At 36.2% G+C, this 142,581-nt stretch overlaps 6 protein-coding genes across 13 annotated transcripts in view; 4 read left to right on the top strand and 2 right to left on the bottom strand.

Moving 5' to 3' along the window:
• The first annotated feature begins 20,942 nt into the window (after window positions 1–20,942).
• On the top strand, window positions 20,943–34,092 carry LOC147411144 (trihelix transcription factor ENAP2-like). 2 transcript variants are annotated; one of them, XM_086445060.1, is made up of 2 exons: window positions 20,943–22,041; window positions 33,763–34,092. In XM_086445060.1, the coding sequence occupies exons 1-2, from the start codon at window positions 21,255–21,257 to the stop codon at window positions 33,774–33,776; spliced, it is 801 nt and encodes a 266-aa protein (XP_086301186.1). In that variant the 5' UTR covers window positions 20,943–21,254; the 3' UTR covers window positions 33,777–34,092. The 2 variants fall into 2 exon arrangements, with proteins under 2 accessions (XP_086301186.1, XP_086301178.1); XM_086445052.1 differs by having other exon boundaries at window positions 20,944–22,053.
• A 3,243-nt stretch (window positions 34,093–37,335) lies between these two features.
• Window positions 37,336–40,982, bottom strand: LOC147411143 (arginine N-methyltransferase, putative (DUF688)). 3 transcript variants are annotated; one of them, XR_015179101.1, is made up of 5 exons: window positions 40,803–40,982; window positions 38,803–39,847; window positions 37,871–38,734; window positions 37,689–37,782; window positions 37,336–37,611 (listed from the first exon to the last, which is right to left on the bottom strand). XR_015179101.1 is itself a non-coding variant. In XM_086445040.1 (4 exons), exons 2-3 carry the CDS (start codon window positions 39,838–39,840, stop codon window positions 37,877–37,879), a joined length of 1,896 nt encoding a protein of 631 aa, XP_086301166.1. In that variant the 5' UTR covers window positions 39,841–39,855; window positions 40,803–40,982; the 3' UTR covers window positions 37,336–37,782; window positions 37,871–37,876. The 3 variants fall into 3 exon arrangements, 2 of the variants coding, with proteins under 2 accessions (XP_086301166.1, XP_086301153.1); XM_086445040.1 differs by having other exon boundaries at window positions 37,336–37,782; window positions 38,803–39,855; XM_086445027.1 differs by having other exon boundaries at window positions 37,336–37,782.
• Window positions 40,983–52,938: 11,956 nt separating this feature from the next.
• Window positions 52,939–92,387, top strand: LOC147411142 (putative serine/threonine-protein kinase SIS8). Of its 5 annotated transcripts, XM_086444995.1 has the most exons (20): window positions 52,939–53,120; window positions 54,205–54,525; window positions 62,428–62,715; window positions 64,309–64,376; window positions 65,177–65,573; window positions 70,519–70,722; window positions 71,530–71,721; window positions 72,176–72,435; window positions 73,383–73,508; window positions 73,727–73,816; window positions 74,528–74,620; window positions 81,494–81,580; window positions 84,746–84,866; window positions 86,367–86,664; window positions 90,007–90,130; window positions 90,240–90,259; window positions 90,536–90,692; window positions 91,651–91,939; window positions 92,029–92,101; window positions 92,198–92,387. In XM_086444995.1, exons 5-20 carry the CDS (start codon window positions 65,325–65,327, stop codon window positions 92,281–92,283), a joined length of 2,469 nt encoding a protein of 822 aa, XP_086301121.1. In that variant the 5' UTR covers window positions 52,939–53,120; window positions 54,205–54,525; window positions 62,428–62,715; window positions 64,309–64,376; window positions 65,177–65,324; the 3' UTR covers window positions 92,284–92,387. The 5 variants fall into 5 exon arrangements, with proteins under 5 accessions (XP_086301121.1, XP_086301129.1, XP_086301113.1 ...); XM_086445003.1 differs by lacking the exon at window positions 54,205–54,525 and having other exon boundaries at window positions 62,428–62,581; XM_086444987.1 differs by lacking the exon at window positions 54,205–54,525.
• A 1,636-nt stretch (window positions 92,388–94,023) lies between these two features.
• Window positions 94,024–101,280, top strand: LOC147411141 (multiprotein-bridging factor 1a). Its single transcript, XM_086444974.1, has 4 exons — window positions 94,024–94,243; window positions 97,321–97,404; window positions 100,757–100,839; window positions 100,933–101,280. The coding sequence occupies exons 1-4, from the start codon at window positions 94,102–94,104 to the stop codon at window positions 101,050–101,052; spliced, it is 429 nt and encodes a 142-aa protein (XP_086301100.1). The 5' UTR covers window positions 94,024–94,101; the 3' UTR covers window positions 101,053–101,280.
• Window positions 101,281–119,985: 18,705 nt separating this feature from the next.
• Window positions 119,986–121,657, top strand: LOC147411140 (CBL-interacting protein kinase 5-like). Its single transcript, XM_086444961.1, has one exon. It carries the CDS (start codon window positions 120,305–120,307, stop codon window positions 121,655–121,657), a length of 1,353 nt encoding a protein of 450 aa, XP_086301087.1. The 5' UTR covers window positions 119,986–120,304.
• A 16,322-nt stretch (window positions 121,658–137,979) lies between these two features.
• The window catches only part of MEE22 (maternal effect embryo arrest 22), a 14,258-nt gene continuing 9,656 nt past the window's right edge, over window positions 137,980–142,581 (bottom strand). Inside the window, exons 9-10 of the mRNA XM_086444940.1 lie at window positions 138,415–140,317; window positions 137,980–138,290 (exon numbers count right to left, since the gene is read on the bottom strand). Of these exons, the coding sequence (XP_086301066.1) occupies window positions 140,011–140,317 (307 nt within the window). The 3' untranslated portion in view covers window positions 137,980–138,290; window positions 138,415–140,010. The remainder of the gene's footprint in view (window positions 138,291–138,414; window positions 140,318–142,581) is intronic.

Genomic DNA, 142,581 nt, shown 5'->3' with positions numbered 1-142,581 from the left:
ACTCTTTCGCCCTTCTTGACTTGTGATCACACCAACATCTCCAGCGGTATTTACAGCCATAACACTTGCAGGCGTTCACATTGTTGATCTAGGGTAGCAACCCAACGCTTTGCGCCAAACCCAAGGCTGGAGTTTAACCAGTGTTTTTATATATACTATGAACTGCTTTATATCCACTTTTACGTGTTCGACCTATATAACCTTGGAGTAACCATTTGACATTTCTTGGATTTAAACAACCTGATGGCCTTCTTCGACATCTCGATATCGGGCTAGGACGCAAATGATCCAAGGAAACATCGACCACCGTCCAAATTCCCTCAGCATGTTTTTACAATACCTTACAAAGAAACTCTCTCGAGTCAGAACAATAGGTGAAGGGACTTGAAATTCTGTTGTCATCACTTGGAGGGCTCCATTGTAGTTTTCTGCTACGCCTATTGATACGACTTCAAGAGTTGTTGCTTTTGAAACAATGTTAGAAAACACGGTGGACCACTGATTCACATCCATAAGGATCTCAACAAGGTTAATGTGATTCATGATAACAACGACAGTTTCTCGAGAAGCTTCTGATTTCAATCCAAATAGTTTGGTCCAATTCCCCTCGGGAATGTTTGTATGTACTCATCTTCACTTAGAATCTCATAAGCATCGTTAAGGTCACGCATCCCTAAGGGTTTTCCTAGTTAGGTCATTCTTATAAACTCTTCCATTGCTGCAACTGTAAGTTCGATGATCAATGGTTTATCTACCTCAGTAGGCCCGGAGAGTGATCTTAGGAGGGGCTTGCTTGCGGTCCCTTCTTCGATGCCTTCGCGTCTTGTCTAGTGAGTCGTGATGATGAGTCAGGTTGAAAAATTGATGATGAGTCGGGCTGCCCGGATCCGTGTTTTGTAGGAACGCCTTGACTCATTTTTTATGATGTTTGATTGATTTCTTTTTATTACAAAATGTTGAAAGAATAATGTAAAGAAAATAGGTTTTGTACTTACTTGGCCTCAGGTGTATCTAATGCTTTGAAAACTTGAAGTTTGAATAAGTCCTAGAATCTTCATCATCGGCCAAAATAGTAGTTTTTTTCTTTTTTTAAAATTTTATGAAATATCTTTATCAAATGAGTACGATAAATTCAAAGTTTGTAAAACCTTTGGTTGCGACGATCTTGGTTTTTTTGCCAATCACAGAGGATATAAACGTCAATTACTCTTTTGATTCCTTTAGAGTCATTCCCAGTGCCATGGTATTGGAAGACTATTTTGGGTCTCGGGATTTTGGAAAGATTTTGCCGTTCACAGTTTATACTCTTGCGGGCCAGGAGTTGTGTTTTTTTTTTTTTTTTTATAACCTTTATTGCCCCTGATGCCAATTACGATTTTCATCAGACCCGGTTTCCACATTTTTACGCATCGACGTCCTTTTTGGGATTTTCATCGTGCTGGTGGCTTTGATCTTGCCATAGTCTGATTCTTTTACTCATAGCGCCCTTTCAGGTTTTCACTATGCCCTTTCAGACCATGCTTGTATTTTTCTAGATTTTTCATTACAATTCTGCTCGGAGTCTCTGTGTCTTTGTGGCTTGGTGACTTAAGTTGAGCTGCAAGATCGACGACTCTACTCTTGTAGGGGTACTTTTTTTTTTTTCGAATATCCGATCTGGATTCCCCTCTCGAGTCTTCCAACGACTGATAAGACTTTGAGGTCCGGACCAAGTTGCAAGATCATTGGTGTTGCCACTGTCGTTATGTTGCCCTAGAACATTTCCTGATCAAAAAGGACTTTAAGTAGGACGAAACGTTGGCTTAGGCTTATGGTAGTGGAAGGTTACAAAAAGGTTAAGGTCTGGATCTAAAGTGGAATAAACATGGGGTTCGTCTATTTTTGTTTCGGAAAAGTGATCTATGTCTCCTCCCAGCGTCTCTCGAACTTGTTTAGGCTGGAGATTTGGGTCGAGCCAAGATCAAGTGTTCGAGTTTTTGACTTTCTTGATTTTTTTTGTATTTTTAGCCGTTCACAGTTTATCCTCATGCGGGCCAGGAGTACTTTTGATGCTTTTGATTTTTCTATTTCTTTCTCTGATCTTTTTTTTTTTTTTTTTTTGTAGTTGTTGACTTACCCCAGTCTTAGGTTAAGAAATGAACGTGATGGCTCAAAAGGGTTGACTAGGGTGTGATGGTTTGTTTGGGATAACAAAAATGGCCTTTCGTCATCTCAGGGTCAGGTCTTAGGCGTAATATTTCTTAACAGTGTCAGCATTGATCGGTTGCGGGAAGACTTGTCCGTCCATTTCTGTGAGAATCAGAGCTCCTCCTGTCATTACCTTCTGTACGATGAATGGTCCCTCATAGTTTGGTCTGAACTTTCCTCTGGCGTCTTCTTGAATTGGTAGAATCTTCTTTAAGACCAGGTCTCCTGGCGAGAAATCCTAGGCTTAACTTTCTTGTTATAGGCACGAGCTATTCGTCGTTGATAGATCTGTCCATGACAAATGGCTGCAAGGCGTTTCTCTTCAATCAGATTCAGCTGATCAAACCGAGCTTGAATCCATTCAGTCTCATCTAACTCTGCTTCTTTTAAGATTCGGAGGGAAGGAATCTCAACCTCTACGGGTAAGACTGCTTCCATTCCGTAGACCAATGAATACGGAGTTGCCCCAGTCGAAGTTCTGAACGAAGTACGGTAGGCGTGTAGTGCAAAGGGCAACATGTCGTGCCAATCTTTGTATGTAACTGCCATCTTCTCGATTATTTTCTTGATGTTCTTGTTGGCTGCCTCGACTGCTCCATTCATCTTAGGTCTGTAGGGTACAGAGTTGTGATGAGTGATCTGGAAGTCTTCGCACATTTTGATCATATCTTTGTTCTTGAAGTTCTTAGCATTGTCAGTTACCAATCCGCTTGGAAGTCCATACCGACAAATGATGTTGTTCTTGACAAACTTCATGACGTTGCTCTTGGTAACATTGGCGTATGATGCAGCTTCTACCCATTTTGTGAAGTAATCGATAGCAACAAGGATGAAACGATGCCCATTTGCAGCTTTTGGCGAGATCTGCCCAATGACGTCCATGCCCCAGAGTGAGAAGGGCCAAGGAGTAGTCATATTATGTAGTTCTGAAGGTGGGGCATTGATCTTGTTGGCATATATTTGGCATAGATGGCATTTGCGGACATGCTGATAGCAGTCACTTTCCATTGTCGACCAATAGTATCCCATCCTCATGATCTTCTTAGCAAGCATATGACCATTCATGTGAGGTCCGCAGACTCCTCCATGTACAGTCTCAATTAGTCGTTTCGCTTCTGTTTCTGCCACACACCTAAGTAAGATCTCATGGTGCGACTTCTTGTACAGAATACCGTTGCTCAAGAAAAATTGTCCTGCTAGCCTCTGAATGGTCCTTCTATCATTTGGCGTTGCGTCTGAGGGAAGTGTTCGATCTTCAAGATATGCCTTGATGTCAGAATACCATGGCTTTTCTTCAGATTCTTCTACTTCAACGGGTAAGCAATAGGCTGGCTCATCTTGAATTCCAATCTCAATAGGGTCGATGATTAGGTCTTCCGAGATGTTGATCATAGAGGCAAGTGTAGCTAGTGCATCTGCAAACTGATTCTTAGCTCTCGGCATGTACGTGAATGAAATCCTATCGAAGCGTGAGCTTAGTTCTTCCAGATACTCGTGGTAAGGGACCAGTCTTTGCTCTCGGGTCTTCCATTCTCCAGTCGTCTGATAGACTACTAAGCTTGAATCTCCGAAAACATCGATTTCATCTACCTCGAGATCCAGTGCTGCCTTCAACCCTGCTATGCATGCTTCGTATTCAGCCTCATTGTTGGAACATTGAAATTTAGTCTGATTGCGATTGGCACGTGGGATCCATCTGGCTTGATCAGAACTGCCCCTATTCCGTTTCCTTTCTGATTGGCCGCTCCGTCGAAGTACATTTTCCAACCTGGTTCATCATTATCGTCTTCAACCTCAGTGATCAGTATGGCTTCATCAGGAAAGTTCGTTTTTAATGGCTCGTAATCAGGCAACGGGTGCTCGGCTAGGTGGTCGGCGATTGCTTGCCCTTGATGGCTTTTTGAGTGACATAGGTGATGTCAAACTCAGATAACAATAGTTGCCATTTTGCAGTGCGACCTGTTAATGCTGGTTTCTCGAAAAGGTACTTCAGGGGGTCCATCTAGCAATAAGCATAGTTGAGTAACTCAGCAATAGTGGCGTAGTCGTTGAGATGCCCAGACTAATGCGCAGCAAGTCTTCTCAAGTGTTGAATATTTTGCTTCATACTCGGTAAATTTCTTGCTGAGATAGTAAATGGCTTGTTCTTTCCGTCCTGATTCATCGTGTTGCCCTAGCACACACCCCATTGACGTTTCTTGTACCGAGATGTACATCAGCAAAGGTCGCCCTAGAGTAGGAGGGACTAGGACTGGTGGATTGAGCAGATATTGCTTAATCTTGTCGAACGCTTCCTGACAGTCCTTGTTCCATTTCTTCGGTGTGTCTTTCCTGAGTAGTTTGAAGACTGGCTCACAGATAGGCGTAAGCTGTGCAATGAAACGACTAATATACTGTATTCTTCCCAAGAATGCCCGAACATCTCTCTCTGAAACGGGTGCTTTCATCTCGAGGATATACTTGGTTTTTGCCGGATCTATCTCGATGCCTCTTCTGCTGACGATGAAACCCAGTAGTTTGCCCGATGTTGCCCCAAATACACACTTTGCTGGATTGAGCCTCAAACTGTACTTTCTGAGCCTGTCGAACAACTTCTTGAGATTCACCAGATGATCTTCTTCAATGCCGGATTTAGCAATCATGTCGTCTACGTAGACCTCCATTTCCTTGTGGATCATATCGTGGAATAGTGCGGTCATTGCCCGTTGGTAAGTCGCCCCTGCGTTTTTCAGCCCGAATGGCATGACTTTGTAGTGGAAAGTACCCCATGGCGTGATAAATGCAGTCTTTTCCTGGTCTTCTTCCGCCATTTTTATCTGGTTATAGCCTGAAAAGCCGTCCATGAACGAGAACATGCCATGCCCAGCCGTACTATCGACTAGAGTGTCGATGTGTGGAAGTGGGAAATCATCCTTAGGACTGGCCTTGTTTAGGTCCCGATAGTCAACACACATGCGTACCTTCCCATCTTTCTTGGGTACTGGGACGACATTAGCCAACCACTCAGGGTACGTAGAGACTGCAAGAAATCCGGCTTCGAACTGTTTCATGACTTCGTCCTTGACCTTGAGAGTCCATTCTGGCTTTAATCTTCTCAACTTCTGCTTAATCGGCTTACTTCCGGAGGCAATTGGTAGCTTGTGCACGACAAGATCTGTGTCCAATCCCGGCATATCCCTGTACGACCATGCAAAGACATCTTGATAATCTTGTAAGAGTTTGATCATTTCTTCCTTTTGTCGTGACGTTAATAAGGTTCCGATCTTGACAATTCGTGGGTCCTCTTCGGTACCAAGATTGATTGAATCTGTATCCTCAATGTTTGGCTGAACACCTTTCTCGTGACGTTCTACCAAGTCTTTGATTTCTTTAGGCGGGTACTCCATTTCGTCCTCAGACTCTTCTTCGATCCCCATGAGGTCAAAGTCGAGTTCAAGATCGAAATCATACTCATCCCTTTCAAATTTTGTTTTATCTGGGTACTCATTTGATTGAGACATATCCCTTGAAAACTCTTTTTTTGATTTTTGGAAAATATCTATTTTTTTGCAACTTTGAAAGTTTTTTGATTTTTTTGACTTTTGATAAATTTTTTATTTTTTTGCTTTTTGAGGAATATTTGTTTTTTTGTTGCTTTTCGAATACCTGAAATAAGAAGAACAATCATGCGAATTCGTTAATAAAGATAGGGAGCCCTCAAAATAGTCTTTACCCGAGGACGAGGGCTCGTTATGATCCTCGGGCAAACTAGATTCGTTTAACGACGTTTTTTTTTTGAGGCCTCAACAGCCTCAAGGGTCAATGGGAATTCCTCCCAATTGTTCAGAACTTCCCCTTCTCTGAGGGGGCGGATGAGATGTGAAAGTGATGTGTTGGGTGATTTGGTCGGTGGTTCGGAGATAACCATGATCTCCGATTGATTTTTGTCAGATTGGGGCATGGTCCCTCCCAAGCTTGGTGGGATGACGACTGATGCCCAGTCAATGCCCGTTGAAAAGGGTGAGTCTTCCTTTTGGTCGGTAGTGATTTCCACGTTGGTGGATTTTAAAACGGTCTCGGATAGACTTTCGTTGGAATCCCCATTGAATAGACATCAATGCCTTCTACGAAGGATGGTTGGGACTCAACAACTGAGTCTTCTTGAAAGTGCAGTGGTGCGATTTTTACCGTTTTTGCCCTTTTTGCCAATGGTGGTTCCGATAGGTTGTCGGGTCTGATATGAGACTTTGAGAAGCTAACGCTAATGTGAGGGACTCGGCCGAGGTTCCAGACATTCGATTCCCGATTTTGCTTTCTTGCTAGTCGAAGTTCTTTCTTCTTTTCTTTCATTTCTGCTATATCCTTCTTTGTGGGCCTAAACCCCAGACCAAAATAATGAGTATCCTTTCTTGCTTCGACCGGTGTAGCTCTTCCTCTTCCTCCTGGTCCCAACCCCTGCTTGGGTCGATAACCTGCCCTCTTCATGATCCGACCAATCATAAGGTTTGCTCTTGATAGCTTTGCTCTTACCTTCTCCTTCCCCTTCTCGATGTGATTGACAGCCGCGAATTGGTACGAATGGTAGAGTGCCTTGTCCTTCGTCATCTCTATATCAATAAATGGCACGTCCGGAGCTCTGCCGGCCGGGATCAAGTTTTCTGCCAAAACGGATATCATTCTCTGTCCCATGATGAATTTGACTCTCTGGTGTAGAGAAGAAGGTACTGCCCCTGCTATGTGGATCCATGGCCTGCCCAGTAATAAATTGAAGGTTGTCGGTATTTCCATGACTTCAAATGTTACTTCGAAGGTGCACGGGCCTATTGTGATGGGTAAATCCACCTCTCCCAAGGAGTCTCTTCTTGAGCTGTCAAAGCCTCGGACGACCTTGTTGTTGGGCTTCACATGAGACCAATCAGCGTTGAGCTTCCGGAAGGTTTCAAGTGGACAAACATTAAGCGCTGAGCCATTATCAATCAGCACCCTGGCAACCATCATGCCCTTGCATATGACCATGATGTTTAGTGGCTCGACGTGCCCCGTTCCTTCAGGTACAAATTCATCTTCAGTGAAAATAATGGGATTGGGGGCCATTATCTGGCCAATCGTTTGTTCTAGTTGCGTAGGTGAGGTAGTTGCAGGTACATGCGATTTTTCCAAAACTCTCAGTAATGCCTCTTGGTATTCTTCTGACTTTTGCATTAGACCTAGGATACTGATTTGAGCTGGCTATTTGTTCAATTTGTTCACTATATTATGCTCTCTCTTGAGGACGAGCTTAATAAAGTCTGTGGCTTCTTCGTCTGTCACTTTCATTTTTTCTTCCGTCTTCTCCTCCTTATATAGCTTACCCTTTCCCTTTGCTTCTCTTTTCTCTTCGTCGGTCACCCCTTTGCCTTCTTCCTTGATTTTCACCCCATTTTTTGATATTTTTTTTATATCGCCCTGCCCTTGTCATATGCCCAATGTCGGCCACCATTGCTTTCTTCATGGCTTCAACCCCGGAGGTTGTGGTGATGGTTGTCTCGTAACTCCAAGGAACTGCCTGGATAGAGTTATAAGGGAATGGTTTGAGTGAGTGTATGGTCATGGGAGGTGGATCGGGTTTTACATTGAGGATGAGAGGTGGTGACGATGGTTTTGATGGAGTGTATGGGATGATGAGCGGTGGTCGTGAAGATGAGGTGTATGGTATATGGAGAGGGGGTCGAGTTGATCCTTGGGAATATGGTGGTGTGTAGGGTATAACAAGGGGAGGTCGGGTTGAATTTTGATGATGGGGTGATCCGTAAGGTGTAACTAAAGGTGGTCGGGTAGCGGTATTTTGATGATGGGGTGATGGTAAAGGTGAGGTAGCGGTATTTTGATGAGGGGGATGGATGGTGAGGTTGGCCATTCTGAGAGGTAGCTGTGAATTCTGCGATGAATCTGTATAACGGTTGACTGTGTTAACCGTTGACGTCCTTGATTCCTTCGTGAAGCGTACCCTGACTTTTGCACCGATAGGCGCTATCAAATCCGAGGGATTGAAGTCGAGTTCTCCGCAGATGACATTTACCCTATGCCCACTCCCCTCTCCATTGTGAGTAGGTAGGGGGTTTTGATTGATATTCTGTTGTTGGGGTGGGTTGGCAGGTCCATCCAGTATGAGTGCTTTTTTATCTATCAAATTTTGCACCTGGTGCTTGAGTTGCCAGCACTGATCAGTAGAGTGCCCCGGTGCACCCATGTGAAATTCACAAAACAAGCTGGGGTTATACCCTGGTCCTTTCGCAGCCTCTGGATTTGGTGGCCGTTTCGTGAGGTACTCTCCCCTAAGCAAGAGCGGAAGTAATTCTGTCAACGTCATAGGCAATCTGGTGAATACTCTGTTTACCCTGTTGGGTCGTGCTTGTTGATTTTGCCCATACTGTGGTACTGGTTGTACTTGCGGAGGAACTGTCTGAAAGATTCTGCGGTGCTGGAACCCAAGCAGTTCGAGGTACTGGCGCCCAAGGGACTTGTGGTGCCTGCGGCCTCTGAACTGGTGCCTGAATGAAAAGAGGTTGGCTGGGTTGTACATTGTTGATTTGAGTTTCCTCTTTCTTTTTGACAAAAGGCACGAACTTCTTCTGTGCCGATGTCCCTGCTGCTGCACTTAGGGATGTGAAGTCAAATATTAAACCAGTTCGGATCCCATCCTCGACCCGGTCTGCCACTTGAACAAGATTGGAGAAGGTGCCCGTGGTATGTCCAACCAGATGCGTATAAAAGGCATGCCCTAGTGTTGAGATGAACGTGGTGTTCATCTCTTGTTCAGTCATTGCAGGCCTCACTTGTGAGGCAGACTCCCGCCATCTTTGGGCATACTCTTTTACTGTTTCCCTCTGTTTTCTCACCATTTTAGCCATGTCGTTTCGATCCAATCCCACATCCGTATTGAACCGATAATTATGCCAGAACATTTCAGCCAAGTCTTGCCAACTTTTGATAAGCGTATGGTCTAATCCGGAAAACCATTTAAGTGCTGGCCCTGTCAAGCTTCTTTGAAACAATTGCACCAGTAGCCTGTCATCTTCGCCGTATTGGCACATGGATCCGCAGTATAGTTTTAGATGTGACAGAGGACACCCCACCCCACTGTACTTCTCAAACTCCGGACATTTGAACTTGACCGGCAACTGTGCATTAGGATAAAAGCAAAGGTCCCTGAATCTTGTTCCTCCTAAAGTATTTGTACCCTTCATCCGTCTCATTTCTTCTTGGAGAGACTCTATCTGCTGGGCCATTTTGTTATCAGTGGCATTTTTGGCCTCAGGCACCCTGAAGTCACACTCATCATCTGGGATTACCACCGGAGGTGGTTGATTCTGTGGGATGTAAAGTGGAGGGCCCTGATACATTGGCACCGTAGGAGGTGTGGTGGTCTGTTGATCTGGTCGTGTCTGTTCAAGGGGTTCCGGATTTGATCCAGATGCTTGGTGCTGAGCGGCTTGTGCTTGTAGGAAGTTAGTATTACTAAAAACAGCCATCAACATTTGTTCTTGTCTTTTCGTTGTTTCTATGAGCTTCGCTATCATTGCATTAGCTTCGGCAAGTTCACTTGTCGCAGGTTGTGGGTCCTCTGAGTTGCTCATAGTTGATGTAGATCGAAGGAAATACGGAGGCTTCTCAGGGTGTTTGTACTTCTTTCGTTTGGCCACCTTTGGGTACAGAAGACCAAGCATTACTATCTTGTTTACAAAAAGAAAAATGCCTGACATTTTATTAGGTCGGGTAAAAGTTATTTATTTTAAAGCGAACGAGTTTTAAAGAAAGAGTTCTTTGGTTTGGAGCCGACATTAACGCGAAGTTGGCATTAACACGGGACTAGCAAAATATTTTGAAAAAAATTACATCAACACAGAGTTGGCATCGACACGGAGTCGGGAAAACATTTTGAAAAATGTAGTTTCATCAGCACGGAGCTGGCATCGACACGGAGTCGGGAAAACACTTTTGAAAAAGAAATTTCATCAGCACGGAGCTGGCATCGACACGGAGTCGGTAAAATTTAAAAACGATTTCATCAGCACGGAGCTGGCATCGACACGGAGTCGGTAAAGCATTTTGAAAAAGTGAAATTTCATCAGCACGGAGCTGGCATCGACACGGAGTCGGTGAAGCATTTTGAAAAAGAAATTTCATCAGCACGGAGCTGGCATCGACACGGAGTCGGTGAAGCATTTTGAAAAAGAAATTTCATCAGCACGGAGCTGGCATTGACACGGAGTTGGTAAAATTTAAAAACGATTTCATCAACACGGAGCAGGCATCGACACGGAGTCGGTAAAGCATTTTGAAAAAGTGAAATTTCATCAGCACGGAGCTGGCATCGACACAGAGTCGGTGAAGTATTTTGAAAAAGAAATTTCATCAGCACGGAGCTGGCATCGACACGGAGTCGGTAAAATTTAAAAACGATTTCATCAGCACGGAGCTGGCATCGACACGGAGTCGGTAAAGTATTTTGAAAAAATGAAATTTCATCAACAAGGAGCTGGCATCGACACGGAGTCGGTAAAGTATTTTGAAAAAGAAATTTCATCAGCACGGAGCTGGCATCGACACGGAGTCGGTAAAATTTAAAAACGATTTCATCAGCACGGAGCTGGCATCGACACGGAGTCGGTAAAGCATTTTGAAAAAATGAAATTTCATCAGCACGGAGCTGGCATCGACACGGAGTCGGTAAAGTATTTTAAAAAAGATTTCATCAGCACGGAGCTGGCATCGACACGGAGTCGGTAAAATTTAAAATGATTACATCAGCACGGAGCTGGCATCGACACGGAGTCGGTAAGACATTTTGAAAAAGAAGATTACATTTTGAATTTTGTACACCAACCCATTAAACAATTCATTTATGCCATGATTATCCACAAATATACTGAAAGAAATTTCATTGAACTATTGAAAATTGTTTGACAAATAGGATTTTCATTGAATTACAACTTTCAAATAATCCTGTTTTACATTCTTTTACATGGACGCTTGGATTTGTTTTGATCGTCATCAGGATTGCTGGGACAATTAGGCTTGCTTCTTTTAGTTCTAACGACTGACTCTTTGAACTCTGCTGGTCCATCTGGATACCCTAAGGTGCGTTTGTTCCACGCCTTCTCAATGAGATGCACTAACTTTTCAGTCAATGGTTCGGGAGAAAAGAATTGTTTGTGTTGAGGTAGCGAAAATTCTATAGGTACTCCGTACTGTTCTGGGATCAAAGCAGGTTGGTAAAAAGATGTCTCATCTAGTCCGATCAAACGGACATAATAGGATCCTTTGGTACCTAAAACAGGGTAGTCCGTCATCCACCAAGGGCATCTCAAACCAATATGACGTGCAAGGCGAGAATCCAACCATTTGCCCCATGCCTTGACTGAGTTGTGACGCACTAACATGTTTCTCTTGGAAAAGTGCTCTGGTCTATACTCGAGGGTTGAAGGAATGTCTACAATTTTGAGACGGTCGTAGAGCCACATATAAAGTAGGTGAGGGCTTCCTTTGAAATCCCTTCCCTCACCATTTTTTATGGCATTCAAACCTGAGAAGGTTTCAGCTAGAATAAGAGGTACGGGATTGGCTTTTCTAGAGAGCTGGGAAGGTACGGGATTGGCTTTTCTAGAGAGCTGGGAAGCTATGTCTATGAAAGACTCAGGAACAGTTTGACCCTCACTTTTGGAGGTCAGTATGTATTGGGCTAAGATTCCTAAACACAATCGATAGTCTCTAGTGGCTCTCCAAGCATCTGGCTTTACATTGATGGATGACTGCGGGAGTGGTATGGATTCAATAAGGGTATTAAATCCAATTTCCCGTTACGGACTAAGGCCTTGGCTTCTTCCTTTGAAATATTTAGGCCTGTGGCGAGTTCACCCGAATATCCTGTCTTCAATGAAGGCCTGACTAGAGGACCTGAAGTAGATATCCCCATGATGCCACAATAGTCTTCATGAGTAGGACACAAGTGCATATGCCCAATGTGGAAGATGTGAAGATAAGGATTCCAACGCTTAGCCATAGCGTGCAAAAGGTTCCAATCTATCTCAAACTCGTGGAAGTACAGAGCGCATCTCAACATGAATTTTGCAAAGTTGAATTTCTCTACGGTGTGCATCCCCGTGATGGTTGTTTTGACCAATTGGTCGATTGGGTTATTGCCTGCAGCCAGCATCCTGAGTTGACACAAGAGAATGTTCAGTACATTTCCAAGGTCAATGTAAAGTTACTTTTCTTTTGAAAATCTTTGTTCTTATGGAAAACACTTTCTTGAAAACACTTTTCTTTTTTGAAAATTTGATTTTCATTTTGATTTAAATGGCCCGGCCTATCATGATCATTGGATCGAGATGGACTGGGTCATTATTGAATTTTTGCAAGAAATGGATTCTTTATTGGGTCGGTGTACCCATTTTAATTTCTGAAAACAAAATTTTTTCTCTTGAGGACAATCATACACTTTGATCTTATTATTCACATACATCAATCATCGGGTTTCATTTCAACAACCCGGGAACACCCGCGATAAGTTCGAGTCGTGACTTACAGGGAAGGTTTCTAGACTCTAAGCTTACTACTGCAATGCATTTTTATCTGGCCACTCTTGTCCAAGCACACCTATATACCTCTCAAGCGTACTTAATCAGACGGTACGTGGTGACTTGGTTTGATATACCGTATAGGTGATAATCTAAAACTTCAATTCACTTCTCTGAAGCCAAAAGCAGCCAGTTTGATCCCCAGTTGAGAGGTGGCGCACGATGCTGAGCAAGGGCCCACTTAAGTACCTCTCGTCTAGAATAGACGTAGTCTATCCCCCTCGTACAGTAGGGTACAGCGGGGCAGGATCTTGCTTAGGCACTGGTTTTGACCAAGAAGTGCAATTGATGTACTTGGATTATCTTTTATATACCTATAGGTACGAGTCAGGAGTTGTAGCTTTCATAAATGGTTTTCGCATCCCGCGAGGGGACCGACCACGTACTAGTACTACGTTGGCAATCGGGACATGTGACCGTGCGGCTTACAATAGGACAAAGGCTCAGGTCGCTCCAACGTGGGTGTATCAATATACCTTTCAGAATCACCTGATCAAACGGTATTGATGCCCCAGTTTTATATACCTTACGGTACGTGATTGGAGTTGTGGTTTTCATGAATGACGTCGCATCTCCGAGGAGACCGGGCCACGCACTAGTGCCACGTTGGCTATTAGGGACATACAAGCGTGCAATACAGTAATGTAAACGTGCTAGTGGTGTGTGCAAATAGGATAGGGTGCGCCCAGGGCATTTTCCAGATGGGTGGGCCCGTTGGCCAGATCATAACTTTTTAGATAATTTGCCCATAAGGGTTGCACATTCATAGTTAAGCATCAACCAATCAATTTTTTTTTTTTTAATCATTTTTTTCAATTTTATGAATGAACTAATCATAAAAGGACTTCTCTTTTTTTATTATAGTCCAACCGATGATCACTTTGAATTTTCATTTTGATCAATCAAAAAGTGGCGAGCGGTACGCCCTGAGTTTGAAAAAGATGATCCGTTTGATCTTTTGAAGCTTTAAAACTTAAAATAAAAATAAGTTCCAAAAGGAAAGTTTCCAAGACTGATGTAAGGAACAAGTTGAGCAAAAAAAAAAAAAAATTTTTTTTTTTTTAATTTAATTAATTTTTTTTTAATTAATTTTTTTTTTTTAATAAAATTTTTTTGTGCTCATTTTGAGGCACATTGCCTCTGGTTTTTGGCTTGGGCCAAATTTTTTTCCCCTTTTTTATGCTTTTCTTTCCTACTCATTTTGTATCGCGACGAGACGTCAAACGGAAATGATAGCGTAAACGATAGTAAATGAGCTCAAAAACCGATTCTGACTTGTCAAAATGTTGCTGACTTTGTCACATTTGATAGAAAATTTTGTTCTACCCCAAATCGATATGCACTAATAGCTAATCGGAGATCGGACGAGAAAGTTATGATCATTTTAAGTTCGACTGTCCATTCGGCCAAAAAAGAAGAAAAACGACTTTTTTTTATTTTTTTATTTTTTTATTTTTTTTTTATTTTTTTATTTTTTTATACACATTTTGAGGCACATTGCCTCTGGTTTTTGGCTTGGGCCAAAAAAGAAAAAAAAAATTTATTTGTTTGATGATACGCATGCTTAAAATGACATAATCGGAGAAATAAAGTGAAAATCGGATTTTTTGTTTTTTTTTTTTTCAAGCGAGTAAATAAATAAAGGAAACCTACCTAAAAAATAAATACAACAAACACAACAAGTATTGTTAGCTTGCAAAAATAAAAAAAAAATAAAAATTGAAACCTTTCCTTTTTTTACCAAAATAACCGAGTTGACACGAGGGTGGAGCCTTTGATCCCCAGTGGAGTCGTCAAGCTGTAGACGCGGGATTTCGCCATTACGATGACCACATCTACAATGGTTTGGAGTCGCCACCATTCATTTTGTAAGTGGGTGTGAATGGTCACCCGATGTGCATTTTTTTAGAAAATGTGACATTTTGGCGTTTAGTGACTCACGATGGATAAAGGGGTAGTCAAACCTCGAGATATGGGTAAGCGGCTCGGTTGAAGAAAAGGGAAGGTGCTAGGCACCCTTTCCTCCCCGCCACGTGGCGGTAACCTCAAATAATTCGATAATTTTATTTTTTAAAAGAAGGTGAAAAATGTGCCACGTGGGTGCATTTGTTCCCTAAGTAGGGATTCATTTTCGGCTTGATCGTGGGTCATTTCATTAATGAAAATGACCCATATGAACCTTAGCCTTGGGGCCCAACCATCAAAAAGGGTAAAATAAAATAGAAGAAGGGGGTGTTAGAAGAGGGAAATAGTAGAAGGTTAGAGAAAGAGAGGGGGGTGTGCTTCAAACCCACCTTGTATCTTGTTTCTTCTTTTCTTCTTCTTGCTTGAGTCTTCTTGAATCCTTAGTATAATATGAAAGTATGAGGATGGGAAGAGGTGATTAGAGAGAGTAGGGATTTCTTTTGTTTTAGTGAGACTTGTAGAGGATTTGTGAGAGAGAGTTGGTAAACTTGGTGAGAATTGGTGATGGTTGTTAGTAGAGAGAGTGTAGGGGAGAAGTTTTTTAATGAGAAGTTGGGGGCCATTTTTGGGAAGAGGATGAGGGTATTTATAGATGTTTAGGAGTTATTTTAGAGATATAATGGGGTGAAGTGAAGAAAATGGGTAGAATGGTTATGAGTTTGAGAGAGAAGTGGGTGTAATTTAGAGGAGATTGGAGGGTATTTAGGGAAGGGGGGTTAAATGGGTGAGTTTTGACCCAAATGGTTTGGATCCTACCCAACCCATTTGGGTGGAGTGTTTGGTGAGGTAAGTTTAAGATAGTGGTTGAGATTAAATGGTGTTTGGTTTAAGAGAATGGAGGATTTAAAGATGTGGTTGATGATATTTTGGGAGGATGAAGGAGATGATGCCATGTGTTAAAGTGGGTGAAAATGAAGGGTTTGGATAGGTTGATGGGAGAGGTTGAGTGTTTGACTTGAGAGGATGGTGTAGGTTTAGGTTGTAGATGTAGGTTTTGTAGGGAATGATGAGGGTAGATTAGGGGAGGTATAGGTTAGGGGTGTGGGTAGATGTGTTTGATTTGAGAGAAAAGGTGATGGGTTGATGTGTGGGTAGATGGGATTTAAAGCAAATTAATGGGGTAGGTAGTTGGGTGAGGGAGGTGAGATGGGGTGATGACATGTGTCATCTTTTGATGATAAAAGAGTGATTGGTTGATGTGGGTTGTGATTTATGGGTTAGGGTTGTGGGTTGGATAATGAATTGGATATGGTTAATGATTTGTGGGCTTTGTAGTGTTGGGCTTGGGTTTTAGAAATGATTTTTACGAATACGGAGGCGGAGCGGTGATAGTAGAAGAGGGGTAGGCATCTCAAGTCTCACCTTTTTAATTTTAAAATTTTTTTAGATTTTTGCACTCATTAATTTGATCAAAAATGCCACGTGTTGGCGAATCGGGCTTTTTAGGCCCGTTGGTGAAATTTATCGAAAATTTGACGTTTTTTATTTTGGAAGCGGAGCGGTGAATGTTGGGAAGTCGTAAGGTAGGCCGAGTCCTTTTGGTGGCCTCCTAAACCATTGAGAGGTCTTAGGGGCCTCGGTTTGGTAAAAATGTCCATTTTCAATGAGTTGGGCCCTTAAGGCCCGTTGGCCCATTTATTTGGAAAATCGATATTTTTGGGCCCTTTCGAGAAGTGGCCCGTTCAAATTGAGGTGTCTACAAGATGTAAAGTTATAAAACTATGATTCATAATTTTAAAATTTGTTTGAGCAGCGAAATTTGGTTAAATTAACTCGATCATCTGAAATTTGAATGGACTCAACATAATTTAAAAATTGAGCAATATGGAAACTTGGTTGAGTCAAATTGATCTTTGGAATTTGATGCGACTCAACATACAAACTCAAAAAAGGGATGGTCTACCAAGTAGACTAGAAAATTCTCCTCATTCTCTCAAAATTTCATCAAGTTAGATTGAAACTAGGTTGAAGTATCTATATTGTGCTAATATTTCTTTCTCAATAAGGTTAGGCTCTGAGGACTCAAACATAACGACACATGGAAAAACATATGAATCCAATCACTTAAACATGAAATCTAACAGTTGATACTTATCCTCATGATAAATATCTCCAATATGTGTTATGGGGATAGGAATAAATCTTGATCATTAGATTTTGTGTTTACATGATGGGAGTCATGTTTTCCCACGAGTCATTCTTCATAAGTCACTAGAACCCAAACCTTTTTAATATAGCAAATAAATATAATTTATATTAATATTTTATTTTTTTAAGCGTATGGTTTTTACCTGCCTTTTTGGGATGGGACTAATCCATACAATCTCCCATGTCCACCCAACGTAAGTGCTCTATTGTGCGAGAAACAGCCAAAATTTGAACGCACATATAGAATGAGCAAATTCTTGTTGTTAGCTTTGGAGTTGAGCCTAACCTTAGGATTCTATTAATAATTTTAATATGGATTTAATACACTTTTATGATTGACTCACAAGTTATCAAGTCAAATTTCCAATAATAATGTTTAAGTATGTTCCTACAACACTGAGCTAATGTGAAGGTACGCAAAAAACCATAGATACTTTTCCTTATATCCATCCGTCTACATAGTGTCTTATGTAGTCATTCTAGCATTGTCCAATTTTCAAATGTTAATGTAAATCAATCATGATTGAAGACATGGACCAAATATGCTAGTAATGAATGCTTTTGTGCAAAAAAAATTGTCTAGTCATCTTAGAGTGATTGCACAGGACACTGCATTTCACATTATGCCTATAGACATGGCTTTTTCGTTAAAAACCTAGTCTCTAGTTGGATTTGGATTAACCACCATTATTTTTAAGAATAGGGAGTGCATGGGAACCCGAAAAATAGTTTTAGAAAAATCAATTTTTGTCGTAGTGACTCTCGTACAAATATGATACTAATCTACTTAAAATCTAGGTAATGAAGTCCATTTTAGAAAATAGGAAAGGTGTTAGGCACTCTATTTCCTCCACCATAGGTAGTAACCCATGCATTGATTGTTTTTCTTAGAAAATCTAGAAAGAGAAAATGATAGAAATAAAACTTAATTATACCCTTAATTCTTAAGGGATTTTATTTCGAGCCTAGATCATGGGGGTCATCTCATTAAGAGAGGGATCTCATGTGACTAGACTACAAAGACTTGCATTTTAAGGGAGGTGGACTTCCAAAATCAAAATAAAAGAAAGGTGAAAGGGAGAGATAAAAATGGAGATGGAGATAGATAGGGAAAAGAGAGGATATTTTCCTACACCTATCTTGAAGCTCTAAGTTTCTTTTTCTTTTTCTTTCTTTTGTTGGAGTCTTTGATCCAAATATTTATGTTAGATACTTTTTTATTTTTTTTAATCTTTTGAGAAGAAAATGAGAGAAAGAGGGTATAGAGATTAGTGGAGAGCTGGATGGAGTTTTAGATTTTTGAGAGGTTGAAGCTTGAAAGGGGAGGTTCAAGCCTTGGGATTTTTTTTAGAGGCAGAGGGGAGCTTTTATAGGTTTTGATGATGACTTTTGGGGTTAGAAATGTTAAAAATATAAAATTAAAGAATAATAACATCAAGTGTAGGCATTGGAGAGTTATTATTTTGGGGTTGGGAGGGGTATTTGTGGAAGATGGTGGAAATTGGTCATTCTTGAGCCAAGTGGGTTGAATCCTTCAACCCTGTGAATCTTAATTAATTATGATCATGGACATGGGTATGGATTTGGGTTAGAATAGGAGTTTGGACTTAGGATAATGATTTTAAGTTGTGTTTTAGGTCTAATGGACTTAAAGGTTGAGTTGAGTTTGATTAGATTAGGATATGTATAAGATTGGGTTAGGTTGAGAGGTGAAGTGGTGAAGGTATAAAGTTATGGTGGGAGGTGGTCCACTTTTAGCCCATAGGTCAAGTAAAGAGGCTTTTAACTATATTTTTGAAATAAAATAAGCAATTTTGAAGGTTTGGGCTCTCAAGCCCGTTGACAGATTTTTTTAAATAAAAATTCATATTTTTTTTGTCCTTTTCAAGTAGGTCCGTTCAAGTTAAGGTGTCTACAATGCTGATGTAGAGGTGCATAAAACCATAAATGCTTTACTCATATCTCAAGAAAAGCATATGTGGTTTTGTGAGACACACAAGCAAAATGTAAAATGCAGTGTTTTGTGAAGTCATTTTAGTATTTCTCATTTTTCCCCCTCTTTCTTATTATTTATATAGTAACAATGCAAGTTGAATGTTTTAGGAAGATGAAAATGAAGATTTTTTTCAATAAGGGGAATCGATGATTTTTGGCAAAAGGTTAAAGAGAAAAATCTGAGAAGGTCATAAAAAAAATAAAAAAATGTTCTACATGTTAAAGATTTGGAAGAAGATGAGCTATGAAGGAAAATCAAGGGCTTTTGGTTAGAGATTGACGATATTTATGTCATTTTTTATTAGTCTCTTGTAGAAGTAAAAATCAAGGGGTATGTCGTTAATTTTAAAAATGGGAGGGCATCTAAAATATTCAATTTTTCGTAAAAATGGTAAATTACACTTTGACCCCCCTAACATTGTGATAACTGCACTTACTTTCATATAGTTATCTAAGAAGGTAAGTTGATGTCGACCAAACAGTTAAATTCCTTTTATAAAGACCATTTTACCCTTTTTAAAATGCAAGTTTTTTTATAAACAAAAATATGTTTGTGAAAAAATGGGTTCACTGAATGTTTAGATGGGGCATTTTAATTATTATTTTAAAATTTATAATTTTAATAAAAGATAATATAAAATAAGAGGGTAAAATAGTAAAATAACATCTGAATTCCAACACTATTAGTGAAGGACTGAAAGGTGGGGGTGCACATGGTTCGGATTAGTTCAGATTTCTGTAAAATTGGAACCGAACCAAACATGATCGGTTCTACAAATTTGAAACCGAACCAATCCAATTATCCTATAGAATTGAATCAATCCAAACCAACCTTGGTTCGGATCGGTTCTCGGTTCTCATACTTTCAAAATAGAAAAACTAATATTTTTTCTTTCAAAAGAGGAACTCTTTGGATCAAATCATAAATAATGTCTATTTTTCAAATGAAAATGATTTTATGATTAAATTTTAACTGAAATCTATATAAATTGAAAATTAGAGGAAGCTCAATGAGACTAAAAAAAAATTGCAATTTTAAAATTGGTATTTTTGATGGATTAGTGAGGAAACTAATTTATAAATGGTAGAATAACGAATCCAAGTCTAAGTTTGTCTAGTATATTTCATCTAACAAACACGACATAAAGGTTTTCGTAAAAAAATAAGGAATCAAACTTTTTGATTTTTTTTTTCTATAAATGAATTAATCCATTTGAGAGTTGAGAGAAAGATTTGTGTACATTTTTTTTGAGTTTTTGTTAGAAAAAAATAGAGGAGATGAAGTTAAAGAAGAGAAAAATAGATAATAGAAGAATGAAACTAAGAAAAGATTTTAATTTTAAATAAATAAACATATATATATATATATATATATATATAATAGATACTTCGGATTAGTTCGGTTCTCGGATTGGTTCGGTTCTATTATACATCTAATCCGGAACTGAACCAAATCAATCGAATTTTTGTATATACAATCCGTACCCGAACCAAACCATGCTCAATTCAAACCAATCCAATCCAAAAGGCTTCGGATTGATTCGGTTATCAGATTTATCCAATCCAATGTGCACCCCTACTGAAAGGGGAGGAATGTGCAATTATCAAAACATTAGGTAGTCAAAATGGAATTATGCCAAACTATAGGGGTCAAAGTGTAATTTATCTTTTAAAAAATATTTTTTTCTTGAGAATGGCACAAACGAAATTATTAGATGTTTGAAAACGGTCCTTAGGAAGAGAATCTCAAAGACTTCCGGTTCACAACTGACCAAATCAGCGGTCCAATTGACACTGACAGCCAAACATGTTGCAGGTCTAATCCTGTTACTTTACATAAATACCCTCCTCAAATTTATAAAATTACAAGATATAACTTTTTATGACAAGGTTATCTCTGTCATTTGACACCAGTGAGCTGCAAACCTCACCGTTTGTTATGTCTTCGTCAGACAGAGAAAATGAGGGACTGGTTCTGCTATTTCCCTAAAATGCCCTTCACTAACGATCAAGCTTTAGTACAAAGTATCATTTCATTGGAAGGACATTTTCGACATTTCGGATTACAGGACCCCACACAGCCTCTATTTACAGAGACTAATCGGAACCCTCTATTGGTTTTCTTTCCTTCCAGTCTCTAACGGAACAAAAACTCGTTTTAATTTTAACTTTTTAGGACATGAAGGGTATCCGAGCCGAGCCGATTCGATCGGAGCCGGCGCATACGTTGGCCCACACGCTCTCCCCCGGCGACCTGGCCGTACCCGCACATGTAACTCACCCGCTTATCGACTACCGTCTCATCGCCGTTACTTTAGAAAACCCTAACAACAGCAGAAACGAACGAAGACGATAACGAAGATGGACGGAAGGGAAACCCCAACAATGACGCCGTCACAACGTCCATCACATAATCCGTTACCCATCCGTGAAGACTGCTGGAGCGAGGAAGCTAGTTTCACTCTCGTCGAGGCCTGGGGTCAGCGTCATCTAGAGCTCAATCGCGGTAACCTCCGTCAGAAACACTGGCAAGAAGTTGCAGACGCCGTTAACGCCCGTCACGGTGCCGTTAAGAAGGCACGTAGGACAGATGTTCAGTGTAAGAATCGGATCGATACTTTGAAGAAGAAATATAAAGTGGAGAAAGCTAGGGTTTTGGCTTCGGGTGGAACCCTAATCAGTAATTGGCCCTTTTATTCTCGTCTCGATGCCCTAATTGGATCATCTGTTCCATTGAAGAAGCAATCTCCACTTCTCGCCCTTCCTTTGCCCTATCGAAAAACCCCAACATTGCTTCCACAAGCATCAGCAGTGCCCGTTGCCCCTCGATCTGTGAGGGAGAAACGACCGGTCGAGGATATCTCCTTTCAGAGGAACTATTCGGTGGTTGCCGCCGCAGCTGCAGCGGATTCTGAATCCTCGAGATCGAGTACAGAGAGTCGGGAGAAGGATGGGGTTCGGGAATTGGCGAAGGCGATAATGAAAATTGGGGAGATTTATGAGAGGGTTGAAGGAGTGAAACAGAGGCAGATGGTTGAATTGGAGAAGCAGAGAATGGAAATGATGAAGAGTTTGGAGTTTCAAAGAATGCAGCTTTTTATGGATTGGCAGGTTGAGGTCGAAAAAATTAAGCGGGCGAAGAGAACTGGTTCGGCAGCTGGTGAGAATTTCTAACCTTTTTTGCTCTGTTTCATAGTTCTTTAGTTGTTTTTAAGATGAGCTTGCAAATATTTCTGATTTTGGAGGATTGTGTTTTTGCATTAATTTAGTGAATAAAAGTAGTGTAAATTATGGACATCATTTGCTTTGTTTCTTTGAAGGCTGTATTTCTTATGGAGTCCGACTAGCGTCAGTCCGTCACTAACTTAGTAAGATTTCAACTCTTACCGAGGATGGTTGAGCTCACCTTGTGGCATCCGAAAACATGATCTGATGCCACAGGGTTGTAGAGGACAAAATTCTATGAACTTCGAAAAAAAATTCAAAGAAAAAGTTATTTTTCATCAAAGGGTTGTTTTTTGAATTTTGTTTTTTTGGATCCGAATTTTTCCATGAAATCTAGAGGTCTCTGGTGTTGGATTTCCAATGTGGTAATTCATTTGAGCTCAAGGATCCTTAGTAAGAGTTAAAATCTTACTAAGTTTGTAAGGAAAGTGTTTTTCTTTCTTATTTAGTACTGTTGCAAATAAACTTTTTTGCTTGCTCACTTTTTGACCATCCTCTTGGTGCATGTGTAGAGAAGAAAGGTAGTGGGGAGGAGATGGGGTACCTATTGGACTCCCCATAATCCCAAAACACGCCTGATTTTTTCCATCTTAGATATTCTATATTTTGGATATTTTTCTTTAATATCTAGGTTCTTGCCTAAATTGTTCAGCTGTGGCATTTGTGGGTTTATTGATTACTCTAGTGGGAGCTCATAGGCTGGGTTAATTGGCAAAGTAGTGTGTAAAATACTTATTAGTGGTTAATAAAATCACTTTAAGTTGTTGATTTGGGGGGATTTGAGTACCTATTGGACTGCCCGTAACTACAATACACACCTGATGGTTTCATTGTAGAGATTCTATATTGGGTATTTTTCTTTAATATCTAGGTGGTTGTCTAAATGGTTCAGCTTTGGCATTTGTGGGTATGTTAACTACTCTAGAAAGAAAATGTATGTTGGGTATATTGGCAATGGAGACATTGTTCGTTTCTTTTTTGAGTTTTTTAAGAGCAGGTTTTCATACTATTTTCTTGTTTGACACTTACCTGTGGAACAATGTGTTGGGATTTATTATTATTTTTTTTCTGGTGAATTAAATGGAGCAGAAATTTCATTAGATGGGTTAGGTCTTTCATATAGTGGTTAGGATGCGATTAAATTTTTGTAATTAAGTAATACTTTTGGAAAACAAAATATTTCTTTCTTTTTGGGGTGTTAAAAGATGAGGTTTTGAATCTTGGATTTATAGGTCATAATTGATGTGATTTTTTGAAGAAAATCCAAACCAAAAAGGAAAACAAAAACGAATGATCTTTGATTTTGTGCAATTTTTATTATTTTCTTATGTGAGTGTCTTGTAACTTGTGTGATGTCAAAGGTTTCCTTTTTTGTTTGGTCTGAGGCCCTGGGTAAAATATTGACTATGGAAGCTCATTAAGAGGTGCTTCATCTCACCCAACTTTTGTGCCGTGTGCAAGGAGAATGGGGAATCGATGGATCATTTGCTTTTACATTGTAGCTTTGCTTGTCAAGTCTGGTTGCATTTCTTGTCATTATTTGGGGTAGAGGGCTGTACCCCTTCTTTGGTCAAGGATCTTTTTCAGATTTGGTTGTCTTGGGGTTGCACATCGTCTAAGTTGAAGTGCACGTTATGGGGTTTGGTGCCTTTTGTCATATGTTTGTGTGTTTGGAAGGAAAGGAATGGCGTGTGTTCGAAGGAAAGGAGACGGCTTTTCAGGATTTTATTGTCTCATCTTTGGTGGTGTTGTTCTTTGGTGCAAGCCCCTTAAGGAATTCAAGGGTATTTTCTTTGAAGATTTTCTTGTAAGATAGGATAGGATTTGTAATCTTGAGGAGGGGTAGGTTGTCTGCTTGAGGGTTGGTCGCCTTTGTTCAGCATTGCTTTTTTCCTTGTTGTATTCTTTCCTTGCTTTGGGTTGGTCATCTCAATACCCCCCCCCCCCCCCCTTTTCTTAATAAAATTATCTTTACTTATTTAAAAATAAATAAAAATCGATGTGATGTCTTCCTTTCTCCATGATACATGGTTCATGGCTCTGTATTTTTGGGCCACATTGTACCAAAATCTTCATGCATGACAATTTCTAACATATTGCTGCCCTATGAAAAAGAAGCTGCTCCTACTAACTGCAACTAACGTAAGAGATGGAGAACAAACCCCAAAACATCATTTTTATAGTCCTCAAAATTCACCCCCCCCCCTCTTTTTTTGAAACTTTCCTAGATTTATCCAAATTAAACTGAACTGACCCCCGCAGCACTATGGTAATCTTGGTGAAGACACATGGTCCTTACCGAGTTTACCTGTTCGACCCATAATTCCCAAATGCAGCAGGGGAGAAAATCTTATTCAAAATTATATCTACTTCAAAGACTGATCCCTGCTTCTAGTAAATCTTTTGCTGATATGCTCAGGCATGGTAGGTTGCTCATAGCTGCTTCACATCTAGAAGTTTGTGGTAGGCTAGACATTATGTATGATCCTTTGTTGACATACTCATATACCTGCCTATGGTAGACTGCTTGAAGCCATTGTATCTAACAAGTCATGTTGTTTGTTTAGACATTCTCTATGTAGTTATTCCTTGGGCAGCTGCTCCTCAAGGGAAATCTTAAGAGATGGGATCTCAATTTCATTGGGGAGGATAACCATCGTTCCACAAACTAATGAAAAGGATGTTACATTATCCCATCAAGGGGTGTTGCATTGGTTGGAGAGGAAATTCGACATGCCTAGAGCAGAGTGTGCATTGGGAGTTTCTTATGCTAGTCACGCTCAGAACCAATCATCTTCTGACTTTATTGATGTTACCTTCATTATTATTACCATCATTGTTACCTAAGGATCAAAGTCTCGGTCTTATGATACATATTAAAAAAAGATATGCATCTTAGATACATTACGGTGTGTGTGACTGTGTGATTAGTCTCACCCGAAGGGTGGCGATACCCATGATAAGCAAACAAGAAAAGCAAAAGATAAATTACACCATTTTTTTTGGAACTATATGCAATTCTTTTATAAGATAAAAGTATGACATTTGGAGTGTTGAGTTTTCTGGACATGTTCTTTTTAAAGGGGGAAGGGGTTGTAGAATCTTATTTTGGGATCATTGGTGTTATGGTTTGTCCTTGTTTAAATTTAAATTCTGGATTCTATATATAAGGTTTAGATCCTGTCTTGAGGCCATGTTGAGGTCGGGAGAGAAACCAAGTTTGTCTCAACCAAAACATTCTAAAACCATAAAAAATTCTAAAACAATTTGAAACGTTCAATGTTTTGGGGTCAATGTTCCATTTCGTACCAGTTACAAAATGTCTTGAATGAAACATTTTGAAACAGTACGAAACTTTAAACCATGCGTATCTATGCTTTCTTAATTTAAAAACCATCTTATATTTTAGGTGAAGACATGTGAGTCTTGGTCTTGGTACTTTTGTTTTAGAAAGAATCTTAGGGTCTGTTTGTTATAGATTCCAGCTTCTGCTTCATGATTCTGTGTCTAGGAGAAGTAGAAGCTCAGAGTCTGAGAAGCTACGCCCAGGAGAATCTTGTTTGTTACAGAAGCTGACGAAAAAGTAGTAGAGAGAGGTCGAATTGATTCTGTTGTTTGATCCATGAGTTAAAAAGAATAGGGTGGAATCATCATTTCACCCCCATACATTTTCGGTGTTGGCTTCTCATAGTGGCTCTCATGCAAAAGCAGCCCCAACAAGGCTTCTCAAAAACACAGTTTTGGGCTTCCTGCAAAAGCTGTTGAAGCAGAAGCCATTACCATCAAACGTGCTTTTCTGCCCTTTTTGGCTCAAAGCCCAAAAAGTCGCCAGAAAAAAAAAAAAAAAAAAAAAAACTGTAACAAACATACCCTTAATGATTGGGAGGTTGATCTTGCTTCTGAACCATTTAGCCATCGTTAGTGAGTCCATCATCTCCACAAGTTGAGGATAGTGATTTGGACTGCGAGCCTTGGAGATCAATTCTCTGTCTTATTTTTATCCATGCTTTTGTGAACAAATAGGAGTTTCATGCCCATCATTCTTCCAGATTTCCATCCTTGATAATTGGGGATATAAAATCCTGTCTAAGGTGGCTTTCTTTTGTTGATGTGTTGCCCTTGACAGAGTTCTGACCATCAATCGTCGAATGTTTAATTGTAGATTTATTATTTTTTATTAATGTTATATATGCGAGTCATAGGGTGAGTTGATTAATCATCTTTTCCTTCATTGCTCAGTTGCTAGGAAAGGCTGAAAATATTTCCTTACATCTTTTTCACGTAGCTTGGATTATTACCTTTTTTCGCTTATCAACCTTGACAGAAAATATTAGAGTATTAAGAAGGAATATTAGAGACATGTATGCACTGTAAAAATGTGCATGGGATGTACTGTATCATTATTGCGATGTATCTCATCACATTAAGATATTTATTAGCATCAATCGGGATCAATTAGATTAAGTTGATTGTATTTTCATAGTGGTGGACTTTGTGTATAAACTCTGCTAATGTAATCACATCTTAAACTTTCCTAAAAGTTCAATTTCTACATTGTATCAAAGCTTAAGATTTATTGAGAGCACGATCTTGGTACACTACTCTTTGGCGGCAACGTCACCACCATCACCAGACCAAAATCTTTCCTTTGTTTTTTCTTCTCTAGTGTTTTATTTTATTTGACACCGTACACCATTATCCATTCATCACTTTTCACATCATTGTCACTGTAATCAACCCCATCTCTTTTCTCTTATAGCTTAGTTATTTGTTTTCTTCCAATAAAAAAAAAAATCTCTACCTTCCTCCTGATCTCTACAAATCCCCTCTCCTTCCTCTTGGGTTAGATCATGACGGACCTGATCTATTGTTGGTCATTGGTTCCGGTAGACTCAAAAATGAGCAGGATGTGATAGTGATGGACTTGATATGTAGGTGTCGACCTAAGCAAAATTAGACGTTTTCTGCTATCGATCAATAGTTTACTTTATGAAATCTAGGATTGATGTTCCACGTAACTAATTGCACATTCCCTCAAAGGTCCGTGAATAGGAAATATTAGAGTATTAAGAAGGGGCATCAAAGATAAATGTATACTATAATAATGTGCATGAGGATGCGTTGTATCATTGCTATGGTGAATCTCATCATATATTTTAAGATTTGGTTTAGCAGTAATTATATAAATTAGATTAGATTGAGTTGCTTGTATTTCTGTATTGGTGGACCATTCTAAGTCTATATAAACCCAATAGGTGTAATGTAATCATATTCTGAAGTTTCAATCAAGTTCAATTTCTATGGACTAGTTTTGCAGTTGGTCCATCTTTGCATTTTCCTTTTGGGGGCCAGGTTATTTGGAACCTTAACAGGATATTTGATGGTAAGGAGGAAATTTTTTCCAAATCATTTTAAGTACTAAATCTATTATTTTATTATGGTTGAAGTCCTTTAAGAAGTGTGAAGATTTGTTATTTGGAGATGTCATATTTGGATGGGATATGATTCTACGAAGGAGGAGGAGCTTCTAGTCCTTTGTCATTCTGTTTGGGTTTAGTAATTTGTGTTGTTCTCTTAGGTAGGTCTTCTCAGCCTCTTTTTTTTTCTTTCTTTCTTGTTGTATTACTTCCTCTTGTTAATTCATTTTTCATCTTTATTGATAAAAAATAAAGAAATAATAATACATTCTATGTACACATTTTCATAAAGAGAATGTATAATTCATAAAGTTTTGGAATGAGACAAGAAATACCCTTTGTAATGAGGACTTCGTGGAGTCATACAAGGTTTATCAGAGGAGGGAGAGCATTAGAGCACTTTGGATGGATGATTTTTGGTTGCATTAGTGTCTGGTCTAGTTAGTTTGGTATTTAGTGGAGTGTTTTTTTTTGTTTGGTATTTTATCAATATTAATTTTTTGTTTATGCTTAGTGGGTTTTATTTTTGTTTTTTATTATATTATCTGATGGACCATCACTTTAATTAACTGGGCCACTTCTTTTTATTATTTAAACATGTTTTTGGGCCAATAGGGAGTGTTTTGGTCCTTTTATGCTATTTTAGTTAGATCAGGATTTGAGTTATTATAAAATGTTTCTTTGCTGTAAATTTTCTCTAATGATGGATTTATGAATAGAGGAAAGAGATTTGTTAGTTTTTCTACAAATTTGGATCATGGTGTGAGACCAAGGTACCATGTTCCACCTCTTTCTACACAGGTAGGTGTCTTCCCATATATTCTTCTTTTTTTGTTTTCATTGGCTTAAACCCATCAGATTTGCCCACAAACACTGGCCGAACCAATCCTAGTTGCAACCCTTGGATTCATCCCCCCCCCCCCCCCCCCCCCCCCCCCCCCCCCCCCCCCTTCCCCCACCCACCAAACCCTAGATCCAATCATTGGATTTTTGCATAAAACTCTAATATTTGTAGTAGTTGTCCCAAAACCCTGGTTGAACCCTCTTTTGTCCCAAAAATTAAAAAAAAAAAAAGCAATGGAACTTTGTGAAACCAAAATTCCAACCCTATCCTTTACTGAAATTGATTTCAGTAATAGGAAATTGAATCATTACCAAAATCCTTGTCTAGCCCTCCTAAACCTTTCAATACCTACCCCGACATCATCCCATAAACCTTATTTGTTTAACATTAATTTCAAATACTACTGAAATTTCTCCTTAGAGACCACAAAATGTACCTTGCTGTCCAAGATATCCAGGATTGATATATATATATATATACATTGATTACATCTTTGGACCTTGACCATCCTTGAGACACTTGATTAGGTCTAAGGAGCTTCCCTTTGTTACTAGATCAATACCCTAGGCTGGTTGGAAGCTCTAATTTCCTTTAGCATCCCTTAATTTAATATGGGGAAGTAGCACTGCAGGATTATACCGGACCTAGAACTATTCACTGACTATTTGTTAAGTGTTTCTAAATTTCATTTTTGCCATAGTTTTTATTTGGCTTGGCATAGTTCGGGGTAGGATTTTGAGGCCTGGTCCATTGATGGCCCCAATTACTGCTATTGCCACTATCATTACCTTCAAAAGGCTTAGTACCATTCTTTGCAAATGATGTTTTCATCTCTGTTTCAAATTTGGAATCTTCATTGTTATCAATCACCATCCCTTCCACACACAACACCCCCCCCCCCCCCCCCCCCCCGCGCGCGCGCGGACATCAACCCCCGCATGGGTGGCCAAAAAAATATATGGCCTTGGTGTAGCATGTGATGTGACTCATCCAACTCTACATCTTCAACTATCCTAACCAAGAACAGTTGAGCCATTGTCAGTATGTTCAGTGATCGGATGAAGGTATGCCTTCCCTTTTTATACTACATGAGATGGTTTACCCTCAAGCTCATATTATGGGGCAAATTTGACTTGCTTCTTGAGCTTTGCCATTGAGAGAGAGATTTATCATATTTGGATTTCCTGCGGACGTACACTTGCAATTCCTTGTCGATGTAGGAGTCAAGTCTTAACATTTTTTTTTTCTGTTAAAGTGTCTTTCCATTCTTCATCATCGTGTTAGTTGATCAATCTGACTTTCCATACTGTTATGTTTGTGGCAAGTTGTGCAATAGCAAGTACTTGACCACCACCCACATCTACTCTTCGACCTCAATCAAGGGAATACCTACTGGCCTTTGATCAGATCTAAAGGAGTCATTATAAATTAACCAAGAACGATTCCCAGCTATATTAAATGACATTTAGGGGTGCCATGTCAATGTATTGACACTTGTATTTGTATCTCCCTCATCGTTGCTCGTAAGATGATTTTTCCTCTTTGGATGTTAGACACCATCTATACGAAAGCTTTGTTTATGGGTGAGTATTTGAGTCGATTTGATGGCACCACATGGACCTGCTTCAGATCTTTATGGTTGAGATTACTTTATGAACATTGACCACAGGTTGAGCCTAATGTCCTTGGGTGTGTTGTTGTTGGCGCCTAAAGGACATTGGTTGATGAAATCTTCTGTGGGGCACAAATTTCCTTAGTGTTCTTCTATGGGGCAGATGAAGATGAAAACCCCATGTCAAAGTTATCTATTTGTGACTTGGGATTGAGCCTGGGCCTAGTTAGGGTCCAGGTTTTTGAAGAGGTGTTACTTGAGGCCCCTCACTTTTGTTTGGAGTCCAATTTATGTGAGGTTAGACCTCATACTCTATCTCTATGATGTCCTAACTATCAAACATGTCAAAGACCAATGCAAGGTCTAGATCCTGAGATCAGTCCTATTTGAGATCTTGACCCTTGGATCAGACAATGGTAATAGAGGCACAATCTTTTTGAATGCTCTCATCCAAGGTCCTTCTACCTTGGATAGGTCCCACACATCCTAAGTGGCAGAGTTATCTTGCAATATCCAAGCGATAGGGGGAAGTATCCATTGTCCATGTATGGGAAGCGGGATGATGTAAAGCTTGGATTCCATGGATTGGGCATCTCATCTTAATTCTAATTCATATATCAATTTGCCATGCGTCTGGCCCAGATTAAGTGTAATTTATTGCTCCCACATGTTCTATCGACAAGATTTGTAGTAGAAATTCAAAAAAGGGAATTTATCAATGTTAATGTTCGGTTTAATGTTATTAAGAATGCAAAAAAGGAAAATTTATTAAGTTTGTGACAAGAAGCACTTGTGTGACTATATCCATCCTCATAAATTATTGGGGAGTTTTATTATCATCACCACATACATATTGAGTTTTTTGGATTTGCATGGATTGGGATTCAACGTTTATATTCAAGTTTTATTTGTAGTATGAATCATACCCCTCCATTCCACTCTGTTGAAAATCAAGTTTTTGATTATTGAGAGAGTTCATATTTGCATTCACCACCTCCATCCAAGTTCTTTTTGGTCTTCCTGTCGTGCTTTTTGGGGCTTCAAATTAAATATTCATTTTAACTGGGACTGTAATCACCTTCGTTGAACATGCCCAAACCATTTCACCCGACATTCTCTTAGTTTATTGCTTGTTGGAGCTACAATATTTTTTGAATGCGTTTGTTTCTTGATTTTATCTTCCTGGTCTTTCCACTTGTCCATTTCAACATTCTCATCTTTACGATGCTTAATTTATTAGCATAATTCTTTTTTGGCTGCCCAACATTCAGCTTCATAAGGCATGTTTGGTCTTACTGTTGTCTTATAAATTTTTTCTTCTAGTTTGGATTAGTATACACTTGTCAAATAGTACTCCAAAAGAGCACCTGCACTTTATCTATCCGGCTCTGATTCTATGGAAAACATCTTCCTCAATCTCTCCATCTTCATGTATAATAGACTTAGATAACAAAATTAGTCATTTCAAGGTATTTCTAGACCATCAATTTTAACTAAGCATTCTGGGTGTCAATGTTAAACTTATACTTCGCATACTCGATCTTGGTTTTATCTATCCTAAAGTCCTTGGAGTCAAGAGTGGAGTCAGAATTTTGCTCACGTAGGGGCAACTAAGAGTGAAATTTATTTTGTGGAGGGCAAATAAGAGTGATTTTTTTTTTTTGGGGGGGGGATAGCAGCGGAATTTTTTATCCATCACTGTTATTCATTGCAATAGCTCTTAAACCCTTGGACTTCAAAAATTCTTGTGGGGGCAAGTGCCCCCATTGTAAATCGGCCCTTGCTTGGACTAACATTTCTCTCCATAATTCTAGTTTTTTGTTGATTCTCTTATTATTTCTATCTATTAACCAAGGTACGTGCTCTTGAAGATCAGGAGCTTCTTCATCTATAATTAGAGTAATCAAATATGGACTCTCTCAAAATTGATCCTTGATGTAGATCAACTATAGTTTGCCTTGCCCCTGTGCCTACGATTAGGGCTGTCAACGGATAGATATCCAATCAGATAGTGCTATATCCGAATTCGAATCCGAAAAAATATTGATATCCTAATTCGAATTCAATCAGATATCACTAACCAAGATTCGAATTCGAAAAATATATCGGATATCCGATAATATCTGATTCAATAAAAACCCTACACAAATTAGATTCATCTATACCCTCATCTTCAATCTGTAAAATCCAAATCGATTTTCCTATTTTTTTCAAAATCTTCAACTTATTTCAGTCTTAATATCAAATAAACTTTGATTTTTTGAAAAAAAAATGGTCTTAAAAGCAAATAAACTTTAATTTTTGAAAAAAAATGATGAAAAATTCGAATAAATTTTTTTACATCAACTTGAAGAAATTGATTTTCAAAAACTAAATCAAGATTATTTTGATTGAGGTTGAAGTCGACGGATTTTAAAGGGGAAAAAAAAAGGGTTTTACTGTGTGTGTGTGTGTGTGAGAGAGAGAGAGAGAGAGAGAGAGAGAGAGAGAGAGAGTACCTACCTTGATGCTCGTCAGCCGGAACAGAGGGTGGCTATGGAGCTCGCACAGTCAAAACGACGAAACCCACGCTGTTTCTTGCGTTTTTGTTGAGACTTGAGAGAGAAGATAAACATTTTTAAATTTAGTTGTGTAACATGAATACGTAACACACATATTTAAATTGGATCGGATATTATCAAATCGGATTGTAACATCCGAATTCGTATCCAAAACTCATTTGAATGTTCAAATAACATCCGAATTCGAATCCGATATCCGAAAATTTCGGATAATATCCGATTTTTTGAATTCAAATTCGAATTCGGATTCAAATTTCGGCTGTCCACTGACACACCTACCTACGACACGAGCATCCTCTTTGAGGTTAAGTGGTAGAAAAGGAAATCTAATAAAGTTGAAGGGGTATTAATGAATAAGGGTTAGTAAAGGAAAGATAATAAAGTTGGAGGGTATTCTGGGAAAGGATGGTAGAGAAAGAAAGAGAATATAGTTGGAAGGGCCCTTCTTGGAAAGGAAGAGAAGAGGAAAGGCAATAAAGTCAAAAGTTGTCATCGAATTCGTAAGGAAATTAAATCCCAACCCCTATTTACATGGGGGATAAAGATAGTGGGGGTCTACTGTTGTGTTTTACCATATAGATTGTAACTGAGAATTCATTTGTCAACTATCCATTTACTGGATATTCCTTATAAATGTCCTTAATTATGTTAATGCATTCATTTGGGGAGTCCTGTTTTCCCCAATACCTATCAAATTAACTCTCTTTGGTACTTTGCCATATGCTTTCTCTAAGTAAATAAAAATCATATAAAAGTTCATCATCTCTACACTATAAACAGATTGCTTTGATGGTTGATTTACCCGGTCATAAATCCAAATTGGTCTTTTTATAAGTTTTTTTTTTTGTCTGAAATGTTGTTCAATCACTCTTTACTATAGTTCCATAATGTGGCTCATACATTTAATACCTCAATACTTAGTCAAGACAATCCAAAACTTCCTATACATTTTCATACTTTGACCAGAATACCATTTAGTTTTCCACCAAGGGGATACAAAAAGTACACAGATTCCATGTTCTTTTGCTCCTTTCTACTCACATGGTCGGGGAAGATTAAACTAAAAATACTACAAATCTACATGAGCTCATGAACATGCTTATACGAAATCCTTTGGCTGTGGTGGTGCTTAATGGATTGTTTCTTTTAATTGTTGAACATCTGCTGTAAAATCGTTTGTCTAACCCAGTCCTTGTATTTTGAATTACAGACATTTATAGCTAGAGCTATGTTGGAGAAAGCATTACTAAGTGGAGTTGTGATCCACTTGGGGAGACAGCTCATGGTATCTGGATTTCCTTCTTACCCAAGTACCGCATATAAGCCCATATAATTTTGGTAGAAGTGCATGACACTGACACTAGCGTAAAATTGTATAGTACCATTAGCATATTTATCTAGCGAGTGTTTATTTTTCTCTTGGGTACAATCCTTATGATAAAGTTTATGACCACATATCGGCTTTCATTGTTGAATTATACTACTTTTATCTCAGATTTTCTATGCTATCCAAGTTCCATGTTGAGCAGTTTTTTCTTTCTATCATGTATCTTTTTCTTTTTTTCTTTGTATCTGATTCTGCACCCGAAGTTGCTGCTAGGCAACTTGTCCGGTTCTTATGGAAACCAAGCAATGAACGATCCAGGGAAGTTGAGGCCAACCCAGAACCCATAACAGTCAACTGAAGATTGCTAATGAAACGGCGAAAATACTAGTAATTGACTTGAAAGGACCTAGAAATGGAAATGATTCACTTCATCTGTAGTCCAGTTCTGGGTTTGTTGTGTTGGCTAGTCTCTCGACTTTCTTTGATGTTCTTGAAATTCATTTTGGATTGTCTTTCAACTACAAGTTCTAACTTCTTTGATATTCCTTGGCATGTGTAAAGCAAGGTGACTGAAATGCGTGTGTTTGGAGGCATTATTCTAAAACCTGGTATTCCATCTTGTTTTGTCCCCCCCATGGATACAAGTCATGATGTCTTGGACAATATGAATCATTAACTCTGTTTAAAATCATTTCACACACACACACAAACACATGAGGATTCACAAATTATACGTAGTTCATTCGGTCTTTGAATGATTCTTAATACTGTGCTTGGGAAATGTCATAATACAAGGATTGACAAAACCTTTGTTCATTAACCGGTAACTAGATTACTCGGGGTGTCATTTTTAAAACAGTGCTTGAGAAATGGTATATCTCTAGGATAGATGATAGATATACCATTTCATTATTAGTATATTTTATTTACTAAAATTCGTTATGAATATAATTAAGAGAGATTCTATTGCCACACCAACTTTTACCAAGAACACGCCAATTCACATAAGGTTAAGGAGTCAAACACACTTCTTGGAGTGCTCTTGGTAAAGTTGGCGTGGCAATAAAAGCTGTGTATATTAATCATATCAAAAGGTTATTTTCTTGAGTGAGAGATCCTCGACAAGTCTCCTCATTTTAATTATACTTCATTATGAATCTTGAAATATGTTGTCAATATGCTTACATTCATATGTGATTACACTTATTTTTATAATGTCTGCAATAATAACGTCCCCAAAGACTTTGGAATTGCCAACAGAAACTCGGAAAGAAGAATAAATATTAGTTTTGTTAAAAAATATTAAATTTTGATGCGTTGACTCACATCATAGTGTCAAACAGTTTCCTTGGATGTGCAACATGTACTAAATAGCATAAACAGTCACTTTTTTTCTTTTTTCTTTTTTGAATTATTAGGATTTTTTTATTTTGAAGAGAAAGTGTCAGCAACAGATATATCTTAATGTATCTTCTACTATTTTTCGCAGTATTTATTTATATATGTAGTGAAATAAGTGTATGTGATTTCAAATATATGTCTCTCTATTCTAACAATTAAGCAAAATAAAATAACTGACCTTAATAATTGTTGAAATCAGAGAATGACAAGGTTGGGACCTTGAGACTGGCACCATCTTTACAATATGTATGATAGGTTATAGAGTCCCACCTCCGTTTGTTCCTAAGCTCAATTCTGGGAATAATCATGTATCACCAAGTTCGTGATTTAATCATAAATTTTGTGATTTAGTCGTGAAGGTCATAAAAATCGTTTTATTAAGAAGTCACAATTACAATGTGATTAAATCGATGAAGAAAAAAATTCACGATCTAATTACGACTTTTTCATTAAGTCGGAGACTTTGGTAACCCGGGGGTAGCTTTAGCAATGCTTGAGTCTTGCTTCTCGCCCAAGGATGTCGGGATCATGCTATCTATCTACCTCTCTCAAGGATCATGTTTTATAGGGTGGCCTCACACTTTTGCTAAACTTCAAGGACACTCGTTGGGCTTGATTAACTTGGCCAATCGTTATTACAAAGGTTGGACGAGCTCTCGGATAAATACAACTCTTGAAGGGAGAATGCTTTGGGATCAATATTCAAAAAAGATTAGAGAAAAAAGGAGATATATGTAGAAACAGTTTGGTGTGATTGATTAACAAGTTTCGTTGAGTCTTTATTATGAATTGAAGCTTCTATTCAACTGTTGCTGCAATAGTTGGAAGTTTCCATGAATTTACAGTTAGAAAGAGCTAAGTTTTTCTTCAAGAAAGTGGGCATTGGCTGGGTAAACAAGTTGTTCAGGAAAAACAGAAATTTGTTGTTTATGTTGAGCTCTGTTAAAATTCACCAAATTTTATCGAAAAAGTGGAAAAAAAAGACCAAAAAGGTGATCAACCAAAAAAATCCATGATTAATCAGATGAGATAAAATATATATATATATATATATATAGGGAAATGTTCAGCAACAAACATTTTGGCAAAACATTTTTCAAAACATGGGTTAGAAGTTTTGGAATGGGCTGATTTTTGGTGAGGATGTGGCAAAACATTTTTCAAAACATGGGTTAGAGATTTTGGAATGGGCTGATTTTTGGTGAGGAGATCATCCTCACCAAAAATCAGCCCATTCCAAAACTTCTAACCCCATCAAAAGTTATTTACAAAAAATGGACGGTCCACGATTTTTCAACTTGTAAACTGGGGCTAGAAGGTATGGAATGGGCTGATTTTTTATGAGGATGATCTCACTGTAGAGATCATCCTCACCAAAAATCAGCCCATTCCAAAACCTCTAACCCATGTTTTGAAAAATGTTTTGCCAAAATGTTTGTTGCTGAACGGGACCCATATATATATCAATTTTTTTTTAATAATCAACGATTATTTATCCTAGTTACCATTAATTTTTTTGAAAAATCAAGGATATTTTAATTTTATCTCCAATTTAAATAAAAAACAAAAAAAATCAGTGATGGCCTATCCCTCCTTCCAAAATTGTCCTGGTTTTCTTTTTTCCCCAAAATTTTATCAGATTTATCCACAGAAAAATGCTGAAGTGACCTCAGGCTGGAACCTCATATCGCACTTCTTGACGTGAAAGTGTATGGGAACCATAGATGCTTTTCATCGAGATATGAGTGAAAAAGCATCTATGGTTCCTATCCACTTTCACGTCAAGAAGTGCGATATGGGGTTCCAGCTTGAGGTCACTCCAGCGCGACTCTTATCCAAATTAACCAAACAGATCCCTGCCAAATCTGAACTTGGATACTATAATGGTGATTATGAGATTAGTACTCTTTCACACTGCAGAAGCTACCCATCTGAACTTCAGGAATAGTACACATTGGTTAATCTAATGACCTGTCTATGCTAACACCACTAAAGTTTCTGCAATGCTTTGAAGGTCAGGAGAAGCAAAGGGACATCTTATTTGATTAAAGCATGAAAGACGAATTATGTATAATATTATCATGGCAGAAGCATACTCTTTTATTACACAAATGGTTGCTGCTGATTCATTTACAATATAATCACAAACGATGTAACAAAAGCACCAAACAAACTAGAATTTCAACAATTTGGTGACTTGTACAAGAATATAAAAAGCTGGACAAATGTGAGAACTCATCAGTCCACAGAGATTTCAGAGAAGAGAATAAACAGTTATTAACTTGTGTGCTTTAATTTCAAAAAGAAATGGGAATGCTGAATTTCATTTACCTGTTATAAGTTATAACAGAAAGATTAAAAAGGAAAACTTGGGCAAAATAAAAAAAAAGCGGGGAGAATTTTATTACCTTTGAACTTATTGAAACCTCCACTTGTAAGACCAGCAAAGCAGGTGAATGAGCCCAAGACTACGTTTGCTTTTCTAAGTTTCATACTAGTTCCCTGGCAAAATAACAAAGCGTATTGATATAAGTTAAATAGTTAACTTACCAGGAAATTAACAATAGAAAATGAATAGTGATGAGCTTACCACATTTTAAAAGTTTTGAGTTTTGACAATGGTTTCCCACTTTGGATTCATAGAGGTTGACTTGGAAACCTGTTTTCTAGGATGCAATTGGGCACCATTCTTCGAGGAAATTGAAGGCAAGGTACGCCAAAGCCATGAGTCAGAAGGTGATTTTGGTAAAGGTGGGGGAAGTGGAGCCAGTGGAGAGCTCACGTTAGAATTTCCTTCCTCATCTACTTTTACAAGTTCTAGTTTGTCAAACTCAAGATCTCCACTAATGGGCATTGTTAAACACGTCAAGGCCCTAGATTCCTGACCAAGACCATCATCTTTTCCGAAGCCGTCCGTGTTATTTATGTGTTCTCCAAGATTTGATCTATCACACGAAGACTGTAAATTGGCACCAAAAACCTCTGAGATTTTGGGTTGCAATATGCCGCTGTCCTTCAAAATAGTATCTTGAAGACAAGATACTGCAACAGGAGTCTCTTCCATCCCCCGATTTTGTACATAATCAACATACAAAGTTTTCTCAACTGTAGGGCTTGGGGAGCCCGACCTTTGTTTACCATTGTGACGAGATAATATTTCATGGAAGTTGTTATCACTGTTCTTATATGGGTCTCGACTGTTGGTCTTGAAACTCTTAGATTCTTTAGGAATCCCAAGGAAACCCATTCCTTCATGAAAGGGTGACTGAGGCGCATCATTCCTGTAAGGTGATATTCCACTACCCCCCGAACGCCTGTAGGGAGATGAATCATCAGGTGTTTGAGAATCACTCCAATATGTTAACTGGTTCGATTCACTTGTCAGCTTACTATCATCCTCAAGCGGTTGAAGGCCACTCATTAGCTTGTGTTTATATACGGGGTCCCAATTGTTCTGTACAAATATAAGTGTAAAAAACCACAAAGATAAGATAAGAACATTGTAAGGAATTCTAGAGTTACCTCATATTCAAATTCACTGTGAGATCCAGAAGACGCAGTTTTGTCTTGTGTGCTAACTTTTCGGACAGATGTCAACGGGGCATGGTTTCTGACTTTCATTCCCGGCACGGGGTTAAGAAGGCAAAGAGAATTCCGTAGACAAAACCGAGGAAATAAACCACAAGCTTTTGCTGATAAATTTCCAGTATCACCATAGTCATCATCTTCATCTTCGCTTTCCTCTTCCCCCGTATCTTGGACATATTGTGGTACATTATTAGGCCTATGTTGATAGTGTGGAGATCTTTGATCCCCATTGACCATCTTCTTCACTTGTCTCGGTTGTTCACGTGTCACCGGTTGCTTCCTTGGAGCATACTGAGGTGTCTCTGAAGCCATAGCCTTGGCTGCAGGCAAGAAACGGCCCATCATGAAATCCCTAGTCTGCTGATCTTTTGAGAAAATTCCAGATGGCCTAACATCCGGACCATCCAATCCGCTCAATCCAGTTAGACTACAATTAAAGAAGAATGATTCTGTTCGAGATAGTGTATCCAGTGCATCTGTAAAGGCATCATCGTTGTCGTCCTCCAAATCTGAATCCGAAACCTCTTTTTCTTTCCTGTCCTCTTTGGAGCTCTCCAATTTAACTACATTATCATCAAATGGAGAAATTCTTTTATGGGTAAGAAGGACATTATCATTCTGAGGCCTGATTACAATTGTGCCTTCAGATTCTTTGTTTGACGGCAATTGTTTAACTTCTACAATCCTCCCGGGTGGAAGCCTCGGAGTGATTGGAGGCCCTTCAAAAGGTTGAAATTGAGACCCATCCTTGTCCTTGGGTCTTCCAGGGATTTGTTCCCATAAAAACGGAACTGCACCCGGGTTTCTCACAGGGCCAGATTTCAACTCTGATTTGTATGGGGGAAGAGAGTTTATCCTTCTTCGAGAATTATCATTCCTCTTACTGTCCTGTCTATCTGAAGAAGTGGTAGTAGATGAGAATCGCCGGACGGATAGAAGCGGCGCATTAAAATCCAATTGTTTGTCCTCCATCAAATTCCTAATTGTCTCGAATCAAAGACAGCAACGTCAGTTTAGCGTTTAATCCAACTGAGAAATAGAACATAAATCATCCAAAACAATCCTCCTCCAAGAAGGAAAATAAATAAAAGGATAATACTACAGAAGCTTTTTACTCCATAAATAGTAATAAAAGCTCCAATTTTTTCTCCAAAAAAAGCAGTGAATAATCAATAAAAAAAAAAAACCAAAAAAGCTGAATTCCTGACTTCCTATTAAAACAAGGGATCAAAAACCCCAAAAGGCCCTGTTTCCTTTTCTCTAAAAACTCTTCAAGTTGGAATCTCAAATCTTCAATCCCTATCGAACCTAGGATCAACAGGAAGAAATAAGAGAGTATAAAAAGCCTAATTTTTCTCAACAAAAAATGCCAAATTTTCTCCCAAAAAACTAATACTCAATTGAAAAAAGAAAAAAATCTCTACAAAAACAAGCTGAATTTCTGGTATCTACTGAAATTGGGATACCCATGAACCAAAAAAATTCCAAATTTCTCCCAAAAGACTAATAAATAACTAAAAAATCTAAAAAAAAACAAGCTGAATTCCAGAGTAATATTTCTCAAAAAAAAAAAAAATTGTCACATTCTCTCACAAAACATCAATAATAATAAAAAAATCTCAAAAACTAGCTGAATTCCAGTCATCTACTGAAATTGGAACCTATAAAAAAAGAAGCTCAATTCATCATTCTCTACTAAAATTGGAACCAACGCAAATAAGAAACCAGATAAATAAATCAAAAACCCAAATTGTCTCCAAATAACAACGAAAAACACCTAAAAACGATATAATTTTTTCCAGATCCACTATTAAATTTGAACTAAAATACATCAGATAATCTTGAAACAAATCCCTAATTTTTCTCCAAAAACACATAGAAATTAATAATAAAAAATAAAAAATCGAGATGAACAAACAAGCAGAAAATGATACCTAGCGTGAATCACCGATCCAGAAAACCTGATCTTTTGTTAGGGGAAAGATGGAAAAAGAGGGCGAATATGAGTACTAGTGTCTCTCGAGATTTGATTTTGTAGAGAGAAAAAGCTTGAGAGAAGGTATAAATCCCTCTGTACGCTTTTGCTTCCTTCCTCCTCACCGCGCTATAAGAGACTTAAGAGTGATTTATCGTGATAAAACCGTACATATTTCTCGAGATACGTATCATTCTTTAAATAATAATCGTACGGTTATGATCCTATGGAGAACGGTCTCCTCTGACGATAGCGTCATTCTCCTTTCTTAACTTGTTTGGGATCACGTGAAGATATTTAATTATTTACGGGACTAAGAAGAAAAATAAATAAAAAAAAGGTCGGTCGTCGTTCACAGTCATGAAAGTGAAACTGTGAAACTTCAGCCAACCGTCCCCATTTTCCCACCAACGGAAAACGAACAAAAATAAATGAAATGTCTAAAATGCCCCTTAGGTTGAAATTAGAGATTTTTTTTTCTCCTTTTTTTTTCAGTAAGAAAAACTTTTGGATAAATACATGAGATACCCTTTAGTGCTTTCAAAATGATCACATGCCCCTTGACCCATTGATCCCGGTCTTCTCTTGGATATTAATGAAAAATAACATAAATTATTAAATTTCATAATCTTTCACTTTTGAGCAAAAACCCTTGATTTTTATTCACAGAACCAGTTATCTATAGATTTAAGATCTTATCTAATTAAACTCACAAGTCTAAAGAACAAAATAAGATAATTTTTTTTTTAATATATTAAAAAAAATTACTTAAAGGACCTTGATTGAGGGATTATTTCTAAATAGTTCCTAAGTTCTGCGTTGTAGCTTTGGTAGAACATTTAGTAAATCTTTTTTTAATTTTTAATGGTCTCTCATTATTGGCAAACTGACCATTTTTTTTTTTTTTTAATTTGTTGTCGAGTTCACCACTTTTTATTTATTGTCGAAATTGACGTTTTTTTATTTAATGTAGAGTTCACAATTTTTACTGTCAAGTTCACCACTTTTTATTTATTATCGAATTCAACGCTTTTTTATTTAAAAAGTGGTGAACTCGACACTGCTAAAACCAACCCATTTTTAATTTTTGAATTTTTTTCAGTTAAAATATATGAAAAGACCCACTAAAAACTTGAGATTACGACTTTTTTAAATGATTTCAAACCAAAAGATCCATTCTTAATTGATTATCAGCAAAAAAATTAAAAAAAAAAAAGTGGAAAAAAATTCTAATTTTTAACATGCATCTTCAAAATATTTGAAAAAAATCCTTTAATATGACTTGTTCTTCCTTCTTAAATCTTTTCCGACGCAATAGAACGGTTAAGACATTACATTGTGAGAAATGTAGGAGATGAGCTCCAAGGATTCTTAAGAAAAGAATTTTTTTTCTAAATGGACTATCAAGAGATCTTCCAAAACTTAGAGACTATTTAAAAAATAGTTCCTCCACCAAGGTACTTTAAGTAATTCTTCCTAAAAGAAATCAAGGATTTCCTACAAGATGTTAGGATAGGGCTGAAAAGTGGAAATAATGGATTGGATAGATTAAAATAGTTCACCAAAGATTGAAGAACTTGAAAATGGTAGATTTTTTTCAAAAAAAAGTCAAGATTTTCTATTATTAGAGGTTGAAAATGAGGGTATTTACGTCAATGAGGCACGTTATCAGTCTAAAAAAAACTGGGATATCTTATATATTCACGAGGGATGTGTCTATATCACCAACAAAAATATATAGTGAAGTGGAGGGGTGTGGAAGGCTTTTTCGTAATACATGTTATGTTATCAGGGTTTTTTATAATTACAAGAAAAAGAAAGGTTTAATCTATATATAATCTTGATTTGGTTAGCAGCCTTTCTTCTCTAAGTAATATCGAGTTGGATTCTTTCCCTACATGCAAAACCTCATAATTTTAATGGTGATGAATTCTTGATTGAAAGTACGGATCCCCTTTAATTAAGTCTTTTGTCAATATTTTTAAAGCATTAAATTGACCCATTCAAGATATAAAATAGAAAAAAAAAATTATCAGATAAGTATAGAAGAATTCTAAACCATTCTTTCTTCCTCTTTATCCTTAATACAGAATCTTTGAAAATGACTTTTTTTCATAAGAAAGAAATAACTTATTATGAATCATTGACATTAAACTTGGTTTCCATAATATTAAATATTATTTTAACACCATCATTAAAAAAATGTTTGAATTAATAAAAAACATACTATTTTTGTTCGGGTCATGTTAATTTCTTTTACCATCGATCGTCATGTAGTTGAATTATGTATAATCAATGACCAAAGTCAACATCAATGAGCGTAAATTGAGCCTCTTACATGTGAGAAGAAGTCGAATGTAGGAATTCTTCTAAAATTAGGAATATGTGTGGCTTTAAATCAAGCCATTAACATGATTAATCATTTGGGTTAGCATCACCAATGGTCCCTTATGGTTGACTACAATTTAATGCATAACTTAACAAGTGACTTAACTTTAGAGAGCGTCCAATGGTGAATAAGGTTTTATATCTCTAACCCGATATAACTACAGATGTTAAATATGATTAGCAAAAACCATATACAATGCAACAATGATCTAAAGTACCATATATAAATAGGGAACTATAACTAAGTTTTAAAAAAAAAAAAAAAGAAATTTAGCAATTTTTTTTGAGTCTTGATAATATGACTCGTCAAGTGGTATACTCAATTGACACCCTGATGTGGACAAGTTTAGGAATCGTAGATCTGTACGCCTTGGGATAAACCTTTTTATGGGAAAGTGCAATCATGTATCCCAAGACGTATAGATCTACGATTTCTAAACTTGTCCACGTTAGAGAGTCGATTGAGTATGCCACCTGACGAGTCCTATAATCACGACTCTTTTTTTTTTTTTAATAATAATTTTTTGAGTCTCCTGCCTCTAACATACTTCCCCTCTACTCTCTCGACGTGATATGTGATAGAACCATAGGTTTTCTTCCTTGAGCATCCCGAGGAAAGAAAATTTACAATTCTGTCACATGCCATGTCGAGAGAGTATGTCAGAGGGGTGAGTCAAAAAATCACGACTCTTTTTTTTTCATGTTGTGGCAGGGGTGGCAGGAGGTGTTTAATTATCCATGATCAAAGGAGTCATTCAAATTCAAAAAAGTATAAGGGGGGCTAACTAATTCAACAAAGTTTTCAGATGTATAAAGCTAAAATGCACTACTTTTACAGATCATCATAATTGAACAATTAAAGCTAATGATGCAAATCATCCCTTCAACGCCATTCTTGGGGCTATGGTCCACCAAAAGAGGGAGACAATCCATGCACACAAAAATTTCAAGATCTTGAATTCATAAAAGAAAATTATATCATTTAATAAAGAGTTGATGGCCATCACATGGTATTATTTCATTCCCACTTGATGCTAGAGTAGGAATTAAATAAAGGAGAGTTATACTTTATAGAGTAAAAAATCTTGAATTATTTACATAAGAATATGAATCAGCCCAGAATTCTTGCAAGTTACAACAAAACAAAAAGAAGAGGGGGACCCCAATAAAACTTGACTATTGAGTTGAGCCAGCTTCATAACTTGGGAGTCGACTCAGATGGGTTTCTACGTTGTCTTGGTCGGCCCAAAATTCAACGGAGTCGAGTCAACTCTATTGTCAATATTGAATTATTGACATAAGAATCAGCCAAAAGATCCTTTCAACAAAAAGGGAGAAAACCCATAGTAACTCATTATTGAAATAAAACAAAATTTTCGAACTCGAAAACTTGACTCAAGTGGAGAGTTCATTAACTTCAGTCAATTTAACTACTCGCAAGTTGACTTGGTCAAGTCATATATATATATTAAAATTAAGGGAAATCTTAGAGGGACTTTGTTTTTTCACTGCATTTCAGACTGTGCGTATTGATGTGATGGTCATAAATATGTTTTCTTGAGATACGAGGGAAAAGCATCTATGGTTATGTGCCCACCTCCTCGTCAACACAGTGAAAAAGGAAGTCTTCCCCAGCAACATTCTAAAATTAAAATCCTTTGAGGATAAGATTTTTATTGAATTTTTGTTTTATGCAAAATAAAATAAAGTAAAATAATTATGTTTATGAGCCAAGCCTCTAACTCGACTCAATATGTTTCCCAGTGAACCCATATGAATTTCTGTGTTGACTCAATGAGTTGGATAACGAGTTGTAAGGATGATAACCTTTGTTTCATAGTCCATCTTAATGTGGGTCCATAGCTGACATAGCGTACTTCCGCTGGAATGAAACTTATTTTACTAACTATAAAATTAAGTCTAATAGTCCAAGAAATTTGAAAATATTTGCTGTCATTCTGATAGGGAAAGTCCCGTCCCCTTCCTAACGTCAAGGTTGTTATGGGCCCCTTACCCAAAAAAAAATAAAAATATCAGCATTGGACCAGGCTTTGGCCTAGCCCGGGCCCATCAGGTGACCCAGCTGGCCTGATTTTCATATTAGAAAATTTTAAAATACTAATGAGTATGACCATGTTATAAGTAAATAAACATGTTTGAAACCCACCCGGCTAGTAAATAAGTTCTACCACCCAAAGGATGGGCTTGGACATTAAGGCCCTGTGTGGATACACCTCTCTACGCAAGAGCAAAAGTTCAATCTCTCCTCACAGGAGTAAAAAACATCTTCGCAGAAGAGCAGATTCTTGGAGTTTCTCAACAAAGAACAACAAATCTCTCCTCGTAAGAGCAAAAATCCCTCCACACAAGAGTAAAAATCTATCTAAACGTTTGCTAACTCCCCGCAGAAGCAGAAGTGGTCAAAAAGCTCTATCCAAACGCATAGTAAGTGTTTACTATTTTGCCTAGCCAAACCATTAGACAGGTTGGGATTGGATTAGGAATTTGAGACCATCAATGGTCGGTCCAAATAACATTGGACCATTTATGGCCTAGACCGGCCCATTCATAGCCCTACCCAAGAGTTTGCAATTGATGTTGCATGAAATCTCAAGTATCACCTCAGAGTGGTTGGCCCAATGGGTCTCCGTCTGGTCCTGTGTTCAAAATTGGGTGGCTTCACGATTTACTACGTTGCACTTTGGAAAATTTTCGTGGGGTTTAGGCATGCAACCATAGGGATTAGTCCCGTCTCAAAAAAGATGTTGGGTATCATACGTAATCAAATATATAGAAAATGTATATTAAAATTAAACGCATACGGAGAAGGTGGGACCAACCAATCAGTAATCATGCAATGGTTCTTAGAAGAGTCAACAACCATCCGATCTTTATACATTTTTTCTTACCATGTTTATCATAGTCACATCTATTCTTACATTCCAAAAGTGACAGAATACATTTTAACAGTTGTGATCGTCAAAGATTGGTGTATGATGTTTCCTTTAATGGGCCCCTCTTAATTGTGGGCCCAACCATGTAGGTGCAAATAATGGCTCAGCTCCATTGAAATATCAACATCACCAACGGCAGTTGAATCCATTTCCGAGTCTGGTCAGTCTCAATTTCAAAAGTGAAGATAACTTGTGTGAGAGGAAAAGCTAAAGCAACGAAGAGATATTATGATAAAGGGTAAATTACCATTTCGTGAGTTGAATTTGGCAAAATTACAATTCTGGCTAACTGTTCATTTTAATTGTCAAAACGTGAATGTGCGAAATCACAGATTTTTCAAGTGACAAGATTGCAAATTTAAAATGACAAACTCGCAAAATTGTCACCTTAAAACCTTTGATATTGTTATCGTTCACATTTTGGTAATTAAAATGAACAGTGAGCTAGAATCGTAAATTCGTCAAAAGTTGGTTACGTTTTTGTAAATATCTCTATAATAACTTATTTGGATGTATCATGTTTGTGCTTATACTTATTAATCTAAACTATTGAATTTTTTTTATTTTTTTATTTTTATTTTTTTTTCTGGTGAAACCGAAGCATCCAGATTCCAGACCTCTTAGAGCACCCATCTTATCCTCGAGCATATGCAATCCCCTCTCCTGACACACATCGGGAAATTTTGGAGATAAATTCTTGAGAATGATCACTAAGGGGATGGTTTGATCTCAAGACCTCCGTTTTCTTGGGATGTGATCTTAGCTATCTCATCAATCTTTTTGGGGTTTAAAGAAGAAAAATCTGATCCTGGATGAAAATTTCTTGAAAAATATTAAGGTTGGGAACTAGAGGATTCTTAGATAATAAGATTCCATTGAATCTTGGAAGTGGGGAGCATTTAATGTGTTCAAATGGTGACTGACACTTGTTGAGGCTCATATAGATTAATAAAATTCTCCCACAATTATCAAGGCCTTGAGGGGCCTATTAGAAGTGACCAAAAACCATCAAACATGATGATCTGATCATACAGCAAAACAAAGGAATAAATATCTGAGACATCTCGAAATGAGAATAGTTAGTGATCTCATCCTCCAGTTTATTAGATCAAAAGTTGACCTCGGCAGCCAATTTGATACATGGATGCTCACTCCAACATCCAGATTGCCCATTTGCTTGGTTCATTAGATCAAAAGTTGACCTCGGCAGCCAATTTGATACATGGATGCTCACTCCAACATCCAGATTGCCCATTTGCTTGGTTCTTTAAGAGAGTTACAAGTGCCACACCAATTATTATTAACACCACACCAACTGTGTGCAAGGTGGTTTACCTAGGAATATTGGTGTGGCATTAGTAAAAGTTGGTGTAACAACAGCAGCTCTCTTCTTTAAAATGAGTATAACACAAGCGAGAATATTGAAATAAGAGTCATGACGTTGAGTTTAGTCCCACATCGGATACAAATTGCCTTGTCTCTCTTCTTATAAACTCTTGGACCCCCAAATTTATCACATAATAACCTGACTAGGTATCCTGTATTTGTACCTCTTGAGATATATGATTGTACTTTCCCATTTAAAAAAAAGTGTATCCCAATGCATACCGATCTATGGCTCCCGAACTTGTCCACATCATGGAGTCATTTGAGTATGCCACCTGACAAGTCATATTATTAGGACTCCAGAAATGATGGTTCTTCTCAAAAAAAAAATAATAATGATAACTGAAATAATGGCCTGAAGCTTGTACTAGAGTCATTTTTCACAAAGAGTGTTCTATCATTTTCAGATAGAAGAGAAAGAACAAACACTTATTCATATAGACTAATTACCTCATAATTGGATTTAAGGGTTATTAGCTCCCAACCCATCATAGTCTGATCAATGATTACGGATGCTATAATTGATCTAGAGGGATAGGCACACCAACAATCCCTTCAAAATCAATAAGAATTCCCACCCCTCATTGCCTCAAAGTTAACAAATGCTTCTTCATCAATCCACCCTGATCATGAGAGGGAAAGCCATGTATATGTTGAGGGTAAAAAAAAATCATCAAAGTAGGTAGTCTTTTTTCTTTTTCTTTTTCTTTTTCTTTTGTTTTTTATTATTACGGGGTTTTAGACCCGTAGGCCCGGCTAACAAGGACGAGGCAATTGGCCTCTTAGAGCATCATATCTTACTCAAATCCCCCAGGTACATGCAATACCCCACAAACCACATATACCATCAAAGTAGGCAGTCAAGGACTCAATAAGTATATATTTCAACAATGAAGTTAGTGGACTTTTGCCATTTCTCGTTAAGACCATAAAGGTGCATTTGATTGTGCCATTCCTTTGAGCGACCCGAACAGGTTAACGATCCCAAATGCATAATATTTAGAGTACTATTTAATTTTTTCATACGAGGAAAGTAATTCTAATTTAGCTTGTATGTATGAAATATCACCATCATCTAAGCTTTATTCCAAAGATTTAGGATTTAGGGTCAAAAGAACAAATCATGTTCCTCGACTCATTTATGTCTAGAAGAACATCTCCTATAATTGAAGCGGACGTCTAGCATCAAGTTGACTTGTTTTTTAATATATATATACATCTAAGTGTTTTTTATAAAACTTAGAGGGTTGTTGTATTGGATTTTTGATGTGGTAATCCGTTTGAGGAAAACAAGCCTTAGTAAAGCTCAAAATCTTTAGACCTTAGTGATGAAATTCATTCAATCTCACCATTCTAAATCCTACAATGGAAATTAAACTCACCAAAACACCAAACTTGTCTTTGCCACATTTACCATTGAATTAGATTCGGATAATTTCCCTCTTTTTATTATTTTAAAATTTTGATCATGCAAAAGCAACCACGTATATATGTATACCTAACATTACCACCTAATTCAAAAGAGAGCATCATGTCACACAAGCAAACAAAGCTTCTCTAGGAAAATGTTATTTTGGAGACCCTACGAGCAACTTCAACCCGAAGGATTTAAATTTTGTCTTCTTCTTCATTTTGAAGATTCTGAATCATTTTTTAACTCTAACGAGTCTCATCTTTAAATCACTATTCATTTTCTAAAACATTATTTACTCACTCACAAAAATAAAAGGAAAATATATTATAGAAGGACAAAAATGATATTTAAAACATGTTCAATTCAAAAAAGAGAATATAATAGGTATTTAGTAAAGATAAATAGTGATAGAGATTTGACTTCAAAAATTCTCTTTCGATTCTATGGAGATAGAATTTTCATTTTGAAGATGGAGTTTGGTGCAAAGGCTCCATTTCTAAATATTGAAATTTGAAGACGGGTTGAAGTTGTTATAACAAACCCCATTACTCATAAACATAAAAAAAACATGATCAGATACCAAAAGAGTGTAGATCTCAAAATTCCTACGAACTAATAGGACAGTAGTGACTTCTTAAGGTCTTCGAAAGATGAGTCTACAAATTTACACAGGCCTCCAAATTTACAATCTCTAAAGGAGAAAACTCAATTTCGAACAAGAATAATGTTGAAATGACCTCAAGATTGTATCTCACATCGCATATCCTGACATGAAAGTGTATGGAAACCATAGATGATTTTCATCAAGAGACGAGTGAAAATGCGTCTATGATTCCTATCCACTTTCATGTCAAGATGTGCGGTATGAGGTATAATCTTGAGGCCAATCTAGCACGACTCTTTTATAACCACTAGATAAATCAAATAGTTAAAAATCACCAATCAAGCTTTTTTTTTTCACTAAGAGGTGGGCCCAAGATGTACATAATATAAATGTTTTTATGTCAAGTGGGACATCAAATTCTCAGATCTCACTCAGTCACGAATTGGTGGTATTTTTTTTATTTTAAGAGTAATGCTGGGGTGACACTAGGATTCACTGCGATTCTCACATTTCTGATATGGAGGTGACCACATAACCGTAGATGCCGTTTACTCGTATCTCGAAGAAATAATCTATGGTTATCACTTCAACGCAGTGAAAAAGAAAGTCCCCTTAGGATCTTCCTTTTTTATTGTTTTAGTAAGAAAAAAAGTTGTGGATGTTGGTGAGCCACCACAGTTGCCAGCTGGCTGTCGCGGAGAAGACCAAACCCCATCTTCCATCACCAACTTACCACGTGACAGTCATGAGAGTACTCTGCACACGAAAGGCATCGTTTTCCATCTATCAGTTATCGAAAACAAACAGACAAACAAACAAACACTCCCATCTATCCTGAAAATTGTGTTGTGTTGCCATCACCCTGAGACACCTGTTTTCCGTAGTTCCAGACCGTTTAATAATCCTAGAGATTTTGTGCACTAAAATCCAAGGGTCCGTAAGTTAGGAGAATTTCCTCCTTGTTATTATCTAAATAATTTACAAATGAGGAAATTTTAGTTGTTGTTCACAAACACCTATCCTGGTGTTGATGACATCAGATGTTACCATGTGGCACTTTTCCTTTTTATAATTTTTTCTTCGAGATCGACCAATAAAACTTTGTTCAATCTCTTTTCAGATATTCATTCCAACTTTGTGTGATTGATGATTTCCATCCATTTGATCTATGCATTTTTATTTGGATCAAGATTAGTGGGATTTGTTTGATTATGCATAGAAAATACAAAGAAAAATGATTTTTCTTGGAAAATGAGATTTTAGGGTGTTTGTTACGCATTTACTTGGAATTAAAATTTCAAACTTGGGGGCTTTTTCACCCCAAGGCATCAAGTTGAGTTAAGTTGACAACTTCTGAGTCAACTTGAATGAATCAAATAAGAATATATTTAAATTTATAGATATTATAAAAATTAGAAAATAAAATATAAATAAAATACTTAAGGCCCTGCTTGGTAGCCCAGGAAAGACAAGAAAATGTAAAATCTTGCATTTTCGTTCTTTCGCAACTGTTAGCGATTGCAATACTTAATAGACTCGTTTTTCTATCATCGTAAAATTTTGCAGTTGCTTGATTGTGCATTAAATGCAAAAAATTGTAAAAGAAACATAAGATGTATTTTTAACCTAATCGTTAATATCTAACCTAAAGAACTCAAAAAAAAAAAAAAAAAAAAAAAATCATATATGAACTTTTCTTTTAAATATTGTCATATTTTTTCAATTTTTTTTAAAATGCTATTTTTGACAATATATAACCTATTTATAATAATTTTCTTAAAATTTCGGATAAAACCTAAAATTTTAACATTGAAGGAAGGGGAAATTTCGATATATGAAGGTCAATAGTTAAGTAAGGGAAAATAAGAAATGACATGGTTTTAACTTACCTAAGGACTTATAACTTGAATTGTGAAAGCACTTATGATATATACATCGAGGGTCACATTATATTTGTCAACAAATCTATTGGTTTCTCTACTCACTTGACTCATAATCCTCGAACAATCAAGGGTAATGGAGTCCCTTTAGTACACACCCAAGAGTCGAGAATAATTGTAAGTTGATGTGAAACTTTAGTATGTAGAATCTAATATCAATCAATGGGTTTCCAATAGAAAATTATGTACATGTATGTAGAATCTAATACATATAAAAAAAAATTGTATGTTAAAGTAGTGTTGCAACCATTGCCATAGGTTTCTTAGATGGAGAATGCATTACTTTAGAATGGGAGATTGTTGGAGAAGAGAGAGAGAAAGAGAGAGAGATTGCGCAGTGAGGGAGAGGTATTGAATAAAAAGGAACTATGAGATTTTTTTAGTATTTTTTTTTATATATTTTTTATATGTTTTTATTTTTTGTGATAACTGGATATCCCTATAAATAGTGGATTAGGTCCTCTTTTGGGTTTTTCCTGGTCCATAGACTATGGTTTTGTCCAAGGACTATTCTCGAGGCACATGCAATGGCTGCACATCACACGCATCAAGTAAGTGAGGGTGTACTCTTGCAGGGGTCCCTGGGAAATTAATGCTTATATTGGGTATCGAACTCATGACCTATGGAGATATGTTATTTTAAGGTTTGAAGATGGAGATGTAAACATGGGAGACTCGATTGACCAATGTCCACCTGTGCCATTGTCGCAGAGAGAGAGAATACTAACTGGTTTAGAGAAAATGAACAAGAGGGATGAGATATAGCTTGAGTGTGATCGAGAGATTGGAGCCGTGGTATTTGTGTTCAATGGTGAGAACAATAAAGTTTTTCAATTGTTTCTTTGAGGTAAAATTTTATCGTAAAATCCACTTGTTTTACCATCTTTTACCGATAATTTCGATGGGACCCACTAAAAAATCGAGCCAAGCATGTGGGATTTGTAAAGTTGCGCATAACTTTATGTTTTTGCAATTTTGCAGGCTTCTTCGGCACTACCAAGTAGGAGCTTTTCCCCTTCATTCTTTGAGTTGACTTGATCAAGTAAACAATTGACTTGACGAGTTGGTTCCATTGAAAATTGGAACTGAGTCACCTCAAAATCCAATAGACTGAGTCAATTCAGTCCAGTTTCAAATAGATATGACAAGTTTTACTATTATCCTAAAAATCAACTCTGTGGAATTCATTTTTGGAATCTAAATTCCCCTGAAATTTTCCTGAAATAAAGAGACAATGAAAAGTTTATAAGTCGCGTAACTAAAATAATAGTTTCCACGTGTTAATAACTTGAGTGATAGGTACTTGTGATCAACATCATAATTTACCTCAGAAAAATATAATTAATACACATTAAAGAACTCATCTCACCTTATAAATACCGTCTCTCACATTCCTTCGGTTTCCTTCGGAGCTAGCCGGGCGTGGCTCTACCCTCTCTATCTCTTTATTTATCGGTAACACTTTCTTTCTTTATATCGTATCGGTTCTTCGATTTGAGCTTCGATTCAGACACGCAAGAAGGTGTTTTGTGGGATTAAGATTTCCTTTTGTTATTTGCGGAGATCGAAACTCAAATGCTCGGATCTGTAGGTGAGCTCTCTCCCTGCATACTGCATTAGTTGTGATTGATCTGTGTGGATTCTTTTAAGGATTTGTAGTTTAGAATTTTAAATTGGAATCTAGTTACTAATGTTTGATCTGAGCATTCGAGCATGGATGAAGATTTTCGTATTTGAATAATTGAATGATTCAGAAATCATTTTAAGCCGAGGATTCGTTTGAAGCACTCTTATTATGTAGGGTTTTAAGAGATTGATGCCATTGAAAATTATAGAATTTGATTCCATTTTGCCTTTTTTGTTTTTAATGTCTCAGATCTTAGAAAACTTGAAACCTGAGATTCAAAAGTTGGAAATTTTATCCATTTTAATTGAGTAAATGTTGTTGTTATTATTATTTTTTGGTATTTTAATTGACTTGCTACAAGCATCGTTCAGCTTACAATTCGTTTGAAGTATTCTTATCATGTAGGGATTTACAGGATTAACACCATCTAAAAATATTAGAATTTGATTCTGTTTTGGCTTTTTTTGTCTTAGATCTTAGAAAACTTGAAACCTGAGATTCAAAAGTCGGAAATTTTATCCATTTTAATTGAGAATTTGAGTAAGTGTTGTTATTTATTTTTGTTTTTTAAGTGACTTGCTACGAGCATCTATCATGAACCTAAGGTTAATAATTGTTATCGAGGAAAATGCTTGTAAACAAAAAAAAAAAACGAGAGCTGCTATTGGCACCCCAACTTTTACTTATTACACCTCAATTAAAAACAAAGAAAATAAATGAATGGTTGAGAATAAGTAAAAGTTGGGGTGCCAATAGAAGCTCTCTCATTTTTTTTTTTCCTTATAGATTTCTTTATTTTTTGGGTTTAGGATTTTGTATGAGCCTAATCATAATTGTAAACAACTACTAAAATTGTTTGAACTAGTGTTATAAAGTTTTGTAATGTTGAGATTATAATTTGAACCTAACATTTTTAATGTTTGAAGAGTGTGTTTTAATCTTTAATTGGGTTGTGATAAATAATTTAAGAAATTGGGGTGCCAATAGCAACTCTCTAAAAAAATGGAAAGCCTTTTTTTTTTTTAATAAATAAAAATGGTTTTACTAGGGAGGGAAAAGATAAAGGAGGGGTTGCTAGCCAAGGAGAAACCGGCAAGCTTGAGCAAGGATACATACAAAACCCAACTTTCTATGAGAACAAAGCTACAACAATGTGGGTTGGTCTCCCATGGTCTTTTCTAGTTCATGTTTACCAAGAGAAGAAGGTGAAACCTTATGTAAACCACTCATCACTCTTTTCCCTATCCTACATGGGACTAATAGATTCACAAAAGGAAATATGAGAAAAATATAAAGTGCAACCATAGCAAGTGGATGTCTTTGTTCATTGGATTTTCGTCCACCCAAAGGTTTTAATGATCAATCAAGGGTATGATTCTCAAGTCCACACTTCATATATGTGGGAACTGTTGAAAAATTCAACATGTGGTGCAATGACCAATCTACACATGGGGTCCTATAAGCCACACTCACCATTTAAAATCCTCAATTTATTTTCATAAAATCATTTAAACTATCAGACTAACTACATGGTTTTCTAAGTGTTTGATGCAATTATATCTTGTTTTTGCTAGATTGTAGGGTCATAATGGACAAGCGGTCTTGGACCACATACTTTGGGACAACGTGGCTATTTGAGTCAGATTGTTTTTTTGTGTGTGTGTGTGTGTGTGGATAGTTATAGGGTTAGTAGTTAGCAAATGAAGTTGGTTTCAAGGGGGTTTGAACTTAGGACGTGGGAACAACACTCCACACTTCTTACACTTAGCTACGATGGCACTTCATTTGAGTCGAATTGTTATGGGGTTTGGAGAGGGTGGTAGCCACTGTTCATATCTAAGGAGGGTTCTGAAATTTCAACAATTTTTTAACTGGTTCTTATTGTTAGCCTTAAAGTCTTCCATTTCTTAAGAGAGGAAAACATGTTATTGAGGAAGCCACTTTTGTTTTGAGTTGCAAGGGAGCAAATTGGTACAATATTTATAAAATAAACTTATTGAGAGTTGATTTAGGACAACATGTGCCCCACACAAGCAGAACGATAAAAGAACTATTGGCATCAATGATCATATTATGTGGGGTTGCATAATGCACATGCTTGGCTTTAAAACCATGAATTAGAAACATAATGAAAGGTGCGAAGTCATAAAGGGTCATGTGAGGAATACTAATTTTGTTAGTTGTAGTCATGATATTTTTGTTTTCACATTGGGTCTCAAACAAAGTCTTTATTGTACTAATTCTTCCAATCTTCCTAGTTGGTAGATCCATTGGAAGTGTTCATCTTTTAATAGAATTAAGTCCCCATGTATTGGGTGTAGTTTTTAGGTTGCATGCCATTTGTTGCTAATTTTCGTATGTATTAGTACACACATTTTTGGTGGAAAAGTGCACTTATTTATTTAGCTATGATTATAAAAGCAAAAGGGTTCATTTATGTTTAGCATTCATCCATTTTATGAAATATTTGTACATTGTGAGCTTTTAAGCTCTTTGTTGAATTGAGGAATGTGGTGGATGGTTAATGATATCTCCCAGGCAATTCTTTAATTTGCTTCATTTTATTGCATTGGTATTCATTTGAAACCCTTTGACTCTTTGTTGTTCATCCACCGAATTTAAAATAGTTTGTTTGTATTACACATATCAAAGAAACAAGGGATGAAAGATATTTTAGAGTATATGTCCATCATCTTGTGGTCGGATGCATGTATAAGATTACAACAAAGATGTTGGTAATTGAAGGTTTTTTTAGAAGAATAATTATTATTCTTATTGAATTTCAAGAGAAACGATTACAAGATAAATAGTAGAGGAAGGCTACAAAATCAGGAAGGCCACAAAAACAACAAAACAAATCAAATCAGCAAATCTCTAGGTTAGAAAACATAAATTAATAAAATTTGAAATAATAATTTCAGATTTTATTTGTAAAAATAGAACTTCCTAATTTATTCCCTAGAAATGTGACACCCACTTCAAGTTGGAGCGTAGATATCTATCATGCTCTACTTGCTTACAAAGAGCTCAAAACTAGGTCTAAAAAGTCCTTTGGTGAAGATATCGGCTATTTGTTGAGTAATCGGAACAAAAGGCATGCAAACAGTTCCGCTATCAATCTTCTCTTTTATGAAGTGTTTGTCAATCTCTACATGTTTCGTGTGATCATGTTGTACTGGATTTTGAGCAATTCTTATGGCAGTTTTGTTGTCACAATATAACTTCATTAGCATGTTCACCGACATCCGCAGTTCTTTAAGAATTCTCTTCAGCCATAGCATCTCACAAACTCCGTTAGCCATAGCTCTATATTCTGTCTCGACATTGCTCCTTGGAACCACATTCCGTTTCTTGCTTCGCTATGTGACCGTATTTCCCCAGACATAAGTGTAGTATCCTGACGTGGATCTCTTGTCAATCTGCATTAGTGTATGCCTCTATGTTCTGTTGTGTGGTCTTCTGGAAGAGTAAACCCTTGCCTGGTGTACTTTTCAAGTATTTGATAATTCGATAAACTGCTTCAAGATGTTTCTCGTAGGGTGAGTGCATAAACTGACTTATGAAACTCACAACAAAAGCAATATCGGGCCGTGTATGTGATAAGTAAATTAACTTTCCCACCAACTTTTGATACCGAGTTGTATTCACTGGATCACCTTCCTTGTCATCTCTAAGTTTCTAATTTGGATCGATTGGAGTGTTTGCTAGCCTACAACCACTCATCCTAATCTCCTTAAAGAGGTCCAGGACATACTTCCGTTGGGAGACAACAATCCCTTTCTTTGACCGAGCAACTTCCATTCCAAGGAAATACCTCAGAAACCCTAAGTCCTTGATCTTAAATGTTGATGAGAGGGTAGTCTTCAATCAGTTCATCTCCATTATGTCATCTCCAGTGAGAATTATATCGTCTACATACACAATCAGTATCGCTATCTTCCCATATTGTGAATGTCTTATAAACATTGTATGATCACTTTGTCCTTAAGTATACCCCTAATTTTTAACAAACTGAGTGAATTTCTCAAACCAGGCTCTTGGTGACTATTTTAACCCATATATAGACTTTTTTAGTTTACACACCTTTGTGCCAAACTTTTCACCAAATCCTGGAAATGCATACATGTACACTTCTTCTTTCAGGTCTCCATTAAGGGATGCATTTTTTTACGTCCATTTGTTACAGATGCTAGTCATGATTAGCTGTAAGTGACAAAAGAACTCTTATAGAGTTTAGCTTTGCGACGGGGGCAAATGTCTTAAAGTAATTAATGCCATAGTTCTGAGTGAATCCCTTGGCAACCAATCAAACTTTATACCATTTTAGAGAGCCATCAGATTTATACTTGACTGTAAACATCCATTTGCACCCTACAGTTGTCTTTCCTCTTGGTAGGTCTCTCACGTGCCATTTTTTTCTAGAGCTTTCATTTCCTCGAAGACAGTCTTCTTCCACTCAGGAATTTAGAGCATCTTACACAGTATTAGGAATCTCCATACAAGACAATTGTGAGGTAAAAGCACGAAAAACAGGTGAGATTTTCATTTGACACATAATTGGACAGTGGATGCTGGGTGCAAAACCTCACTCACACCCTTCCGGATAGCAATAGGAAGTTTAGAATCATCGACCTCAGGATTGGAACCGGACTCGGGTTCAAAACTAGAGGACTTAGAACTCGAAGATGAAATGGGCTGAACATGAGGTAAAGGTTGGTGAGGACATTACCTGGAGGGTTTACGGATTTTGGGCAGTGCAAAGGATTGGAAGATCTTTTCTTTTGAGTTGTTTACTATTGCAAGTGGACAATGTCAACTGGTACCAACTCTATGATTTTTTTTTCTTGTTTCTCCTTTGTTAGTCATTATAGGATCGTGAACATCATGAGATGGCACTGTAAGAAGACCTGCCTTTTCAGTATCTAAAAAACTCGCCTCACTTTCTCCTAGTATGATAAAGCTGGGTTTTCAGGTTTAATAATCAAAGTTGGAAAAGGATTAGTTTGCGAGTCTTCAATTTGGAAAAAATTATATAAAACAACCGAGTCTTTGTTTTGGTTCCCCCCTTGAAGATGAGGCGTGAAATAGGGATGTAATTAAAAAAATGTATCATTCATGGTAACAAAATTTTTTTTGGAAATGCGTTCAAAACATATATACCCCTTTTGAGTGGAAGCATAACCAACAAACACACATTTTGTGGCTTAGGGTTCAAGTTTTCCTCGATTATGATTATGAATATGAACAAAAGCGGTACAACACAATATTTTTAGTGGTAAAGAAGAGGAAAGCCTATTTGGATAAAACTTTTGAAAAACATCAAAAGGTGTTTCAAAGCTTAAAACCTTACTAGGCGTTCTATTTATGAGATATGTAGCTGTAAGAACGACTTCACCCCAAAGATATTTAGGTACCTGATTGGTAAAAAGCAATGCTCGAGCGACTTCCAATAAGTGTTTGTTTTTTTTTTTAGCCAAACCATTTTGGTGTGAAGTGTCGACACAAGAGTTTTGATGAACAATTCCTTTTTCAAAAAAAAAAAAATTGGCTCAAAATGTTTTTGAAATATTCTCGACCATTATCAGTCAATCTGCAATATTTGAACATTTTTTTTGCAATTTTGTTTGTACCATGGTGTAAATTTTTTTGAAAATTGTTCCCACTTCAGATTTTTTCCTTCATCAAATAAATCCAACTTAATCTCGTGTGATCATCAATAAAGGTCACAAATCATTTTTTGTCAGAATATATAGATGTTCTACATGGGTCTCAGACATCAATATGAATCACAGTAAATGGTGTAGTTGGTTTGTAGGGTAGGGTAGAAAATGATGCACGTTGATGTTTAGCAAGCTGACAAACTTCACATTGAAGAGAAGATGGACTTTTATTCTGAAATAAATTGGGAAACGAGTATTTTAAATACTGAAAACTAGGATTGCCTAACCTATAATGCCATAACATAATATCATTATCTTTGGAAACAGAAACAAAATTTAAGCAAGTACTTGGATATCGTCCACTTGAGTTAGGTCCATAGTCAAAATAATAGAGTCCATCTTTTTCTTTAGCACCGCCAATCATCCTCCCCGTGGTCAATTCCTGAAACTCACAATAAGAAGAGTAGAAATTAGCTTGACATTGATGATCAGAGGTAATTTTACTAATGGACAACAAATTGCAAGACAAATTGGGAACGTGGAGCACATCATGGAGGGTTAACAACAAAGTGAGTTTGATAGTTCCTATCCCAACAATTATCGAGAGTGAACCATCAGCAATTTTGACCTTTTTATTGCATGCACAAGGACTATAAGATGAGAACAATTTGGAGCAACTAGTCATATGATCAGTTGCACCAGAATCAATTATCCAAGAAAGAATAGAGTTAGGAATAACACCTAAAAACGCAGTAGCAAGAGAGTTACCCTTCTGTACCAAAGAACAAGATAGAGTTAAGGATAATTTTGGAGATTGAAACAATTTGTACAGGTACTCTAATTTCTCCTTTGTAAAAGGGACTGCATCTGAGTTGGTAGAAGGCTTTTGAGTATCTTCAGCAGTGGTTTGGTAGGCGCGACCGTCACGTTGGATTTTGGCTTCCAATTTGTTGGTTCCAACACGTCTCCTTCGTATGTCATAGTTTTTTGCAATGCTCGCACCACGATTTCTTACGCTCATCATTGTCAAAATCAACACCTCTTGACACAAGAGCAAAGCTGTTAGGTTCTAGGTTGAAATCAGGTTCGGTGTTGCGCAACATGATTTTTCTCCTTGACTTCTCACTTCTAACTTCAAAAAAAACTTCATGAATAGAGGGCAATGGCTTCCTATTGAGAATGCGGCCTCAGACCTTGTCCAAACTTTGATTAAGGTCGGCTAAAAGCGTGTAAACCTTGTCATTTTCCATTCTCTTCTTGTGGCAAGTGTAGTCGTTTGAATTCTCCCAAACATCATCATAACATTGATCAAGTTCTTGCCATAACGTTACCAATTCGTTGTAATAAGTAGTAACATCACAATCATTCTGCTTGAATCTCCAGAGTCGAGCTTTCAACTCAAATTTGAGAAGAATTCTCTAGGTCCGAATAAAGATCTCGAACGGCCTCTCAGACATCTTGAGCAATGGGAAGAAATAGGTGAGGTTTTCTAATGGCAGGCTCCATAGAATTGATAAGCCAAGCAATAACAAGAGACTCCTCGGATTGCCATTTTTTTAGATTAGGATTACCAGCGGCAGGTTTCGATATTTCACCAGTCAAATGCCCAATTTTGCCTCTGCCATCGATCACCAATTTTACAGATTGAGCCTACTCGAGATAGTTGTGCCCATTGAGTTTTGTAATTGTAAGATAAATGGCCGAATTCTGTAATCAGTAGATACATGCATGAGAGGAATAATGGGATTGGGTAAAATGGTTTCAAAAGTACTAGAAGAGCCGGAAGAGATGGTAGTATTTCTTTGGGCACTGGTCATCGCCGACTTATACGACATCATCATAAAAAGAAAGTAGAAAAAGAGCACGAGGCTCTGATACCATGAAGGTTTTTTAGAAGAAGAATTATTATTCTTATTGAATGTCAAGAGAAACGATGACAACATAAATAGTAGAGGAAGGCTACCAAATTAGGAAGGCCACAAAAACAGCAAAACAAATCAAATCAAATAAGCAAATCTCTAGATTAGAAAAAAGAAATTACTAAAATCTGAAATAGTAATTTCGGGTTTTATTTGCAAAAATAGAATTTCCTAATTTATTCCCTAGAAATCTGACATTAATCATTCAAGTAATCCTTTCCTCGGTTATTTCAGATGAACAAGGGGCTTTCTTTAGAGGTAGACATATTGGATTGGGTGCTACCAACAAATTAATGTATATAGATTCTGCAAAGTAGTTTTGGAAAAAGCTTACAACCTCATTAACTGCTGGTTTTTAGATTATTTTTTAAGGGGGATATATTTGGTACAAAATGGAAATTGGATTATGAAATGTATTGTTTAACACCGTTCCCAATTTTAGTTAATGACTCTCCTTAAGAATTACTTTGGATGTATCAAGGGTCTTAGATAAGGGGATCACCTTCCCTCATTTTTGTTTGATGTGGTCATTGAAGCTCTGGGGAGAATGATATTGAGTGGCCACATGGGTGAATCACATGGTTACATAATCAGCTCATATGGTCCAACCATTTCTCATTTACAATTCGTTGACGGCACTTATTATTTTGAGGATGCCTCATGCTCTAGCTAAGATTGCTGAGGGGTCTTCTGTAGTACTTTGGTGCTGCTTCAGGCCTGGACATTAATATTTCCAAAGTAAATTATTTGGAGTGGGATATTGATTCTTTAGCCAATATCCTTGGATGTGGCATAGATTCCTTCACTTCCCCTGCTTAGATTTACTGCTATTAGTAACTTATTGTTCTAAGCATTTGGGACCCAGTTGTAGAGAAGAAAATATCTGTCAAAAGGGGGAAAATTAGTGTTGATAAAGAGTTCTCTGTCAAGTATACACGTGTACTTTATGTTCCATCCCGGCTTCAGTGGTAGAGTGATTAAAAAATTAATAAGAGATTTTTTATGGAATGATCAGGAGAACTCAAAAACTTCATCTTGTAAACTGGAACACCACTTGTTCTCCAACATGCAGGGGTGCCTTTGAGATTTAGATAATCAAAAGTGAGTCCTTTCGGGAAAATGACTGGATTTTTGGGAAGGAACCCACATCTCTATGGAGGCTGTTGGCAAACTATGACAACAAAAATTTCGTGTGGGATTGTGTGGATGTTAGATCCTCTGATGGGTGTAGCTTTGAAGAATTATCCAAAATATATATCTTGTTTTTGTCAAAAAAATTTCCTGCTGGGTGAGGATTTGGTCAGGTAGTTGTGACTATTATTCCTCCGTTAGATTTTCCCATGTCGCCATAGATGGCTCAAAATTTTTATAGTTGTCCCCTTCATCAACCTTTCAAGCCTCTATGTGTGGGAGTCTAAAGTTCTTCTGAAGTGCCATTTTTTTTATTTTAAATTTGATGTGTGTCCCTTGACATACTTCTTATAGTGGACTATTAGATAAATCACAGTTTATCATATTTAATTTTTCAGTTGCATAAATCAAACTGTGAATCCATTTATCATCTCTTCCTTTACTGTGCACTTGTTTGGGATATTTGAAGCATTTTCTTTTCATCTTTTGGAGTTTGTCTGATTCTTCCCTACTTTTTAAAGATCTTTTTGGCATCTGATCCATTTCTGCCTTTTCATCCAGGGCACAGAACTTTTGGAGATTATTACCATTTGCTTTTGTGTCGTGTCTTCGGAAAGAGCATAATTTAAAGGTGTCTGAGGAATTGGAGGAAGACATTGCGGAATTCATATTGGGCATTAAATCATTCATCTCTTATTGGCCTAAATTCTTTAAGGCAACGCAAGGGTCTCTTTTTTGTGGATTTTATCGTTAGATGGATATTATTTGTGGGTAGAATGGTTTCATAATTTGCTTTCCGCACGTTTGTTCTGCTTCTGCCTTAGCTTGTATTTGTCCTTGTTCTGTTAGGTAGGTCCCCTCGATCTTCTTCCCTTGTAAATATGTTTGATTCATTAATTATGATCTTGATCTTTTGTAGATTTAAGAAATGGAAAAATATCACAAAGAATCCTGCATATTATGCTATTTCGAAGAAAATTTTCATATAACACTCCACATTTAAGTGAGACATGCATCTAAATTATTTTTTATTACAATTTTTTGCCAAAATTTTACTTACACAAAACACAAAAATTAGAAGTTAAATTTTTTTGTTTTGTTTTTGTGTGGAGATTTTTCCCTTCTCTGAGTTCCAAAAAATGAGATTCGTGACTATTGTACGAACTCTGTTGAACATTCTTGTCATCATCATCATCATATTTTCAGCCCTCATAGTGGAGGAGGCAGGAGGGGAGCTGCTGTTGGGGAAATGTCCGTGTGTCCTCCATCCATGTGGTAGCTGTTCACATATCCTTGTGTGCCTTTTTGTAGCCACCATCCTCAGAAAGCCTTGTCCCAGAAATTTGGGGTTGGCTGAACAAATCTTGTTTCTCCATTCAATTTTAACTAAACTCATGAATTTTATCAAGCTGAGCAGTATGCGGTGTTTATTATTTTTGATATTCAAACTAATCCTTTTACACATGAAGGTCCGTCCTACAATTTTCTTTTGAAGCAATATTTGCATGTGTTACGATCTTAGCAATAAGCACAATCATTTCCTTTTTAGTATACCTTATTAAATGTTACTTCCATTATGATCTTCATCAATGCTTTGTTTAATTGACTATAAATATCACATTTCATCATCATCATAAAAACCCCTATCCCAAATTTTTTGGGGTGGGCTAGATGGATGATTCTTGTTACTTCATTCAATTCTGTCCAAGGCCATGTCTTTTGTTAAATCAGGTACATTTGTGTCTGTTCTCACTACCCCAATCCATGTCACTTTTAGTCTTCGTATCACTCTTTTAGAACCTTCAGCCTGTCACGTTCCTTCTAACTGGGTTGTACATGGCCAAACCATCTCTGTCATGGTTCCATTAGTTTATTACCTATTGGGCTATTACTCATTTTCACAAAATTTCTTTTTTAACTCTTATCTTTCTTAATATTTTCACTCGTTCTCTCAGAATCCTCATCTCTGCTGCATTAATTCTGTGTGCATGATATTTTCTTGGTTACCCAACATTTTGCTCCATAAAGGATTGCCTGTCCTGTAGCCATTTATAAAAAAAATTCTTTTAGTTTTACTGGGATGTGTCACATATCACATAGCACAAAAGCACCCCTCTATGTTAACATCCTGCTCTAATTCAGCAGAGAACATCCTTGCTAATCTTAATCCTTGTACACAATACACTGCTGCATACATGAGAATACATCCCCACCCCCCTCTGGAAGAAAATTTACTTTCTTTAGCAAGCGTCTATTATATATTGGACACGATAAGGCTAGCTCCTTAAATTTGTATGCTTTTTTTGTTTTGTTTTGTTTTTTTTTTTTTTTGTTTGTGCTAAAGCTTACAAATTCACTCGAAGATTCCTGTTTGGGCATTAATGGATGCAATTTATTGGCTTATTCTGTTTGGTTCCTAATAACATTGTTCTTGTGTCTTAGATATAAGCTGGAATTATGTTTTTGGAACTGGCGCCTATTCCAGAGAATAAGTTTCATCTGTCTTTTAGGTGGGTCTGCTTGCCAGATTTTGCTGTGTTTTAGATGCCATTCACTTTTTGTCTATTTTTTTAACACAATACACTTTAGTCCCCATATTTTTTTTTCTCTATCGTTTTATTTGTTTATGGTTTTATAATATTGGAATGTAATTCAAGCTAATGTACAACATACATTATACTTTTTACCAAGTGACATTTGTATCTACATATTTAGTTTTTTTTGATAGGTAAACAACAATATATTAATAAAGAATAAAAAAGGCGGTCGAGATGACCAACGACAACTTACAAGGACACCGGAGCCAGAAATAAAAAAAAAACTTTACTAGGAGCAAAGAGCATCCCATCTAAAAGCAAACTCCTCAAAAAAGATCCCTTTAAAGGCCACATCCATCTTACACCAATAAAACAAAAACCTAAGAATAACCAAAATCATCTCATGGTGATCTCTATCAACCCCCAAAAAGATTCTCCTATTTCTTTCCAACCAAATACCCCAGCATATTGCAAAGTGAAGCAAGGCCCAAATAGTTTTCTTCCTACCAGAGAATAAGTTTGTAGCCCAGCACTTGAATAAGGACGAACAATTGTTCAGGAAGACCATAAAATATTAAACAAATGAAGAAAATGGGACCATGAATTCACCACAAACAGACAATGACTAAGAAAAAGATCAACTGATTCAGCGCTATTGTAACAGAGGACAAAAATTTGGTGAAATAAAATCTCTTTTTATAAGTTGGTCTAGAGTGAGCAATTTCCAGAAACCTCCAACCTCTTTAGTTAATATATTGGTCTCGATTTTGCAGGCTCTGTGACCTTCAGGTCAAGGAAATCGTTGTACGAGAAGTACATAGGTTCATTAATTGTTGTATAAGAATATCTTCTAGATTTAAAATGTCCTTTATGGGGTGAGAAGTAAGGTGAAATGGTTTTTTATTTCAAAGCTTTGAAGAGATGGAGGCAACTCGAGAAGATGTGGGGCCATTGGAACCAGGGCCTTCCAGTGATTCTTGGTGGCCCTCAGGTTTTATTGAAAAATTACAATCCGTTTCTCTGGTTTCTCAAGAAAAGACACTGAGTTGTAAGGAATCAATGTGCAATGCTGAGCAAGATGAAATGTCATCTCAGGAAGCATCACAAATTCTTTGGACCACTGGGAGGTTTTCTGGGTTGATTCCCAATGGTTTCTTCTCTGTCATTCCGGTGAGTGGTTGCTTTAAATTTCTTGGTTGGCACATGCAATATTTACTAGCCATTAAGTTAATGGTTCTTTCTTCAGTACCATATTTGCTGGTTGCTGAATTGTCTGAGAAATTGTAATGTTGTCATGAACATTTTTAGGATTTGTATCAGTTGTACGATGTTACTATTTTTCTACAATTTGTATGTATTACATGCTTTCATTGTTTGGTTATGATACAATAATTGGTATGTATTAGTACCTGCATGTTTGGAGTTTCATGTGTGAGATTATATTGATATGGGTTAGTGTGTTGTCTATTTCATATACTAATGGTTATTGTTTATATTTTACCGATCAAAGATGTTTTTATTGTTTTATTTTCCCTATGAGCTAGTGGAATCCTAGTGTAGGAAATATTGGGAGCAAGTGCAGGAGGAATAAAATATTGTGGAGCAATTTCCATACCTGCTCCCATATGCATCTCTCGTCTCTCTCTCTCTCTCTCTCTCTCACACACACACACACACACACACACACACACACGTACAAATACACATACACATGTTACAAACGATTAAGGTTTAAAATGTTGTTCTGGTCAAGAAAAAAAATCAAAGCATTCACTGATTCAAAAAACACAACATCCTGAATTTTCCGAAACATTTTCGGTAGAGACGTAAAATATTATTTTAATGATAAATAATGTAACAAAAACATATTTTAGGTTATGAATTGACTTCTACAATGTGTATATATTGCTGTGAATACACCTCTTTAGATTGCATTGAAGTGTGTTTAATGTTTCAACTTTCACTAAGCTATCAAATCCCTGTTGCCTAATGGTAAGGTGTCTAATTTTAATCAGAAGAAAAATGGGACAATACGGTGTCTTATTTTAATCATTTGAGAATGGCTCTTTAAAATATAACTTTCTCCGCAAAAAAGCAGATATTGAAAAGCACATGCATATTTTTTTTTTGAGATTGCATTGCATTGTTTTTTTTTTGGGGTACGGATTCATGATACTATTTAAATCAATATTCTTTTAGAGATTCCATTGCTATAGAGATTCTATCACTTTTTTCGGAATTTTTGATTTTGGTTTGTTTTTGACACATAACAATTCAAACCAAAACGTTTTGATACAAATCGAAAAAGTCCAAGACATTTGATTTCAGGAATGTTCAAACGGTGGTAAATACCAGTTGATACATTCCGATATGATAAGATACTTTGTACCATGCAAACAAGAATATAACCAATGCAGGTGCCAGCTAGCTTAGTTGGTAAAGTCTATGGGTGGTGATACCATAGACCTGGGTTCAATTCTCACCAGCACCGAGTTATTGATGTAATTAAAAAGTACTTCATCAATAAAATAAAATAAAAAAAAAAAATCCTTCTTAAAATTACTACTACCTAAGATCAATGGCAGCTTATATGAACTCACTTTCAAAAGACTTGGCTCTGGAAAGAGTGGAATGAAATGACACCATAAATGAACTCACTTTCAAAACACTTAGCTCTGGAAAGAGTGGAATGGAAGAGCAAGATTCATTTAGCTGACCCCAGATCTTTGGGATAAGGGCCCACATGTTGATGTAACAATGACATGGATATACGCATTAGTGTCCAGCACCAGTGTCAAGTGTTATAGACACTGATCATTAGTGTCCAGCACTAGTGTCAAGTGTTATAGACACCGATCACCCACAATTTTGATATGCTGACAGACTTCACAAGTTCTTATGGTTTATCCCATATGTCAAGAAATATAGTTTTAGAATACTTGAAGTTTATATTCGTAGAAAGAAAACACTTAAATAAGCTGATGTACATAAAAATCATTTAACCACTACATAAATAGTAACTGCAAACAACATATTTGGACAAATTAAGGTTTTTCCTGAAAAAGTGTTGGCATGTGTTCCACATGTGGATACTAACGATTTTTGAGAGTGCCAATTCATAGAAGAAGGGAATGTCCTTGTTGTGTAGATTACGAAAAAACCCATTTATTATATTGAATTGATTGTTGATAACTTTCTTTACATTGTTAGACTTTGCTTCTGTTGCCTGCCCGGCACTGGTTTCTTTTTAAGAGTTTATTTGTAGAAGCGTAGGGCAGACCATATGTGTGAGCAAAGTATTGGAACAATAATGTTTTGAGACACAATTTGCACTGATGGTAGCAACGCGGGAGGCATTTATAACATGTTCCTGTGTGTATTAAGCCCAAACCTAATGCAATTTAGTTCTTGTAATGCACATAAGCTGCCCAAAGATTTGGAGTAGGTTACACGAATCCTATTCCTCCATTCCATTGTGTCCAAAGCCATGTCTTTTTTTTTATTATTGAGAGTGAGTTAATATTTGCTTTCACTATCTCCACTATATTTTAATACTACAGTAGTAAACAAAATGTATGTTGCTGCATTTAGAATATCCATGGCTATGTGCTTGTCTACTTTCACATGTGAGCTAGCACACGTGTGAGAGAAGCTCATACGGTATATTCAATGGCTTCACATCACCAACCATTGGCAACAACTTCATTTGATGCCGGGTTCCAAACAAAATTAAATAAGGTTTTATGAGACAAATCAAAACAAAAATTAGTGACACACTGACACCTTCAACTAGTCTACCAATTGTTAATTGATCACCAACTTTCTAAACCTTCAATCAGTTTTTACTAGTTCTGAATCCATAAAACTAAGAAAAACATCTGCTAAAGGAGGGTGGAAGCTAACAAAGATCTAGGCCAGGTAGAGTCTGTTACCCAACCTTGGCACTCCAAGATACTCCATGGTGGGGTTAGTCGAGACTAAGAAGTTCTTTGGTGACCATCCCTAATCCAAAGCAAATGAGAGGCAAAGGTAGAACTAAGGAAGAAATGGATATAGCTGCCACCCCATGTTGAGCCTAAGAGCTTTGGCTGGTGTCAAACTTTATGGATCTTTGACAATCAATCCAAAATTATTGTCTTTTGCGGTCATTTTTTTTTGTTGGTTTGGCAAGATAGCATCAAAACTGTAACCACCTCCTTATTCATTGTGATATTATAAGATTTGTTTGAAGCATAGTCTCATAGAACTCCATTTTTCTTTTTTTGAAAAAAGTCTCATTTAAAATGCGTTATGTACCTCTAATGATTAAAACAATAAAAAATGTGATTGTTTAAAAAAAATGCATTTTTATGTTTTAAACCCTTTTTTTAGAAAAATTAAAAATAATAATAACCCATTTTTTTGTAGACCTATAGTTAATTTCTGTGGCCCTATGGTTGTTTGTGATTTGGTTTAGAAATGTTAATGTGAGATTTGCTGATAACTTCTGATGTTATGGGTTTTTAATTTTTTTTCAATAGTGTTTTGTTTTGTATAAAAGATATGTTGGTGGTTAGAGTGTTATTTATTTTTTTTGGCATCAGAAAATGTATGGTTTTGTGTGGACACATGTTATCAAGCATAGGTATTTAATAATGATTTTTTCATCAAAAATATATTTAAAACTGACGATAAATGTCTAGTGTGTATATATATATATATATTTCTTTTTTCATAATTATTAACATTAATATTTTTTATATTTATTTATTTTCTTCATTTTTCCGTGTTTTACAAAGTTTTCCCTTTCCATTTTTAAACCCGGATTCCAACTTGGTGACTATGGTTTGGACCAATTTGGTATATGCCGGGTTTCACCGTATTATGTGTTTGATCTTGGTACACATCAGATCCTTCAATCATATGGCCCCAATTCTATGGTCAACATCTTCCTCAATCTTTTAATCCTTGTGTATAATAGCCTGGATTCTATGGTTGTTTTGGGGTATTTACAAACCTTCAATTTTTACAGGACATTCCTCTTCATGGGTATTAGTACTAAATTTACATACCATATACTTGGTTTTGGTTCTACTTATTCTATTGCCCTTGGATTCCCACTCCTTTATCTATAATTCTAGTTTTGCATTGACTCCTGCTCTATCCTCATCAATTAATACTATATTATCTGCAAATAATAGACTCCAAGGTATGCTATCTTGAATGTGGGAAGTTACTTCTATAATTAGAGCAGACAAATTCAGACTCAAAGCCTACCCTTGATGTAATCCAATTGTAGTTGGGAAGTCTTTTTCCTCTTCATTTGTTTTCACACTAGTCACAACCCTCTCATATATGTCAATATTCATTTGGGATCTTTTCCCCCAATATGCACCGAATTAATTTTCTTGGTATTTTTTCATATGCTTTCTTTAGGTAAAAAAAAATCATGAGATTCTTCCTTTTTTCTCTACACTTCTTTATCATTTGTCTAAGTGGAAAGGTTGCTTCAATGGTAGTCTATCTAACATAAAACCAATTTGATTTTTTAATATATTCATTTTTTGTCTTAAATCTTTTTTCAATCACCTTTCTCATAGTTTCATAGTGTGACCCATAAACTCATGTCTCCTTTATTCTTATATATAATTACTGTGACCCTTTTTCTTCATTCATCCAACATGTCCTTAAACTATTATTGAATAACTTAATTAGCCAGGAAAATTCAAAACTTCTCATGTATTTCCATACTTCTATTAGCCTGATCCTAGAAAATAGAAATTCTAATTACATCCCTAACTCTCCTACACGCACCTTTTCTATGAGCTTGATAGGCATGATAAAGAAAAGAAAAATAGAGACATACTTATCAAAAAAATAAAAAATAGAGACATGATTTTTCTTGGCATTTATGTACTCCTACTCTTACAACTGTTTTATTCTGTTCATATGTTATTACTTATAATTATGCATATATTTTTATTGGTAAATTGTAATATACCTATTTTGCCTCTCCATTACCAAATTATATTATTTTAGAATTTATTCTGAATCTGACCGGTATAGCTAGTCGTTTGTTAAAACCTAGTAGCCATAGAAATGTGTTTATTACTTGATTGAATTTCATTATGTGCAGGAAAAAAGGTTCAAGGAGCTTTTTAATAGTATTCCTTCTCCGGATGAGCTTTATTCTTTGGGCATAGAGGATCTCAGACCTGATGTCATTCTTGTAGATGTAGAGAAAGATAAGAAGCTTTCCATGCTTAAGCAACTAATTGTGGCATCAGTGAAAGGTCTGAACTCAAATCCAGCTGCAATGATTAAAAAGATTGCTGGATTGGTGAGTTTTCTCAAGGAACATTTTTGATTGTTTGTCATAATCTGCCCCTTTGAGTACCGAACTATTTTAACAAGGTCATGGATTCGTTTCCCTCGTTTATTTTCCAGTTTCCTTTCATTTGTTGTTTTCTCTGTCTGATCTTTAGACCTTTGTTGGTGTGTGTATTTACCATAAAAAATATACTACTGAATTCTTTCTAAATAGTAGTTCCTAGTTACAATGTTCATGTAAATTAATACCATATAATGCTTGATTGCTTGCCAGTTGCTAGATATCCCCTTTCTCATACAATTAAAAAAATCTTTATATATTCAAATACAATTACGTAATGACATGTGCACTTACATTACCAAGGTATGGCTTGATTCATCATGTGTAGTGAAACATTCCAACTCACTCCGAAACATTCAAAATTTCAAAATGTATAGCAATGTTGGTTATTTCATTCTGCTGATTTAACATGTAAATATAATTATATGCATTCCGGCTGATTATATAGTGACAGAAAATTAACACCGTACACCCAAACGATTGCTCACATGGTTGGCGTGTATCCACCCAAAGGGATAGCTTAGATGGTGGTTGTGTAGTGGTCATGGACTCATGGGTTCAAACATATGATGTGCTGGTTTCTTCAACGAAGTTAAAATTGCCTAATTACTAAGGGTAGTTCAGTTATCTATATAAAAAAAGGAAAGGAAAGAAGAAATGGAAAGAAAATTTAACACCATCGAGTTACCATTGTTGGAAATTATTCCTTATGCTAAATTTCTTTTCAATGCATGATTCAATGTTTACCATGTACAGGTTTCTGATTTTTATAAACGGCCAACTTCAGAATCAAGTCCAACAAAAGATGCACTGGAGGAAATATCTCATGTATCAGAGAATCAAGGTGTCCAGCTGTTGGGACAAATAAAGCATGGCTCATGCCGGGCTCGAGCAATCCTATTCAAAGTTCTTTCAGATACCGTCGGTCTTGAGAGTAGACTTATAGTGGTAAGTTTTTCTTGTTTTTAGCCATGCGATGGACTCATTTGATAAGAATGCATTATCTGACACAAATGTGGTTCGTATTTGTGAGTGAGACGCATCCCTACACAATTTAAGAATTCTTTATATATTTAAATTCTTTCTATATTGTGTACTTAAAAAAAGTATTCTGAAAATATATTTATCAATTTTGAAATAAACTGTCTCGACATGTTGGTGTATCCAATTATGAGGTTCAATTTGTTTAACACTTGGTATTTGAGTCAGAGACCAACAGCTGTCTGTGTCCTTGTTACATAGGCCTGTAGTAGTAAATTGCTCGAACTTATTCCTTTCTGTAGTGTATTTGCCTCTTGATATATTTTCAGATATAAGTTTCAATTATTGAATCAAAAGAAATCTGTTCCACAAAATATTTTACTACCTAATCTCTGAAAGTTCTTGCTGTTTATTTTTTCAGGGTCTACCTAGCGAGGGACCGATTGAACACCCAGACTCATATAAGCATATGTCAGCGATAGTTGTTCTGAATAATGTGGAATTGCTGGTCGATCTTATGAGGTATCCGGGTCATCTAATTCCTTATTCAACCAGGGCAATCTTCATGTCCCATATTTTCGGCTCACGGAAGGACGACTCTGCAGAAAATGAATCCTATGATTCACCTCTTGAGCCAAGCAGTCCTCTTTATGGGTTTTTAGATAGAACAGATGTTGATAGGTAAGAAGAGACTGTTTGGTCCCCTTTCTTTTACTTTGAAATGTTGATTCAATTACTGATTTGAAACTATATGATGACCTAAACAGTGGCTTGTCATATTCTAGTCGGTTTTGTAGTTTTCTTTCTAGAGTATTAGGAGCATTATTTCCCCAATGAGCAAAATTCAAACTAGTGTATGAATTCATTTTGGTTCTCTTCTTTGCTTTATGATGTGCCTTGCTACACGTAAGTGCATAAGCTTTTCAGCTTAAATGGTCAACTAAACAATACCAAATTGAATACAATCTTGGTTTCCATATTCTCTCCATCTGTTTCCATCTTGGGTTACCCCCACTGTTTGACCAGCATTGAGCTATCCATAGAGAGCTCCTAATGGTGTATATTCTTTCTCATTGGTGTAAGTTTAGATAATTACAAATGGAAAATACTTGAAGTCTCAGAATATTATTTACCTTTCAAGTTGGCCAGTCTAAGAAACTCCTCACAAGCTTAACCAACTGATGGGTCCAAGTTCCATTGACAGTGATGTACAAGTATTGTAGTTAGCTTTGCAGCCTGATCATGTCAGTATTGCAAGTGACATCTGTTGTAAATAAGTGAAAGCTAGCCACTAATTAATGGCGCAAAATGCAGATATAGAAAGCAAAATGAACTACCCCCAAGATGCAGATATAGAAAAGACAAAAGAGAACTATCCCTAATATATGAGCTTCACAGGAATTGTCTTCCCCTCTTTTCATTTTTGTTCCCCTTGGATCTTGGAAACACATTTCCCTTTTTTGCTACCTTCATTTTATTAATGAAATGATCTTTGTTAATTAACTTAAAAAATAGTATGTGTTATAAGCTACTCCCTCTTTTATCATTCGTTTATTACTATTTTTATACATTGTACTCTGACTTCTGTTTCTCATGCTATAATTGTTTCCTTGTTGCATCTACTGCAGTCCGGGGCAAGAGGAGACCCTTGAATCCACATACCAACAGAAAATAGAAGCATCTTTGAATGTGTCAGGTCCTCTGTTGCAGAATATAATGTTGAGACCAACAGCCTCTTCTGAGGGAAAACTAAGGTAGAATTAAGTGTTTATCTTGATCAATTCTATTTCAAGCCATAAATAACATTCCAATTTGACTACTTCCTCTGTTCTTTTTATCCTTTAAAAAAAAAAAAAACTTTTACATTGTTGTGCCTGTTACCAATAGAATGATTTCTCCAATTCTGACCTGTAAAAAGTGAAGCTGATATAATGTGGTTACTTATTGTTGAATTTCTTTTTGGTTGTGTAAGCTTATCATATAGTGAGCCCAACATTACAAATGCATTTTGGCGACACAGCAGGAGAAAAGTCATTGCTGAACAACGGACATCTAGTTCAAGGTTTTACATTTTAATTCCTATTTGCTTTGACATGTTATAGGAATAGAAATGAATAATGTTATGCTTGGAAGTGTTATTTTGATTTAATTCTAAGCTACTTGTATTTTAGGATGTGCTATGTCTAATAAAAATATTTTGGTGCAATATGTTTGTAGTTACGGCCAAAACTAGACGATACCTTGGTCTCATACCAAGAATTGTCTCACACCATGATCCAAATCTGGTGAAAACTGAGAATTTCTTTTCTTTGCTCACAACATCCATCTTTAGAGAAAATTTACAGCAAAGAAACCTTTTATAATAACTTAAAAATCTTAATCCTATCATTATTCAAATCCTAATCTAATGAAAATAATATAAAAAGGCCAAAATAGCCTTATTGGGCCTAAAACATGTTTAATAATAAAGAGAAGTGGCCCACTTAATTAAAGTAATTGGTCCACCTACTGATAAAAAAAACCATTAATGAGGCCAACTAAACATAAAAAAAACCCAATACTAATAAAATACCAAAATATTCTACTAAACACCAAACTAACTAGACTAGACACTAATGCAACAAAAAAAAAAAAAAAAAAAATCATCCATCCAAAGTGCAAATGGTCTCCTCCTCTAGTAAATTCTGTACGATGAATTGAAGCTTTAAATTAAATGTGGTGCTATTGTTTATTTTGTGTATTCTAAGCTTAGTTTTGAATTGCACTTTTGCAGTCCGGAGCATCCTTCCCTTCGAGCATGTGGACGTTCAATGCTTAGTGGTTACAGACAATCATTTAAAGAATTTGCGGATATGGATGCATCAAGGTTTCTTCCTAGAATGATGCATTTATTTTGGATAATGGGTCTAGTGTACAATTTAGGAAAATGTAATCTTTTTCATTTCTCTTTCAATTTTTTGAAGTAGCTTAAAAATCAAATAATTGCATGGTGACTGGAAGTTTATTTTGATGAATACTGGTAATTTTTTTCTTGTTTCTATTCTCCATGGAGTTCTAGTTCAGTACTGGTGTTCGTTATTTGTATCTGCAACACCTTGACATTATTGTGTTCTAACAAGCAAACTGTGACGAAAAACTCATTTCATATTGATCGATGATTAACTTTCCATATAATACACATTTATTCTTAGTTTATACACTTTGACGTGCTCTCCCTGACTGAGCTTAACCTACTTTTTTCCTATAAAAGTTGGAAGTTAAGTTAGCATTTACTAAACTAGAATTTTTTGTTTTCTGATACTAATACAAACACCAGTCTGATTTTGCATGCACTTAGGAGTTAGAAGAGGCATGCACTTGCATAGTCCCATAAATTTAGAGTGACTTAGACATACCCTTCCATGTGTATTATCAAACCGATGACATTCCCCATTGACCTGGGTCTTCTCTTGTAGACTAATGCTAAATGACCTAAATGTCCTCATCTTCAACTTAAAACCCTAATTTTTCTCCCTAAATCCTTCATTTTCAAGCTCTTTAACCTCTATGGTAAACTTCTTTTAATCTAATCTGATCTTCAATCTGTTGTTTTCAACCTTAGCTTAACCCTTTGTAAAAACCCTTGATTTTCTGCCCAAAGTTCCATAATTTTTTTTTTTTATTTGTAAAATTTTATTGAAAAAGACAGGCAAGAATCACTTCAAAAAACAGTCGCCTAAATTCCTTAAATTGCTTACATGGCAAAAATAAAAAACCAAAGATATTGAAAATAAGCTCTTGCATATTGCTCTCCTTCCCATTGAACGTGCGCATATTCCTTTCTTTCCACAAGCCCCAACAAATTGCAAAATGAGTTAACTTCTACAAAATCTTCAACCTACTAGAAAAGGGTGGGGATTTCCAACCGAAAAGAAGAGAGACAACCGAGTAAGGATGACACCAAAGAACCTTAAACGAAGAGAAGAAGTGATATCAAACCAAAAAGGCCACCTCACAATGAATAAGAATATGCCCCACAAACTCAATACTCACTTTGCACACACAACGATAATCAACCAAGATGAGACCCCTACGCTTAAGAAGATTGACCGTTGGAAGCTTGTTCAAAGTCGCCAGCCACATAAAAAAGGAGACTTTAGTTGGAACCTTAGAGGCCCAAATAAAAAAAAGATGTGTAGGAGATTTTTTTGGTCTCGTACTCCCTAAGATACGTGGTACAAAGATAATCAATTATTCCTTGAGATACGTGTTACAATGATTGATTGACTTCTCCTCAAATACGAGTTATAGTAGATGAACATCTTTGGTCGTCTTCTCCGGTGATGCTTCTAAGTCTCCGGTCACAGCCTGAAATCGTCTTAACATGAAAAGACACTGATGGGGTGCCAACCAAGGAGCCTCAAACGATCAAGTTAGATCTTAGTTAAATTGTAGAACAAGAAGAAGATAATAAGTGTCAGAGAGTTTTTTGTGTGGCTTATGCCTCAGGCTTGAATGGGAGATGCTTATTTATTTATAGAGTAGTTTCTTAAAGGGTGGTTAATAACTTAGTTGTAACCTTCTACCAGTATTTATGATAATAAAGGATCTTAATGACATTGAAGACCCGCTCTTCTTGATTCTTATAACTTGCATGAGGAGTGGGCTTAATGTGTAATTGGTCTAACTCGGTGACTGTTCAATCTTCGAGTCAACTCAGTCGTGTTATGCATCTGCTACTATTTTGGTTGTCAACAATTCCTTTGCTGCTTAGCTTGTCAGTTGCTAGAGTAATCTGGCCTAAAGAGGCCAATCCTCTTTATAATTTGTAATATTGGGAGTCAAATTTAGTGTTCGAACCTCTTGGGGTCACGTCATAGAGAGGAATGGAAATTGGAAGGAGTGGAAACCTCTTAGGAGTGAATGGAATTAGAGGGAGCTGAATACTTTTGGTGTGGGACAGATTAGTGTAAGAGAGAGAAGAGGCTGAGCCTCTTAGAATGAAATGGGAGAAGGGGCCGAACCCTCTTGGATGAAGAGGAAGAGTGGGTCGAACCCTCATAGAGGAATATGGGGCCAAACCCTCTTGGATGAAAAGAAAGAGTGGGCCAAACCCTCATAGAGGAAACGGGGCTTCTACCTCTAATAGAGGAAGAGGAAGAGGGGTTGAACCCTCATAGAAGAAGCGGGGGCCGAACCTCTTATAGAGGAAGAGTGAGGAAGAGGAAGAGGAAGAGGGTCCCAATCCTCTTTGAGTGGGCTGACCCCACTTTAATGTCTTATTCTGATCGGATCTCTTGGGTCAGGTTTTAGCTCGTTTGTGCTTGATCTCCTTGAATTGGTAATTTTGCTAATCCCAAGGAGGGAATAATTTTGGTTCCTACAAGATGGAAAACACACTCTTGATTACCTTCAAGCAAAGAGTAATAAGAATTTACGGAGAAACGACCATCGTCACTTCCTTTCCAAATCCGGCGGTCCATTCTATCTAATGAAGGATCCGCTGGAGGCTAACAAATCGACAATAGAGATTGCATCATCGATCTTCCAATCATTCAATCTTTTTCTAAGACCAAGATCCCACTACTTTTCCTTCTCATTAGGAATCAAGAAGGTAGAGACAAACATTCTTTTTCTCATGGAAAACGAGTACAAACCGATGAACAAAAACTGTAAAGTGGTATCAGTATACTACCGGTCCTCTCAGAAATGAATGCGATCCCCTCTACCCACCTCAAATCATATATGCTCACCCAAAGTAACTCCCAAAGTTGAGATACTATTCCAAACACTACACCCAAACAAAAGTTTACTCGACAAACACTCCTAACTAAAAATATCTTTCCCAAACTTAGCGGCTACCAATTTCCTCTAGAGTTTCTCATTTTCAATGCCAAAGCCACTACCCCAACAACGCTCTGTTTACTAACCTTAACCTTCTAATCCCCAGACCTTCCAACTTCCTAGGACTACACACTAGCTTCCAATTAACTAGATGGAACTTACAATTGCCACTCCTATCATTCTATAAAAAGTCTTTCACCAGATTTTCTAATTGGGACTCAATCTTATTGGGCATGGTGAACAACGGTAAAAAGTGAGTCGAAATACTGGACAAAGTGCTCCTAATCAATGTCAACTTCCCACCTTTTGAAAGATACTTTGATTTCCATGAGCCAAGTCTCTTCTTAACCCTCTTCACAACTATTTCCCAAGCCGAACAAGATTTGAAAGCTACTCCTAACGGGAGGCCCAATTAAAAGGTAGAGAACTAACTTGGCACCCCAGAAAATTTGCCCAAGCCTCAATATCAGGAACAATCCCCAATTGCATGAATCTTAGTCTTCTTCAAATTTATTGGAAAGACCTGATACTGCCCTGAACCAGCATAATAGGTCCCTAAGAAAGCACACCTGACTTGGGGTGGCATCCAGGAAAACTAACGTGTCTTCTGCAAACTGAAGATTAGTTAGTTTAGGCTCTAGCTCAGAAACATCGAACCCAAACAAGGCACCTAATGAGGTTGCTATGAGATCATCCTACCACCCAAGGCTTCCACTATGTTAAAGCCCATGGGCCTAACTCACCCTTGAAAATCGGCTTGCAAGGAGAGGGTTGCCCCCGCTTTATATATTGCACAACCCAAGAGTACCTTGGTGATGTGCGACTATGCTAATACTCCCCCTCAGCGTTAGGGCTGGAGATACTTTGCTCTCCCCCTTCAGACAGGGTAAGAGATACTAACCCAACCCATCCTTGAGGTACATCCGCTCTGATACCATGTCAAAGACCATGGGCCTAACTCATCTTTGAAAATCAGCTTGCAAGAAGAGGGTTGCCCCAACTTTATACATTGCACAACCCAAGAGTACCTTGCTGATGTGGGACTATACTAATATACTACAATATTGAAAAGGAAAGGAGAAAGAGGGTCATCTTGTCTTAAATCTCTTGAACTTCTAAAAAAGCTAACTGGACTTCCATTCACCAAAATAGGGAAAGAAACTGAAGACACATTTTTGCTCATCCAATTAATCCACTTCCCATCAAACTCCATACGCCGCATGAGATACAAAAGAAAGTTCCAATTAACATGATCCTAGGCCTTTTCTATATCCACTTTGCACACCAAATCCGCCTTCCCCGATTTACTTCCAAAAATTCCAATTTTTCCTTGAGGTCTGGAGGTTGAGTAGATAGAATATTAAGGTTGAAGATGACCGGTTTTAAGAAAAAAAAAGTGTTTTGGCTACGGGTTGAAGATGAAGATATTCGTGTCATTTTCTATTTGTCTATCACAAAAGACTGAGTTCAAGGGGACATGTCATTAGTTTGAAAACAAAGCGGGGTATCTCAAATATTCTCCAAAACGTGAAAGGGTATGTCCATAACACCCTTTTTTTGGGTCAATTTATCACCCTATCTATTTACAACATATACATTAATATTTAGACCATGCATGATAATATTGCCAATTTGAACTCACTCTCTACATTTATAGCAGCACAATCTGATTGCATCGATTATTTGTTTATTTATAATGTCACTTTAAGATTGTAAATGATAAAGGATGTCTTAATGTGTGTAGTTTTCACATCTCTCTTAATTGTAAATGATCAGGTTTTTTGATGATGATGTTTTGGTTATTTCTCTCGCTAAATATCCTCCCTTTCTCTTAATTTCATGTTATCTTTTGCTTTTAAAACCTAGTTGTACATTTGAAGCTATATCAGTTTGTAATTTCATATGAAATGGCTGCATAACTGCAAAATGCTTGTTCATCAATTAGGCAAAAAACTAGCTATTTGTGCAGGCATATGATATATTAACACACATGACCTCTACTAAGTAAAGTAACCAGAAAGAGAAAGAATCCTCTTTGCAAATGATACAAGAAGGAACAAAGCGAAGGATAACATTTAAGTGATCCATCCACGTATGGGAGGGCCAATAGATTGAAAATCAAGGATTCCCACTTATATGCCAAATTCTCTGACATCACCTGCCAAAACTCCTTTGTAGATGATCAACCTATTGGAGGATGCCTAAGGCCATAGTTTCGCGAACTTGTTTTCAAAAGAGACGAGAATTATGTTCCTTCCAAATACACGATGTAGACCAAAGTAGGTCTTCTAAATCACATGGTGAAGATCAATATCGTCTGAAGTCATAGCAAAAATGTGCTTCGAAAAGAGGTCGAGGTTCTCAATACTCATCAAATCTTTAGATGTCATTAATTTTTAAGAATCATGACTAAAAAAACTTATATATCTGATTGAGAAGCTGTTAGATGCATTGGAAAGCTCATTAAGTGATCCCCAATTATTACCTCCCGACCTTTCTGGAGTTTTTGATAGTTTGCGTGAAAAAACTATTTCAAAACTTTTGGTATAATGGAAGTGATGAAAATAAGGGGTAGTTTTGTCTTTATTAGTAAACAATTATGCTACTGATATGAATGATTAATATTTGATTCTTTGGTATTTAGTTAATTTAGGGTTTTGTTTTCTTATAAATAGATGTCTTGCAAGCATATAAAAAAGACTATTGATTATTGAAATGATTTGCCCCTTAGGGCCTCTTTAATTTTTTAATTTTTTGAATAGGTAAAGGGTTGGTGGTTAGCAAGGTGAAGTTGGTTCAAGGGTTTGAACCTAGGTCATGGGAATTACACTCAATATGTCTTTAAGATGGCTATCTAGAACTAATCCACTAGTTATAAAAAAAACTAATCCACTAGTTGGGTACTCGAAGGAGACCTGGTTCTTATTGGATCTCTAAGATGGCTATCTAGAACTGAACTGAAAAATGATTGGGTCCATGATGGTAGACCCAAAACCAACCAATCGGTTCCAGGTAATCAGGTAACAGGATACCCATTGAGACCCTTAATTAGTCATGAGCAGAATGCTTCTGTAAAATGAAGGAAAATCCTTGATGTGGTCTTGATTACAAACAAAAGCATTGAATCTAGATCTGGGTCAGAGTCCTCAGGGGTGGTGGGCAAAATTGTCCTAGATAAAGCGTATGATCGTGTGACCCTATCCATGACTAGAACACTTCTTTGTTTTATCTTAAGTTGTTTTGTCCTTCAAAACTTGGTCCACTGTGGATGTTCGCTTTCCAAAATCATATAGAGAAGTGTTAGATCACAAGGAATCTATATAAGAGTTTAGGAGCAGTTCAACTAGATTTTAGTGGCACTGTTAATGCAATTGGAGTATGCTAATGGAGAATGTTTATTAAATGTAATGTCTTGGCATGAACATTGACCTTTAGTGTACTTTCAAGATGTAAAGGGGCGAAATATCATGATTTCTATTTATCAAAATAAAGAAGTTTTGTCATTTCTATATTCCATTGTTTTCCTGCCAATACATTTGAATGGATTTTTTTTTTTTTGGTGTATTTGGTTGAAATATGTCGAAATTTAAGATAGTACTTCAAATTATAATATCACTGGATGCCTTTTAAGTTTCAGAGAAATGGACATTCTTAACTTATACATCATATTTCCAACTTATATAGATGCATGTTTGATAGGATTAAAGTTTTTTTTTTTTATAAATTCAGTGACATGTTTTTATGCTCATTTTCAGTATTTTAGTTGTTTTTCAGACAATGTATTTAGCTATTTTCTGTTTTTAAAATTTTACATTTTTTGTTTTAAGTCTACTTTTTTCCTTAGTATGTACTTTGCATAATTGTATCAAGTGTAACTATGTATGACCTAATTAGCTATGCGGAAACGTAATTACAGGTCAGATGGAGCACCAATACCAGAAGCTCGTAGAATAAGAAGGCGAAGCATTAGTATTACTCCGGAGATTGGTGATGATATCGTAAGGTTGATTTTTTTAACTGGTGTTTCTGTCCCTTCAGTTTCTCTCTCATTCTCTAATATTTAGAATGTTTCTGCAAATTATGCAATCACATACTTTGTTTTTGTATTTCTTTGTCTTAATGGTAATAATTCCACCATGTGTTTCTATTTCTGTTTTTGACTTCCCTTTAATGTTTAGACTACAGGTGGTTTGCTAGCTGATTTTAGTTTGTAAATTTTCTTTTTCATTTAAAAAAATAAAAAAATAAAACTTCTCTTTATCATATTCCTTTGTAAATAAAAATTTAAATCCTTTTTATACTAGTTGTTTCTAAAATATACAAGCATAGGGAGAGTTTCGCATCGTCCTTAATATGAATTACAAGTCAACAAATGCAAAATCTCTTGAATTAATGTTCTAGGAGAAACCTAGAATCAAGTTGGGGTAAATGAAACCTAAAAAATAGATGGAAAATCATATCAAATTAAGTTAGTTCCTGGTTATCAAATTTTGACATCAAGGTATATATCATCTTGGGATGAGAAAACTTCAGGGAAATTGTCGATCCAGTGTGGAAATAATGAATATTGAGAAAGTTTCGTTGAAACTTCGGGAAATGACAAAAGAAGTCTCTAAATATGCTCAATGCATCAAACTTAAATAAACAACCATATGAAGCTAAGAAATGCATGTGAGGAAACTTCTGTGGGATTGGAGCATGCGATTGTAGGAACTATTTCCATCCCTAAAGTGCTATAAAGCCTAAGTATCCAAGAGTCCAACAGCCAACAACAACAATAAGTACATGAACATTATCATACTCATATATTTGAAGTATATAAAGGCAAAGTATAGATGCCATGTAACTAGATAGACCTCCTTTTTGGGTTCAATGTTAGCTTACGCATAAAAAATGACTTGGACCCATTGCTCAGTTGACATAGACATGCAACTTTTATGTTGTGGGTTCAACTCCAACTTATCTAACCTCTGAAAAAAAAAAAAGGTTAAAAGATGGACCTACATCTACATCTTCCTTAATTTTAGGCAAGTCGGCAATTGATCAACTATTAACTGCCTCATAAAATTCAATCTCCCTTTTAACCTTTTTAAGCACCTTTCCATTTGTAATCTCAACTTCATTCAGACCCATTGTACACTGTACAAATTTTGAATTTCTAGCATCTTTATCTATTTTAATACTTACAACAGATTGGTATATAAATCTTTGTTGTACTTTTTATTCTAAACGCATGTAGGAATCAACTTCTGTGGTAACCATAAGGTTTGTATGGGTTTTATGTGTTTGAGAACTTCAGATCCCTTGAGAGTTTAAATTTTTTGGTATAATTTCAAGATCCTGCAGTTTAAAATTTTCAGCAATTTTTCTTTTATCGGTAAGGGATCATAGTCACCAAAGTCTCCGACTTATTGCCAAAATCACTAATAAATCGTGACTTTTTTCCTTCACTGATTTAATCACGACTTCTTTAATAGTATGTGACTTTTAAGAACTTCGTGAGTAAATGAACAATGCGTAAAATAAGGAGGATGCAAATGAGAATGACATTGATTTGATGTTTTTGATCTGTTAGTGAATACTGATTTGGAGGCATGATTGTCAGATTGTAATCTTTGTTATATTTTGTATAGTATAAACTTTGAATATGTTGTGGACGCATAAATGACATCAGCATGGGAATTCTTGACTTATCATTCTCGATTTTTTCCCGATTTTTTTTCCTGATGTTTCCCAATTTTACTGAATTTTTCCCTTGCCGACTTATTCCTGAATCCTGACTTGGTGACTATGAACCTGATCACATTTAAAACAGTGGCTTACTAATAAATAAATAAATAAATAAAACCAGCCAATTTAAATTTTGTGGAAATAAACCATACATTGCTGTTTTTTTTTTTTGTGCAAAATAGATGATCTTAAGGAAAATTTGTTAGAATAGATATTTAGGGTTCTTTGATGCGAGTACTTGGTAAAGAGAAATGGTTCAGTTTTTTTTTAGGGGAATCATGGAAATTTAATTCTTTTGTTAGTTCATTCTTATAAATAGGCATCATAACAATGAAAAATGACACTATGTATGGTTTCTCTACGAAATTCTGAATTGATCATAAGATCAGCAGTGCTGATAAAAAAATAGGCTTAGAAACTTGTTCTGGGGGAGGAGATTCAAAAATAATGGAATGTGAAATGATGGTCTCATGTTTTATGAGGTTCATGTTTTATGAGGTTTTTTTTTTATAACACATAGGAAAATACAGGCTCTGAAAGAGTAGCAGGAAAAGAGGGGAAACAGATACGGTAAGGTGATTAAACAGAATTCTGTTCTCAATATCATACATGTATCTTTCTATGGAAAGTGTTTGACGACAATCATGTGTACAGCTTGGAGGGAGATTTTCATATTTTTCGAGATCCATCCGGAGAGCCAAAATCAGTAATTCATTTTTAAACCAAAACATTTGAACCTCTTTCACACAAATATTACCCCATTTCAAAGGGCATGCCTAGGATCTGAAAGGAAAAATCTGATCCAATTTCTCATAATCAATTAGTAAGAGCAAAATTTCTTTGTTGTCTCATTAAGTGGTTCCACATGTCCCGTAAAAAATGTTAATTCCTTGGAAGTTGCAATTACAATTTTTTGATAGTGTAGAAGCAAACAAGCCAAAAATAAGAAAAAAGAAGGAAAATATGCATCCCTAAGAAAGAGTCCTCGATTGAAGCCTAGCAGAAACAGAATATTACATGGATTCATAACAAAGAAACCAAATTTCAGGAATATTTGATTCATAACCTTGCTTGGATACATTTGTAGTTGAAGAAATCCAAATATATTAGAGGGTAGCTTTGTGGAGCTCTCCCAAATCAACAAAAATAAAATGCACTTTAGAAAATTTGTGTACTATAACGAAGGGCTACCCCATATCTACAAGTTCGAACAAAGTGAAAACACCAATTACCACCAACCTAAATAAATGATAAAAGTTACTCTAGTGCACTAAAGATTTATAAAATACGTTCATAACGTGATCCAACAAAAGGCTGAGTTCAGCAATTTTCTTGACTTTTAAATTCCCATCTTTGTTTTAAGACTATTTTATATTGTTCTTTTTTGTGGTACCATAGACCACAATGCTTATAATGCTTTTGATGAACTTATGCCAAGGGCTGTGCGAGCAATGAATGAAACACTAAAGCAAAACCGCCTTTTGAAGGAACAAGGTGATGATGGATCACTTTCTTATTCGACGAATGTCAAAAGCAATAGTTCAAATGATCAAAGAAGTGTATGCTTCTCTTATCTTGGTCCTCATGGATTGCATCTTTTACATATTCTATCTTTTTTTATATTAGCATTACAATGTTCTTTTTGTTAACATAGTTTTATTTATGATTGGTGAATGAATTGTGACTTATTGCATCCATCACTATTATTGAAAATGACTCACTCCCCCTTCCACCACTACTTCCATTTTCTAACAGATATAAATTTCTGAACTTAAAGAAGTGTTAAATCTTGGACCATCAAAACAAAATTCCCAGCAGTAGAAAATCCCATTTGACTTTGGAGAAGTTTTCATTAGGGTTTTGGCAGATATTAATTATTTCTGCTAAGCATGTTACCAAAACAGCCCTCGACCTGTACTGTTATTGAACCATGATAGCGTCCAAGTACTTCAAGAGGAATATAGGTTAGTTCATCTTCGTTTGTTCACAACTTCACGTGTATGATCTTGATACATTTAAGAGTTGCTATGGCATGCCTAGCAACTAGCACTCAAAAGCCAGATACATCGCTCAAGATTTTCCATGGCCTTGTTCTAAAGATCTTGAATATTGTAGCAGATTTGCAACTCTTCTTTAATCAACTATTGAAACTTTTTATTGCTCTTACCATCATTGTTGATGTTTCACACATCAGTCATCAGGAATTTACTGATCAATGTCAACCTTATTCTAGAAATTCTAGAAAATGTATTTTTGTTGATTTTGGCATGTTTTGTGGTAGGTCAAAATATCAGTTGCCAATTACTGGTTCAATCGCACAGTTCTGTCATGGAGAAGTTTTAGGAACCCATATTATTATTATTATTTGCTAGGCAAGCAAGGTGGTTAGTAGTCAAGGTGAGGTCAATGAGATTTGAATCTAGGTTGCAGGGTCAACACTCCACACGCCTTTACCAACTTAGCTAAATTGGCATCTTCGGGAACTCTTATGAAGATAAGAATGCCAGTCTACATTACCAGCCCAGTGCCTCTAGCCCGTGATTCTTCTAATGTAGGTGCTTGTTATTTGTTTTACTTATGCTGTGTATAGTACCATTTGATTATTATCTGTCGAGAAGTTGAAAGCACATCCATTATGGATGATGTTCATAACTATGTCTTTCACTTCCCTTGGTTAGAAAGTTTTTTCTGCTTTAAGAAGTTGTACATATTCTGTTGACACTTTAGTGGCTTAATTTGTTAGACCTGACGATGGACAGGGAAATTCCTTGAGGTTGCCAATTATTTCGCTTCTGGAGACATTCTATACCAATATTTCCCTGTTGCTTATTTGGTTTCTGAGTATGTTGAATGAATTGGTGTCCTTTTGGATCTTTTTTAGTTAGATATCCTCCATATGCAGCACAAATGATTTTGCTAGTTAAAGTATTGAGTACTAGTCCTAGTTGAATAAAAAATTTCTTTCATATCTTTGATGATTGTTTCCTCATATCTTCCATGTTGGTTCAAAGAACTTCTGAACAGAGCTTCAGAACTTACTGCACATGTTTTTCTTTCAGGTATCAAATTTCCGTCTAGATGGTCACAGCGAAATGTCAGGTGAAAGGTCTGCTATATCTAATCTTCACAGGAAGCAAATAAGTTCACAGAAGGCAGTATCATTACCTTCATCACCTCATGAATTTAGGGGTCAGGCTTCTGAGACAAGTGGGCCTTCAAACTTCGTAGGAAATCCTGAAGTAGTCTCAACATGGAACAGAGTGCTTGAATCAAAATTTCTGGACAAACCATTATTACCTTTTCAAGAATGGAATATTGATTTCTCAGAATTAACTATTGGAACCCGTGTTGGGATTGGTAAGTGTTATTGTTCCAAAAAATTTCCCTGCACTTGTAGAGAATATTGTGAGGGATCATGTGATTTCTTTATTCTTCTGTTGGTAGTGCCACACCTCATGCATAGCAGTTCCCATATCAACTTCTACAATTTGTATCATTCAGTTTATATTGAGTTACAGTATATCGTTCTCTGAAATACTAGAGAAATCAAATATCCATTATTTATGTACATGGTACACTATAAGGGATGAATTCCAAAGAAATATACACTCGTAAGAGGTCAGGAAGACTGAAGACCTCCATAGAATTACAAAAAAATTACCCCCCCCCCCCCAAAGTATTTACAGTAGAGACTCATCAAATGATAAATCGTCAAAAAAGAGAGAAAAAACATTCACAATATTTGAAGACTTAAGACCATCTGAGTAAGAGAACATTGATTCTTAGGATTATAGCTGCTCCTCTTTCTCTTTCCTAAGATGTGTAGTTGTTTCTTTTTAAAGTCTCCAACAAAACCGCAAAGCAGAGATGCTCCATTTGACTTGGTCTCTGGAAGAGAGCACAAGTGTACCAACTTTGACAAGCATCCATGACAGTCTTAGGCATGGTCTAGCATGTGGTGTTGAACTTCCCTAGCCAAACCATGAGGAGATGATTATTTACAGAATTGCCACTGATGATACACATAGCACTAAAGCTTACAATTATCTTATTGAGACCGTTTAAATGATCAACCATCAAATCTTGTCCAAGCTAGCAGACATACAAAAAATCTCACTTTTGTGGGGACTTTAAGAACCCTAAACAAATGATGTCAGGGAAGGTGGCTGGATCGGCAAATCTGAAGAGCATTATAGTGAACTCACCATTAAGAGCCCATCTCGGTTCCATCTACACAAACCCTTGTCCTCAGTGGAGGAGGAAGTGATAGCATCTCTAATAAGAGTGAGAAGCTTGATCTAATATTCAATTCCCGATAATTGATATTTCTAACCATGTATAAATTCCATGGAAATATCCAGGTCATTGACATTCAAGCAACCCTTCACGACCTTTTTCTGTTAGACAAAATGAAAACAACCAGAAACGCCTATGGTGGTTCTTCTCCATACCAGGTTCCTCCAAAATCAGAATCTGTCACTTTTGCTCACCTGAAGTTCCTATTTCCGGTACTTACTCTTAGATCCTAAAATGAGAATCCCTCAAGGGCACCTTGAGCAGGGGAAACCTCTTTGATCCTATAAGTGAAGGTTTCAACAATGACGTGTAGGCGTTCTATACCATGTTTTTTCCCCTTCTTTTTGGATTGGTAAGCCAATTTTTGATGAAATCAGTAACTTGGTGATGGTGGGAATTGAACGTAGGTCTGTGGTTTCATAATCCATTGACTTTACCAACTAAGCTAGCTTGTACCTTCATTCTATAGTCTATACCATGTTAATGGCCTACAGACACTAACATCATCCATCCCTTGCTTTCTTAACACTAAAAGAGGTAAAAGTACTGTCAGAATAGTAATCCAAGAAAGCTTCCTCCTGAAATTCTTCTTTAAGCCCTCCATGAAGTCCCTAGCAACCACCCCCCAAACAACTTTTATCAAGGCCAAATAGAAACCATGTACCCAGGCACTTTATCACCTTCCATCTCTCTTCATCCTCTGTAGTGGTCCAAGCTAATACAGTCAGATCAAAACATCCAAATATAGTTGATGAGAACATTGTTCAGAATAAAACTTTGAAAAATAGCACACCACCTCCTTCTTGATCATCCATCTTTCATAGACACCCATCTACTACTGGCCTAGTAATATCATGATATCATCTTTGAACATTAGCAATCAGATGGAAGAATTTGATGTTATCTTCTTTGTCAAACCACTGATAGGGAGGCACCCTCTTCCCTTTGATCAGTCAATGTTATTTCGTTATAAAGAAACTTCATTTTTTATCCATCCTCCAACTCCTTTTATTGTTTTATCTTTTGTTATTAGTCCAAGCAACATTATTTTATTGTAAAAACATTTGTTGCTACCACATCCCGTAGATCCTCTCAGTCTTGATTCTCTAAAGGCCATTGCTAATATGGGGCTCCATAGAATAAAGAAGTGAACGTAGCATCCCACTCCACAAACTTTGAATCACTTTTAAAGGTCTTAATAACGTTTCAATTGATGTATCCCATCAACATTTTAGAGGTAAGGGTTTCAATTGTGTCTGAGTAAAGTATATAGTTTAGTTCCATTTAACCTTCATGTTATGATTTGTGAAAGCATTTATCCATGAAAGAGTGTAAGGGATCCTATTACCAATGCAACCCAAAGTGGATGCAGAGGTGTCCTTGGTCATGATAAAGGCTTTTATCAACAACCCAGCATGATATGATGGAGAAACTAATGGTTCAAATCGCCAAAAAGATTACCTCTAGGACTTCAGTAAGCTCAAAACACAGAATTCACTTCTTTCCAACAATGAAAAACCATATTACGCCAAATTATTTAAAGATACAACTAACCAAAATCATCATTTTCACCACCGCAAAGTTTTAGACACCCAAAAATCCAAAAAGGAGTAAGAATAAGTGAAATCTGTGAAATATGTGCACAAAATACCAAAAAAAATAGTAAGAAAGATCCAAACATCTCTGAAAAGTTGGGTAAGTTCTTTCTAACCAACACAAAATTAGCGGGAAGCCATATATAACTGGAAAGAGCATGGAAGTGATTTTTCCATTCTGCCCAAATCCAGAAACATTCAATGATGACTTATCGAAAAAAAGAAAAAAGAAAAAAGAAAAAAGAAACATTGAATGATGAAGATCAGATCTCCGATCAAAAACTATCTTGGCCCTTGCTTGTTTTGGCTAAATCAGGCATCAAACCCATATTACACCCATTCAAATGGCCATAAGAAATTTGCAACATGCCAAAAGGCGATCAGGATATGTGCTTTGTGGCTGACCTCACCCATTATCAAAAGGGATTCATATATAAGATTCAAGTTCTTTAGTTTAAGGTATATTTCGAATAGAAGGATCAAATCGTAGATCATAGGACTTCAATAACACGGTCTAGGAATATATCTGAGGGGACTGCAGCTTTTTGCTCCCATTCTTGTTTCTTGACGTGTCAGCGAAATCTTCCTCTGCTTGATATCTTTGTCTGTCAGTGTTATTCTTAAAATAAATTTTAAGAGAGTTGCAAGTAATAGCTTGAAAAAAGGGCACTGCATGCAAAACCTGTTTCATCAGTTAGTCTGTTTCTTCAACCAATTATTACTTTTTAAGTTTTAAATTCATAAAGTAGACACTACTTTGAAATTGATGTTGATGAGCTATTATCTTACATTCCTCTTTTGTTTCTAGGGTTCTTTGGAGAAGTTTTCCGTGGCATTTGGAATGGGACAGATGTTGCAATCAAGGTTTTACTTGAGCAAGATTTGACAATAGAAAATATGGAGGACTTTTGCAAAGAAATATCTATTCTAAGGTATCTTTAATGGATCTTTGGAGAATCTTAGCTTATTTTCATCCAATTTTTCTTCTCTAACTCAGGATTTCTTTTTTCCTTTTTTTTTTTTTTTCTTTCTTTTCCTCAGTCGTCTCCGACACCCAAATGGTACTCTACTATTACTCCAATTGCTCAATTTCTACTTTTTCATATTAGTTATATCATTTAAAAAATTGTTGGCTATGATAGTTTAGCATCTCAGAGGCTTGAATTAATAATTGGAATATAATCATAAAAGAATTGGTGTTGCTCATCAATGGTCAATTTCCCCTTTATTGCTTCCCTCATCTAATGTTCTAGATCTTATATTAAAGAAATTATGCCTGTAGTATTCTCTGGATAATTTTATCCCTTTTGTGAAACAATTGATTCTGTTCCTTGCAGTTATTTTATTTCTTGGTGCATGCATGAAGCCTCCTCACTTGTCAATGGTTACTGAATACATGGATATGGGATCCTTGTATTATTTGATCCATATGAGTGGCCAGAAAAAGAAACTCAGCTGGCGCAAGAGACTCAAGATGCTGTGCGATATATGCAGGTTGGTTTAACATGCACCTATCTTATTGGAGTCATATATTTATCCTCATGCATTGTTGTGTATTAGGGTAACTCGGGCACTCCTTACTTTAGTATCCTTTCATGTTCCTATTACTTTAGAGTACACCTTCAGCCCACTATATGATGGTTCAGTGGTTCACATCTTTCATCACCATCATTTGAATTGAACTACTAAAGTATACTTCTATGGCTCCACTGAATTGGATCTTTCTTACAATTTTTTTGGGTAGAGGGAAGTGAGTCTGTAGATACCCAGGTTGTAATTGTGACTAAGCCTTGCCAAGTTGAGGGAAATGGTGGTTTGCCAAAGTGGAAGCTAATTTACCGTTTGTCCATGCTATTTTCACCATATTATTATCATTCCTCTTTTGATCTTCATCTCAACTCCTTTATCAAAAACTGGGTTGGTTATGTGACATACATACCAATCAAACTGATTATGATGCTGCACACTTAAACATAAAGATGGAAAAACTGATTGTGATGTTGCTCATAGAATCCAGGGTGGATGGTTAAAGTGGAGGTGTACTTCTAGAGTAATATGTGACATATACATACCAATCAAACTAAAAGGAAAATTTTATAAACAAGCTATGCTTCATGGCGTTGAATATTGGATAATCAAGAAACATCATGTTTATTTATACCCGTGTCTTGATAAATGCTTGAGTTGCGTATTTAAGTTACCTTCAATATCGGATGTTTTTTGTATGTCAGTCTTCTCCCCACTTATTTCTTGGCCTTGGCTACTGCATCTCTAATTATCAGTTTCTAGCCATCTACCAGGGCAAGTCTTACTGAACTAATATGCATGTCTGGCCTCTAAATCAAAGAATCTTGATTTTGGCCATCAAATGCTCCCGACTTAATTTCATTGATTTGATCTTTGTGATTTGGTGGACTCTTTAACTGACTGTAGTTTTATGCTGACAATGAAGGGGGTTAATGTGCATACACCGGATGAAAACGGTCCACCGTGATCTAAAAAGTGCAAATTGCCTAGTGAATAGGTATTGGACAGTTAAGATCTGTGATTTTGGACTCTCAAGAATAATGACAGACGTTCCCATGGGAGATACCTCATCTGCAGGAACTCCAGAATGGATGGCTCCAGAACTCATCCGCAACGAACCTTTCACAGAGAAATGTGATGTGTTTAGCCTTGGTGTGATAATCTGGGAACTCTGCACTCTAAATAGACCATGGGATGGTGTACCAGCAGTGCAGGTAAGTTATTTTAACGGCCCTAACTTAGGTGTCCAAGAAGACTAAACAAACGACCAAGTTTTACTTTTTGTTTTTGTTGTATGGTTCAGGTCGTGTATACAGTTGCTAATGATGGTTCGCGGCTGGAGATTCCTGAAGGCCCCCTAAGCAAGTTGATTGCAGGTTTATCAATTTTAAAAAATTTAGTTGTCTTCCATTTTTTAACCTTCTGTGATAATTTCATAAAAGCTCATATTATGTTGGTTCCTAATTGGACAGATTGTTGGGCAGAACGACCAGATGAACGACCAAGCTGTGAGGAGATTCTTGCTCGCTTGCTTGACTGCGAGTACTTACACTGCTGATCACATTTGTTTATTTGTGTACAAAGCACTCTCGAGAGTTGAACTTCTAAGCTTGAGTTGTAAATTGGCAAAACAGATCACGTTTCCTAAAATTTTCTTCTGTACATCCTCTCTCTCTCTCTCTCACTCACACACACACACACACACCAGTCACCTTTTCCTTTTGTATACAATTCTTATTTACGGATCGCCATTGGTAGTGTTGAACTCATCTCCAAGTCCAGCACTCCAGCTTACTCAACCAAAAAAAAAAAAAAAAAAGCCAAGATAAGTCTTTTTTCCAAGAACGTGAGTTCTACCATATCTCAGATACGTATAGCTTTAATCTTCTAGTCCAAGCTATGGTCATTGTCTTGTGCCACCTCAACTACGTTAAAATGAATGTGATCAATTAAAAGATATTCAATTATAAAATTACATATATATTTAAATCATTATGAATTAATTATTTCATATGAAAAATATCCATTTACTAGATTGAGTTTTTGTAGATTTGATATTTCATGTGATGGTCAATTCACATTGGTAAATCATCTCCTCTCGGAAGAGTTGTAGAATCATTCATTGTGCAAATTTTTGGTACCATTCGGCCTTCAAAGCCACTGGGTGAGATAGTCAATGATAGGTGAGTTGTCTGATATTTTTGAAAATTTGGTTTAGTCAATTGGATTTTGTATTTTTAGATATAAAATCATTAATCTATATGATTTAATAAATTAAAATAAGATTTTTTTTTTTTTTTAATAGACCACCTTCCAATCCATAATAATAGAGAGCTGTTATTGGCACCCCAGCTTTTACTTATTACACCTCAATTAAAAATGAAGAAAATAAGTGAATGATTGAGAATAAGTAAATGTTGGGGCGCCAATAGATGATCTCTCATTTTTAATTTTATTTTTTCGTGCTAGATTTTTTTTTTTTTTTCTTGGTTTAGGATTTTATACAAGTCTAATCATAAGTAAAACAACTACTGAAATGGTTTGAACAAGTGTTGTAACGTTTTGTAATGTTTAGTTTATAATTTGAGCCTTTGATAATGTTCCAAGTGTGTGTTTTAATCTCTTATTGGGGGTTGATAAATAATTTAAGAAATTGGAGTGCAATAAGTTAAAGCTGGGGTGCCACTAGCAGCTCTCTAATATTAATCCTAAACTTATTAAAATAAGGGACCGACTGGTTGCACACCACTAATTGTTGGTTGCAGGCCAACCTATAAAAATTCTTTATTTTTTTTTTAATCTCTGTTGTAACTGACTGCTTGCACTCCAATACATAATCTTTTAAAGTTTAACCTTTATTTTTTCCTTTTAATTTTGTGTTTGTATTCTCTGCTGGTACACTACTTTGCTCGTGCTTTGTGATTGATTTTATCTGTTCTCTTTGGCTCCAACTTAAAGTACTAATTTTTTAATATTTGTTTAAGAATTAAAATAAATTTGTGTATTTTAAGGGAATGTAATTTTGCAATAATTTCTGTGGGCATAGTTGAATAAGAATGAATATTTTTTTTTTTTTTTAAAGGAGTGCAATTAATTTTGGAGTGTAATCATCCAAATGGAGTGCAGGGGAATTTTTAAATGATGGAGTGCAATTGGCAATATGTGGTGTGCAACTAGATGACCCCTTCAAATAATTTCACGTAATTTAAACGAGATGGTTCGGACGAGTCAACTCGGTATCGGTGAGTGAAGAGGCGAGACGAAATACCGGTATTTAAACCATGGGCGTGATTTAATTTCTTCTCAGCAAACAGGAAAAAAAAAACATTTGAGAAGAGTTTGTTTCAAGGAACCAAGAGAGAGAGAGAGAGAGAGAATGTCAGGAATCGGACCATTGACGCAGGATTGGGAACCAGTGGTGATTCGCAAGAAAGCTCCCAACGCCGCTGCTAAGAAAGACGAGAAAGCCGTCAACGCTGCTCGTCGCTCTGGGGCTGAGATCGAAACCCTCAAGAAAGGTTTCTTCTTCTTCTTCAAATAATCAATTTTAGGGTTCTTTTCTAACAATCACTATTCCAGTTTTATGTTTTTCGTCTCATATGCTTTGATCGATTTTCTTTTTCTTTTTAATTCGGAGGCGATCGATTTATTTCTTGTTGATACGTTAATGTATTCTGATTTACCTTCGTTTTGTTTTTCATCGATTGTTGTTTCTTACGTGAATTTGGTTAGATTTGTATAATTGCGATCAGAACTCAGAAGTAAAACCTCGTGATAATCTTATATTTATTGTTTAATTCCATTAAAATAATTTATAATTTATCGTTTAAAAGTGTCAGATTTTTAGGTTGATGTAGTATTGTCATACTGAGTCTTGATTTTGATGTCTCAATTGATTTTTTTTTTTGTTGGATGCCTGATCATTAACTTGGAGTCGCAACATGGAGAGGAAAGCTTGAGAGATTCTTTTTTTTGTTCGAGCACCTCGTATGCGATTAGTGTAGAAGAGATGACTTTCTAGTACATAATATAATCCTTCCAATGAATTTTTTTTTCTCCTGTTGTTGAATGAAATAAAATATGGGAAATTTAACTGCGGATTTGTATAATAGATGCATGTGGGTATACAAATACCACAACTCAAGATTACATTCAAAGTTAATCTGGAAATATATATATGGGGGCGGATCATGGGACATATGTAAAAACAATGGTTATTCAAAATATGGGTTAGAGGTTTTGGATTGAGCTAATTTTTTGTGAGGATGTTCTCTATGATGAGAAGATCATCCTCACAAAAAATCAGCTCAATCTGAAACTTGTAAGTCCATCAAAGGTTGTTACAAATTATTGGTAAAAAATTGACGGTCCACATTCTTAGTCACTTTTGATGGGGTTAGATGTTTCAGATTGGGCTGATTTTTTTTTAGGATGATCTTCTCATCGTAGAGATCATCCTCACAAAAAATCAGCTCAATCCAAAACATCTAACCCATATTTTGAATTTTTTTTATTATTACATTGTTTTTACATATGTCCCATGATCCGTCCCCTATATATATATATATATAAGGACAGTGAGCATGCATTTTTCTATATTTGTGTGGATTTCTAAGTTGGACAATACTGACATTCCATGGATTTTGCAGCAGCCTTCCTTTACTTGCAAGATTTTAGTTGAAATATGTGCATAATGTTTGATGGTATACAAACACAAGAAATGTTGGACAACATGTACTTGACCATGAAGGAATTTATGGATCTCTTTGAAATCTTAGTGACATTACATCATTACCCATACTTCAAAAGAAGAATTACACAATAGGATTTCTTATGTTTCTGAACCCTCTCTCTCTCTCTCAGGTGTACTGGGACAAATCCTAGGGGGTGGCCACCAAGGGGGGAATCGAACTCAGGACCTCCGTTTCCTGAGGCGTGGTCCTAGCCATCTCACCATCCCCTTTATATATCTCTTCTTTTACCAATAAAAAAAAGAATGGATGAAAATTAATTTATTTTAAAGTTGACTTGATGAAATGTAAATGTGCAATGCTTCTTGGACCAGTGTTTCAAATGGAAGTGTCATAAGGTGAGGTAGCATAACTCAAAGATGTGTGAAAGCCTCATGGAGTGTAAGCTCCATGGTATCAAATATAAGTATTTATCAAAAAATATATATAAAATATAAGCATTAACAAAGTAGCCTCCCAAATATTGTGGTTGATAACATGAATCTTGTTTCACTATTCAGCACCAGAATCAACAAGTTCAGATCCATGCTAATTGTTTGAGAATAATTTACACCAGCTGTACTTTGAGGCATTTGCTATTCTGCTCTACCTTTAGCGAGCATTAATTAACAAGCTGATGCAATCCACCTTTATTCGAGATTGGAATCAACCTTGAGACGTGCCTCAAACATTTGAGGTATGTGTCTCATGTGCGTATTTCAATGGAGGTGCGCCCAAATAGTGTATTAGTGTGATTATCCCTTGTCTTAAGGCATAATGTTTTTATATTATAAGTCAAAGATTGTTATTGAAACAAACACGGTCGAGATGACTGTGAAACTAAATAAAAGCTCAAAAAGAAAAAGAAAAAGAAAAAAGAAAAAAAGACCAAGACAAACCCAGATTACACCTCAATGCTACACACACAGCCCCACTTTGTTACAAAATCTTCTAAAAAGACCCCATTTGATTCCCGGAAAGCCTTACTCCAAAAAAAAATAGAGAACAAAATTCCTTGCAAGGAGGTCTCCTTTCCCCTCAAAAGTCCTAAGGATTCTCTCTTTCCAGATCTCCCAGCAAATTGTGATAGGTGTTAAACTCCAAAGTTTTCTCTTGAAAGCCGAGAAACCCCCATCAATGGCTAACCACCCAACTATTAAAGCATGAAAAGTCTTCGGAGCACATCAAGAGATGCCAAAAAAAAAAAACCCAAGAAGTGCAACCAAATCTTTGAAGCCACCTTGCAATGGATAAGGATATGATCCACAGACTCGCCATCCTCCTTACAAAGGCCACAAAAATTTACCGAGATAATCTATCTCTTCATAACATTGTCCAAAGTAAGAATTTTACCCAATGAAGCTACCCAAACTAAGAAAGCAACTTTCAAAGGTACTTTAGGGCCCCACACCTCCTTAACATAATTTTGCACGCTTAAAAATCTTAGGATTTAGATGTGACAGTTCATTGTCTAAGAGTGGCAAAGTGAAATAAATGATAAATTAGGAGTATATTGGTTGTATGCCATAGTTCCACATTGACTATTGGACCTACGAAATGAAATCTTAAATTCATAATATTAGTCTATGCTACCCAAGCACGCCATTTTATTGGATCATGGTATGTCTAGGATAGTGAGCATGCATGTTCTCCCATATCAGTTGTGCTTGACTAGCTGTCCTTTTTCTTGTTATAACTTATAAAAAAATAAAAAATCTAGTTATATATTTTTGAGGCACTTCGTTGATTAAAATTGTTTAACTTTAGCATTTGACAGTGGTTGTGTTGATTTCTTGAGCATCTGGTATGGCATCCACGTTGGGATATTGGCTTCCATTGCTTATGGTTTTTATCATCTCTTGCAGCTACTGCGGGGACAAACAAAGCTGCCTCTAGTGGTACTACTTTGAACACAAGGAAGCTTGATGAAGAAACGGAGAATCTTGCTCGTGAGTGCTTCAACTTTTTTGATTCTCAATTTTACAATGATACACCAATTCCAGAGAATTTGTAATGTTGAACACTGTCATACTCATGTTCAAACACATGCTGGCACACTTTGCCAAAAAAAAAATAATTTGTGTATCATGTTTGTTGAGGCCAGTATGTATGACACAACATACTCATGTCAAACACCAGAACACGTGTCAATGTCTCTATTACATGGCTAGCAATGAATTACATTCTTATATTTATTTTGGTGCTAATGTAAATACCCTTTTAATTTAGATTTTCTAAAATGGTTGAATTATGTCTTCTATTTCTAATAATTGTCTATATTTATTTGTATATCCTGGAAAGTTCTGAGGATGTTTGTAAATTTTCCAGTCTTTTGATCTGGCAGTTCATGTTTGAAGGTATAATTACAAATAATAGTGTGAACATCTTTAAATATCATCTTGTTTATTTATCTAGGCATCAAAGACAACTTAAGAGTTACTTTTTTATGCACGTGTTAATGTATTGAAACCAGCAGTGTGTGGACCTTTGACACCTATTTGGAATATTATCATTTTTCAGCTACTGATACTATTATTCTAAATGGTTTAAACATTGAGAACAGGAATGCTGTTTGATTTGTTGCAGTCCTGATGTCCTTGTTCTTTTTGAATACTAATTATATATATGGAATCATCGTATCCAACTGATAGTGTGTATGTCTATTTAATTTGAAAATTAAATCCATGAATTAGTTTTTATTTATTTATTTTATCTATCAAAAAATAAAAAATTTCCATGAATTAGCAAATGCTATTGACTCAAATGTTCAGCTAAATCATGGGGAAGGTGCATTCTCATGTTTGTAGGCATGGATGGCTGAGCTGGAAAGTTGGGAAGGGTTTAGCATTTCAATATTAAGTGGGTAAAAGTTGAGAGCGCTATGAAGAAGCCCTGCAGTTTTTTGGAATGTAGGGGGACTTCCCATCTTAAAGCAGTTTAAGGTGCCCAACCCTGGGCGGTAGCTTGATAGTCCATTTAGGGTATGTTTGATTGCAAGGATTTTCAATCTCCATGAACTTTGAAATCCGTTGGACAATAATTGTGGAAAGTTGGAGGGAGTGGAAAAACGAATTCCACTGACTGCTGCTGGACTCTAGCTTATCTGCAACTTCTCTTTCCTTCCTATCTGCAGGTGGTAGTGAAAGACTTTGATTTCAAGCCCCCGTTTGATCAACCCGGGATTCAACTGCCCTACCTTCTATCTGGTTCTGATGGAAGGAGTATGGAGGTGATAAGGCCGCTGCCCTGACCGCGAAAAACCACCAGAAGAAAGAATCCCGAGCGGGGAGCGCCTAATGAACCCCTCTTTCAAGCATCTGTTATCACTAATCCGGGTAGGGCTGAGTCTCCGAGTCTTAAAAGGCGCTGAAACGTTTACGAGGCCTTTCGAGACGCGAGAGAACCCCAACCAATTCTCTATGAAGGAGTCGGGCTGGAAGGATGATATATCTTACTATCTTACGACTACCAAGCTCCGGCAGACTGGAAACAAATACATAACCCCCTCTTATTTTGAATGAACTTTTGTCAGAGCAGTTTGTTACTCGCAAATGCTTTCTCTTTAGCTTACTTTTCAAATTCCATTCCATCAGGGCCATGCCTCTGAGTTCAGCTCATTCGACTCAGAATCATTCTTTCTGCATAATATAACCTCTTTATATTTTTTCTAGTAAACTCTGATGTAACTGGTTATTGTCCTCAATTTGTTGAGGATTGGGATTTTTTTATTTATAATGCTGTGTGTCCCATGCTGGGAAATCTTTTTCCCACAAAGGGTTTCTTTACTATTAAGGACACAAAGACTAGTGATAAATCTTCAAATGGATGAGTAAGCTTCATTTGGATTGCCCAATTCTTATTGGAGTGTTTTTCTCGAAGTTGGCATATGGACCTGTAATCTTGATCTGACATCCATTTAATTGACCATCTGTTTCACACGTGTGGATCTTTCTCATTCTTCATAGCAACTTTCTGCTATTTTGAACATATCCTCTCAGGATGTTACTCTTTTTCCACACTTAGGGAAGCTTTCATTATCTGAAACCTGGTAGTGTTCTTTAGGTCCACTAGCATCTCTGAACCTATTCATAATGCTTCTATGTTGAAGTATGAAGGACTTGAGCTTTCTTTTTCTCTAGAAAGTGTGAATTATCAGAGATACCTTAGAAAGAAATAGTAGTATCTGTTTCACGTTCATGTGTGCCATACTCATTCTTCATAGCAACTTCTCTGTTATTGTGAACTCTCCATCCTATCAGAGGAGGGCATTTTCTCTGAAAACTGGTAGTGCTCTGGCATTTGTAGGCCCACTAACATATCTTTACTTATTCATTATGCTTCTATGTTGAAGTATGAAGAAATTGGGCTCATTGGCATGAGTTATTCTCTATAAAATGGGAGTCATTAGAGACATTGTAGCGATAGCAGGTAATGTTAGTGATTGCATGATAAGGTCCATGAGGAAACTTTAAAATACAAAGAAAACATGGTATCTGTGTTATTTGGGCATCGGTTTGCTTATTCTTCTTTGTGATTGTGAGAACAATGATATTTTTCTAGATTGGAATAGTCTTATCTCATCTTGTGCATTGGGGTCAGTGAGGACGTTAACATGAAAGTTATCGGACTTAACTCCTGGATGAATGAGATTGTGGTTAGCTCAATGTGTGTTTGGAACATAGGTTCCATTGGTTTCTCATTCATCATCTGAATGGTACATAAGTTCCATTGGTTTCTCATTCATCATCTGTCCTGCATGAACCATTTTGATGACCTTTAATTTGTTTTGACGTTTCTGCAATCATAGTTGAAAGTTTCATTTCATTTGGAATGTTTTGGCAGAATTTTTTTTTTTTTTTTTTTGGTCGTACCAGACCCTAACATTACAAAATTTTGAATGTATCACAATACATTTTTTTTGTTTTTAATACTGAGTTCGAATTATTCAGAATGTTTTCTGTGACGTTGGAACGTAAAATGCAAAATTTTGCTACTAAATTAACCATTGAGAGCATTATATTTATGATTCAAATGCAACTTTTCTAGTTCCTATGTTTGTTTTGGAATGTTGTTTTTCATTATTTCATTTTAAAACACTTAAAAAATATTTTTCTTCATGGTAATTTATGAATAAAAGCTACAATGTAATGAATCAAAGTGAATGTTTTGAAGATTCGGATGCTTTTGCTCCTTTTCGATTTTTAGAAAAGCCCAACACAACAGAATGATATGATGAGTTTTTAAGCCTAGTTTGCATTTATTACATGTAATTCAATTTCTCACTTGCATTTATATATGCAGATGAAAGGGTGCCCACAGAACTGAAGAAAAGCATCATGCAAGCTCGAATGGACAAAAAGTTTACCCAAGCTCAGCTCGCACAAGTCTCTCTCTCTCACCCCCTACGAGTTTCTATGACCCTAAGCCTTTGATCCTTATTACTGATACATGAATGCTGCTGGTGATGTTTTATGCAGATGATCAATGAGAAGCCCCAAGTGATCCAAGAGTATGAATCTGGTAAGGCCATTCCAAATCAGCAGATAATTACTAAGCTGGAGAGGGCTCTTGGAGTAAAACTTCGAGGAAAGAAATAAATAAATAAAATTAGTCCGAGTCATGTAAACAAAGCAAGCAAGCAAAGCAGGAGTGGTGTTTAATGTCTGTCTAGTTGAGTGGGGTGTGTGTGTGTGTGTGAATTTGATGTATTAAACTTTGGACTCTTAAGACATAGTTTTCTAATGGGTGTGTTTCTTCTTGTGAATTTGTGATCTCTGTTTCATCTTTTTTGTGAATAAAGATTTGGTGGTAAGCTTTCTGACCCATGAATATTTTATTTTCCTTTCAAATACAAGTTGAACAACACCAAAACAAAATGTATAGAGAGAGAGAGAGAGAGAGAATCTTGAATTAATGCTGTAAAAATTTTAATGGCAAAGGTTTATCTTGAGTTTTTAAGGGAAATGGTGAAGGTGCAAAACACTTTGCAGCAATTTGAGGCACACAAAAATAAAAAAGTAAATCTGAGATTTTATAGAATCCAGATTAATCGATCGCATGATGTTGTGTGGATCGAGAGCATCCTTAGGGACGTCCTTGTCCTCAATGCTTGCACTCGATGGTAAGGAAATTTATTAGAGAAAATTTTGAAAATATATGTGCAACTTTTAAAATTCCTGTTCCACTAAACTGTTCATTTTAAGTTCGAAAACACAAGGAAGGAGATTGTAGGAATTTTAAAGAAATGATCTTTGATAAAAATTAGTTAGGTCACTACTATTTATTCTGAAAGTGACGATCTCACTGATTTTACAATTTATTACAAACCTGATGGGATTCATTATTATTGGTTTGGATGTTTCATTTTTTTTATTCCATCATAAAATAATTAATGTCATTTTAAATAACAATCGTGAGTTTCTGAGGCATGTCGCCTCCTTTGACATACAATCCCTGACGTGGCATGGGTTAGAATCATAGATTTTTTTCTCGTGATACACAATTATACATTCTCATAAATATGTGTAATTGTGTATCTCAATGAAAAAGATCTATGGTTCTAGCACATGCCATGTCAAGCGTTGGAAAATCATTATTCTTTTAAATAAAGAATCGTGATAATCTCATGCCCCCATGAAAATCAAAGAACGGAAAATCATTTGCCTCAAGATGCATAAGAAAAGATTTATGATTTTTCCTAACTCGAGGTAAATGATATATGATTCTATGATGGGGCGTATGTCAGAGGGAGGGCATCAGGGGCAGATTTACAATGCCTCGCCCCCTAACTCAGTAGGCCCAGCAAGTATAGTGTTTAATGTCAAGCCTGCTTGCGAGTTGGACCAACAATATGATCCAGTTGCTTCAATGTCCACAGAGATATGTATCCAGCCTGTTGTTAATCTAGTTCAATTGGATAGTCCAAGTGGCCAAATGAGATCATAAGACATGGTTCTATCGTCAACAGACAGAAATAAAGTTGGTGGTAATTCCAACAAGTCCATAGGGTCGAAGTACAAGGATTTATTCTTAGAGGGGGATCTCCTCCAAGACATGTTGAAGAGGGAGACCTTTGGAACGGGTGGTCTGGGTAAGGAAGTACCTCAGGAAGGCAATATAGAGGGGATATCAATCGTTGAAAGGTCTATGGAGCTAGTCCATGAGGAGCCAATAATGTGCAAGTAGGCTTTTAGTGTTGAACCATAACTAGAAGGGTTTAATTTAATACAACAGGAGGTGGCAGACGATTGGAGGTGAGGGGAACGGTTCGACGTGGGGCAAGGCGGATTCCTTAAGTTACTACAATCTATAGAAGGCTCGAAGTTCCGGAGAGGTTGCTGCGGTAATAAAGAGTTAGTTTATGAAGGAGAACATGTTAATTCTGTTCCAAAAGATGTTATTCAAGTGGATATTGAGACAGATACTACTCCATTGGCCTTGGCAGTTATGGAGGATAACTCGAGGAGCTAGAAAGGGGGCAGATCGAAACATCAGGTTGTAGAGGTCCTAACTGACTAGATCATTCACAATCTGAATGAAATTAGTTGTGTTGCTGGACTAACCAAATAAGGGCAGACAGAAGGAACCGGTATTTTGCTAGAATTGACACTTAAGAAACGGAATGGGATTGGTGGATGTTACGATACAGTGATTAGAGAGGAAATCTCTTAGATGAAGAACAAGCCATTATTCGGGATGGAATGGAACTCATTCTAAGGGCAGAGGTTGATCAGGAGGAGGCTCAACAGCAAGGTGTTCTTAGTAAAGGTAAAAGAATAGAGATGGTGGATGAAAATAAAGTAAAAAAAATTAAGGTCAGATTGGTCAAGGAGGTTCAAAAATTGCAGAAATCAGGGGCCATGGTCAAGGCTGAAACGTCTTTAGTCCTAAGAAGCGGGAAGAAACTTAAGGTTGCAAATGTCGATTAGAATTATCTATTGGAATGTGCGCGGGCTTAACAACAAGATCAAAGGGGCTTCAGTTAAGGTAACCCTTCAATCATATAAACTACACACTGTAACCATACAAGAAACTAAAATAGACCAAGTGGACATGTGATGATACGAGATATCTAGGGTGGGCGGAGCTTGGGTTGGAAGTATCTTTCAACTAATGGGACAACATGGAGAATATGGGTGATATGGGACAAGAGATTGATCAAGGTGGAAGACTCTTTAGTGGGAGCATTTTCGGTATCTGTGATATATCAGTGTATAAGAAAGAAAGACAGTTGGTTGCTCTCCAGAGTGTATGGTCCTACCAAAGAGTGAGAATGAAAGAAATTTTGGGAGGAGTTGGATGATGTGAGTAACTACTGGAACCGTCCGTGGTACTTGGGTGGAGACTTTAACGTTATTAGATTTGCATGCGAAAAACAAGGAGGATCGAGGTTAACAATAAAGATGAGAAGATTTGGAGAATTTGTTAATCAAAATAACTTAGTGGATATTCCCCTTTAGGGTAAAAGCTTTACCTCATCTAACTAACATGTTGTGCCCACTCTTAACAAACTTGACAGATTCTTGGTCTCAAATGACTGGACTCTACTATTCTGTCGGCTCTCTCAGATGGCCATTCCAAATCTGGTGCTTGACCATTGCCCCATTCAACTAGAAGTAGGGACACTCAACAGGGGTCCTATTTCGTTCCATTTTTGAAGTAATATGGCTGAAACATCACAATTTCAAGGAGTTGGTAGCCGATTGGTGGGAGAGGTTATCTTTTGTAGGAATGACAAATGAGGTATTCAAAAAGAAGTTGAAGGCATTAAAAAAGAAACTAAAAGAATAAAATAAAGAATCTTTCGGAAGCGTAGATGTACAAAAAAAAAAGATCCTCTTGAGAATTGAATACTTGGACTGTAAAGAAGAGTTGAACCCAATTTCTACAAATGACAGGATAACGAGATTAAACCTTCGGAAGGAATACCAAAGATTGGCTTTTATGGAAGAGATCAGTTGGAAGGAGAAATCCAGGAGCACCGCTTAAAGAAGGAGATGGAAATAATAAATACTTCCATTGCATGGCTAATGTCCGAAACAAGAATAACCACATCACGAGATTGTATGCGAATGGGGAATGGATGGAGGGAGAATAGGTGGTTGCCAAGGGGATTGTCGATTTTTACTCAAAGTTGTTTACTGAAGGGGCAGGAGTCAGACCAATACCTGAATTATTACAGTTTAATAAAATATCTGAGATCTAAGGCGAATGGTTGGAAAGACCCATTGAAGAAAACGAGATTTGGGATGTTATTTCAAGTATAGATGGTTTTCCTATGGAGTTCTACAAATTTTGTTAGGAGATCATCAAGTATGATTTTATTGCATTAATGGATAATTTTTTTAGATATGGAATGCTGGATTGCAACTCTAACTGTACATTCATCATTTTGATTCCAAAGGTGGTAGGGACTGAAAACATTAAAGATCTTAGGCCTATCAGTTTGGTGAACACTAGCTACAAAATCATTACGAACATTCTTGCTAAAAGATTGAAATGGGTCATTCAAGGGGTAATAAAATGTAACTAGTGCGCGTTTATCAAAGGGATACAGATTTTGGATAGTGTTCTAATAGCGAACGAGTGCATTGATTCAAGATTGAAATCTGGTAAAGCGGGGGTGGTTTGCAAGGTAGACCTTGAGAAGACTTACGACTATGTTAATTGAATTTTTTTGGAATGTATGCTAGGGAGTATGGGTTTTGGTGAGAGGTGGATCGCTTGGGTTATGGCGTGTGTATTTTCCCCTTCTTACTCGGTTCTAGTGAATGGGACGCCTCATGGCTTTTTTAGGAGTACGAGAGGACTCAGACAAAGGGACCCTTTATCCCCCTTCCTATTTATCATAGTAGTAGAGGCTTTTGGGAGGATGATGGAAAAATGGGTAGCGAATGGGTACTTCTCGGGGTTCACAGTGGGAGTAGGCACCTTTTCCATGTCACACCTTCAGTTTGCATATGACATTTTCGTATGCTTGGATGATTCTTTAGATCAGACAAATAGATTAGGCGGTCTGTTATGTTTCTTTGAAGCGGTGTCAAGGATCCCAGTCAATACGAGGAAAAGTGAGATATTTCCAGTCGAAACGGTCAAATGCATCACTTTTCTGGCAGCTTCATTGGGTTCGCAAGTAGGTAGCTTACCTTCATCTTATTTGGGAATGCCCCTGGGAACCTCTTATAGGAAGGTGGCGATTTGGGATCCTATAGTAGAAAGAGTCGAAAGGAAACTAGCAATGTGACAAGCTAATTATTTATCTAAAGGAGGTAAATTAATTTTGATAAAAAATGTTCTTTTTAGTATACCAGTATATTTCATCTCTCTTCTTTCAATGCCCTGAAGCTTAAAACTAAGGTTAGATAAGTTGTTTCGCAATTTTCTATTGCATGACAAAGATGGGAGTAGAAAACATCATTTAGTGAGTTGGAAACATGTTTGCTTAGCTAAGAAGCACGAGGGTCTTGGTGTTAGGAGGCTCGAAAAAATGAATTTAGCAATGAAGGGGAAGTTGTTATGGAAGTTTGGGATGGATAGGAACAGTTTATGAAGACAAGTTATAGAAGGCAAGTATGGTTTTACGTGGACGGGGTGGGAAAGTGGACCAACTAGACAACCCTTTGGGTGCGGGATGTTGAAAGGCATTATGAAGGTCATTCCTTTATTCAAAATGAGAATCAGATTCAAAGTGGGTCAAGGCAACCAGGTAAGATTCTGGAAAGATATTTGGTGTGGCAATCAACCCCTAATGGAGGTATTTCCAACTTTGTACTTTATATCCTCAAAAAAAAGGGCAATATATTACATCTATCCGACGAGCGTTGGACGGAGAATAGGCATGGGATCTTGGATTTCGGAGAGACATTAGCGATTTGAAACTTCAAGAAGTTGGTAAACTAGTTGACAACGCTTCACGTATCGAGGTTTGTACAGGAAGGGAAGATGTGAGAGTATGGACGGTAAGTAAAGACGGAAGATTTTTTGTGCGCTCTTTTTATAACTCCTTGTACAATAATGGGGATTTTTCATTTTCTCATATTTCAATTTGGGGTCCAAAAGTGCCAAGTAAAGTCGTCCTCTTCACATGGACGGCAACTCTAAGAAGAATCCAAACAGTGGACTTTTTTATGCGCCATGGCTGGTGCGGGGCGAGTTGTTGTGTGTTATGTATGAATAATGGTGAATCATCAGATCATCTCCTTCTTCATTGTAAAGTCACACATGACATTTGGGCTCATTTTTTTAAAGTGTATGGGATTATAACATGCCTTCCCGAATTAGTTAGAGATCTTTTTACTTGTTGGTCGACAATTGGTCACTCGTTTAACGGTGCAAAGAGGATGCTATGGAGTATTACACCATTTGCAATATGTTGGGGAGTGTGGTTTGAAAAGAATAAGCGTATATTTGAAGGGAAACAGAAAGCCTGTCCAGATATGATTATATTCATTTTGAGGCTTATCTTTTATTGGTCCAAAGTATATAAAGAGTTTAGGGGGTTTGTTTTTTTAGGACTTTTTGTACGATTGGGATGGGATTTGTTGCTCTTCGCGTGATTAGCGGATGTTTGTAAGGCCTCGCCAGGTTGGTTATCTCGACCGACCTGATCCTGTTTTATGAATGAATTGCTATTTATCAACAAAAAAAAAAATTACATTAAATACACTTTTGGGAATTAGTTTTTTGTCACAAAATGCCTACAACAAAAAAAAAAAAAAAAAAACTTTTCCTACCAAAAATACCATCAAATATTCATTTCCAAAGTGAATTTAATGCATCTTAATGCATGCCCTTTGTACACATGTTAACAAAATCCCTAAAATGTATAGTGGGACTATTCGAAGTAAGGGTTAATAACGATAGCTGTAAATCGAAACCAACAAGTTCATGATGATCTTCTATGAATAATTTCATTAATAAAGAGTCCGTCAGACTTGGAAATATCTATTGCTGACTTCCAAATATGTATAATATATGATCATCATATGGTTGAAGAGAAGAAATTAAATAAGCAAATCCAGCTCTTCATCTCCATGAGTTTAATAATTTAAACAAACAAACAACAAAAGAAATATCTTAATTCTATATATATTTGGACATGTTTTATTTCATTTGCAATTTTACACTCTTTATTATACAAAAACACTCCCCCATACCATATAAGACTTGAACCCTAACTTTCTATATATGTATATATAAACCTAAAGGACTCATAACAAAATGAGATCAACTCAAACAGTATCTCTACTCTTACCCAACTTTCTCATCTTAATTTGCACCATCAACATAGCAGCCATGAAATCCACGGACTGTAAAGGAGTAAGAACCTCCAATACACTCTTTAATGCCTTCAATGTAACACAATCAACAAACTTCATGACTCGTTCCACTACGTGAAAATCCCAATTTTTTCTAAAAAAATTTGTTGGGCCTGGCCCGTCGAATTTTAAATCCGAAATTCCACGGCCTGTGGACCACGTTTTCGGTTCATCACACTCACTCTCTCCTCTCTCTCTCTCTCTCTCACTGTTTCTCTCCGTCTTTCTCTCACAGTCGATCGATCGACTTCTCACTCTCTGCCTCTCTCTCTCTCTCACTGTTTCTCTATCTTTCTCTCTCTCATACACTCAATCGATCGACCTCTCCATTATTTTCTCACAGTCGATCGATTTCTCTGCCTGTCTCCCTCGACCTCATCTCTAGATCGATCTCATCTCTGGAGTATGGATCGATGTCATCGCTCAATCGCTCAATTTCTGATCACTCGAAATGATCTCTCGATCTCTCAACATTGGAAACGATGGAGTGATCTCTCAATCTCGAAGTGATCTGTTCACGATTGTTTTTTAAGGTCACTCTCTCTCTCTCTCTCAGGTTGATGGATCCATAGCATTGTTCAGATTGATGAGGACGAGATCTAGGGTTTTGGATTCCACAAAATATATTAATTTTGATTTTTTGTTTCCCAAATGTGTTAATTTTACACGAAACAAAACCTAAAAACAAATAAAATTTTGATTAAGGATCCAAATGATTTCATAGATTTGAGTGTTTCGATATGATTAGATCTGAATTTTTTCACCATTTTTTTCCTTTCTCCTTGCATTCAAGTAGATATTTTACGGTGAGATTTTGAGAAGTTATGGTTTGTTTAATCTGATTATAAAACGGAGGGAAAATTTTCTTTGTTTAGCAGCTTTAGAGCTCTTCAATCTCTTAATTTTCTTTACTTTTTGATGTTGCAGGAAGCATGTGAGACAGAGAACAACTTGGGGAAGATCTTTGTTTCACGATCTGAAATGGTACAGATTTTGGATTTTAGCTTTTTTTTTCAGATTTTAATGTTTCTTGTTAATTTTGAATTTAAAATTTAGAATTTAGAATTGATAGATTTTATGAAAGTAAACAAACTTTATTTAATAAAATTTGCATTGAAAAATACATCATAACTCTACTATTGTCCATAGTAGTTATGTTTTCATTCTCCCCATGACCATAGTTTGATTGCATTTTTTGTATTATTTATAAAGCTTGACTAGTATCACCAGTCTTACTATGTTACTCATCACCTCCAATTAGTTCCAACAAATAGTTCTTGATCAATAAACGCCCCTGCCAATTTGAGCTGAGTTTACCATTGTTCAGCTCTTTGGTATGCTTCAAATTACGAGAATTAAACTAGGAGTCCTAAATAGTAGTTGAGTTAAACTAGGAGTCCTATTCTAAAATTAGAAGTTCTAGGAGTTCTATTCTTAAATTATATATGCTGTAAATTCCAGTCACTTGGGACTGCCGTGTGCCCTTATTTTTGGGCTGCATCACCATGCTGAGCAAAGAAATAAATTGGATACTGAAGCTGATATGAGGGATGATCCAAAACTCTAATTTCATTTTTTTCTTTCCTAAAAAATTATGTTAGGATTTCTTATTTGGTACTCGGTTTATCTCATTACCCATCCACTCTCAACTGCCATTTTGGGTAGTGAAAGCCACAATAGGGTTTTCTAACACAAGACAAACAAGGATAGAGTTTAAAATCTTATGTGATTAATTGCAGATAAATTACGGGACTGATTTTTAACTAGTTTATAGCTACACTATGAAGCTATCTATGTGCCTTGATCAATCACAAGATCCCACTTTGATGCAAATCTTCAAAGAAAGAACATGAGAAGTCTTGGGTTCATGGCTAGACGCATTGGGGGGGCCTATTCTATCACCATCACCCCACAATGCATAGGCTTCCTCCCAATGCGCAGCATCATCCCCTATCATGGTGTACCATGGTATCGAACCTGACATTATACCCATCAGAATAACTGCCAATGGTTCCACAAGACCTGCCAATATAAACAGTTTGTGGACATCAATACATGAATCATGAATCAGTCAAGGAGGAAACGCCCGAGAACACCTACACTTGGACACTATCTTGGATTGAAAAGCACAAAAGAGGCTGGTTAGTCTTTCTAGATAACGAGTGTACTTTCATCATTAGTTTTTATTAAGCCATACTCATCTCTTAGAATTCTAACCCAACCAACAAAGACTTCAAAGCCACATCAACCAACCCATCCACCTCACCGATTCTAACTCGGTTTGCTAGCTGAGCCAACTCAACCATCCTCCTCTCAGCAATCGAAACTTGCAGTCTTTCCATGTCTCTCTCCACTTTATCTTCTTCCATGCTTGTCTGTAACCTCAACTCTTGGATCTTCTCCATTTGTTGTTCAGTTAAGTTAGTGAGACTCGCACATGGGAGTTGAGCGTGTGTGAGTGAGTGAATGAGTCGGTAAAGCATGGATGGATCTGTGTTCTTGCTCTTGAGATGGATCACTTGAGATAGAGAGAAGTTTCTGAAGGTTGGATTCTCTCTGTAGTAACCATTTCTCAAAGAACTGTAAGAACTTCTCTTATACTTGGCTTTGCATCTCTTCTGTCTTTGTTTTAGGAGAGAGAGATCAGATGAATTGAGTTGGTACAATTTATATGGGGGGCAATCTTGAGGTACCCCTCCAGGTTTTGGAGAAAATTAGATATTACCCCAGGGTTTTTAAATTAATGTTGTACCCCTTGACTTCCATATTCTGTTGGGAAACTTAGAAAACGACCGAAATGCCCTCATTTCAACTTTTTTTTCCAAAGAATAATGCTAAAATGACTTCCTACGACACTATGTTGGACACTCGTGAGCTAATGTGGAGGTATGCACAAAAACATGGATGATTTTCCTCAATATACAAGTGATAGGCATCTATGGTGCTTATAGGCACTTCTATGTCGGCTCAATGTCCAGTGCAATGTCCTAGGAAGTCACTCTAGCATTGTTCTTTTCCAAAAATCCATTCTCTTCAAACTTTAGGGAAAAAATTTTACCCTCATCGTGGATTGAAAGATTCTCTTTATTCCACTAACAAACTCAACAATAAGTCTTTTGGGAGTAAGAGACAATTAATGGGTTTTTAGGCATAAAGATCGAAGGTTTTTGGCAAGAAGAAGACAAGGTTGAAAAGGTAACAATTATTTTACATTAGAAGTTGAAGAGGTTGGGTTTCTCCAGAAAAATCCTTATTATAAGTCATGTTTTTTTGAATTATGAGAATTTTTTTAGAAAAGAAAATTCAAGGTTTCACAAAATTCCAAATTAACCAACTCTAGGACATCACATGTATTGAGGATATCCTTATCGAAATACCCATATTAGGAATGCTCTCAATACACGCAACATCCTACGCAATTTGCTAAATACTGGCAGATTCTATGAAACTCCAAATTGATTTTTTTGTATGTAAAAAATTTCTCTTAAGTTATCTCAACCTTTAGTTTATAATCGAATTAGGGCACTTTTATGATGCATAGAGTGTCCTACCATTAGTCAATATGGGATTTTTTGAAAAAAATCGAATTACCTTCTATGCACAAAAAATTTATCTTGATACATTTAGTTTATGATCCTAGAACAATTTTGTTGGTATTGAAAACCTTCAATCTAATGTACAACTAAACACGTGTCGTCTAAAATTATGGCATGGTATCGTGTGCAAACATACCTGGATATGTATAATGCTTATAATAGTTAGGTTGTGACTAATGCACCATTGTCCTTTCATTGTCGAATGCACCTTGAGGGAATTGTTTTGGAAAAAAAGTTTACATATGAGGGTATGTAGTTCATTTTTATTTGTCTCTCATGGGAGACCAAAGTCAAGAAATGTGTCATCAGTTTGGAAATCCAGGGCTATCTCTAATTTTATCAAAATCAGGGGGTATACCTCAAAATAGCCCTTATTTGAGTGAGAGAGGCTAAGGGGAAGTGCATGTGCTGAGACAAGAGTGGTTGCATGTGGCAGTGAGTTTGGGGAAATGCGTGGCTGTTCGTTTTCTCCTCTCACCTTCTGACACTCGACAAGAGTCATCCACCCAACATTCTCGATTGATTACACACGCTTCCTTGTAAAACAAGTGTGTGATTCATGAAGAAGATTCACATCTTACACATGGAGCACATGCATGAGCCAAGGGCTTTCTTAACAAACTCTCATCAAACGACAAAGGATCATGATGTTGGATGACCATCTTATCACCGAAGAAAAAAAAAATTAGTTAATATCATTTGAAATGCAAAAGAATCTCACCAGAGCATTTTCATTTGCTTTTAGACAACAAAAATTAGTATTTATGTGAGTTAGAATTAGTTTTTATAATTAATTTAAGAGATATATCAAACAGATATATAGTCTAATTTTATATAATATTATGTCATTTATGGAATGAAAAAATATTTTTATAATCTGAAAAATATTATTTAATATGAATTTGCATCAACATTCACCCTATTCTATCAAATCAAGTATTACATATAAGAGTTCAAATCGTATGCACTTAGGGTGGAGGATTTGAATTCTCCTCTCACACTTCAATACATGTCACGTAAGTCACAATTCAAGGAAATTTTGAAAATGAGAAATTTTAGACATTAATTCCTTAAATTACAGCTAACATGGTATGCATTGAGGTGTGGGGTTAGGGTTTCAATCATCCACCTTGGGCTTCATATGTGATTTTTAGAGTTTATTTAAATTAAGGGTTTTTTTTTTTACAAACTTTATATTGTTTCATTAAATTACATTTAGTATGAGTAAACTTTCATTATTTTATATGACATCAAAGTCTATCCTAGTAAGCATCTATCCCAATTTACACCAAAAAAATGATTTTGTATATCACAAAATCATGTAAGAACTAACCATAACAATCAAAATGGAAAGAGTACGACAAAAAATTTACATAGTTAAACAAGATTACCTAATCCACAGGCATTGATGAGGTCTTTTAATCATATTAGTGAAAATTGGGGATACAATTTCTCAATCTCACTTTCTCTCGAAAAAATTGAAAATCTCTCATAATTTTTTTAAAACAAGTGCTAAAAATAAATATAGAATAATGATTTTTTGACGTCCCCTTCTGACATACCCCATCAAAGAACCGTAGATCATTTTCCTCAAGATAGGCAAAACCATAAATCTTTTCTTGTGTATCTCGAGGCAAATGATCTACGATTCTGTTATGGGAGCAACAAATTATCACGACTCATAAATATATATAAGTCACATAAAAATGAAATTTCACCAACAACAAAAAAATATGAAATTAAATAAAAAAAAGACCCCAAAAAAATTCATCAGAGAATTTGCTTGTGGTGCACAATCTCTTCTATTAATTCAAAGCTAGCTAACTACCACCAAGAAGACAAGGCACAAACACATAAGATCATACCTAATACTCTATTAATTTTATACATTAATTAATTGCAAGGGTTAATTTGTAATGGCTGATGATCCTATTCATATCTTTACTACTATAATGTGAGAAAGCGGAGTAGAAGTGGTTCAACACCAAAATTTGAATTTCACAATTTCCCTTACCTTTACATTTAACCTAATAAAATCACATTATCTTGATCAAATACCGAGAAAATTCCAATCCTATCACCCTTTAATTACATTGATTAATTTTTAAAGTTAAAAAAAAAAAAAAAAAAAAAAAAAAAAAAAATTTAACTAATGCAATATTTAAAAACCCTTTAATTAAAATTTTACATAACAAATTTATATGTGCATTTGCACATCCCACTTTCTTCTAGTTAATAAAAATAGAATTGTGATTATCAATGTTTAAAGCGTTGAACTATATAATCTACTTAAGTCGAGCTTATATCTAGCAAGTTGAAGTTCTAAACTTGGATTGGGGCAATGAGATCAAGGGAACAAATTGGAGTTTTAATAAAAGAGTAAGATTGGTTCAGTGAACCCCCCAAAATTTTAGGAAAAGACTGAGTTTTCTTTTTTACAAAATTTAATAAAAGGGTAAGGTTTGCTCTATGGTGTTTGCTACCCATCAAACCTTACTTTATCAAGTTTGTTACCCAGTAAACCTTGAAGTGGGGATCCACAACATAAATTTTAAATTGATGGGATTAATTTGTTACTAAACATACCTCAGAGTGGATCGTGATTACGTCAACTAATCGCATCCAAAAACATGATCTGATGCTACAAGTTTATAAAGGATAAAATTCTAAGAACTTTGGGGAAAAAACTCATTTTCAACACCTTCAATCAAATTTAAAAAAGTTGTTTTTACTTTTTTTTTTTTTTTCAATTTAATCTGAGTTTTTCAATGAAATCCAGAAGATTGTGTCGTTGGATTCCTAATTTTATAATTCATGTGGGACAAACGATGTTACTAAGTTAGTCATGGTAGCCTGATTCATAAAGTAAGGTTTGTTCAGTAACAAACTTGAAAAAATAAGGGAGTTTTTGTAATCAAATTGTAACATAGAGGTCTGCCCGTAAATCTCTCTAAAAAAAAAAAACTAATACCAGGTAAATTAGGCTAATTTGTAAGTTTTTTTTTTTTTTTCTCTAATTTTTTTTTCTTAGATATTGCCAACAATGAAACAAAAGAAGACTAACTGCAGCATAACTCCTAGAAGTAGAATCTAAAGCGAAGATCCACTACGTGAAAATAAAAAAATTCCATAGAAAAAATTGATGGCCAAGGCCCACAAATTTTAGAAACTGGATTTTAACAGTCTAGGACTGTCAAAATTCTTGATGTTCCTAGATTTGACGGCTTAGAGCTGTCGAATTTCTTCCATCCTTCATTAATTTGACAATTTCGATCCGTAGAAAAAAAATTTTGAACAATAAAAATTTTGACTCCAATTCGACTCCTTGGTCTATCGAATTATATGAAATTTGATGGCCTAGGACCGTCAAATTTGGGCTTTTTTCACATTGTGATCGTAAGTCCAACTGTCCAATGACAAAGAATAATCTAATAAATTAACTCTTTATATTTCGTACCATGAGTTCAAAACTCAGCTGAGTTGACTTGAGTCAAATCATAAATTCAGCCGACTCAGAAGAAAATGCACCCGTCAAGTCAGAAACTCCACTCCCAAAACCCTTGGTTTTTTTCCCAAAATTCCATCCAAAAATCCCTTATTTTTCTCCTAAATATCCATCATCTTCAACCTTCTCTTGAGTCAATATGCTTAAATCTCTTAAAGAAAGCCCTTGATTTTTTCTATCCAAAATTACATTATCTTCTACTTCCTCAAAAATCATATCTTGTTCACGACACATGAAGATTGAAGGAGTTAGATGTCAAGATTTTACGGAGTATAAAGTGTAATTGTAGAGGTTGAAGATGACATTTGGGAGAGAAAAATCAATAGTATTTGGCTAGAGAGACAAGGGAATTTTAGGTCATTTAATATTTTAATTTGAAAGTTTTCATCTTCACTTGACACGACCGATATTCCGTTCGAATTTTTTGAATTTTAAAACTTTGCTTATTTGTATATCATTTGTATTTAATGATCTTAGATATTATGTTCAATAAAGGAAAAATGCCAGTCTCAAACCATGAGATGTTAGTGACTATTGAGATGTTAACCCATTAGAAGTTAGTTACGAGCAGAATCAAATAACTATAACAAATAAGTTTTATTATATTGGTTGATCATTACATGAGCCCTACAATAGGGCTTTAATAAAGAATTACATCAACCAAAGACAAAGAAAGCATACTTAATTAGAAAGATTCTAAGTGCTTAGACTCATGAGACACAAATTTTGTTATTTTATCCTCTACGATTCGGGAGTATCTCATACATGCATGTTCATGGAGATCCAACCAAAGACAAAGAAAGCATACTTAATTAGAAAGATTCTAAGTACTTAGATTCATGAGACACAATTTTTTTTTTTTTTTATCCTCTACGATTCGGGAGTATCTCATGCATGCATGTTCATGGAGATCAAGGATCACCATGAGGTTGAAAAATCAACAACCTTGTATGTCATGTTGCCTTTAATCTGAAGGAAATGATGTTGTTGATGAATTATCAAAAAAACATCCAATCATGCTTGTTGGTGGTTGCCGTCTATTTATGACCATTATTTTTTTGAGTCTGTTGAAGTTAATGGCCCACTAGATTAGTACTATCATAATCTATCTCAAGAGCTTATGAAGTAGAATCATATAGAAAGAAAGAAAAAAAAAATCCTCGCATTGAAAAGGGTATTTATAAAGAATTGCATCAACCAAACATACTTCACACAATTATAAGGATTCTAGTATTTGCCTATGTATCTCATATGAATAGTGATAAATGACTCCCCCACATGGCATACTCAATCCACTCCTCCTGACATAACTGTAGATGTATACTCCCCGAGAAACACAACTGTACTTTTATAGGGATGTGCAGTTGGGTATCCCGAGGAGTATGGATCTCCTGTTCTTGCACATGTCACTATTCAATAAGCCTCTCTAATCTAATTCTCTCTTTTCTTTTCTTTTCTTTTTCTTTTTTTCATGTTTTCTTATATTCTACGTATTGTCAACCAACTTATTTTCAATTAATAATCTATTATACAGCATTTGGAATCTCTCAGCATTTTTGCCTCAAGTTGATTGATTCAAACAATGTTTTCAGGGCGTGAGCCTCGAGTATGAGGCGCACCAAAAGTGCATTGAGGCAGTAGATTGAGGCGTTATGAAGCATGAAAATGGCATACACCTTAGTTAAAGTGTGACTGGGTTTTGCTGAGGCGTAAGCTTTTGTCGAAAATAGATAACTTATTATTATTTCCGGTTAACTATTATTTTGGCTTTCAAACACTGTTTTTTCTTTTTATTTTGATGTATTTTCTTTAACTTTGATTAGATTTTCTAATGACATGGTGTCATTGACACACACACACACACATATATATATATATATATTCCAAAGTCCTTCAAACTGATTTACAAAGCCAACAAGTAGATTGATTTTCTACACTCATGGGGTCGTTTCCTATTTTTATGTAAATTATGTATGTCTTTCATTTTATTTATTTAAAAATTTCATGAGCAAGAGGCTTACGCCTTGAGCACTAGAGAACTCCATTTCCTTGCTTCACGCCTCAGTGTCTAAAATCTTTGGATTCAACAATAATGTTTTAAGAACCACCTTAATGATTGGAACAAAATTTCGTTAAATTGATGGGGCCTAAGTTGGATCTCGGTTCAATTTGGTTGTAGCAATTTATAATTATAAAAATATTTAAAATATAATATGAATTTACTCTGAGTAGATCAACCATTAAAACAAGCTTTCTACTTAGACAAATGATAAAAAAGTGCTGAGAAAAAAGGAGATCCAATTGGTTATTGTAACATAATTAAGGATATGTGTAAGGGTTTGTGACTGTTATGAGGTCAAATGGAGAGGCGACAAGTGAATTTTCCATTAGAATTGATATCCATCGGGGATTGGCTTTGAATTCGTATTTATTTGCTTTAGTTATAAATAAAGTAATTGCTCATATTCAAGAGCACATATTTTGATGGATGTTAATTGTGAATAATGTAATATTAATTGATGAGACTAAAGAAAAAATCAGTACCAAAAAAAAGAATTATGGTGAAAAATGAGTCCAAGGACTCTACCATAAAGTAATTGACACCTAAGAAGAGTAACACCGATATAAAAATTTATGGTCTAGAAATACTCAAACGTCCTAATCAAATTAAATGAAAAATTTTATATGACAGTCGTTAGATGACCAATTATATAAAGTTGAATGTTACACAAGTAAGAAATGCATATTATGTTATTAAATTACGCATAAAATTAGAGATGAGGATGTTGAGGTGGATGAGTGGTAATATTAGGGCCTAAGAAGAAAAATTCAAATTTGAGTCCCTAAAGAAAATAAACAAAAGACATAAAAGAACTTAGATGAAGACAGTGAAAATAGATATGAAATCACTCTAACCCCAAGGGGTTAGCCTAGTGGCAAGTCGAGCCTTGATAAACTCCTCTGGTCAAGTGTTTGGAACCCAACGAAGCTATGAATTCCTTAGGACCACTCTCCGACTCAACCAGTTGCACGTAGGACTTTTCGAGGGGGCGGTGTGTGTGACCATGGGATTAGTCTCACCCAAAGGGTGGGGATACCCACGACAAGCAAATATATATATATATATAGGATTAGGATCCGTATACACATAAAGTTACTCATAAAGCTACAACGTGTTTTGTCTTATATGGGCAAAAATGTTTGGAATGGGCTGATTTTTTGTGAGGATAATCTCTATGGTGAGGAGATCATCCTCACCAAAAATCAGTCCATTATGAAATTTCTAGTCCCATATTTACAAGTTGAAAAATTTTAGACCGTCCAATTTTTGTAAATCATTTTTGATGGGGATAGAAGTTTTGGAATTAGATGATTTTTTGCAAGGATGATTCCCTCACCATAGAGATCATCCTCACAAAAAATCAGCCTATTGTGAACCTTTTTAACCATATAAGACAAAAATATTGTAGCTTTATGAGTAGTTTTATGTGTCTACGGAACCCGACCCATATATATATATATATTCCTCCCAAAAACCATCTCACATAATTTTGAAAAAAAAAAAAACCTTCTATGGCCACATCAACTTTATCTTATAATACACTAATCTTAGAATTAAATTGTTTTCACGGGGTGGTGATTACCTTTTCCTTATTTTTATTTCTTTGTCACCCTACCCCATCATCTGCCATTAGAACCAAGAGTGGTTTGGATGCTTTGTGTTGGTGGGTAGGGTACAGAGAGATGTTGTAACAAAATTTGGTGCTATTGTACAATGATATATTATAGGAAAAGTTGGTGTGTTAAGTTAAAGTGGTTCACAACTGATTCAAGTTCAACTTGTTGGTGGGGTTGGAAAAATGAATCACTGAATTTGTAAAAACGGAAGATTCTTTTAAAACTCATGGATCTATTTGAACCAAACCAGTTTAGTACAAAACCCAATTAGACTATCGATTGGATCCGGTTTAAAAGCACTGCTAACAGTAGGGCTGCAACTTGGACAGGTCAAACCCGAACCTGAACTTAGTTAGGGTCAGATTTGAGCACAATTAGTTAGGGTCTGGGTTTGGGTAAAAAAAATTTGACCAGATCAAATTGGGTTCGGTTCGGACATGGGCATCGGATTGCCCGAACCCAAATTTAATATGATTATAATTTAAAAATATTTTTTAAAGATCTTTGTTTCTTTCTCATTCACAATTCACATTTCCAACTTCAGTTATCTACTATTAATGATGAATGAGCCAACTGATCAACCCGGCTTGCGTTGAGCATTTTATCCCAAAGTCGGGTTGGGCATGGGTTGATCCCCAACCCGGCGCAACCCGCCCGAGTTATAACCCTAGCTGACAGACAGGATCAAAATTCATCAATCCCAGAGTTTGAAGTAATGGTTCTAACTGTCTAAGTTTTGTCTCACTAGTAACGTACCACTGCCCACACAAATTTATCGAGTCTTCTACATCACAAGAAATGTAGATGAGATATGGCCCACTGTGACACAATACATGTAATCAAATTGAAACATTGCCCTCCCCACCAATCAATCTGATTCTCTATATCCAGCGTTTGTGGTTATTGTACTTTGATGTGGGACCATATGCCACTTGTCGAGATTATACTAAGGTATCTATTCACGTGGTCTAGTCAATCTCGTGATACCTTATCTAGTGATGACACGTGTAGAAAGGTATTGACGTAGCCAGATGTGTATCAATCCATCGACTTTTCTCAAAGAAAGAGATATCGCCAGATATATTAATAAAAAAATTAAAAATTAAAAAAATTATATCGTCAAGGCATTCTCAACAGAAATCCCTCATTTCGCGGGATTTCAACCTATCGAAATCATTTTTGGAATTTAAAGGAATCCCGTTAAGTTAATGTACCTGGAAATATACGAAAATATACCTGATTAAATCACTGCAATACGAATCGTAAAAAATTAAAAGTTTCTCTTTTGCTTCGATGCAATTCAACAGCACCTAATAATTGGTACACCCACACTTACCTATCGATCTTCACCATTCATTTGAAATCAAATCAATAATAAATAAAATTTTCTAAAATAGGTAGAGTAGAGCCGTTCATACTTTTACCATAAATAGAATCAAAACGAACGCGCGCCATCCTTGCAGGTAGAGAGCAACCTATTAACTTTCTACTATTTTTAGCCAACCTGACATCTCTAGATTGCAAGGCTTTCGGTTCTGTTGTCTACAATCACAAATCTTTCTTCTTTGAGAGGAAGAGAAATTTCATTAAACTGGCCTTAAGGCTAAGATTTAAATTTTCCCAACTCTTTCTTTCTCCTCCCCACTTCTTAGGCAATGTTTGTTGGTTGGAATTCAGATAAAACAAAGAATGCAGGAGGAGCGCTCCGAACAATCGAGTTTATTCAATCTGGGTCTGTTTAAAAGGAGGCCTAATGGAGAAGAAAGTTACGATTTTGATGCAACGGTACGAGCTTGGGCGAATGCTCGGCCAAGGGACATTTGCAAAGGTTTACCATGCTCGGAATCTAAGATCTGGAGTATCCACGGCTATTAAGGTAATAGAGAAAGAGAAGATCATGAGCGTTGGGATGATTGATCAAATCAAGAGAGAGATCTCGGTGATGCGACTCGTTCAACACCCAAACATTGTTCAACTCCACGAAGTCATGGCTAGCAAGACGAAGATCTATTTCGTCATGGAATACCTCAAAGGAGGTGAGCTTTTCAGTAAGGTTGCCAAAGGGAAGCTCAAGGAAGACGTGGCTCGCAAGTATTTCCAACAATTGATTGGAGCAATAGATTTCTGCCATAGTCGTGGGGTCTACCACCGTGATCTCAAGCCAGAGAATCTCCTCCTAGACGCGAATGGTACCCTTAAGGTTACCGACTTTGGTCTTAGTGCTTTGTGGGAGTCGAGGAGGCAAGATGGTCTCCTCCACACGACATGCGGGACTCCAGCTTATGTTGCACCAGAAGTCATTAATAAGAAAGGCTACGACGGGGCAAAAGCTGATTTATGGTCTTGTGGTGTTATTCTCTTTGTTCTGATGGCAGGTTATCTCCCTTTCCAAGACCCAAATATCATGGAAATGTATAGGAAGATAAGTAAAGGAGAATTCAAGTGCCCACAATGGTTCCCACCCGAGGTTCGAAAGCTCCTATCGAGGATTCTTGACCCGAATCCAAACACAAGAATCACCTTAGAGAAGATCATGGAGAACCCTTGGTTTAAAAAGGGCTTTAAACCAGCTGAGTGCCTCCGACTGCAAAAAGAAAAACAGGAGGCTAGCCTTGAGGATATCAAAGCTGTCTTTGAATCGAGTTCCAACAATATTGTGGAGAAGAAAGCTGAATACACAAACTCCATGAAACCCACTTGTTTGAATGCATTTGATATCATATCTCAATCTCCGGGATTCAATCTATCGGGTTTGTTTCAGAAAGAGAGAGATCACAATGCAGAGGCAAGGTTCACAACAACAAAGCCACCGTCGGCAATCGTATCAAAGCTGGAGGAAATCGCGGAGACAGAAAGCTTTAAGGTGAAGAAGAAGAATGGGTTGGTGAAGCTTCAAGGCTGCAAGGAAGGAAGAAAGGGTCAGCTCAGTATAGATGCAGAGATCTTCGAGGTTACACCTTCATTACACGTAGTGGAAGTAAAGAAAACAGCCGGTGATACATTTGAATATCAGAAATTCTATAACCAAGGATTGAAACCTTCACTCAAGGATATAGTGTGGACTTGGCAAGGAGGTGCGCAACAACAACCACCACAACCTGTGTAGGGTTGATTTTAAATTTCTGGGATTTATTATTATGGTGAGGTGTTCTTCCCCAAGTTTTTTCCTCAAGCATTATTTCTATTGTACATGTTTTTCCTATATTGTTTCCGATCATTTTTGTAATTTGCATGTAAGTTTGCATCCTACTCAAATCTCTAGGGGGATTTTGGCAGGTATAAGATGTTTGGTACAATAATCTTTAATCAGTATATGCAAACTGTAAATTAAGACATTAAAATTTTATGAAATTGAATGGTTGTGATTGGTTGAAGTTTGACTGAGAAATATCGTTAGTATCTAACTTGGAAATATTTCAGGTAAAAGATAACATAATTAGTCCATTAAGTCCTGAAGGATAGAAACTTTTTCAAATGCAACTCAAGTAATTGTACAATGAAATAAACTTCAAGGATTAGTTATTTGATCTTAACTAATATGAAAAATGGAAAATATTACCCTACATGGATTACTTAAAACTAGGTAAATAATCATCAAATTTACAAGGCCATTCTAATATTTTGTTAGCTTTAAGAATAGATGAACGAAGAATCACTGTTTTTTATGAAGCTCAAGAAAGGTATTGTGCATGCAGATCCCTACACCGTTGGCAGTGCATAAGAAGAGACAAACAACAAAGCAATAAAGACACACAAGTGCGTAATCTAGACTCGAACCTGAATATTGTTTGATGATGCCACTGGGTTAACTTTGTTTTAATGAAGACAGGTTTTGAAACCAGATCCATGTTATCAATTGATACAAACTTCATCAACCTACAAAGGTGGAAAATGAAATATGTTCGAAGTAATATATATTTCTTATAGTCATTCAATAATAGATAACTTCAATATAACTTAAGACTTCATGAACTATCAAATCGGGATAAATGTACTTCACTGCTTGAAACAAGATCTACCCCCCGAGTCCAAAATAATTGATATTAATGCTAAAACTAAAAGAAAGTGGTTTAATTCAATGATTATTACCACATCATTACCATAGAAGTACACTTCTTCCTACATAAGTTAGAAGATGGACAGAAATTCAACCTGTGACACCTATATTATTTCAATTACCAAATCACTCTCCCGATTTGAAGTTTTTTTTCCAAATTAGACTCCACGTGTATCCACAGATAGACATACAAGAGGTCTAGCATACTAGAAAATACATACATATATGGCTGTCTATTATGTTCACCTAGCTAAACCTTCCAAAGGGAAATTTCAATGTCTACGTCTTGAAAGAGGAACTTTAACATAAAGGAACTAACCAAATTATTAATATGTGAATAAAAAATTTTAGCAACTTTATTGCTGCCAACATTGTCAACCTTCAGGTTTCATTATCTCTTCACAAAACTAGTTTTTCTTACAAAAATTTAAAATCTATCAACTTTGTGAGTCAATTTGCAACAAAACTTGAATTTTTGAAAGAACTCATTAAGATTTTTACAATGATATTCACTTTTGGAAAATATTAGCCTCAAACGACTTTTTGAGGCAGAGCATCAAAAGTACAGCTGAGATGAGAAGATATTCAAAAGGATTCCCTGGGAAAAAATCAGGAAACCTGTTTTTTTTTTTTTTTTTTGTGCTGATCTCAGCAGTATGCGTGATGCTTCATATTTTTATTCAACTATGATATTGAATTCCTATGATGCCCTTAAGATTGATTTTCCAAAGGTAAAAATGCATTTATAGAGATACCTAAATTGTGAAAATTACAGAAAGGTCTCCAAATCCCTCATAAATCGCAAGAAAGCTCTAACGGGTCCCTCGCATCCAAATTGGGCCCGACAGCTGGGAATGGGCATCATGGCTCAGGCCTAAGTTTCAGCAGATAAAACCCATAGTGCGAACACATCCAAGTGAAAATAGAGGAACTGTTATCAAATCCATTATTATGCCCACACATCTCTTGCCTTGCCTCACACTTCTATTCTAAATTGGTGTGGACGCCAAGGACAATTGGCCGATCCTCGTGACCCAGACCAAGCCAAGGAAAGAGTGACAATGAGAGCAGAGAGAGACAGACCCATGCAGTGGTGTGTAGCAGTTCAAAGAAAGAATCTACCATCCAGAACAGAGATCAGCCCCCTCAAACCTATGGGATTAAAGCCCTAAGAATCTAGGATGCCGTCTACTTATTAGGGCTAGACTCTTTTCCTCTAGCACCAATGTGCACACATTGTGTTAGAAAACAAGAGAGGTCATACAATTTCACCAATCCTATATTATGCCAATATGGTGCTTAGCAGGAGAATGAGTTTCACGAGTCCAGAGTCCAAACAACGCCAAAGTAGGAGGCACAACGTCTGCGATTTCAAACAAGGATACCAAACCCTTGCATAAAACTAAAAAGAAAACCCACAGCTCTTCCTTTCCAAATTGAATACACTGTCAGGCATCAAAAAGTTTTCTAACTTGAGGCCAAAGTAAATTATATCCCTATTCTCAAGCCCACAGTTCAATTGGTTAATATTTTGTACCACAACCTGATTAGGGTTCTAACTTAAGGAAGGTTCTAGCTTGAGTATGGGAATTTGGTGGATATAGGAATGTCCATAAAGGTGGAAAGAGGGAGCATGTTGTAATGTTAGAGAGGGCACAAAATAAGTTGGTTATGGTAAAGGTGGTAAAAAGGGTCCGTTTCCAAATTTGTTCTTATTTGCATAACCTTCTCTCTATTATAACCTTCTCTACAAATAGAGGAAAGGTTAGTGGTGTAGAGACAAGCAATTGAGTAATTACTCAAAGCGACTTGTGAAGTACTCAAGTGTTTAGTGTTGTCAAGCTATCCCATATAATAAACATCTTGAGAGTATTCCTAATGATTCAGTGTTTTGGTTCTCCTAAAAGTGGTATTAGGGCCACATATCGTCAGGATTAGATAATAATCAGGGAATTATGCAGCCTTGTGAGGATCTTGGTGGTCAGGGAGCACATAGAAGCTTGAGTGAGTGGCCAAGTAAGACAACTACAAGATCCCTTGGAGTGGAAGGCATCATGTTTTCTCTAGAGTAATTCGGTTATTGTTAGAGTCTATGGAGAAGAGGTCATAAGGAGATTACATATTGCTATGGTTACCACTAAACAAAGTGGTGCAACATGGTGAACTTGAGTATGTTGAACGGATCAATGAACTCAACAACAGCTATAGCAATTGGACGTCCTATATAGAGTCATATCTCCAATGGAAGGATCCATGGAACATGTGGGTACCATTTTCCCTCCTTGTAGAATGAGACACGTGTCTCCTCGTGATAATAAAAAAATATACATGACGCTTGTCGTACCTCGGTATAATCTAAAATACATAGACAACTACCATTCAAAGTAGTACAAATACATGTGCTCGGTCAAAATTAAGGAATAGAAAAATAAGTGACAATAAGCTTGGGGTTCGTAGACATCAAAGAATCACCAATGATATTGAACTCGATATTTGCAAACATCCAAAAGAAACAAAAATTGTAGAAGTCTACCTATCAAAATTGTCGATCATAATCCTTCAAACAAAAACATCATCATATTCACTTCAAAAAGGACCTCCCAGTCCTTTCACTATTAACATTACATTGGCATTATGTATAAGTCGAGAATATATTTTTATATCATTAATATGTGACTAGGTGCTAAGTGGAACTTATCTCGTAAGAAAACATTATGTTAAGTTCAAATACCACTCAGCATTATCATCAAGTAAGAAAAACACTAAAGAAGATAGAACTCCACATGATCAAATCCCTTAGCCCTCAAATCATAATATTAAATGAGATACAAATCAAAACTTATCAAAAGAACAAGTGATGGAACATTTTCTATCAAAAAACCTAAATTTTAAATATCTTCTTTACTTTGCACTAAATATTAAGAACCTTATACTTCAAACTTAAATATTTCCTTTAAATACAATGGACCTACTTTTCAAGATCACTAAGTATCACAGTTACGTAATGTCCAACTCATGGGACGCCTAGACCACGCAAGTGGTGAAATCTATTTGCAAAAATTGTCTGTTAATATAAATCGATGAATTAAAGAAGGTTTAGAAATTTCACTCACTCTCAACAGTATTCTTAGACATTGTTTATCTTCTTCTCCTTCTTCTACTATGATAACTAACTTATGTTTCAGAATATATTTGACAAGTACCACAATGGTGTTTCACCTTCAATCTTTTTCTCCTTCTTACCAACAACTAGAAGATCTAAAGTTCATCAACCTTTTCTCCCGAAAACACCTTGATGTAGATGATCTAACAATTACAACCATCTATTTACTTTAAAATGAAAATAAAAAAACAATTACAACTATCTGATCAAAAGAAGGTCATCTTATCTATCAGAGCACATATCTTAATTGTCTCAGACTAGTGGGGATCATAATTTATATGGTTGACTTGGCGAAGCCGAACAACTTTTCTTAATTGATTTCTCTAACCAAGCCTAGTACTACCATTTGGTTGTTTGGCAAGGCCATCATGAATGACTGCAATTATGTTTTAACAAAGTGGTTGTTGATCATATTGTCGTGCGCCTTGGAGGTTTTGCACCTGCTAATTTGGAAGGTTTTTAGAAACCCCAAGCTAAGTTATGAAATCCTTGAGTTTTGTGTTATGATGGATCAAATGACTTTCTCCTGATCACATGGCTGCAACTATCAGATCATCATCTCCATCAAAAATTCTTCAGGAAAATTGACAAGCTTCAGATCTTCTCATTGTTGAGTGCCTCCACTCCTGAGTATCACGTGCTCACGTATCGTGCCCCAGTTCGACCCATGACCCTCTTATATACATAGTTGTGCCTTCTCTTTACCCCAATTGATTTTAGGTAGAGTAGTTTGCAACTTGGTATCAAAGCGTTAAGTTCGTATAGGTCACGGGTTCGATTCTTTCCACCCTTATGGGTGAGGGGGAGTGTTGAGTGTATATTTTCCTCCATTCTCAGGTATCATACCCCAGTTAAGTCTCGTGACCCTTTTATATTCATAGTTCTCCCCCTCTCCAACAGATCGGTCTTTTGGAGTAGTTGGTTTTTTTTATATAGATAACGGAACAAAAAGAATAAGCGGTAGATCAAGATGGCCTACAAAAGGAAAAAAAAAACAGCAAAAGAAAAACAATTAAAAAAACACGTCTCCAAAAGAAGCAACGACACCAAAAGATTACAAACAATATCCCAACGGACTAGGAAGTCCTCAAAGAAAACCACTCTGAACACCTTGAAGATCTTACACCAAAAAACCAAAAACCCAAGGATCGACAAGAATAACTCTTGATTGGATTGGGCCTTCCCTTCAAAATTCTAGCATTTCTCTCCTTCCAAAGACCTCACATAATCGCAAACGGAGTTATACTCCAAAGCCTCCTCTTGAAATGACGAAAACTCATCCCCAATTGGGACCATTCCTCAAAGACATCTCTCAGAGAACTCAAAATACGACACTCCACTCCAAACAAGGAAAAGAAGTGATTCCACGGCTTCTTTGCCACGGGACAATGCACAAGAAGATGACTAGCCGACTCCTTGTTACCTAAGCACATATAACAATAACTCAGGCCACAAAATCCCCTTCTTCTCAACTGGTCTAGCGTAAGAATTCTTTCCTTAACCGCAGTTCACACAATGAAAGCCACCTTAGATGGCACCCTAGGGCCCCATACTGTTATGGGGGGTAAGGAAGCATCACCACTCCTATTCAAATCTTCATAAAACTCCCTCATAGAGAATAAACCTTTGTTGTTAGTAACCCAGAACCTAGTATCGTCTCCAATTGGGTCTTTAGGAACATTATCAAGGCTTTCCAACAACTCTGAGATTTTTGGCACCTCTGAATCGTTCAAGGACCTCCTGAAACCTAAGTCCCAAGTTAAACCTCCAACACCTACTCCCCGAAAGCTTGCTACAGGAAGATTCCTTTGTCTTGAGATGGCAAACAAAGCCAGAAAATGCTCCTTCAAGAGATCCGCACCACACCAAGAATCCTCCCAAAATCTAACTTTATCTCCCCTACCAACCTTAAAGACCACCCTCTTTTAGAATTGAGGAATGACCTTGAGAAAAAAAAAAAAAAAAACGAGAGTGAAGCATCGATGTGGTGTCTGTCAAATACACTCGGAAGCTTAAGTTGGTAGAAGGTGAAGAAAAAGAATATGAATGGTGTCTAAGAAAGCTCTTAAGAGTGAAATTTTTTAACCTTCCTTAACTCGCATATTTGTGTATTAATAGGCAAGTTTCATGGACAGGTATCACCACTTTTGTGGTTCAATTGTCCCATGAACTGGATAATAGATAGTTGTGAGATACTTAAATAATCTTGGAAAGTGAACCCATTGCATTTAATAAAAATATTCTAGTTTGAAACATAAGGGTCTTAGTATTTAATACAAAGTTTAGAAGATATTTAAAAAAATTTGACAGAGAATGTTTGATCATTTATTCTTTTGATAAGCTCAGGACTGTATCTCATGTAATGTTGTGATTTGGGGGCAAAGAAATCTGATCATGAAAAGGACAGCCCTCTTTAATGTTTTGTCTTATCCGATTGTTGAAGATAAAATTGAGTTGATATTTGAACTTAATGTAATGTTTTCTTCTAATATAACTTTCAATTTCCACTTGGTTACATCGGAGATATAAAAAGGATATCCTCGACTCATACATAATGCCGAAGTGATGTTAATAATGAAAGGACTGGGACGTCCTCGAGTGAATTTGATAATGTTTTTGTCTGGAGAACTATGATTGACATTTTGTTATAGGCAGACCTATACAATTTTTGGTTTCAATCGAATGTTAGTAAATGTTGAGCTTAAAGACATTGATGATTCTTGGATGTCTACAAATCTTGAGCTTATAGTCAGTTGTGTTTTATTCCTTAGTTTTGACCGAGCACACGTATTATACTATTGTAAATGACAAGTGTTTATGCACTTCAAATTATATTGAGGTAAAACACGTGTCATACAAATTTTTTATTATGTCGAAAGGACACATGTCTCACTCTACTAGGAGTAGGAAAAATGGTACCCATAGGAAACAATGACAAGTGTTGATGCCAAACTATTGGAGGATACCCTTGAGAATGCAGAAGAGCTGCAAAAGTGGAAGATATGTGTGCCTAAAGCTTTGTTTGCTATTAATGCATGTATCCAAGATGGATATAAGACCCACTATCAATTTTTGATTTAGTGTTCAAGAGCGATTTGATCCTTATCATGCTCTCATATTTTTAGACCACACGCCTAACTTTGCCAACATTCAAAATTCCACTAAATTTGGAAAGAATGAAAGAAGAATAAGCTAATATGAAAGGAATCTCTTAAGAATAGGATAATGGATATCTTTCCGTACCTCTAACATCAAATTCAAGGAAACAAATATAATTACAAAGCTAATATGGACTTACTCAAAAGCCAAAAGTGTAGGTCATTTCAAACCCCTTCTGAAACTATTGCAATCTCAAAATTGAACTAATTGGTAAGACATGGGCCTGAATCTTAGTGGATCATGGCAGCAAAGTTACTCTACCAATTACAATACCTTGTTGTGTATTTAAGTAATTTGCAAAGTATTTTACCTATCTCTTGGTGGGAATTATACTTCAAGTTGTCCTACAAGACTAGTCTGAGGAAGGGACTTCGCCAAAGACATGCACCTCTGAAGGCTGGGGGTGAGGGCCTATTGTGGATTGGTAAAATGGCCGATGAGCACGTGTGCCACTTGTCTAGCCCAAAATTTGAATTTGAGTCGTCCAATGATAATCATACTGGGTTGTTTCACAGCACTAGCTTTTCAACTAAGCACGACAACCAATTGTGTTAAGTAACAATTCCTCTCGTACTAGGTTGATTTATTATCGTGACAACATCAATAGCAAGATAAAACTACCTTGTCTCACAAGGATCTAAACCCAACTTGCATTCCTTATTGGTGAGTAAACAATCCAACACTTGAATAAATTCTACTTCACAATAATAGGAAAAACTGACATCAAATTATCAAAAAGTCATGTTGCTATGAACGATTGGCTACCATAAGTTAGTTGTCCTTGGGTTAATTTTTTTGACGTCTCTAATTTCAAGTCCCAAAAGTCTAAAGGATTGATAGGCCACGTTTTCACAGTTCATATTCTTACTAGAAATCAAAATCAAATGAGATTTTCCCATTTTTCCACATGAAATTTTTGTTCTTGTTGGGCTCATTTTATGACACATTGCGTTACCTTTTAACAAATGTGCCACCCAAGCCAAACTCCCCACTTGACAATGTTTTTCGTCCAAATTGACCCCTCCTGGATGGCAGGCCTTAGATTTCAAAGGAGGGGAGATACCCAGCCTACCGCTCACGAAATAAGTAAACTAATGTTATTAATGATAATTCATTTTTGCCATGAGAAGTACTTCCCACTTATTCTACACCTTTTAAACACACTGCTCCTCGAGATATGGATGAAGTCATCACATGATCCCATGGATCTTGACCTCAACAAGCTAGAGTCAAATTGCTCCCTTATCATATGTTGGCCCTAATGAAAGGTGGCTTGGGACAGAGCAACAATTGGGCACTAAGGCAAGATCCCTCAATCAACTTCGGAGATCTCGTTCTAGGATCAACAAAGTTGGAATGGAGTTTAAATACATGACAAGCAAAACCTCTGGTGAGTCAACAACGGATGCTCTGGGTAGGTAAAAAGACTCTAACATTGAAAACATCTTTTCGAAATTCTTAACATTAACATGGACACAAATTGGGCAATGTCAACGAGAAAATCGAAACATGTGATAAGATAAGGACAATCATGACTAGCCAGAGAAGTAACTGCTATGATAAAATGCAGAGAGCGATGCCAAGCAAGGAGGAATGGATATAAATAGAGGAGTTTGTGCTCTCTCTCAAGAGCCTTATTACTCTATCAAAACATCAACTGACTTGATCGTTGAAGTAATGTTACAAGTGATCCAATGGAGATCACAAGAAAAGCTCAACCCAGGAGATGGAAGCTCATGTTTGTGGGATTCTAAGTGAGAATTGGAGCTCACAAACGAATAATGAAGGAGAAAGTGGTGACTATTACCTTTATAATATAGAAAGGCATGACGAGATGGATGAATTATCCGAACAAATGGAAGCTTGAGTGAGAATTGGAGCTCACACACCTTTTGGGCATCTTTTAACATGTTCATTTGGGCCTGTTTGAGCCTAAATTTACGTGGGGTCCACACACCTTTTGGGACGGTACCACGTGGGAATTTATTCTCCTCATTGAAGATATGAGTAAATGAAAAATTATCCCCGAAGAACCCCTACTTGTATATGGAAATTGGTATGTAGTGTAGTGAATTTTGTTGAGTACTACATTGAAAAGGTAAAATAAAGAATTTTCACTCTTATATGGAACCTCTCTTACCACTTAGGTGGCTATGAGAAAGAGATGTGGGTAAGCCCACACGCATACGAGGGCTCATGGGCTCAAGAAGGATTTGGATCCCGTGATCTGAAAAACCTATGTGTGTATGTGTGCATGCGCATACAATGCGCACGAAGGGGGTGCAAATCTCGACCATTTGGCTTCACATGCTTCATTTTGTTAGACCTAGTCTTGGTCTTGGGCTTTGCAACTTGTTGAGCCTATTATTTTACCTTTGCTTTTTTTCATTGGAAGCAAGGGAGCATACCCCTTAATTCCTATCTTGTTTTTCCTTGGTATATGTCCAATTTTCTTACATTCTAGATTTTCACATGCATCTTTTTACAGTAAAAAAACACAAATGTTCGATTCACTAAGCGTATAGATTGAAGTGCTACTTCTGTACGATTGTGATCGTTGTATCCTGGGAGACAGTTGTTCACAAAACTGTGGACACCAATAGCTGGAACAAATATGTCTTAAGAACATTATTTTACGCACAAACCTCGATCAACTCCAAAATTCTTATTTGGATCATATTGTCATTTCTTTTTATCTATTGTTATTATTTTCTTTTAAATTAGTTAAAGTTATTTCTCGATCTTACAATCTTAAGATGAATCCAAAACACACCTATAATTTTTATCTATAACAATAATGATTGAGAGGTGTGAAGACAACCAAAAGAATGGAGAGGTTTTTTTTTAAGACAATATTCCTGAATGGACGAACACCAAGGAAAAACAAGATAGGAATTAAGGGGTACACCCCTTGCTTCAAACGAAAAATCAAAGGTAACATAATAGACTCAACAAAGCAAAATGAGGCCTTTCGCGTGCACCAACGTGAAGCCAAATGGTCGAGATTTGCACCACCCTGCGTGCACGTCGTATGCCCACTCACATACTAGGGTTTTTCGGATCACGGGGTCCAAATCCTTTTAGAACCCATGGGCCCTCGTGCGTGTGTGGGTTTACCCATGTCTCTTTCATACCCACATAAGTAATAAGAGAGGTTTTATATAAGAGCGAAAATTATTTCTTCTACCTTTCCGATGAGAGACTAAACAAAATTCACCACATTACATACCAATTTCCATAAATAGGTTGGGGTTCTTTTGAGCTGATTTTTCCTTCACTCCTTAGCAATTTTTGGCAATCAAATATACAACATTATTCTCCTCAATGAGGATAATAATTTCCCATGTGATCCCGTCCCAAAAGGTGTGAAGCCACATAAATTTAGACTCAAAGAAGCCCAAATGAACATGTTAAAAATCTGACTTTCCAACAATCCCCCACATGAATGAAATAATGGCGAAGACAAAAAAACATAAAAAGCAAAAAAAGAGTATTTAGGAATGGCACTACATCGGGTGAGGTAACTTGTCACTTTGAGCCTTCCCTAGTTAAAAGTTATAGGATTTACAGGCTAACCAATGAACACAATGTCTTGAACTGTTCAGTCTTAGATGTAAATAAAGATAATAGAATTCACATAGTTTCTTTCCTGACACAATCGGTTCTCATGGTTGTGTTCATTTTTGCCCTAAAATTTTTAGATTCATGAGTGCTATAGAGAATTTAGCTTTATAGATTTTCATAAAAGCAGGCTCACTTCACATTCACATAGGTGATTCCTATTAAAAGTACCTTGTTGTACTTCACTTGTAAAAAACAAGTTATAGGCATCATTAAAAGCATAGCTTACCCTAAAACCGCTACAAACAACACTTGTTACATCATAAGAATGGATAGGAGAGATAAACTCCTCAGTACTACTGATAAATTACACACAACAAGTTGTCTCGTTGAACCTAGATCTTGGGATCTCCAGTCAACTAGGTCGGGTTGCCATTAAGATGACCCTTTTGTGTAGGCTTTAAACCCATTCCCCTCGATGTCATTCTATTTGCTCTCTTGTTAAACTTTTAGTAAGCAAATCTAAGAGATTGTCTTTGGACTTTATATAATCAATAGAAATAATTCTATTTGAAAGCAATAGCTTAATAATAGTTTTTCTACGACGAATATGTCGAAACTTACCATTATACATATTATTTTATGTCAATCGCTACTTGATTATCACAATATATACAAACGGCGGGCACAGATTTTGACCATAATGGAATATCCTCTTAGAAATGTCAAAGCCACTCAGCTTTTTTGCCTGTTTTATCTAAAGCTATAAATTTTGATTCCATGGTGGATCGGGCTATAAATGTCTATTTAGAGGATTTCAAAAGAAATATTTGCACCTCTAAGTGTTAATATATATCCACTTGTGGAGTTTGATTCTTCAGAATTAGATATCCAATTGGCATCATTGTATCCCTCATGCACCACTAGGTAGTGTAGTGTAACCCATATTCCAAGGTAAATTTTAAGTATCTTAAAACCCTGACTAGTGTTTTCTAGTGATCTGCTTCTGGATTACTTGTATATATACTCAATTTGCTAATTGAGTAAGCAATATCTGGTCTTGTGCAGTTCATGACAAACATTACACTATCAATTATATGAGTGCTCTAATTGAGAGATACTCTTATCGATATTTTTCATCAAATGAAAGTTAACTTCAACTGATGTCTTAACAGGAGCACAATTAAATTGATTAAATATCTTAAGCATTTTCCTAATATAATGTGATTGAGATAATACAGGTCCTTTTGATGTTCTACTAATCTTTCTTCCTAGTATAACATCAACAACACCTAAGTCTTTCATTTAGTTAATTCCCAAAATTAACATATCATCAATGTAAAGGCAAATAATTACTTAAAGCATCTTCAATGCTCTTACTGTAAACACATTTGTCACATTCATTAATTTTGAAACCATTTGACAACATAACATTGTCAAATTTTCCATGCCATTGGTTAGGTGCTTATTTCAATCCATAAAGTGATTAACAAATCTGCACTCTTTTCTTTCTTGTCCTTTGACAAGGAATCATTCTGGTTGTTTCATATATATTTCTTCATGTAATTCATCATTTAAAAAAACTGTTTTAACATCCATTTGATGTATTTCTAGCTTACGCAATGTTGCAATAGCTATCAACATGCAAATAGAAGTTATTCTTGCAACTGGTGAATTTGTGTTCAAGATAGTCCAAGCCTTCTTTTTGCTTGAATCCTTTGGAAACAAGTTTGGCGTTGTACTTGTCTAGGGAACCATCAGGTTTCATCTTCTTCGTGAAGATCTATTTGCAACCTATAGGCTTACTATCTAGTGGAAGATACATCAATTCCCAAGTGTGATTTTGCAAAATTGAGTCAATTTTGCAATCCACAATCTCTTTCCAATAAAGTGCTTCAAGAGTAGACATGGCCTCCTTAAAGCTTTGAAGTTCATTTTCTAACAAATAAGTTAGAAAATCTGAACCAAGGACGTAGAAGTCTTTGTTCCCTTACTACATCTTGGTTCATCATCATCATTTACATTATTATCATGATCAACATTTGATGCAATATCATTTGTCCTTTTATTAAAATGTACAACGTCTACAAGTTTGCAAGAAAACTTATTTTCCAAAAAAATACATCTCACGATTCAATGATTGTATTTTGATGCACATCAGTCACATTTGATTTATAAACAAGAAAATAATATGCACTACTATTATTGGCATAGCCAATAAATATACAATCAATAGTTTTAATTCCTAACTTAGTTCTTTTAGGGACTAGGACCAATACTTTTGCAAGGCACTCCCACACTTTCAAAAATTTACAGGAAGGCGTTTGGCCTTCCACAATTCATAAGGTATCTTATTAATTTTCTTGTGGGGTGTCTTATTAAGAATGTAATTTACAATAAACCAAAACTAATAAACATCGCATTCAATATTTCTTTTAATGTTCGATTTTTCCTCTCAGCAACTCCATTTTGTGTGGTGTATATGGTGTTGTTGTTTGATGAATAATTTCATGTTGAGCACAAATCTCATTAAAAAGTAATGAGTCATATTCACCGCCTCTGTCCGTTCTTAGTACCTTTATCCTTTTGTTGAGTTGATTCTCAACCTCATGTTTATAATTAATAAACATTTTCGTAACATCATCTTTGCTTCTAAGTAAATACACATAGCAATATCGAGTGCAAACATCAATAAAGGAGATAAAATCTTTTTTACCCCTCTAGTTTGAACAAATTTTCATTCAATAGATTTGAAAGATTGTTTTGAAAAATTAGATTCCACACAAATTTCACATTTATGATTGGCATCAAAAACAAATTTAAGCAGCAATCCTAAGTTAATTAATCTTCGTAACTAACATGTCCTAATGTATACCATGCCAAACATAAGGTAACTCAAGCACGTAAATAGAAGAATTATTAATAGAATTAACAGTTATTACATTTAATTTAAATAACCCATCACAAAGGTATTCCTTTCCCACATAAATGTCACATTTAGTATGAACAAATTTATCAAACTCAAAAACCAACTTGAAACCCTTCTTACCAAGTAAAGATCCGAAAACAAGAATATTTCGGATGTCAGGTACGTGCAGCACATCATATAGAGTAAAATTATTCTCTGAAGTAAATTTCAACACAACCTTTTCTTGACCTTCAACTATTAAAGTCGAAGAGTTGCCCATAAACAGTTTTTCTCCATGTTACACTTTCTTGTATGGCAAATTTACCAAAACATGCACCAAAAATTGAATAATTCCCAAAACGGAGCACTTTTGAACTTATTTCAGAAAATAATAAGTTACCGTTTTCAAAAATATTTTATTTTACCATAACAGTAATTTCCAGAATTTTAGTACCAAAAATATCTTTTTTTAAATTAAAAAAAATTTAGTATCAATGGGATCCTTTTGACATTGTACAAAAAAAAATTATGATCTCATGTTAAAGGGATCCTGTTGACATTAAATATATTTAAAAAAAGTTTAGTGCTAATGGGATCCTTTCGACACTATACAAAAATAAATTATGATCTCATGTCAAAAGGATCTTGTTAACATTGAGTTTTTTTTTTTTTAAGTTCTTTATCAATGAGATCATTTTGACACTATAAAAAAATAAATTTTGATCTCATGTCAAAGGTAATTTCTTTATAAAAAAAAAAAAGTACTCAATGAAAACAGAATCATTTTAATACAAGATCATAATTTATTTTGTACAGTGCCAAAAGGATCTCATTGACAAAGAACATTTAAAAAAACTCAATGTTAATAAGATCTTTTTGACGTGAGATCATAATTTATTTTTGTATAGTGTCAAAAGGATCTCATTGACAATGAACTTTTTTAAGAAAAAGGATATTTTTAATACTAAAATTCTGGAAATTACTATTTGTACCGTTTTGGTAAATAAAATATTTTCAAAAACAGTAACTTACCATTTTCGAAAATAAGATGTATAAAGCTTCGTTTTGGTAAATTTCTCTTCTTGTATTCTGAAAAGATACTCTTGTCGAAACATATATGTCGAGTGGCCCTTGTGTCTACCCATCATTCTTTAGTGTTTCTAATTAAATTGATTTCAGAGACAACTACAGAGAGGTTGATGTATGAAACAACTGCCACAAGGTTTTCTATTTCAGTCAACTAGGCTTGGACGGATTTGTTCTCCAATGAATCTTGCTCCTTGCGTATACGGCAATCCTTAGCTCAATTTTCAAGTTTGATGCACACATAATAATTCCCCTTAAATCTTTTAGAATCCTTGCCTTTAGGACTGTGACTACCTTGGTTAGAGAATTTTTTTTTTGTTGTAAGAGTTCGATATGGACCTTTTATCCTCCACCATATTTGTCTTAAACTCCAAAAAGTTATTCATAGTCTTTTTCTTGCTCATTCTATTGTCTTCCTCAACCCCCAACCTTACAATCAAACCTCAAACTTAATTTCTTTGCGTTTGTACTTTAAATAATATTTGAAATATTTTCATGATAGTGGTAAATTTTCAATTATTGATGCTACTTGAAAAGATTCACTGACATGTTTTATGCATGAATTTCATGTAGGATAATCTGAAGTTCTTGGACTTGACTTGTCATTGACTTGGAATCCAACATTTTTAAATCGAAGAATCTGCCTACGACAAATTTTTTTTAATCCAACACCTTCTGTTTTATATTTTTTTGTCTAAGGATTCTCATAGTTCATTTGCAGTAATGATTGGATTGTACACATTATACAATGTGTTATCGAATCTATTAAGGATATAATTTCTACAGAGAAACCCAGAATGCTTCCCGGCATCGACGACAAAACAGTTGTTTTAATAATCTCATTCTCCTTAAGAACAGTAGCATCCTCTTGAAGGAATTGTGTCAGATTTAATGTTGTCAAGTAGAACAAAAAAAATTTGTTGCCAACATTTAAAGTCCAAGCCATTAAACCTCTCAGATTTTTCTTGGTGGTTCACAGGAGGAATCATCTTAATTAGTGAAACCTAAATTACAATAAATTGATCAAAATCAATTATGTCTTACTCCTAAGATTGCAAGACTAGGAAATAGGTTTCGCTAATTTAAAAGAAAATAATTAACAATAGATAAAAACAAAATGACAATAAAATCCAAACCAGAACTTTGGAGTTGATTGAAGCTTGTGTTTAATATAACGTTCTTAAAACAAATTTGTTCCCGCCATTGGTGCCCATGGTTCTGTGAACAACTGTCTCCCAGGATACAATGATTACAATGGTAGAATAAATTCCCGCGTGGTCTCATCCCAAAAGATGTGTGGACCCCCAGTAAATTCAGACTCAAAAGAGGCCCAAATGAACATGTTAAAACTCTGATTTTTCATCAGATTTTCCAACAATTGATTTGGCCATTAATCAGAAACTCGAGAGATTCCTAAATACATCTAAAACATGAACACTAAACAAATCATCAAATAACTACAATGCAATTCACTAACCCTAGTGTGCATGAATATGACACTAAAGTAACTAAAACATTGATAATTAAAAGATAGGAACAAACTGAAAATATCCATTATTTTGAGTTGCACAAAAATCGTTCGTTACACAATCAAACTCCAAATTTATCACTACTAAAGAGAGAAAAAAAACCATATATATATATATGAAAGTAAAGAGAAGTTTGGAACCCTAATTAAGATTATTTGACAGCTTTGTTTACCACATCATTGACAGATTTTCCGTATAATTCTTTGGATTCCATCTGTTGAGCTGCTGACTTTCGTTCCAAATTACGCCAGAGATTTATAGCAGTCGTACAGATAACTGGAAGACTTTCGATCATCAGAAACAATGAACGGTTGTGAAATTATGAAGGTATTGTTGTACACTACACAAGAGGAGAGAATAATATATATATATATATATATATATATATATTTAAAAATACCTCCAGCGCTCACGAAAGCGCCCAAGCGAACAAGCTTCGAACTGACTTCTTCTGCCACCATTTTTCTCTCTTCTCACTCCCAACTTTTTCTCCTCCTCCTACAACTGTTAGAATCACCTATCAGCTTAATTTCATGGCTCGAACACTCTCTCTCGATACCGAGTTGATTCGTCTGAGTCATCTAGTACTAACGAGCCCAACACTTTAAACCAATTTACATTTATTTAATATATATATTCACGCTTTGAAAATAAGGAAAATGCTTAACTGACTTCCTTCGACACTGCGTTCAACATTGCGTTGATATGGTAGTGTCGCAGAAAATCAAAGGACTCTTAAATTAAGAGAGCTACTATTGCCACACAACTGCACATATGGTGTGGCATTAGTAAAAATTGGTGTTTTTGTAGCAATTCTTTAGATTGATTATTTTGTTTTAGAAGCATTAAGCCCAGTTGACTCGAACAAGTTAATATGATGGGCGATTCATATTTGCTTATTTAGCTGGATTGCCTTTGAGACTGGAATGACTAAAGCTCAAATCAACTCGATTTTGAGAAAGTATTAAAAGTTCAGAATGAGTCATTCCAAACTCTAACGAGTTTTCAAATCATGGAGCTTGGTGTGATCATTTGGATTACATTGGCCCAAATGAGATCTCAATCTCTAGATTTCATGATTTAGCTAGGCTTCTTTTTAAAGGCTCTTTTCCCAATCACATGCCACTGGAATTTCAAATTTAAAATCAAATATTTAATGATCTGTAACAGATATTTAATTGTTTCTTAAAATTTTGTCCTCTACAACCTTTGTCCATGCCAACCCAATCTCTACCAAGAAGTTTCTAACCTTAAAAAGTACTTTTTTTAAGAGTGAGTACCCCAAGTGGCAAACTTAAGACGTGACAAGTTCAGAATCGTATATCAGTACTCTTCAGGATACACAGTTCCCTCGAGATACACTTTTTTACGAGGAAGTGCAACTATGTATCTCAAGGAGTACAGACCTATGGTTCAGAACTTGTCACATCAGGGTAATCGATTGAATTTTGCCATGTTGTAGTCAGATTATCACGATTTTTTTTTTTTAATCCTCGTTTAATATTTCAGATATAAAGCGTAAAAGCATGAATAAAGCTTAACATCATGAATGTTGAGAAAGTTACACTTATTGACCAAAAATCAACAAACACTAATATGGCAACAAAACAGCCCACATTCTATAGCCAAAAACTGTTAAAAGAAACAGTAGAAACTTTCAGAACAACGGGAAAACCTTCCTCATACAATCCCGGATCTCCTCTCCTTAGCACTCCTACTTGTAAGGGCATCTCTTTTCAGCAAAACTGGACTAGACAAGTCAGGTACCTAAAAAGTTAAATGTAGTACAGGCAACACAGCGTCAGGAAGGGAGAAAAAATGGACAAACGCAACCACATCAAGAAGGAACTCTTTCCTGAGTCTTGGAAACAAATTGATCTCGTGATTTGACGATGTAATTCCTGCAAATTGTTTCAAAAAGTTATCTGACGTTCAAAAAAATCCACGAAACAATTTGCTGTACTAAAATTGTCCGCTTCCGCAACTGTGAAGCATCTCAGTTCTCATGCACATTAGCATATTGGAAAATGCCAAACGACAATGACTTTTGCGCTTCACTAAGCTGGGAAAACCATGTCCTTATTAGATTGGCATGATGAGATCGACTTGTACCAGCAACAAGCTCTTGTTTACTGTGAATTAGTTTTCCAAAATCTAGAGAAAGGAGACCAATCAAAGCATGAACAATAGCAAATTGTGTTGGAAGACCCCGTTTTCTTGAGTTCTGATCCAAAAGGGCAGACAAACTACATCTCAACTCTTCAACTCCCCTTTGTTCGTATCCACTATCATCAGTTCCAAGCCTGAGAAACAAACAAGTCATTATAAACATAAGACAATATGCCTTACCAAAACCCTACTTCTAAACAAGACAAATCACCATATGTTTTACAAATATTTTATTCAAACATGAAGAGAGGATTGGAGTTGGACAGCAACAAGATCAAAGAGTTCATGTAGCTCCAATTGCAAGAAACATTTTGTTAACTATTTGAAAAACTTGAATCTTAACAAGCGCTAATAACCAGAACTTGTAATAATTAAAATAAAAAAGCAGCTACTTGTATATTCAAGTATGAGCAAACCCATTGCATTATAGGTAGAACTGTTATTTCTTTAATTCTTTGTTTATCGGTAAGCCTGATTTTAAGGAGATTAGTTACTCAGTGATGGCAGGAATTAAACCCATAGACTTTACCAACTAAGCCAGTAGGCACCTTCATTTATTGGGTATTATTTCAATTATTCATCCATAATTCCCTACATTATAAGTATCTAGTCAAAGAATAAAAGATGGGATAATGCATGAGATGAACCTCAAAATCCACTACCTTGGAGAATTTATTGATGACTGTGGAACAAACACTACACTTATTCTGTAAACTTTACCTCTCTTTTCCTCAAACATTTCACATGTATGCTTACCACATATGTAGACTTTTTACAACATAGAGATATGCATACCACATTGCGGTTGACTTCAATGCAATTCTAATCCAAAACACTAATACAGATTTTTTTTTATAAAATGGAACTGAAGTAGGGCTCTGATCTTCCCTAAAGATTAATTGAAACAGGGTAAAAGCCACTAATAATTGAAGTGAGATGTGGCTATATTCTGACCAATAATCGATCAGATTCAGAATTCAGAACAAACTATAGTAGCCCAAGAAATTGGACCGAAAAAATATCCAAAATAGGGGCTATGGTAGTACCAAAAACAAACTGTAAATGAGTTGTTCTTTTATGTCTAAAAAACAGACTGGGAATGGGTCTTTTTGCTTCTGGAACTTGAAATGAAACTGATTACAATCTGGAAAAAAAAAATACAGATTGAAGTGACAACTTGGCTAAGTGATAAGACGTGTGGATTGTGTTCCCACATCCTAGGCTCAAATCCCCTTGAACCCAACTTCATTTGCCAACCACTAACCCTATACCAATCCAAAAAAAAAAATTAGAAAAACATGGATACAAACTCAACAATAGAATGGGTTCAATATGGATGTTTAAAGCATGCACACACAAAAAACAAACAAACAACAACAGCACACATGCATGCATGTATGCACAACTTTCAGTTGAGTGTTAACACTAAAAATGTAGCTGACACATCCTTTACACGCCCAAGGTGACATTCTTGCAGAGGAATGTCACACTTGTATCCCTGCTTTAGAACGTTGGAACCTCCTGCTCCCATATGGTGCTACCTAGGGGTGTCAATGGATAGCCAAAATCCGAATCCGAATTCAAATTCGAAAAATCGAATATTATCCGAAACCGAAATTTTCAGATATCGGATTCGGATTCGGATGTTATTTTAAAATTCAAAATGAATTTCGGATACGAATTCGGATATTGTGAAATCCGATTCAATAATATCCACTCCGATATAATATATATATTATGTATTCATGTTTTACAACAAAACTTTTATATATGTATATATATATATATATATGCTGCTGTGTATTCGAGTTATACAACAAAACTTTACTTTTAAAACTTTATCTTCTCTCAACCTAAAAAGCTAAAACGCAAGAAGAAGTGAAGAACCAGTCGAAGTAACGGTAAAGGTGGGTTTCGACTGTGCGAACTCTGTAACCACCGTCTTCTCTGGCTGGCAAGTATCCAGGTACATATTCTCTCTCTCTCTCTCTCTCTCTCTCTCTCTCTCTCTCTCTCTCTCTCTCTCTCCGATCCGATCCGATCCGAACCAGTCGGAGTGATTTTTCGGAGGAAATATGTGGGTTTCAACTGTGCGAACTCTGACAGATTGAGGATGATAGTATTTTGTAGGATTTTTTATCGGATCGAATATTATCGGATATCCGATATATTTTTCAAATTCGAATTCGAATGTTTGTTAGGGATATCCGATCGGATTCGAATTCAAATTCGGATATCATTATTTTTTTTCGGATTCGAATTTGGATATAGCACTATCCGATCGGATACCTATCCATTGACAGCCCTAGTGCTACCTATGATACCAAGATATGATACAGATCTCCTTCTTTCCCTTTTTTGTTTGGATAGGATGATGGTAGGTCAACTGGACCAACAG

Source organism: Akebia trifoliata, chromosome 1 (assembly GCF_017979445.1).
Source record: "Akebia trifoliata isolate Shusen 1 chromosome 1, ASM1797944v1, whole genome shotgun sequence".
Lineage (NCBI taxonomy): Eukaryota > Viridiplantae > Streptophyta > Magnoliopsida > Ranunculales > Lardizabalaceae > Akebia > Akebia trifoliata.
The sequence above is the reverse complement of the archived record's forward strand: the minus strand, read 5'-3'. Positions and strand labels throughout refer to the sequence as shown.

Coding starts and splice junctions, on each gene's coding strand:
- LOC147411142 (XM_086445016.1), top strand. CDS start 65,325: ATGGAGGCAACTCGAGAAGATGTGGGGCCATTGGAACCAGGGCCTTCC. Junction 70,723..71,529: donor TTAAAAAGATTGCTGGATTG/GTGAGTTTTCTC, acceptor TACCATGTACAG/GTTTCTGATTTTTATAAACG. Junction 84,867..86,366: donor GTTCAAATGATCAAAGAAGT/GTATGCTTCTCT, acceptor TTTTTCTTTCAG/GTATCAAATTTCCGTCTAGA.
- LOC147411141 (XM_086444974.1), top strand. CDS start 94,102: ATGTCAGGAATCGGACCATTGACGCAGGATTGGGAACCAGTGGTGATT. Junction 97,405..100,756: donor AGAAACGGAGAATCTTGCTC/GTGAGTGCTTCA, acceptor TTATATATGCAG/ATGAAAGGGTGCCCACAGAA. Junction 100,840..100,932: donor CCCAAGCTCAGCTCGCACAA/GTCTCTCTCTCT, acceptor TGTTTTATGCAG/ATGATCAATGAGAAGCCCCA.
- LOC147411143 (XM_086445040.1), bottom strand. CDS start 39,840: ATGGAGGACAAACAATTGGATTTTAATGCGCCGCTTCTATCCGTCCGG. Junction 38,735..38,802: donor ACAGTGAATTTGAATATGAG/GTAACTCTAGAA, acceptor ATATTTGTACAG/AACAATTGGGACCCCGTATA.
- LOC147411144 (XM_086445052.1), top strand. CDS start 21,255: ATGGACGGAAGGGAAACCCCAACAATGACGCCGTCACAACGTCCATCA.
- LOC147411140 (XM_086444961.1), top strand. CDS start 120,305: ATGGAGAAGAAAGTTACGATTTTGATGCAACGGTACGAGCTTGGGCGA.